The 135,646-nt window shown below is 47.1% G+C and overlaps 1 protein-coding gene, 1 long non-coding RNA gene, 1 other non-coding gene and 1 pseudogene across 32 annotated transcripts; 3 read left to right on the top strand and 1 right to left on the bottom strand.

Annotated features, from left to right (window-relative positions):
* Positions 1 to 10,001: 10,001 nt before the first annotated feature.
* LOC147829888 (U6 spliceosomal RNA) lies at positions 10,002 to 10,108 on the bottom strand. Its single transcript, XR_015447484.1, has one exon. It is a non-coding gene; the product is annotated as a U6 spliceosomal RNA (small nuclear RNA).
* Positions 10,109 to 14,807: 4,699 nt separating this feature from the next.
* Positions 14,808 to 25,284, top strand: LOC110351123 (uncharacterized). 2 transcript variants are annotated; one of them, XR_002398208.2, is made up of 3 exons: positions 14,808 to 14,888; positions 15,003 to 15,104; positions 24,877 to 25,284. It is a non-coding gene; the product is annotated as an uncharacterized LOC110351123 (long non-coding RNA). The 2 variants fall into 2 exon arrangements; XR_015446290.1 differs by lacking the exon at positions 24,877 to 25,284 and adding an exon at positions 15,508 to 15,616.
* A 4,865-nt stretch (positions 25,285 to 30,149) lies between these two features.
* On the top strand, positions 30,150 to 79,303 carry Bin1 (bridging integrator 1). 29 transcript variants are annotated; one of them, XM_021266228.2, is made up of 21 exons: positions 30,319 to 30,594; positions 49,370 to 49,540; positions 54,994 to 55,074; positions 60,528 to 60,582; positions 60,696 to 60,790; positions 61,225 to 61,320; positions 61,770 to 61,877; positions 62,499 to 62,591; positions 65,400 to 65,485; positions 65,663 to 65,738; positions 66,648 to 66,730; positions 68,063 to 68,107; positions 69,637 to 69,784; positions 71,034 to 71,162; positions 74,003 to 74,110; positions 74,596 to 74,619; positions 75,615 to 75,722; positions 76,467 to 76,559; positions 76,774 to 76,884; positions 76,981 to 77,082; positions 78,668 to 79,303. In XM_021266228.2, the coding sequence occupies exons 5-21, from the start codon at positions 60,698 to 60,700 to the stop codon at positions 78,773 to 78,775; spliced, it is 1,611 nt and encodes a 536-aa protein (XP_021121887.1). In that variant the 5' UTR covers positions 30,319 to 30,594; positions 49,370 to 49,540; positions 54,994 to 55,074; positions 60,528 to 60,582; positions 60,696 to 60,697; the 3' UTR covers positions 78,776 to 79,303. The 29 variants fall into 29 exon arrangements, with proteins under 29 accessions (XP_004835997.1, XP_087054472.1, XP_021121887.1 ...); XM_021266199.2 differs by lacking the exon at positions 49,370 to 49,540; XM_087198381.1 differs by lacking the exon at positions 68,063 to 68,107 and having other exon boundaries at positions 30,322 to 30,594.
* Positions 79,304 to 103,832: 24,529 nt separating this feature from the next.
* On the top strand, positions 103,833 to 105,046 carry LOC110344277 (zinc finger X-chromosomal protein pseudogene; annotated as a pseudogene).
* The last annotated feature ends 30,600 nt before the right edge of the window (positions 105,047 to 135,646 follow it).

Here is a 135,646-nt window from a genome sequence, read left to right as displayed (position 1 = left end):
TTTTTAAAACTTTGTTTAAAAATACTATTTTTTAGTTAGTGCAGGTGCTGTAGGCTCATAAAGAATTAAAAAAACTTACTCAAAGAAAAATATAAGAACTAGATTTATGATTTTATTTTGTCTTTTTTTTTTTTTTACTATTTGTGCACATTTTCTTGTTACTAAAGAGAGTCTACATGACTTCCCCATGAAATCTTTAAAATTAGATTGTTTTGATCATAATGTTTCTTAAATGTATGCAAAAATAAAATATTTGATTTGGGGCCAGGGTAGAGTGCTTTCCTGGCATTCAAGAGGCCTGGGGTTTCACCTATAACATTGCAAAAAAAAAAAGTTGCTTTTATTAAGCTAACAGCTCTTATCCTACTTTGAAACCAAAAACAAATTTAGAAATAATATAGATACAACACTACAGAACTAATAAAATTCAAAATAACAACATTAATTTAACAGGAGGGATAAGAATGCTCAGTATGACCAGGAGGCATGAGGCTTAATTTTTGTTTTTTGTTTTTGTTGGTGTTCAGCAAGCCCAAACTTCTAGGGACAAAAATAATGAAAAAAGTCTTATATTTCATGTAGTAGTTTAGTTCTTCAAGCAATATTGGAATGGTAATTTTGAGACACCTGATGCATGTTGGAGAAGAAAGTAATACTAGCTAAAAAAAGATTTTCAGTTTAAGGAAAAAGATACAAATATAAAAATCAAAGAAATTAAATGGGGAAGAACTGTAATATTAAATTTTTCCCCTGCCCTCCCTTCAACCCCTCCATCCCTCCCTATTTACAAAGACTTTGTTTCCTTTTTTTATTTTCTCATATTAATTCCATTCCCCTCTTTCCTTTCCCCTACCCTTCCCACTTCCCCTTCCCCTTTGCCCCTTTTCTTCCTATTTAACATTATCTATTATACCTTTTAGTCCTTATTTACACTTTCAGTTTCTCACACCAGAGAAACTATTCTGTATTTACACGTGGGTCCTATTTATTTCACTTAAGAGTATCACCTCAATGTGCACCCTTTTAGCTATAAATGTCTCTAATTTCTCATTTTTTATGGCTGAGTAGTACTCCATTTCATAAAAAAAACCCCACATTTTCTTTATCCAGTCTCCAATTGATGGGCATTTGGGCTGTTTCCAAGCTTTAGCTATGTAATATTAAATTTGAGTTAGGAATATCAGTAAAAATGTTTTTGAAAAATGTGGATTTCCCAGGTCTGTACATCAAAAAGACCCAGGATCAATCCTGTCTCAGTAGCAATGAGCCCAGCTTGTCTCAGCTTTTAGTTTCTAAATGCCATCTCCACCAAAAGAAATCAGACCTCAGAGAAACGGCTAGTTCCAAGATAGAGAAATGCAAAATGAGCATGTCCCTATGTTCTATTGCTACAACAAACTGTACTGCAGATGGGTAGATTTAAACTGATAGTCATTTACTTCTCGTACTTCTGGAGGCTGGAAGTTAAGATCAAGGTGCCATTTGACTTGGTGTCCAGGGAGGGCCTGTTTCCTGGTTTGAAGATGGCACCTTCTTCCTGTGTCCTATTGCAGAAGGGAGAAGAGTGCTTTCCGCACCTTTTTTGTTTGTTTGGTCAGGGTCTTGCTATGTTACCCAGGCTGGTATTGAACTCCTGGGCTCAAGTTATCCTTCTGCTTCAGCCTCCTGAGTAGCTACAACTGCATGCTATTATGCCTGGCTGGGACCTCTTGTGTAAGTACATTAATCCCATAACCTAACCACCTCCCAAAGGCCTGACCTCCAAGTACTTCCATATGGAGGGGGTTAGAATTTCAACATATTTGGTGGTGGAGCATAAGCATTCAGCTTATAGCAGTGAGCTTGAAATATCTTACCCCAAGAAGAAAGAAAGCCTTCTGTACTGGTAAATTTTATATGTCAACTTGGTTAGGCCAGTTGTTTTGTCAAACACTAGTTGAGATACTGCAGGGAAAGTATTTTGCAGATGTGATTAATATCTACGATTGAGGGAGATTATCCCCTGTAAATTGGGTGGGACTCATCCTACCAGATGACAGCCTTAAGAGCAACGCCAGAGGGCCGGGGATTTAGCTCAGTGGTTCCGCCACCTGCCTTGCAAGCACAAGGTCCCAAGTTCCATCCCTGGTACTGAAAAAAAAAAAAAAAAAAAAAAGCAAAGCCTGGGGTTTTCAGGCAGAACAGTTGACCCTAACACAGAAGTCCTGCAGGACTTTCCAGACTCCTGGTCTGCCCTGCAGATTTCAGATTCACCTGCTCCACAAATGTGGGAAGCAACTTCTTAAAAAAAAAAACACACACACACACACACACACCTTTCTATTGTTCTGTTTCTCTGGAGAATCCTGATAATACAATTTTAAAGACTAACAGGGAAATACCAAGAAGACAAGAGCCAGCAGGAAGGGTCTCCTACTCGCCAAACTGGGACAATTTGAGCATCAAAAAGAACAAGAACTAAATTGATTGAAACTGGATAAATAAAAACCCAGGAATCCATAACAATGTTGAAAAAGAATAAAAATGAGAACAAGATGCTCTTTGGAAGGAAATGTAGAAGCAATATTAGAATTGGAAGATAACCATTTGTGATCCCCAGTGAAATATTTATTTAGGAATGGGTTACCCATGGGCACTGAAACCACTAGTTGAAAGGTGGCTGGGAATTTGGATATTTCAATGGTGAGAAATGGTCACACCACAGCTCATCTGCTTATTGCAAGATAAAAATATACATTTATGATGGAAAGATTAGATGTCAGTGGTTTAACCATGTGACTAAAGTATCAGTAGCATGGGTCCAGCTGATATTAGGCATCTTTTACTGTGATGCAGCATAAGGTTCAGTTGCTAAAGAGCATTCACACCTACTATGTGTGATAAGGTTATGATGGGTTAGGGGAACAAGTTAAACCAACTCAGAGGAAGTAGGTGTCCAGGTTTGTATTTATAGCCACTTGGTCTTGCAAGCACTCCCTAACTCACTCACTCCACAATACCAGCATTAATCCCTCTGGAGGCCATGCTCTCAATGACCTCATCACCTCCCACTAAGCCCTACTTTTTTTTTTTTTACTTAAATTCTTTTATTGGTACATTTTAGGTATACAACACATTTGCATTTCTCGTTGGGAACTTGTACCTTTACATGATGCATCTTGGTTCTTATTTTTTTCCCATTCCTAGCCCTCCCTTCACCCCCTCCATCCTTTCCTATTTACAAAGACCTTGTTTCCATTTTTTCCAGTTCTCATCATTTTTCCTTTCCCTTCTTTCCTTTCCCCTGCCCCTCCCACTACCCCTACCCCTTTGGACCTTTTCTTCCTATTTTGCATTATCTATTATTCATTCTAATCATTGGTATATTTTAGGTATACAATATAATAACATTCATCATTGGAAATTTGCGCCTTTATATAATCTCTCGGTTCTTATTTTTCACCCTTGCCCAGCCCTCCCTTCAACCTCTCCATTCTTCCCTATTTACAAAGATTTTGTATCCATTTTTCCATTTTCTCATATTAATTCCATACCCTTCTTTCTTTTCCCCTACCCCTACCACTTCCCCTTCCCCTTTGCCCCCTTTTCTTCCTATTTCACATTATCTATTATACATTTTAGTCCTTATTTACACTTTTAGTTTCTCACACCAGAGAAACTATTTGGTATTTATACATGTGTGTCCTATTTATTTCACTTAAGAGTATCACCTCAATGTGCATTCATTTAGCTATAAATGTTTCTAATTTCTCATTTTTTATGGCTGAGTAGTACTCTATTTTATTAAAAAACCACAGTTTCTTTATCCAGTCTCCAGTTGATGGGCATTTGGGCTGTTTCCAAGTTTTAGCTTTTACAAATTGTGCTACTATGAACATGGGTGCACATATATCACTGTGGTATGATTCTTTTAATTCTTTGGGGAAGATACCCAGCAGGGGAATAGCTGGGTCAAATGGGACTTCCAGTCCTAGTTCTTTGAGGTATCTCCATAGTGATTTCCTCAGTGGTTGCAACAGTCTACACTCTCACTAGCAGTGGAGCAGGGTTCCTCTTTCCCCACAGCCCTGCCAGCATTTGCTATTGGTTGATTTCATGATAACAGCCATTCTTTCTGGAGTGAGGTGGAATCTCAGCTTTGTTTTCATTTGCATCTCTTGAATGACCAGTGAGGTTGAACACTTTTTTCATATATTTATTTGTTGCTTTTACTTCTTTGTGTGAGAAATGTCTGTTCATTTCAGATGCCCATCTTTGAATTGGGTCTTTGAATTTGGAAGGTCTGATCTTTTTAAGTTCTTTATAGATTCAAGATAGTAGACCTTTGTCTGAGGAAGAGCAGGTGAAGATTTTTTCCCACATTGTGGGTTGTCTCTTCACACTGCTGGTGGTTTCTCTTGCTGTGCAGAAGCTTTTGAATAAGAAGAGATTCCACTTGTTGATTGTTTGTGCTAGTTCATGGGCAACTGAGGTTTTGTTCATAAAATCTTTTCCTACACCAATGTCTTCAAGAGTTCTACCTAACCTCTGTTCCAGCCAGTTCAATGTTTCTATTTTAATATTTAGATCTTTAATCCATTTTGATTTTAATTTAGTGCATGGCGAGAGATATAGGTCTAGTTTTAATCTTTGGCAAGTTGAAGCCCAATTTTTCCAGCACCATTTATTAAAGAGGCTATCCTTCCTCCAGTGAGGGTGCCTGGCTCCTGTATCGAAGACGAGATGGCTGAGTGTGTCTGGCATTGTTTCTGCATCTTCTAATCTGTTCCTCATCTTCCACTGGTACTCAGGTCTGTTTCTTTGCAGTACCATGCTGTTTTTATCACAGTAGCTTTGTAGTAGAGTTGCAGGTTGGGGATTGTGATACCCCCTGCCATGTCTCTGTTACCTAGAATTACTTTTGCTCTTCTGGGTCTTTTCTTGTTTCAAATGAATTTTTGGATTGTTTTCTCAAGGTCCATGAAATATGCTGCTAGGATCTCAATTGGAATTGCATTGAATCTATATAGTAGTTTTGAAAGTATGGTCATTTTCACTATATTGATCCTTCCTACCCAGGAGCAGGGGATGTCTGTCCATTTTCTGATATCATCTTCAATCTCTCTTTTCAGAGTGCATTAGTTTTCAGAGAAGAGGTCTTTGATTTCTTTTGTTAGGTTGATTCCTAGGTATTTCAGTTTTTTGGATGCTATTGTGAAAGGAATTATTTGCCCTATTTCTCTCTCAGTGAGTCTGTCATTGGTGTAGAGGAAAGCTATTGAATTTTGACCTTGTAACCAGCTACTTGACTGAATTTGGTTATTAAGTCTAGAAGACTTTTGGTGGAATTCTTGGGGACTTCTATATAGAGTATCATGTCATCTGCAAATAATGATAATTTGACTTCTTCATTTCCTATCTTTATTCCTTTTACTTCTTTCTCTTGTCTAATTGCTGTGGCTAATGTTTCCAAAACTCTATTGAACAAGAGTGGTGATAGTGGACATCCTTGTCTTGTTCCTGATTTTAGTGTGGAGGATTTCAGTTTCTGACCATTTAGTATGATATTGGCTGTTGGTTTGTCATAGATGCCTTTTTTCAGATTGAGGTGGAGACCTTCTCTTCTGATTTTTTTGTAGGATTTTTATCATAAATGGGTGTTGGATTTTGTCAAAAGCTTTTTCTGCATCTATTGAGATGATCATATGGTTTTTGTCCCTGGCTGTATTGATATAGTGTATTACATTGATTGATTTGCATATGTTGAACCATCCCTGCATCCCTGGAATGAATCCCACTTGGGCAAGGTGTATGATCTTCTTGATGATCTTCTGCATTCTATTTCCCAGTATCTTATTAAGGATTTTTGCATCTATGTTCATTAGTGAGATTGGCTTATAGTTCTCCTTTTCGGTTGGGTCTTTCTCTGCTTTGGGGATCAAGGTAATACTTGCTTCCAGGAATGAATTTGGGAGTATTGCTTCCCTTTCAATTTCATTGAAAAGTTTAAACAGTAGTGGCAGCAGTTCCTCTCTAAATGTCTTGTAGAATTCAGCAGTGAAGTCATCAGGGCCTGGTAAGCCCTACTTCTTAAAGGTTCCACTACCTCTTAATACTGCCACGCTGAGGACTAGGCTTCCAGCACATGCACGCTTGGGGAACAAAGCATAGCAGATGATATTAGACACAGGATTGTTACATTTTCTGGATGTGATGGTGGGAGGGTGTGTATGCACAATCCCTGGTCTTAGGAGATCCATCTGAAGTCTAGGAGTGACAGACCATCAGCAACTAGTTCCAACTGGTTCAGACAGATATGTTGCATACCTACTGTACATAATAGTTTCCAGTACATCTGTGTGGCAACATGTTCACAGCTGTTGCATTCAGGTGATGCGTATACGAGTGTTTGTTGTGTTTTGTCTTTCCATTTTTCCTTATATTTGAAATTTTCTATTAGGAAAAGTTGGGGAAAATCTATAAAACAAACAAAAAATCAAAATAACATAAATTTCAAGTGACAAGAAGTATTGTTTTATTAATCATGCTTTGCAGAGTGACCAGAAGGACAGCAGCTATTGCTACTGTTGTAATTTTCAAGTGTGGTGTGACCATGGAACTCATATCCTAAGATGATGCAATTCTCCAGCCACTTTCTCTACCTGAACTATTGTGAAATCTTTTATATAGGGCCTTGTAAAGTTGTTTGGCCTTCTCTTGACTTGTTCTTTATATTTATTCTGAGATAAAATCATTTACTTGGTGCCAGTGTGATCCTAAACAGAATCATATGCTCCAGATGGATGTGGCTGACAGTAGCCAGGTGCAAGGTGGACATGCAGACAGATCCAGGTGACCATGCTCATAGCTACCTGCTTGTCCCCACAGGATTAGCACCATGGGTACAGCTCTGTGAGAGACTTAAGAATCACTTCCTAGAAGGGAGACTATTAGAGAAACCAAAGGAAATGAAGGGAAGGGCGACGGGCATGGAAAGGGGATGGAAATGATCCAAGTATGTTACATGCATATATGAATCTTCCAAAATGATACCCATTATTCTGTATAACAATAAACACTAATAATAAAAAAGAAAAAAAATACTCCCCCAAGCCCCTTATTGCTAAGCATGTGTGATCCACTCCTGACCAATAGGATAAAACCAAAAATCATTTACTGGTGGCAGATTCTGAGCCACATTTGTACAAGGGACCTCTTGGAGGCCTGTAGCTTCAGCCCCTCACTCTTTGTCCCACTCTTCCCACTCTGTCCACTGAAACAGGTGCAGCAGCCCCCCTGAGCTGTGAAGATAAATGACCCCAGCCTGTGACCAGAGCTAGTGAGCCAGAATGCTGTTCTAAAGGACATCCTGGAACAGTCACATCAGCCTGGGGCAGCTTTTCTTTGGACTTCTAGTACACAAGAAAAATAAACCCTGTGTAAGCCAGGTTAAGCCAGGGCTTGTGGACTTACCTTATAAATAAAACATAATTGAATGACTGATCCAGAAGATGCTAATGTTAAATGTTTAGGTTATCATTTGTGGCATAATATAGATGCAAAAATTCTAAACAAAATATAGGCAAATAGAATTCAGCAAAATATAATTATGCATTATAACCAAGTGAGATGCGAAGCTGGTTCAAGATTTAAAAATTGGTCATTTTCATCCATAATATTAATGGGACACACAGAGACAAAATTATAGCAGTTTAGTTTAAAGATCTTAGTTGACTGTATTTGTGGTTCTGGAAAGGGACAGCATTTCATTCCATAAAGTAGAATAAGTGTTCTGATGTGCTGAGCAGAGAAAGCTTTTCTATAGATGGAGAAAGGCTGAAGAATGCAGAAACAAAGAAAAAAACTGGACTATTTCAAAGTTATTTTCCTTGTAAGGCAGGGAAAAGGTGACAACTGAAAAATAACTGATTAGTTAACATCCGACTACTGCAGGTTGTTTTTTGCAAGGACTAAAGGAATAAAGCAGAGGGAACTTCAATGTCATGCTGATTGGTCTGTTTGAGACATTTGGCTGTCTCTCATTCTCATGGTGTGGCTTGTGTCTTGATGTCCCCCCCAAAGCCTCATGCAGTCACAGTTGGGGCCTTCTCTGGAATTGACTTGTGGTGCAATGCCAGCCTCAAGGGCACTAGGATTGAGGCTGTAAGTGGTAACCACCTTAAGTAATCTGCATAAGCTAAAAGGGGCAGGAAGACCCCTTCTCTTGTTGCTTTTGCTGTCTTCTGCCACCATGAACCATTGCCCCTTTGCCATGTGGTACCCTGCCTTGAAGCCAGGTGATTACGGACTGAAACGTCTACAAACTGTGAGCTAAATAAACCTTTCCTCTTTAACTCTGGGTGTCTCAGAATTGAGAAAGGTAACTAACACACCTGGTTTTTCTGCAAGTCAGATAACAACTTAGTTCAGGTTTGGTGACATAGACTTTAGTGTGGGTGACTGTGTTTTGATTTTTGGTCTGGTCTTTTGGTACGCTGGGGACAAGGCTAGGATTTCCACTCTTACCACTACTGTTCAACATAGTGCTAGAGTTCTAGCCGGGGTGGTTAATCAAGAAAAGGAAATTTAATCCCTGTCAAAATCCCAGCAAGAAAGTTTGTAGATACAAACCAGATTGTCCTACAATTTATGTGGAAAGGCAAAGGAATTGGAATAGTGTTTCATTTTAACCCTCAGTCTTCTGATATCATTGAGGGTCCTGCAACAAACCACCTGTGTATCTCAGACCCCACAAATTAAAAAGCATGGCCCCCAACAAAACTGCTTCCACTTTAAATAGCCTTGACAAGTATAGCCCAGGACAATCACACTTCTGACTAACAAACTACAAATCCAGGCGGTTCCCATGAACTCCTCAGGGTTACTAAGTCACTGAAATGATTCACAGAACTCAGGAAAGCACTGTACTTGTGATTGCAGATTTATTGGAAAGGACACACGAAGAGACACCTGAGGTGACGTGTGGGAGAGTCCTGAGGCAGAGGTCCTGAGGGCCCACCCTGTGGAGCCAGGGTCCTTTCCCCACCTGGAACACAGAAGCATTCTTCCACCAGGGAGCTCCATGAGCTTCCAGTGTTCAGAATTCTAACCCAGGATTCATCAGGCAGGCATGATGGAGTTGACACAAAGGTTGGAAGTTGGATAACAGTCACATGGCTCCAAGCCCAGTTACATGTTTGGTTTCTCTGGTGACCAATCCCTTCCCTGAGCCATCTCAACTTTAACATGCACTCACATGGCAGCCAGGGTTTAAAAAAGACAATAACGGACATTGCTATTAGGAATAAATTTAACCTCTTTAAAAAGAAATAGGATAAAGAAAACTCTCCTTTTCGCTTGCTTGTATTCTTGCTTTCTTTGTGTACAGTAGTAGTACAGAATAATGGGATTTGTGATGGTATATTGGTACATGCTGATAACATAATTTGATTATTTTCAACCTGTCATCACCTTCCCCATCACTAGAAGACCACCTTCTAGTTTCCTTTCTTGTTTTTCTTTTTATTCATTTATTTTTAGATGTCTTATGTAAGATAAAGCATGTCATTTTAACTTTCTGAGACTGGCTTATTTTGCTTAACAGAATGGTCTCTACTTCCATCCATTTTCCTGTAAATAACATGGTTTTTTTCTTCTTTATGGCTGAATAATGCTCATATCACATTTCCTTTATCCATTCATCTGTTGATGGGCAGTTAGGCTGCTCCCTCAGCTTAGCTATTGTGATTACACAGTTATGTGTGTGTCATTATAGTATGCTGTCTCTAACTCTTTTGGGAATAGAGCAAGGAGTGGTATAGCTGGGTCAAATGTATATTGACTTTTAGTATTGTGAGGAGTGCCCATACAATTTTCATGGTGGCTACACTGGTTTATGTTCTACTGACAGTGTAGGAAGGCCCTTTTTCCTTGCCCCCTCACCAGCATGCATTGTCTTCTGTATTCTTGATGACAGCCATTCTGACTAGAGTGAGATAGAATCTCAATGTAGTGTTTTTTTTTTAAATATGGAACACTTCACGAATTTGCATGTCATCCTCGCCCAGGGGCCATGCTAATCTTCTCTGTATAGTTCCAATTTTAGTAAATGTGCTGCCAAGGTGAGCACTCTCAGTGTAGTTTTGATTTGTGTTTCTGTAATGGTTAAAGATGTTGAACATTTTTCATATACTTATTGGCCATTTGTACTTCTTGTGAGAATTCTCTGGTAAATTCACTTGCTCATTTATTATTATTTGGTTTTTTGGTGTTTTTAGAAAACATATTCTAGATAGGAATCCTCTATTGGAAGCATAGCTACCAAAGTTTTTCTTGTAGGTTGTCTCTTCACTTTGTTGTTTCCTTTACTGTACAGAAGCTTTTTTTTGGTACCGGGGATCAAACTCGGGTCTTTGCACCTTCCAGGCAGGTGACAGGCAGTGGAACCACTGAGCTAAATCCCCAGCATAGAAGCTTTTTAATTTGTAGTCCCATTTGTTGATTCCTGTGCTATTGGATCCCTATCCATGAAGGAATGAACTCTCACTGGATGTGACTGTTTGGATGGATCTCAAGGATATCACATTCAGTGAAAAAGCCAATCTCCAAGTGCCACACGCTCAATGGCTCTGTGTATATGAATTCTTGGTGTGATGAAGTCATGGAATCCAGCAAAGGTTGGTGGCTGCCAGAGCTGAAGGGTGGTGGAGGAGGGCTGGCTGGGAAAGGGAGCTCTAGGGAGGTCTTCCTGGGGTCATTTCTCCATCATGGTGGTGGCTTCTGTGAATTTAAGCATTTGATAAATGACAAAGAACTACACAGTTTGTGGGTCAGAGTTTGTGGTCCAGTAGTGTCATCAGGGATGGACTCCCTGCAGGTATCCAGATCTATGGATGTTTAAGTCTCTTACAGAAAATGGCACCGTATTTGCATATAACTTTCACACACCCTTTCCTACAGGTTAAATCATTCTTAGCTTGCTTATAATTCCTGATACAATATAAATGATATGTAAATAGTTGGGACACTGTTCTTTAGGGAATAATGATGAGAAAAATATCTGTACATGTTCATTATGGACACATTTCTTTTTCAACATTTGGTTGGGTGAATCTACAGATGTGTAACCTGTGAATACACATAGCTGCCTGTACACATCCAGTGTGCCCATGTCAGATTCCTGATTTCATATGATTCTGGAGTTATGCAAGATGTCACCACTGGGGACTTGGGAAATGGCACACAGGTTCTTGATATCACCTTCCACTTTCTAGGAATTGTCATTATTTCAAACTCACAAGGCAAGAAAAAAAATGATGGCAAAACAAAGGCTTGTTTTTCTGAAAAAATATTACAATAGAGTGTGTGGGCCTCCTTATGCATCGTCTGCTGTGAGGACACATTGATATCACTCACAGCACTTGCCCGGAGGAGCTCCATGTAGCCAGAGGTGCAAGCAAGGCAACCTCCCTTCCCCTACCTCGCTCCAGCTCTTCGACACTTCTCCATTGTCCCACACCCTGCTCTGCATCAGGTGTCACTGGGCACTGGGGACAGGGTGGTCAGGTAGACACCTCTTCCTTGGGAGACACAGATAGTAATATGGTGGAATAAGAGCTAGGAGACCCCATGACAAGTGCTGGCCCAGCTGGTGGACCCAGGAGGCCTCCTGGATGACAGAAGTCTTGAACTGGGCCTAGAAAGATGAACTGCAACCAAAGAGACAAAGACAGAAAAAGCCTAGGGGACCAGGGCCAGCAGGTGAAGGTTGGTAGGCAGGGCTGGTGCTTAGGTGGACCTGGAAGTTCAGGGAGAGGCAAGTGCCGAGGGAGGTGGGAGCTGGGAGGTGGAGGACTGGGTACTAATCTTGGGTATTTGGACTTTATTTTTAAAGTCTCTGTGGAGGAAATGAAGGGCAAGAGAGTCACATGATCAGTTTAGAAAATATCCCCCCCGCCCTGGCAATGGAGAGCTTAGGTTAAGTGGAAGACCAGGGTCCAACCAAGAGGGCAACACAGGGGAGATGTGGGGAGGCCTGGAGTGGGCAGGCCACAGGTGTGGGAAAGAGAGCTCAGAAGACAGTCTCGGGGCCCACAGCTAAGGGGGCTTGTACACACCATGCAGCTGTAATGATTAATGCCTTACAGAGCATCCATGGGAGCTAAGATTCTCTGGCTAGGCTTCTTCCAAGATTCCTTGGAATGTGACTTCTTTCCATGATGCCAAATTGTCCCCATCTGGACCCTGGGGCAGGGTGGGCCTGGCCCAGGCTGTCTTGTACTCTTGGAGCTGCAGGACCAAGAGCCTGCTCACTGCTTGAGAATGCCTTAAATTACTGCAGATGGCCTTCGAGGGGCTGCCTTCTAGAAAGGCTGTCATGTGGTGGCTCCAGCGACCTCTCTACCCTAGGCAGATGCAGCTACAGCCCCAGAAAGGGCCCTGCACTGGGCCCCTGCTTTGGGCCACGTGTGTTTATGTCTGAGCATCTGCCAAAGCCAGTTCAACAGTCTGCCCTGCACAAGATTCCCAGTTGTCAAAGTTCTGGCAACAGGCAGCACTTTATACTTTTGTTTTAATCTATAATGAGGAATTCATAGAATATTTATCACCTTGCAGGTGACTTCCTGTGGGCCGGGTGCTATTTTTTCTCTCTTTTGAGGATGTCTCCAGTGTCTTAAGTTCATCCTGGTTCACTCAGTGCTCTCTGGATACTGATTGGGAGTCATTATCACCTGGAAGGAGAAATCACTGGCAACCATACTTGTTTCTGCACTTACAGGAGGCTGATGGTGGTGGCTCATTGCTTTGCAAAAAAAATACCTTCACAGCTGGGCACGATAGCACAGCAACCTGGGAGGCTGATGCAGGATAATAGAAAGTTTGAACCCAGTATGGGCAACTTAGCAAGATCCTGCCTCAATAAATAATTTTTTTAAAAAGGTAGGGATGTAGTTCAATCTGAGGGCTCTGGGTTTAACCCTCAGAACCATAAAACAAAAACCCCAAACAATGAAAAACCCCTTCATCTCAAAGTTTACAGTGAATTCTGTACAAACTATCATAGACACATAGAGATGTATAGTTACATATAATACACATGTAAGTCACAGTATTTAGAAAGCTAACCAAGGCTTCTAGCCCCCACATTTCCTCTTCCTTCCTCTTTTGTTCAATCTTATGAGCTCTCTGCTTTTGTGGCCTCAGGCAATGGATCAATTTCTTGGCTTTTGATTTTTAAAAACCAGACCTGTTTGTAAACCAGCCCCCTGGGGATAATACCTGAGGAATTACTATAGCAAGGCTTCCTCCCACTCTTCTTAGGGTGGGATAATGGAGAATCAGAAAGTGAAGAGAATTTAAATGCTTCTAGGTTCCCCAGAGACCCTGGCCCTGATGCCAGGACCTAATCCCCAGGGAAAGGGTGACAGAGACCTCAGCTAGGTTTGGGAGAATCTGAGAGATTAGAGATCTTGCCCCTAGCAGTCATGTCTGCCTGGGAGAGGGCCTTAGGGAGCTTTTCAGGGTTGCCCACAGCTGCAACAAGGAGGAAACTTAGAAATGATTGCTGTCTGTCCACCTGCTTGAGATAATCACCAAGGCTCAGTATCCTAAAGCCCAAGTCCTGAGGGACGGAGAATGGAACAGCACAGTAATGCACCATGTGGGTGACACAAGAGAGAAGGGAGGTACTATGAGCAGCTATGATATAGAGAACAGACTGGGGGACAAATGGCAGCATCAGAGCTTTCTAAGAAATGGGAGCAGGGGCCAGAAGTGACCGTTGAACTAGGCCTGGAAAGAGAAGCCAAGTATTTCTTGCACAGCCAGGATTTCGGGTTGAGATGCATGTCTTCTCAGTCATTTTTTATTTAAGGCAGCATTGTTGTGTTTGAGAGGGCAGAACCCATTGAATTGGACATTGTCAGATGTTTACTTAGAATGAACAAAAACGATTGTTATGTTCAGTGTTCTCTTCTGTAAAATATAAAATGCAAAAAAGATGATTTCACTGTGAGAGTGACACTGGCCACCTGCACTTTGGTGAATGTGCATCTCTGTTTGCTGGCCACAACCACAGTCTGAGCTCTAGTCACCCTGTTCCCTCTGCATTTCCAACAGGTCCCAGGATCCTCCTGACTTGAGAGGCAATGTTGCCCAGCAGGGTGAGTTAAACATGGCCAATGACTTATAAAACCCTAGGTCCAGACTACTGCAGCCAATGTTCATAAGAGAGACAGTAACTGACAAGTGCAGAACAGATGTGAAAAGACACAGGTGACTTTGGACAAATGCACTTGTTCACTGCAAGAACCCACCTCCAGGAAGGTCATCATGCTTCACCTCCACCCTTCCAGTACTGAGTGCCTTCCGCAAGCTTGCGTGAAACAAGTCCATTGCCAGCTATGGCAGCAACAAGGAGCATGTATTTGCTGAATTTCTGCTCTGTGCTCACCAGCCTCAAGGAGGGCACTGGGGTCAGAACTAAGAAGACCCTATTCCTTCCCTCCAGGAACTAGGGTTCAAGGGTGTTGGTCTTAAACACTATCCCATCTACTTGAGGGCAACCAACATTCTGTATGGACTGTTGTCAGCGCCCAACTAAGACCTGAGCAGGAAGTGTGTTTCCCTCCCAAATGAGTGTGACCTCCTCCCCCAACTCTGGACATCATGAAGCAGGGCAGAGCACAGAGGACATGCCCTCATTATCTAACAGGTAAAGAGCTGGTCCCAGAGCACCTTCCCCTACTATGACAGCATGTCTTTGTGATGTATGGGATGCTAAGTGTGTAAAAAGGCAAGTAAAAAGGCAAGATTTTGGGGGAGTATGGAGAAAGGTCACTTGGCCTACCTGAGTTACATAGGTCAAAGAAAACTCTGGAGGAGGTGACACCTATGCTGCATCCTTAAGGGTGAGGAAGGTTGCCAAGTAGCTAGGTGAAGAAAGGAGGGGAGGAGAGCTGGGTAAGTGGGACACATGTGTACCTGAGTGTTACTGACCCAGGCCTGTTTCACCCATCCTGCAGTATGCTGATCTCTGAAATGATAAGTTTTGTGCAGAAGAGTTCATTCACAAAGCAGCCAAAGGTAGCAATGGGCTGGCAAGTTTTGAATTAGCCTCCATGAAGGTAGGATCTGGGGATATTTATGGGCTGAGGTGTGGGGAAAGGTGACTGGGTTAGGAAGCAATCAGTGGTCCTGTTTGCATAATCAAAATTCGCCAGCTTCACAATCCATTTGCCAGAGGGGCTATGTACACCTCTAAAATTGGTGATTTTTAAATCAGCTAAAAGCAAGTCATTAAGAGTAGATGAAGAGGGTTAATTCAAGGGTATATTATAGTTTGGACCAAAAATGTGCCCTGAAGGCCATGTGTTGATGGCTTGGCCCCTTACCTATGGTGCTACTGGGAGATGGTAGAACCTTAGGAGCTGGAGCCTGGTGGAAGGAAGTTAGGTCAGTGGGGTGTGTCCTTGGAGGGATCTCAACTCTTTAGATCTCAACTCTTTCCTCTCACTTTTTACTTCCCAGCAAGGTGAGCAGCTTGCTCCACTACATGGTCTTCAATAAGATGTGCTGCCTTGACCCAGGCACAAAGTCAACCAACCATGGACTAAACCTCCAAAACCATGAGCCAAAGTAAACCTTTCTTCTTCTAAATTGGTTCAGTTTTAAGTATTTTGTCATAGTAATGGAAGTCTTACTGAAACAGAGGATTTATGAAGCTTTCCTTCAGCCTCATGTCTTTAGGAAGGATGTATTCAATGCCCTCTTGGTGTATAGGGCCTGTTTATGCAAGGCTGTGAGTTCTGGAGTCAGGGAGACCTCTCTATCCAGCTGTTTATTTGCAGCCATGGGATCACTTGTGGGTAAAACATTCATCTGGCTCACAATTACACTTCAGATATATATGATGAACTTGGGTAAAAGAGGTAGGAGAAACAGAAAAAGAAAACAAAAATATTCCTTCTGAGGAAGGCAGGAGGGAATTTAATTTGGTAGAGGGCAGAATGGCTGTGGGTGGAGTTCCAACTGCCCCAATTGGGGCTATGGGTCTTTTTAATCTGAGTGGTTTTTGTCAATGTGTGTAGTATTGGCTCCTTGTGGTTTCTATTTGCCTTTCCTAAAGACTAAGGAAGTTGAGCCTCTTCTGAAGTGCTTAATGCCATTTGTATATCTGCTGTGAGGAAGGATTTCATCAAATTATTTGCTTTTTAAAAGGTGGGTTAAAGCTGAGCCATCTCAGAACTCGGAAGGAAGCTCCCCAGACACCATCCCAAGCTCATAGGGCAGAGAAGCTGAGCCAGTCCCAGCACCTGGAAGGAAGCTCCCCCGCCGCTATCAAAAGCTCCCAGGGCAGAGAAGGTGAGCTCGTCCCAGAACTCGGAAGGAAGCTCCCCCACCACCATCCCAAGCTCCTAGGGCAGAGAAGCTGAGCCAGTCCCAGAACTCGGAAGGAAGCTCCCCCGCTGCCATCCCAAGCTCCTAGGGCAGAGAAGCTGAGCCAGTCCCAGCACCTGGAAGGAAGCTCCCCCGCCGCTATCAAAAGCTCCCAGGGCAGAGAAGGTGAGCTCGTCCCAGAACTCGGAAGGAAGCTCCCCCACCACCATCCCAAGCTCCTAGGGCAGAGAAGGTGAGCCAGTCCCAGAACCCGGAAGGAAGCTCCCCACTGCCATCCCAAGCTCCTAGGGCAGAGAAGGTGAGTCGTGTGGGTTCCAGAAGCACCACCCACCCCGTGAAATGAGAAGACACATAAACAAGCCTCAAAAACAGACTTCTGGATCACCTACAGCAACCCCAAAGGGAAACAAGATGGAACAATCTGATACTCAACCACCTGGACTCTCTGAACTGGCAACAAAAGAGGATTTGGGAAAAATGAAATCAGAAATAATTACTCAGATAACAGCAAAGATTTTGCTCATGGTGCAAGACATGATTAATAAATGTAGAGAGGACACAGATTTAAAAAATAGAGGATCTGAGGAACATGATGGAATCCCAACATAGGAAACAAATGGAATCCATAAAACAGATGCAAACAAATCTCCAGGAGATTAAAAACTCCATTGAAAGTCTGCGCAGCAGAAGAAACCAATGTGAGGATAGAATTTCAGATGTAGAAGAAAAGATTGCAATTAGTGACCATGAAAAGAAAAATTGCTTTAAAATTGTAAAGGAACACAAGAAATCAATCCAGCAGCTGCTAGGCGATGCAAAGAAGAATAACATAAGACTGACTGGAGTCAATGAAAAAAGAGGAGAGAGTGCAGATGACATAAAAAAACTGTTCACAGAAGTGATGGCAGAAAACTTCCCAAGCAGGGGAAAAGAACTTGACATACAGATAAGTGAGGCATATAGGACTCCAGTGAGACTTGATCAAACAAAATCTACACATAGGCATATAATAGTTAGGATTCCAGAAATCCAACAGAAGAACAAAATTCTATAAGCAGTGAGAGAAAAGAAACAAATTACATACAAAGGAAAGTCCATCAGAATCACAGCAAACTTTTCAATGCAAACCTTCAAGGCAAGAAGAGCTTGGAGTGACGTATTTCAAGCCCTAAAGGAAAACAGCCTCCAACCCAGACTGATGTACCCTGCAAAACTATCTTTCAAAATTGATAGAGAAATAAGATACTTTCATGATAAAGAGCACCTCAGGAACATGATGAATATCAAACCGGCACTCCAAAAAATTTTAGACAATACCCTAGGAAAAGACAATGAGGATCACAATCCCAGGAAATCCAGCAGAATGAATCCATTGGGTGTGACAAATTAAACACAAAGGGGGAGAATCCAACAAAAAGAAAAAGTTATGACGAGGCTTTTAAAACTTTTAACTTCATCTCCCTAATGAGTATATAATTCAATCTTGTTATTGTTCATGATTAGTATTTTTCTGATTCTAGAGTTGCACACCTTTCCTTGTACTGTATTGACTATTTATCATCTTATGTCTAAATTTTAATTGGGTTGTCTATTAATGAGCTCTAAGAATTCTTTATATATTCTGATCATAGGTTATATGAATTGTAAATATGGTCTGTTTATAAGGACTACTTTTCATTTTAATGATGTCATTTAAAGTTCTAAATTTTGATGGAATCTCATTTATCAATTTTTTTCTTTTATACATCATGTCTTTTGTATCCTAGGTAGTTCTTGCCTACCCTGAATTCATAAATATTTTCCCTTATAATTTCTTGTTAAAGTTTTATACTTTTAGGCTTTCATATTTAGGTTCATAGATCCCTTCAAGTTATTTTCATGTATGGAAATAAAGGGTTGAGGTTAATTTTTAATATACGGATACCAGCTGTTCTAGTGCCATTTGCTGAAAACACTATCTCTTCCTTGGCTCTTAAATTGAGTTTATATTCTATAAAATACTAATGTTAAATAATCTTTCAAAACTCAGTGGACCATATATGTGTGGTTCTATTTCTAGATTCCCTGTTTTATTCCAATGATCTATATGTCTTTCCTTACACCAACACTGCCTTGATTACTGTAGCTTTAGAAGAAGTCTTAAAATTAGGTACTAAACATCTTCCAACACTGTTTTTTTTTTATTAACTTTTCTAGGTCCTTTGTACTCCTACATTACTTTTAAATTTCAATATCCAATTCTTCATTTATATCGAGTATACACAGACCTGAATTTTTATATATACCTTGTGTTTTCTAATCCTGCTAAATTCAAGTACAAGTTCTAGGGGCTCCTAGAGATTTCTTAGTATTTTCTCTGTAGATGATCATTTCATCTACATATAAAGATTTTGCTTCTACCTTGCCAATCCTATCCTAGTTGTGTCATTTTGTTGCCAGACTATTTTGGTGGGGACTAGGTTTCAAAGTTTAATGGACAGATAAAGAGTAAGCATATCTGCCCTTGTTCCCCACCTTAAGGAGAAAGCATTGTATCTTCTCCATTCATATACGGTGTTCTCGCTGGAAGTGTGGAGTACATGTCTTTAATCTGTTGAGAATGTTCTGTTCTACTTCTAGTCTCCAGATAGCTTTTACCATGAACAGCTGTAGAATTTAGTCCAATACTTTTTCTCCAACTAGTGACAGGATCATATGGCTTTTTCCTTTCCTCTGTTAAAATGATGACTTTTTGGGGGTGGATCTTCCAATGCTCAACCAACACTGCCATCCCTACAACAAAACCACTTTCTACATCCTGCCAGATCTGACTTCTAAGAGTTTGTTTTGTGAAACAAATTTCTATCTATGTTCATACTTTTATCTTCTATTATCTTTATCCAGTTTTAGGATTAGCACAATGTTGAGTTCCTAAAATGAGGGGAGAAGTGTTCCTTCTTTTTTCTGCTTTGTTTGATATAATTTATCAGTTAAAATGTATATGAGCCTGCTGTTGTCATATAGGTAGGTTTTCAAGCTAGGAATATACTTTCTTTAATAGGTGCTATTCAAATTTTATATTTCCTCCAGAGTTAGTTTCATTAATTTGTCTTCTAAGTTACTTCTTAGAAGTTGTCAAATTTATTTCAAAACAGATTTTTGAAATATGCTTTCTATATCCTTTTAAATTCTGTAAAATCTGTGGTAATGTCTCCTAGATCTTGATATTATAATTTAAAAAATGTATAATTGATATTGTGTAACAGGAAGGAAAGGTCTAAAGGTGCAGGGGAAGTGGGAGGGGTAGGGGAAAGGAAAGAAGGGAAAAGAAAAAATGTGAGAAAAGGAAAAACATGGAAACAAAGTCTTTGGAAATAGGGAAGGGTGGAGGGGGTGAAGGGAGGGCAAGGGAAGGGGGAAAAAAAAAGAACCAAGATACTCATGTAAAGGTACAAGATCCCAATGATGAATGTAACTGTATTTTATACCTAAAATGTACCAATAAACTTAATGGAAAAAAAAAATCTTCTGCACAGCAAGAGACACCAACAACAGTGTGAAGACACAACCCACAATGTGGGAAAAAATTTTTATCTGCTGTTCCTCAGACAAACGTCTACTATCTATAATCTATAAAGAACTTTAAAAAATCAGACTTCCCAAATTTAAAGACCCAATCCAAAAATGGGCATCTGAAATGAACAGACATTTTTCACACAAAGAAGTAGAAATGGCAAATAAACATATGAAAAAATGTTCAACATCACTGGCCATTCAAGAGATGCAAAGGAAAACAATGCTAAGATTCCACCTCACTCCAGAAGGAATGGCTGCTATCAAAAAATCAACCAATAACAAATGCTGGTGGGGGTGTGGAGAGAAAGGAACCGTTCTCCATTGTTGGTTGGAGTGTAGACCGGTGCAACCACTGTGGAAATCAGTGTGGAGATACCTCAAAGAACTAGGACTGGAAGTTCCATTTGACCCAGGTATTCCCCTGCTGGGTATCTTCCCAAAAGAATTGAATCATACCACAGTGGTATATGTACACCCATGTTCATAGCAGCACAGTTTGTAATAGATAAAACTTGGAAGCAGCCCAATTGCCCATCAAGTGGAGACTGGTTAAAGAAAATATGGTTTTTTAAATAAAACAGAGTACTACTCATCCATAAAAAATGAGAAATTAGACATTTATAGCTGAATAGATGCACATCGAGGCGATACTCTTTTTTTTTTTTTTGGGACCGGGGATTGAACTTGGGTCCTTGCACTTGCGAGGCAGGCAGCAGAATCACTGAGCTAAATCCCTGGCCCGAGTTGATACTCTTAAGTGAAATAAATAGGACACATGTGTAAATACTGAATAGTTTCTCTAGTGTGAGAAACTGAGAGTGTCAAAAAGGACTAAAAGGTATAATAGATAATGTGAAATAGGAAGAAAAGGTGCCAAGGGGAAGGGGAAGTGGGAGGGGTAGGAAAAAGGAAAGAAGGGAATGGCATTAATATGAGGAAATGAAAAAATGGAAACAGAGTCTTTGTAAATAGGGAGGGATGGTGGGGTTGAAGGGAGGGCAGGGGAATGGGGAAAAATAAGAACCAAGAGAGATTATGTAAAGGTGCAAATTTCCAATGATGTATGTCGTTATATTGTATACCTAAAATGTAACAATAAAATTAATTTAAAAAAAAAAAGATGGGTTATTTGCCTTATTATTGTTACAATAATTACTTATGCAGTCTGGATACAAGTCCTTTGTCAGATGTTTGTGTTATGAATAGTATTGTCTGAGTGGATCACCTCTTCATTTTCACAACGGTATTTGGGGAGAGATTTTTAAAATTTTGAAGTCTCATTTATCAATTTTTAATGATAGCTTAATATTCAAAATATAGAGAAACCAAAATTAGAAATAAATGCTTTCTTCACCAACTCATGATTAACATTTATATTGATTCTTTTTATTATTTTACTTGTCACTAGGAGCATCATTGTCCTTTACCTTCTAATACAGAAGGATGCAAACACATGTAAGGCTTTGCTGTGGTCCCTGAAACTGCTTTCCTAAAGGGGACCTCGTACCCTGTAAATGAAGTTATGAAGTTCGGATTCAAGGAACCAGCCAGTCCTCTTGCATGCCCTATAACGTGTTAATTTGTTTATAGATTAATGAAGCTTTAGAAATGCTTAAAAGCCAGCTGGGTATGGTGCAGCATGCCTGTCATTCCAGCACTCTGAGAGGCTGAGGAAAAGAGAATCGAAAGTTTGAGCCCAGCCTGGGCAACTTAGTGACTTAGAAAGACCCTGTCTCAAACTAAAAATTAGAAAAGAAGGTCTGAGGATGTAGCTCAGTGTGAAGGCCCTGAGTTCAATCCACAGTACCACCATAAGCAGATAACAACAAAAAGCTTAAGAGCATACTGTGCAATCTTGTGCTTGCACTGGATTAATAAATCATGTTGCGGGGTAGATAATACAAAGACAATTAGAGTAGAATTTCAGGGGGTGTTTCTGAAGGCTAGACTCTTACTTCTATAGGAACCAAGCAGTGATTTATTGAAGCAGTACTGGGCAAAAGGCTATTTGCTTTCCTACACCTCTATTTGCCCATCCTTAAAGCTGGCAAGGGTCAGCTTACTGTGTCTAACTAGCAATGTGGGCCACATACCAGGTTAATTGAAAGACTGAATGTCACAATAATAGTTACCATTTACTAAAGTACACTCAGCCCAGGGCCAGGGGCTGCTTAGATTACCTCTAATCCTCAGCAACTGCTGGTCCTACTGAGTACTGTTGCTTCATTTAAAAGGAGCAGATAGGGCTGGGGATGTAGCTCAGTGATTCTGCTGCCTGCCTCACAAGCACAAGGTCCTGAGTTCAATCCCCAATACCAAATAAATAAATAAAAGGAGCGGATAACAACTGGTCCAGGGCCACAGGGCTAATACAGATGGATCCAGAATCTTCTAGCCTAAAGCCTGAGCTATTGCTGTTTTTGTTTTTAATCTACTACCCTTTAGCCACACCTTTTAGAAGTAAGATGTCAGGCTTTGGCTTTGGAAATGGTCCCTAGAAAATTTACTATAATTATTTTTGTATTATCTACCCTGCCCCAAATAGATTACTAAACAAAGTGCCTCTCAGAGGTCAGCAAAGATTTCAAGACATGGAGGGGAAACACAAGCAAGCTGTCATTTGGAAACATTTCTTTTTTGCTCTTGAACACTTCATTTAGTGGTGGAAAAGGAAATAACTAGTTCATTTATTGCCAGAAGCCTTGTTAATATGCCGGAGCTAGTTGATCAACTGGTCACTGGTCCATTCCATAGCTTCTTCCTGCAGGGCTGGTAAAATTGGACACAACATCTGGGTAGTAGGTTTGGAAGCCTTTGAGTGTGGAGTGAGGAAGAGGTCCTTTCTGAGGGTTGTCTGGAAGGTTGCCCTCCCTTCTCTGCGTGGATTACCTCATGGGAACTGGACATGCTGTGGAAAGAGGCACAGATGTCAGTGTTCAGCAACAACCTGAACATAGAATGAACTGCATGTTCTCAGTCTCTTACTTGAGTTTCTTCTCAGCTCCTAAACCCCTAACCTACTATCAAGCAGTTTTCCATCACTGTGACAAAATACCTGAGAAAATCAGCTTAAAGAAGAAGAGGTCTGTTTTGGCTCATGGTTTCAGTCCGTGATCAATTGGATGGTAGCCAGGCAAAGCACTGTAGTGGAAAAAGTGTGGTAGAGAAGCTGCTCACCTCATGGTAGCTGGAAAGCAGAGAAGGGGGAGAGAGATAGAGAGATAGAGATAGAGATATAGATAGATAGATAGAGAGAGAGAGAGAGAGAGAGAGAGAGAGAGAGATTATATAACAAGGCCCCTTCCCCAAAACCTATTAAGCAATGAAGCCACAAATGAATTAATCTACTTATGAGATCAGAGCCCTTGTGACGCTAACACCTCCAAGGCTCCCTCTCTGAATGCTGCTGTATTAGGGGCCAAGTCTTTAATGATAGCCTTTGGAGGAACATTTAAGATCCAAACCATAGCACCAGGTATTTATGTGTCTCCATTTGCTCATGGTCCTGGTTTATGTCTACTTCCCAGGTATATTTTTTTCCATTTCACATAAAATTGTCCCACTTTGGATAACCCATACTAATGCATATGGGCCAGTTGGAGGCACTCAGGAAAGACTAACCTGGAGATACCTGTAGAACTAGGACTGCATTAAGGTTGTCACCCAAAAGAACATTATTATGATGATGCCACAATAGTCATGTTTCTCTTGATTACAAGTGATCTCAAACTGAATTTAGCAAAAAAAAAAAAAAAAAAAAAGTACTGGCTCATGTAACTGGATAGTTGAAGAAGAGAGTGGGCAGGATTCAAGCATGACTGGACCGAATTCTCAAGCCATGTCCTTCATTCTATCTCTCTGTCTCTGCTTCTCATTCTGTCTCCATCTCTCCACTCTTGTTGACCTCAGCTTCGAGGCTGATGGTTCACATGGTAGGCACACTAGCCTCTGGCAGCTCTAGACTTCCATCCTCCCAACTTTGCAAGTCCAGTGGCAAGAGGAACTTCTGGGTCTTCCATGGATAGATTAGCCCAAAGAAGACACTTACTGGCTCTGCTTGGGTCATTACTTGGTCTACTTGAGCCATTACTTGGTCTACTTGAGCCCAGGAGCAAGGGATAAGGTTTCATCAAACTGCACCATCGTAGCCCATTTTGTGTTGTTGTAACTGCGTACCTGGTGCTTAGTAATTTAAAATGAAAAGAAGTTTTAGAGGCTAAAAGTCCAAGATTGGGCAGCCTCATCTGATTGGCCTCTGATAAGGCCTTCCAGGCTCCATTACAGCATAACAGAGAAGTGGAAACAGAAACAGCCACAAGAGAGGGGGGCAAACATATGAAACGGCCTTACTTTATAACAATCTGCTCTCGTGAGAACTAATCTGGTCCTGTGAGAACTATACTAACTCCTTCCAAAGGCAGTGCCCCCAGACCTAACCACCTTTCTGTAGGCTTCATCTTTTACAGATCCACCACTTCTGAAATGCTATGTTGGGCACCAAGCTTCCAGCACATAATCCTTTGGGGGACACTCAAACCATATCCAAACCATAGCACATTCACAACAAGGAAGGACTGGCAAAGAGAGCAGGACAATTAGCAAGGATGACCCAATTTATAACATCTACTACCTATTATATGTAATCCTCATTTACAGTGTTAATGCCACTATTCCAAGGGCTTGATAGATATATATTATTCATTACTTACCCAGGATAATTTGCCCCCAGGTTATAGATGAGATTTAAACAGTTTATGTAACATATCTGAGGAAGGGAAAATGGCAAATAAGAGCTGATTTGTGACCCTAGGTCTGTCTGCCATTTCCACAATATCATGGAATGTAAGAGTGGTGGTATTTTATACTTTAAAGGGTCAAGGGTATTTGAGTTAGGGAGCCCTTCTTGGATACCATATCACACTTATGAATTAGTTCTATTTGTAGGTTCTCCTGGATCCTAGCCAAGGGCTGAAGCTTGCTGTCCCAGGAAAGATGTACAAGCCTGGTCTATTCTAGACCCTGGAGGTGACTTGTGTGCTGACTAGTCTCAGCACAGGACCTACAAGCCAAGTGCCTTTGGTAAAGCCATCTTCTGTCAAACAGGCGACATCCAAAAGGGTAAAAATAACCGCAGCAGCAGCAGGAACAGCAGCATCAACAACAACCACCTTATTTCGTAAGATAGAATGAACATTCAGATGCTGTTGGTGATACTGGTAGCTCAGTGCCTCTTCCTCAAATCTTCAATCATAAAAGGAAACATAGTGGAATGTGGTTTTCTCTCCAAGGAAAAAGAGGACTGCCCTTGGCTTGCCTGTGTTCCTTGTGGCTTAAAAATATCATTTCCCAAACAACCAGACACCAATGCACTTCTGTTAGAGTGGCCCAAATCCTGGACACTGTCAACACTAAGTGTAGCAAGGATGTGGATGGAGCAATGGAAACTTCATTCACTGCTGGTGGCGATGCAAAATGATTCTGCCACTCTGGAAGCTAGGCAGCTCCTGATCACACTAAACACACTCTAACCATTCAATTGCACTCCTCAGAATTTATCCAAAGGATTCTGAAACTTATATCCACACAATACCTGCACATGAATGTTTACAACAGCTTTATTCATAATTGTCCAAACTTAGAGACAGCCAAGCTGTCCTTCAATAGGTGAGTGGATAAAATACGGTAAGTCCAGACAATGGAATATTACTTGGTGCCAAAAGGAAATGAGCTCTTGAGGCATGAAAAGACACAGAGGAAACTTAATGTATATTACTAAGCAAAAGAAGCCAATCTGAAAAGTTTACACACTGTGTGATTACAACTATATGGTGTTCTGGTATCTTTGACTTTTTTTTTTTTTTGTACCAGGGATCGAACTCAGGACCTTGTGCTTTTGAGGCAGGTGGCAGAACCACTGAGCTAAATCTCTGGCCAACTATGTGGTGTTCTGGAAGAGGCAAAAGGACAGAGAGGGTAAAAGGTCTGTGCTTTACAGGGCTTGCAGTGGAGGGCCAATGAATAGCTGAAGCACAAGTGAGTTTTAGGGCAGTGAGCCACTCTGGGATATTCTGATGGTAAAGATGTCATTAGACATTTGTCCAAGCCTGTGGATATACATTACCAAGGGTGAACACGGGCTTTGGGGAATGATGACACATTAATGTAGGTTCAGCACTTGTAATAAATATGCTATTCTGGTGTGAGATGTTGACTGGGGGAGGCTATGCACGTGGGAGGGCTGCAGGTGTACTGGAAATCTCTGTACCTTCTGCCAATTTTGTTGTGAACCTAAAACTTCTAAAAAATGAAATTTATTAAAAACAAATAAGCAAGCTGGGCATGGTGGTACCTGCCCATAATCCCAGTGCTTGGGAGGCTGAGGCAGGAGGATTGCTGTGAGTTCGAGGCCAGCCCTGGGCTATACAGGAGGATTGCTGCAAGTTTGAGGCCAGCCCTGGGCTATATAGTGAGTTCACAGCCAGCCTAAACTACAAAGCAAGACCTTGTTTCAAAAAAACAAAACCAACCAAACAAAAAACAAATCAGCAAGCAGATAAACATTGTTTCTTCAGTTCTCGAATTCAGACACACAGCACACATGCTTAGACTCTGAGTTTTCTTTTTCTATTCTGCCAATTGTGGTTTCTCAACTCTTGTCCTAGGAGACAGTTTCCCCATTTCATTTTGTATTTTTAATAGCATCTTTATCTGATGACAAAAACAGGACATGTATAAAATTGGGAAAATAAAAAGGAACCAGAAAAAAAACAAGCCAAACCAAACCACTGCCAACTGCTCTCCTCAGAGATACCAATTACATGTTGGCAAGCCCTAGACCCCATACAGTTTAATACCCAGCATTATTCTATGGCCACCATATTTCTCTAGCACCAAAAACTTCAAAAGCATTTCATGTATGGCCATGCCACAGTTTAGCTAATCACACAGTTCCTAGCCTTGAGATTGTGGGGTTAAACAGTGTAGATATTTTGCTGATTCCTGTTCAAATATGCATAACCGCTTTGTAGAAATTTTGCATCTGTTTACACTATCAGAAGCAGTATGCTAAGAGTTTCTAGCTCTTTGGTTTTCCTAAATAATGTAATTTAAAAAAGTATTTGTGGATGAAAGTGGAGACTGGAATGGTATCTCATTCATTTAATGGTAAAGAATGAATTCTGAACATCCACTTTTGTAAATTGTCCATTTGTTCTATTGCCTATTTATTTATATATTAGGATCTTAATTGTTTATGAACTTAAGAATATTTTCCCTTTATTTACACTTTAATTTTTAAAATATCAAACTTCAAAATGGAAAGATCTTTTCTCCTTGATAATGAAGATAATAGGCTATCCCAGTTAAATGAAAATAACATACTATAGAATATTTAGAATAGAATATTCCAATCTTCTAGCTTATCTTTTGGATTTGTACTAACATTCTTGAAGCATTTCCTTCCAAATTTTTATCCTATGTGTTGACTGTATTTTTTTGAAGTTTATAATTTTTATGTACTTCAAAACTACCATTTTATAAATATCACATGGTTTCTCTTATATGAGAAACTAAAAAAAAGTGCATGGAGAGAGAGCAAAATAGAAGATAAAGAGGAAGTAGGGAGATCTTTTTCAAAAGAACAAGGGAACAAGAGATGGAGGGAGGGGGAGAGAGGGTATGGAAAGGGGTTAAAAAAATTGAAGGGAAAAATTATGAAAATAGAGCTTCTGCACATGAGGCGACCAAGAATTGGAAGGAGTAGGAAGGGAAGGAAAGGGTAGGGGATGAAAAAACAAAACAAAACAAAACACAGACACACACACACACGCACACAAGACAGAAAAAAGAATTAAGATGTGTTACTTGTATGTACCAACTCCTCATGCTAATTCTAATTAGTACTGCAAACATACTACTAAAAAAACCCCTATGATTTTATTTTAGTTTTTGAGGTTTTTTGAGACACGGTCTCACTTTGTAGTTCAGGTTGGCCCTGAACTCACTAGGTAGCCTAGGCTGGCCTTGAACCCATGGCAATCCTTCTGCCTCAGCCTCCCAAGTGCTGGAATTACAGGCCTGGCTCAGATTTTAAAATGTCAATATATCTTTCCGGCCTTTTTGTTTGAAAGGCCTTTCTAACCTAGAGATCAGATAAAAAACACTTTCTTTAAAAATAGATCTGTGTCTTTTTTTAATGAAGGCAGGGTGTTACATTATTAGGACACCAGGCTACAATGCCTCGCACATCTACTTCCTTTCTTGGCTCTTCATTCTTTTGAGTCTTTGATTCTAATACCTGTATTTATTCTGCTGTGGTTCTACAGACAGTGCATGTACAATTTCCTATCGTCCCCTCTTCATTCATAATTATGCTGCAAGCATTATTTTCATTTTGCTCCACAGAATGGTTGTTCCTGATGATTCCTTAACAGGCCCTCTGGTTGCTGCGCTGTCACAGCTGACCATATCCTGCTGATGAACATTTCAATTGCTTCCAAATTTCCTGTCAAGTGATATTTGAAGCAGTGAAGTCCAGAGAAGAAGCAGTGCCTGCTGCTCCCTGGGGGCTGACTGTAATAGGATTTGACTTCTCATTTCCTCCTTTCCTCAGAGGAGAGTTGGAAGCGTTCGCTTTGAGAGCATGGTTGACAATCATAAGACTAGGAGAATAAAACAGTGGGGTGAAAGCATGCTGAGCTTTCAGGGGAAGCCAGGCTGCTTAGGATTGGATGTGGGGATGCACGAATTAATTCACACAGTGTTTGGTGCTTTTGAGGGCTAGATCTTTGGTTGTTGTCTGCTATCCATCTGACTTTCACCAGCAACACAGCTGGTGAGCCCCAGTCTGCCCTTCTACGGAATAGAGGTAATGATGGGCTGAAGGAAGGTCTGGGGGGAAGAACCAGGAGTAGCCAAAGAGCATGAGGGAGGCCCTCTTGCAGGAGAGAGACAGGGCCTGTGTGATCCCTCCATTCCTGGGCCTCAGTTTCTCTGTTTGTACGAGGGACTTGAATTGCTGCCTGCAGGACCCCATCCCTGGTCCTTGTGGCTCCTTTGACTGCTGTGAGACACGCAGGTATCGCCCCCGACTCTTGTCCATAAGGAGACATATCTGGGCCTTCTCAGCAGCACTCATCACTGTTTGACAGTCTCCCAGTTCCCCAACACTTCCAGGCAGGACTGTCCTAGCGCTCTTCATAGCCCCTGACTTGTTTTGGGGGACACTGGGTGTGGGTACCAGCAGACTGTACACATTTATTACAGTAGGGCCTCTGGATCTGTGGATTCCACATTCCAGGATCAAAAATATTCAGGGGGAAAAACTGCTCTGTACCGAACATGAACGAATTTTTTTCTTGTTATTATTCCCTAAACAATACAAGTATTTATAAAGCATTTCATGTATTATTGCAAGTAATCTAGAGATGATTTACAGTACATGAAAGATATGTGTAGCTTATATGCAAAACCTGTGTCACTGTACGTAAGACTTGAACATCCACAATTTTGGTATCCCCTCGGGCCCGGGAAACCGGAATGACTGTCATTTACAATGTGTCATTAACGTGTCATTCATGTGTTGGCAAAGCTGGTGAAGAATTACCTTATCTCCACCAATAATGATTCCGAGCCATTTCTTGCAGGAATTAGGAAACAACCCGCTGCACAGTGATGCAGGGCCTGGGATGTGGTCAGAAATTTTTCGCCAAGACTCCTGGTGTCTCCTTTGTAAAAGGAGAGTAACACCTACCTCAGGGGGCTGTCCGGAGGCTGATGAGGCACCGTCTGTCAAATTGCAGCACAGTGCCAGGCACACGGCACACGGCACAATGTTGGGTCGTTGATATAATTATTATTGGCAAAGTGGAACGAAGGAGCGCTTAACTGGCAGAAGGCTGGGCAGGCAGGAAAGACGTGGCGATCTCCCCAGGCGCCCGGGGACACGAGGACCGGGAAGGGAGGAGGGGGATCCCTGGGCCCGGGGGTGGGGGTGGGGGTGGGGAGCCCGGGAAGAGTCGGGCGCCCGGCCGCGCTCTCTCACACGGTGGGCTGCGCATTATCTGTGACTTTTCAAAGCACCCCTTCCTCCACCTGGCCTCCTTTCCTGCGCTGCAGGAGGAGCCTGCTTAGGAGGAAGACCCAGGCGTCAGGACTGGGGCGGTGTCGGACTCCAGACTGTCGAGTTAGTCCCCGCCCCGGGGCGGTGTCGCCGGAGCGTTGGGGGGAGTCCCCTGCGCCGCAGCCCCAAGCGTGCCGCTCCTCCTCTCAGGCTGCACGGCTCCAGCGCCGGGGCCGGGAGTGGCTCTTTAAAAGGCAGGTTCTGCTCCGCAGGGGGCGGGCAGGGGGCGCTGACCCCGCTGGAGGCCCGGCCCCCGCCCAGCGCCTCCCCGCCCAGTGTCCCCGCGTCGCTCCCGGCGGGTTGGGCGCACGCTCCGCCCCGCAGTCGCCGGGCAGTCCAGAGCGTGGCGTGGAGCGCAGTTGGAGCGGGACACGACCGGGGCTGGGGGCTGGGAGCGCGGCGCGCTCAGCCTCCCCGCCCAAGACCCGCGCCCGCCTCCGGGCGAGGCCGGCGTCGCGATGGCAGAGATAGGTAGCAAGGGGGTGACGGCGGGGAAGATCGCCAGCAATGTGCAGAAGAAGCTGACCCGCGCGCAGGAGAAGGTGAGCCAGCCGGAACCCCGGCCACCTGTCCCTCTGTTCCCAGGATCAGGCTGCCACCTCGGGGCGCCCACTGCCCAGGGTCCCTAGGCTGCGGCTCCCGCGCTCCTGGCGTCCCTTTCGGTTCGTGTTCCCCGGCTCCGCATGTGGGTCGGGGCCGCGGGCGCAGCTGTACTCCCCACTCCGCCCCGCCGCCTTGCACCTTCGTGGCTGCCCTGCAGGGAAAGGGCGGCCCGCGCTCTCGGCTCCTCTAGCCCTAACCCCACCCTGGAGGCCCAGGACCGGGAGTCTGGGAGGACAGGTGGCGACCCCAGCTCTCCAGGCCCCGGGGGACAGTCGGGCGGGTCCCGCGCTGGGAAGGTGGGAGCTCACCTCCCTGCCCCGGTGTCGCCCAGCGCCTGCGACTCCCGGTGCTGCTTCTCTCCTTCCCAACGCCTTTCCACCTTCATTCCCCGCAGGCCGAAGGAGGGATCGGGTTTCCTTTCCCGAGAGGTGCCCGCGGCCTGGGAGCTCCTGCCTGGCGCCGTGGCGTCAGAAGGCTGCGTACGCCTAGAGAAGGTGCCCTCGCCCGAGCGGGGGCCTCGCATTTCCGGCCGCTGGGGAGGGGGTGGCGGCCGGCCGGGTGGGGGGCGAGCCTAGAGGAGGGGCGTGGGTGGCGCCGCAGGAAATCCGACCCTTCCTCGCTGGGAGTAACTCCAGGCTGCCGCAGGGCACCCAGACTGTGCAGGAAATGCAGGGATTGGGGGGCGGGGGTCCTCGCCCCGTCGGCTTTTTAACCCTAGCCATCTCTGGTTGATTGATTGGATCACGCCAGCTGCTGCTGACGCCACTTCCCTTGCTGATTCCTACTCTGAAATCTGAGATTGCAGAATCCGTGTTTCTGCTAGGGTAGTGCCCCCAGTGTCTTGTGGTGGGACCGGGTGGGGACCTGGGGACAAGCCGGCCTTCCCCTGCCGGCCTTATGGCAGTTTATAAACAATGACTTTTGCAGCTGAGATCTCGGGCTTCCTAAGGATGCAGCCACGTGATGGGGGTGGGGAGGGCTTTCCCTGCGACTCCTGTAACCCTACTGCTCATCCTCGTGTTCCTGGCTAGGGAGGTGGGTGTGTGTGGAGTGAAGGCTCTCTGCCAAGCGCCAGATCTGGCCAGAGCTGCCCCCGCCCCCCCCCCCCCCAGCGGGAGGAGGGAGTAGAGCCCCAGGAATAGCTGGCTGGGGGCTGGGGAGACTTCAATCGCTCAGTTAGAGGGGTAGCAACGGTTTCGTCCACCCTTGCTCTCCTTCCTTCCCCCGTGGCTGGGTAATCCATCTAGGTTCCTGGAGCAGGCAGCCCCGACTGGAGCCTGCATTCTGCTCCCAAGGGGCTGCAGAGGAAATGCAGGGCCACTGAGACAACCCCCCACCCCCACCCCAGTCCTGATTTCTCCCTGCCTCCCCATTGCTCCTCCTGTGTCCCCATTGCCCTGGTTGTATTTTCCCGAAGCAGCATCTTTGACATTATTCTAGGGGCAGCAGGCATGGGTTGTGTCTCCTTCCTATGAGTGGCCATGTGTCACTGGCTTTTGTTCTGTGGCCTTGGGCAGTTGGCTGACAGCTGGTGGCTATGAATGCTGGCCCTGCTCGAGCTTGGGACTGCAGTTGCTTAGTGCCACAGCTGCTCTCTGCCCCATGGGTACTAGTTAGGGACCCTCTCCCACCGGAAGCCAAGGCAACATACGTTGGGCATCCTGCCTGTCTCTGAAAGTAACCTTCCATCTCTTCCATTCTTGGGTGGCTGTAGGCCTTGCTTCCAGGAAGTCCCTGCTCCCAGGAAGCCCCAAGCCTCAACCCATGCCGACCTCTTCTGTGTGCCTTCTACCACTCAGAATCTGGATTTGTCACATCCTGGATGCTGCCAACTGGGCTGCTTTCTCCGCATCTTTTGGTGATGTTCAGGACCTAACTCCTTTGCTGATGGGACCTCAGTCCTAGTGTGGTACAAGCAGCCCTGCCGCTGTACCCACCCTGCCTTAGTCAAATCAGTGGATATGAGAGCAACTGCTGTTTCCCTATGGTCATGGGAGGGTATTTTCTGACCAAGAACAACAGGAGCTATGGTGGAAGGGCCCCCACTGCTCATCTTTTCTTCTCCTCTGATCTTCTACATCCCCTCTCATTGCAGACATCCACCAAGACTGAGGGTGACAGCATGGTCAAGGGCAGCCTGCCCTCTGTGCCGTGGGGCTCTATGGGAGTCATCAAGCCAGCTGTCCTCCATGACCCTCCATGGATCTGGGGTTGTTGTCATCCACTGATTCCATCTGCCTCCATTGCTGGTCTGGCAGGTGTGTGTGTGTGTGTGTGTGTGTGTGTGTGTGTGTGTGTGTGTGTGTTTATGCACTTTGGGCACCCATATAGCCCCTGTAGATGCTTAGTGAATATTTATGAACTAATGAAGCATCTTTGGGGCTTGGCTGAGAGCCTTGACACAGGCTTAGGGATGGGCTGATTTGTATTGTGACCATTCTACTCTGCCATTTCTCCTTCATCAGATCCTTCCTGGATACGAGCCAGGTGCCTTGTCCTAGGCTGAGCTACCGATGCTGTCTCCCACAGGGTGCATGTGGCTCTGTCCTGAGTGGAGCTTATTCTTGTAAGGTCTCATCTCACTGCTCTTCATTGACCAGACACCCCCAGTGTGCCAGGGATGCAGAGTTCATGCCTGGAGCTCAGCCCGTAGGCATCATGAGGTCATCTTCCCATTGCATTTGGCTTGTCGGACCCTCTATAAATGACTGTGTCCATTTTTGGGCCTCAGAAGGGTGGCTGGGCAAAGCCAATTTAGGGTGGAGCCTGGGTCAAATGACGGAGAGGATTAGAGGTTGGCAGTCTGCCCCTTGGGGGATGGGGTGGCTGGGGAGAAGGACAGCTGGGGTGGGGGTGGACTCTGGCCTGCTGGCCCCTGAAGGTCTTCAGCCGGGGAGTCCTGGTGGAGAGTATGTGAGGAGGCTGAGTCTTGTTCTGGTGGATCTGGGCAGTGATGAGGACAGGAAGAAAGCCCTGTCGGGATGGGAGTGTGCACCCTGTGGCTGACCAGCCATGAGCATGCTGGGAGCAGTGCAGGATGGACAGTGGGGAGCACCAGCTGGGAGGGGGACACAGTGCTTCCAGGCCAAGCAGACGCTCCCTGAAGGTAGGGGCAGCAGTGGTTATTTATAGGACCCTGATGCTTGGCTGCACATGCTACCATGTTCCCCTCCATGGTCCCCCATGAGATAGTCATGTCAGTCTCACAGCAAGAGCTGGGCCTGTACACTAAGTCCATTCTTGAAGGTACCTTAGGAGTAGCCACACTACACTGAAAATTGGGTGCACAAGGGGCCTGTGGGGAGCAGGAGGACCTTGGTCACTCAGCCTGTGTTACAGAGCTAGGAGCCCACGAGGGTGCTGCTTTTGCACAAGCCTCTCCCCCTTCCCAGGCCCCAACCCAGAGGACCTGCTCCCTCCACCCATATGCCACCATCCTGGTGTCCACCACTGCCTGAGTGTCTAAGGCCTTTTCCTTGCTCCCCACCCCTGGTTGTCTTTTGCTCTGCTTCTCCCTCTTCCTGCGCTGGGCCTCTTCCCTCTGGCTTATCCAGGCCTCTGCTGCACCTTCCAGCCTTGGATTAGATTCCCAGTTATTTATGTCTAAGGTTCATCGCCCTAGAAGAGAGGGCTCGGAGCCTGCATCCTGACCGGGTGTGTAGGGGACTGTGTGGGCATTGGCACGGGGAGGTTGGGAGTGAGGCTGGTGGACCTCCATGAGACTCCGCAGGCCTGGGGCCTCCATGCAGTCTGCTGGCTTGGGGCAGGGCATGAGCCAGGCTGACTGCTTTGTGTAGAGGCAGCTGAAGGGAGGATTGCTGGGAAGGAGAGGGGGTGCAGGGGCCGCAGGTACAGGCCAGGGTGTGGAGGAGTGCGGACTGTGAAGATACCCACTCCCCAGAAGAGCCGGGCTGGCTGAATGGGACATTTGGGCCGAATTTGATCAAGTTTTGAATCCTGGGAAATCTGCATACCCCTGGGATTCGGCGGAGCCTGGCCTGACTGCTTCCCCTCCCTTTCCTCACAGATGGCCCCCTTGGAGTGTTTTCTTACTTTTGCTCTCTGGCCCCTAACCAAGCTTTTGCTCCGGGACTGGGAAGTCTGGGTGCCGCACGTTCCTTGTGTTGTGTGGGCTGGACAGAGGAGAATCTTCAGCCTGCTGTAACCTGGGGCTTTTGCCATGAGGTGCCCCCCCCCCGCCCCCCCGGCCCGCCGTGTCAGGCCTTCTGTCAGGCATGATACCATGTGAATGATGGCAGAGAGGGCATGGGCTTGGGGGACCCCATTGGCTTTGGACTGGGCAAGTGGCTGGGCCTTCCCAAGCCCCTTTTCTTCTCGTATAAACAGAATGATGATCGTTCGTCTTCCCATGTGTGCTGCTGAAAGTAAAGCTTTTGGCAGGTGTGTGGTTCATAGCAAATGCTCATTGAACGCTGGCTCCGTGAGCGGCCGGCACTGCTGAGCCCTGGTGGGAAGCCTTCCATTCCCACACGGTCCTCTCCCAGAGCCTTTCCATGGGAGTGTCCATTACAGGGCTCTGTAGACAGCTAATCCCTGCTGAGCCCTTAGCTGCTCAGGGTTTAGGATGTTGTCATAGGCCTGGGGTGGGCGGTGTGTGTGTGTGCGCGTGCGCGCGCGTGTGCGAGTGGTGTCTATGGGGCAGTCTGTGGGAGGTAGAAAGAAGGCATGGACTCAAGAATCAGACCATTTTGGAGTGAATCTCAACTCTTCTGCATGTATTCCAAGACCCTTGGGTGCATTGTTTTCCTTCTCTCTTCTCTTTACTTTTTACCTCTGGTAAACTGGTGATGGCGTTTGAGTAGTCAATCATTTATTCACACAAGTGAATAAATTGTGTGCTGGGCACCGAGGCAGACAGTGGGGACCCAGGGGCTAACAAACCAAGCCCCTGGCCTAGCAGAGCTGCTCCCTTGGCTGGGGAGGCAGGCTCTATAGAAGTGAATTGTGTTCGGTAGCTGTAGGAGTGGGAAAGCAGGAGCATGCTCAGTATGTGAGACCATGCTGGTGCTGAGATTTCAGATGTGTCTGTGGGCGTGGACGCATAGTGAGATGGGTGGGCTGCAGCTGTGGGAAGCTTCCTATCCGATGCCTGGTGTGTTGTGTTTTTCTAAAGCTGTCTCTTTGGCAAGTCTCCTTTTGGGATTAAAAATGCAAAGAAACAGACACTAACCCTAAAACTGTGGAAGGAGGGCAGGCCAGGCAGATGTGCAGCTTGGGTAGGTGTTTGTGCAGGGCCAAGCCGATGGGACCTGCTGCCCAGGATGTAGGAGGGAGAGGCGGGAGGGACTAAAGGATGAGGAGGAAGGTGCTGATGATGTCATAGACCAGGGAGGGCGCTTGTCAGATTTCACACCAAACAGAGACCTGGTGTAATGGAGGGACACAGGCTTTCATAGCTGGGACTGAATCCTTCCCCTGTGTTCTTAGCCTTGGACCAGTAGTGCTGACCTCTCTGAGCCTCGCTTTCCTCATCTGAATTAGGGGTAATAACACCTGTTCCCAGGGTCAGTGGGAAGTTGGAAAGGAGGCAGACCAGGAAGTTGCCAACCAGGGCAGGGTCCTGGAACCTAGTACGGTTCGGTCTCATCTGGACTCTGGCCATGAGAGGGGCACGCCTTGTGGGAAGCCTGGCATGCAGGCTTCTGCTTCCACAGAGGCTGCCGCCTCCTCACAAGGCCACAGTGTTGTGCACAAGCCAATGGCTGCAAGTGTCAAGGCTGTAAATGGAGAAGAGAAAGGCAGGCTCCTCTTGCCCCAAGGGAATATCTGTCAAGTATTAACTTGATAGTAGAAGTGGTGGGTTACAGCATACCTGCCCCAGCTGTCACCACTCTCAACAGTGAGGACATTAAGGAGATCCCTTCAGCCAGGGGAAAAACTGAGGCCCAGCCCAGTGGTGTGGCTGGTCCTGGGGCTATTTGGACCAGCTGTCTGGGTCACGCTGTCCAGGGGTGAGTAGGTGGGTCTGGCCCAGCGAAAGGCTTTGGAGATGTGAGAATGAGCTGGAGGTCTAACCCCCAGGTCTGCCTTCTCTTAGACAAGATTTGGAGACCCCACCTGGGGCCTGGTGTACACTTTAGGGGGTGTGGTGGGCTCTGGCTGATGGGCAAGTCTGCGGTTTCCAGACATTATCGCAGAGATGGGTTTTTTCATGCAAAAATGAGGACAGAAAAGACTCTGTGTGTGTGTGTGTGTGTGTGTGTGTGTGTGTGTTCTCAAATAATAAAAGCTATATCCAATTCATTCCATCTAAAGGAACACTCTTTATTCTGAAATTATATCCTCTGTGCTTTTGTTTTGGCCATTGGTACCTTTCTTTTATGAAATAATGATATTTGTGTCATTTAAAAAATCTTCTTGTGGAGAAAATAGCCAGGCTGGGGACCACACACAGGCACACAGGAAGCACTTCTGGGTGGGAAGCCCCTGTGGCCCAGGCCCAGGCTGGAGCAGTTCTGTGTGTCTCTGCTCCTGAGGTCACTGTGCCATCCACACTGCCAGCCTGGCACACGGTGGGTGTTCTGAGCGTGCTTTCATCCCTCAGCATCACTGGGTGATTGGTTCCAGGCCATTACCTTACAGATACCAATGCTCAGGTCCTTTATGTGAAATATTTGCCTATCACCTACATCATCCTTCTGGGTACCTGATGCCTAAAACAATGGCAGTTCAGTGCAAATAGCTGTGATATTGTATTGGTCAGAAAATGACAAGAGAAATAATCTGTGCATGTTCATGTAATTGTAATTCTGTGCATGTGGTTGTTTCGGGATATTTGGATGCTGGGTTGGTTGAATCTGTGGATGTAGATCGTGAGGTTGGCTGTATTTCTTGCATGCAGGGTTGCATTGTATGGTTGCTTCAGGCAGTGGAGAGAGTGCTTCCTGTGGCTGAGAGAGCCTGGGGCTGGGGGGCTGGGGGGCTGACTGGACTTCATTCAGGGTGCAGGGAGTACAGGGAGGGATCCTGTGACTGTGGTATTTGGCTGGGGTTAGACTAGAGGGTGATGGTCCCACCCTGCCTCTAGCACCTGGGGTGACTCAGAACCGCCCCCCTGCCCTGCCCCGTACCCCCTGCCCCATCTGATAGCATGGTGAGCAGGCAGCCCAGGGTGTGGTGGGCCCTGACTATGCTGGGAACCAGGTTCTCATGATTGTCCAGGACTGACCTGAGGAGTCCTTTCTGGTTTCATGCTAGATGCCAAATAAGACTCGGCCTCGGTCTTTGCAGAGGGGTGTTCATCAGTTGTGGTGGTACCAGCTGCTGACTGGGGGAAGTTGGTGGAATTTGCTGGACCTGAGTCCTCCCTGTCGGGGCCAGGGATCCTGTGCCCTCAGATAGGTTCCCAGCCTCTTTGCTGAGCACTTTTCTCTGTGCCCCACTCCCTGACCCAGATCCTGAGTGCCGCACAGATGCAGCGGGATTGGGGTCACAGCAGGGGTGGGGAGGGGTCAGCCATGGAGACTGTAGACACAGGGCTCTGGTGCTGAGGACTGTCCCAGCTGTCCCTGGGAGTGGGCATTTGAGCTGCTTATTATACTGTGCTGGGAGGGCCTGTGCCTTGGGCTCAGTCTGGGTCCTTGTGGGAGTGAGTAGGCGGCCGAAGGACTGGCCTGGGAAGGCTTCCTGGTGGCGGGGCTGGGTGGGAGCGACTCAGGCCCCCAGAGCACACAGGCCTCCCCTCCTCAGAGCCTCAGGGCACCCCTGTTGGGGGACCCTGCTGTCTCCCCACATGTGCTCCTTGCTTTGTGTGTGTCAGCATCTTCTACTGAAGGAGACCTCGGGAGGCTGCAGCTGGGGCCATCACATCACGCCTGTCCTGTTTTTTTCTCTCTTCTGTGTCCTGGCCACTGTGGGCTGGGGAGCGAAGGGCCAGTGATGGCACTCAGGAGAGAAATCTGCCCCTGCCCCGGAGCTCCCTGCCTCACGCACAGTGCCTGTCCAGGCCGGGCCCAGAGAGCACCAGAGCCTGAGCGTTGTGTATGTGTCGAACTGGCTGGCAGGAGGGCCTTTCGGGGCTTTGGGCTGAGCTGAGTCCAGGGCAGGGAGGCAGCTGTGGGAGGTGCATTTGTGGCGGCAGGGGCGCAGGACTTTGGAGCTCAGTCAGGACAACTGGAAAGTGCGAGTGCGGGGTAGGTGGATTGACTGGGCCAGCAGCTCTGCTTCTTCCTCAGGTATGGCCTGAACCCTTCCTCTGTCTCCGGGTTTGGGATCAGAGGAAGGCTCTCTGTCCTACTGCCCTGGGCCTTGGGAGCATCTGGATTTCTGAGGAGGAAGCTGGGACCCTGAGTCCCAAGAGAATCCAGGCATTTCCAGGAAAGGACAGGGGGATGGGGAAAGGCTGTGACCCTACAGTTCACCTGTGAGGGCTGGGCCATGGGGCTGGTGACCCCAACTGCTGGAGAGGCTGGAGGACGACCCCATGGCTGCTCTGTGATGTGCATGCCTGCTTTGGGGCCCAGGTGACATGAAGCAGGGTGATTCTGCGGGGCCTGGAGAGCAGGTGGCTGGATCTGTTCCCCTCTTTGCGGCACCCCCGTACAGAGAGAGGGTCTGGCCATTGCCTCGGATGGGAATGGGGTGTCCCTTTCCTCCTGCTGGGAGCCAGGGAAGGTCATAAGAGTCTGAGTGGCCCTGGCAGCTGTGACAACCCCAGCTGCAAGTGTAGACCGTCGAGTAGGGATGGTGAGGGAGTCTCAGTCTGGGTGTGGATGGAGGCACGGGGCAGCGGGGGCTGGTGAGGCAGGTTGGGGCTTCTGCTGGTGCCTGGGCTGGAGGAGTTTGCTGAGAGAGACTTCAGGGCCGAGGGGGCTGGGGTGACAGGGGAGCCTTTGCTAGCCCAGCCTCTTTCCCAACAGCTGTGATTGCTTTCTTTGGACCCTTTGCTCAGCTCACCCCCTCCCTAGGACTCTTGCCAACGTGCCTGGGCTCTCAGCAAGCCTGGGCCAGCCTCTGAGCCCCGAGGACTGACCTGCCACTGGGAGGCCTGGGCCAAGAGAGAGTACTTAAGTGGACCCCTGGTTCCCATTCACCCAGTCACTGTGGGTCCCCTGTTTCTCTGGTCTGACATGGCATCTACTACATGTCAACCAGCCCGTGGATAACTATCTTTGGGACCAGATATGTTGATGGGGTGGATGGGGCTGCTAATGTGAACCCCAGACCAATGGTAGGTGGGCAAGGGGAGGAGAGAGTGAATGAGAGAAAGGGGAAGAAGAAAATTTAGGGCATGTTGGGAGAATTAAGAGGCTTTAACTAAGAGGGGAAGGAATTTGCTGTGTGTCCCTGGAAGTTACTTGCTCTCTGAGCTCATTTCCTCCTCGAGTGCAGTGGGATGGATAGAGTTTCCACCCAGGGCCTTGGGTGAGGGCAAAGCACCCAGCACTGAGGGCTGTGCTGTGCCCCAGGGAGGCCTTGGGAAAGGCCCTGCAGCCCACAGGCACAGGTCATTGTGACTTTGGTGTTTGTGCTTGGAACAGAACTGCAGTGCCCTTTCCATTTTCTTTTTCTTCCCTGTATAGACTGAAAAAGCTAAATCGGGAGGTGGTGGCATGACCTTCCTGAGGAGGGAAGTCTGAGTCCCTGAGCTACACCTTGATTGAATGAGGGAGGGGTCAGTGGGGGGGCAGCTGCACCTGGAAGGGGCCAGATGAGGGGCATGGAGTGAGTCACCCATCCATCTGTCCGACCACTGAAGCCCGATGTGTAGCAGACCTGTGTTGGACCCTGGCTCGGCCACAGAGCCTGTTTCCCAGTCGGTGATGACTTCACTCCTGGCATGGGTAATGGCAGCAGCCACGTTCTTGCTGGGTTCCACTGGGACTGGGTGGTTCAGGAGGACAGGGCTGTCATGGTGTCTTCACTGAGTTTAGTAAGTTGCCTAGAACCATCACACTTGCTGCTGCCATTTTTTTCTCTTTGAACCCTGTGACCCAGGCAGGACTGAAGCATGGTTCCACTGGACAGATGAGAACCATGAGGCTCAGGGAAACCCTGGAATTTCCTCCCTCCTGGGCCACAGACTGGGCCTCAGGCTGGCCTTTGTGCTGCTCTCTAACTCCCCATTCAGGGAATTCAAGGAATTAAAAAGAGGGGACTATTGCTGGGGATTTAGCTCAGAGGTTCGATGCCTGCTTTGCAAGCGCAAGGTCCCGAGTTCGATCCCTGGTACCAAAAAAAACAAAAAACAAAAAAACAAAAACAAAAAGAGGGCACTATTAAAGGGCAAACAGAAGCCAGCACGGTGGCCCATGCTAATTTCAGGTGCTCCGGAGGCCAAGGTGGGAGGCTGAGGCGGGAAGATTGCCAGTTTGAGGCCAGTCTAGGCAATTTAATGAGATTCTGGCTCAGAATAAAAAGGCCTTGGGATGTAGCTCAGTGGAAGAGGGAAGAGTGCCCCTGGGTTCAACCCCAGTACTGGGACCGGGCGGGGTGGGGGATATAAACGGAGCATTGCTGTGTATCAGATGAAAATCAGTGCGTGGGCTGCCTTTGTCAGTGAGCAGCTGGTGTGTGTTGGAGGTGGGGTTAGATCTGTGGCCCCCCCGGGGGGGGGCTACACAGCAGAGGGGGAGGAGACCCTACAGAGGTGGGCTTCTCAGTGCTGGGGACATCCAGGGACTCTCAGAGATCAGTGAGGTGCCGGGGACCTGAGTGCCCAGGGGACTCAAGAGGCCTCCAGGGCCAGGGCCCAACATGAACAAAGCCGACCTGAGTCTGCCCCCCCCCCCCCATCCTCAAGGTTGGGGAGAGAGGAGGAGCTCAGATGCTACACCTGTCACCTCCCACAGAGGAAGGACTGGGGGAGTGTGGGGGGTGCTGGCAACCCAGGAGGTGACTTAAAGACAACAGAGTAGCCAGAGTGTGAGCTGAGCCTTGTTCTGAAGTGAGAAACAGAATCCACAGTTAATTAGATGTGTTTGCTGAACCCAGGACAGGGCCCCAACATTGTTCTTTTTCTGAAATATACGCTAAGCCAAGACTTGGTTTCCCAGTGTCCCTCTTCCCTCAAGGACTCAGTGAGCAGGGTCCTGGAAGTGGGCCTGGCTAGTTGCAGTGTCACCATCGCCCCCAGTGACCAGCCTAGCCCTGTCCTCCTGGTTGGGGGTCCTGCAGGAGGCCACAGCCAGGGGGAACTTGGGGCCCCTCCTGAGGACTTAGGGGTGGCCCTGCTCCTGGAGGGCTAGGTGAGCCACTCCCAGGCCGCCTGGGCAGGCTGCTGAGAGACAGGGGTGCGGGCTGCAGGGCCTGGTGAGGAGAGCTGAGTTACCGCTGGGAAACCTGGCTCAACCATGAGGACAGCCATTGCCCTAGAGGGTCACCCTGTTCTCTGTGCTGGGAGACCAGGGCGGCTGCCCCAGTGCCCCTGAACACGGAAGTGTGGGGGCTTAAGACAGGCAGCAGGACTGGGATTCTGGGCGTTAGATGGGAGGGTGGTTGTCTCTGGGTCACACTAAGGACACTGAAGGTCGGGGGGCCATCTTGTGAACCCAGCCCTGCACTGGGGCCACGGGTGGAGCCCTGGCTGGTTGGGGTGTTAGGCACACCCTGCCCTCTGTGTGTGACCTCTTGGGCCACCATCCTGAGTCCAGGCCTTGGCCCATCAGTGGTAGAGGGGTCCAGTCCCAGCTTGGGATCTAGATGCTGAAGTGTGGGAGGGGAGCGGAGGGTCCAGAGAGCCTGCCTTCCCCTTCTGGCTTGTGCCTGTGGTTGGCAGGTCGGGCTGGCTGCGCAGGCTCCCCTTACCAGGGAGCTGTGTATCTTCTGGGGAAGAGGGCCTGCGAGGAGGGAACCCCTAGGGTTGAGCCTGGGGCAGCAGGCACAGAGAGCTTCGGGTGTTGGCAGTAGGTACTGGGGGCCTCTGGCCTCTCTCCTCTGTGTGGGGTCCCTGGGTTCACTACCTCAGCCCTCCAGGAGCCTTTGGAGGAGGCCTGGATTATTGAGTCTTAAAGGGGCAGGGGTCACATCACTGGGAACCTCCTCAAATGGGGAGACTGGGTCGGGGATGGAGGGACCTTTCCTGCGTCAGAGGCAGTGACCTGCTCAGGGGTGCGGGTTGGTCAGTTCTCGGGTGCCTCTGCATTGTCTTCTGAGTTGGCAGCTGGCCTTGAGGGCTGAGGCTGACTGCTGGGGACTCCAGGAAGAAGGTGTGCAGGACATCTTCAGCACTGTCTCCAGGCTGGGCAGCAAGCTGGCAGGGCCAGGACGAGGGCCAGGGCCAGGGGTGGGGGCAGAGATAGACCAGAGGCAGGGGCATGGGCAGAGCTGTCTGCGGTGTGGGAGACACCTCCTGGTGGTGTCCTCGTGGTCCTGGGCACTGTGGCCAGTCTGGGGCTGAGGTAGGAGGCCCTAGTGCAGTGCCAGGAGACCAGGCCCTGGAGTGACCAGGGGCTGGGTGAGTGTGGCATCCCCACTGCTGTGCCTTGTTTTGGTGGGCAGAATGAGGTGGGAGCTTCACTTCTTTTTTCAAAAGATAAAATCTAACCGAGTCACCTTGAATGCTCCATCTTCTTGCCTCAGCTGCCTGAGTAGCTGGGATTACAGGTGTGTGTCACCATGCCTGGCTACATTCACGTCTTTGGATGACAAAAATAACAATACCATCCAAGATAATAACAGAGAGTGTTGGAGGTAAACACCTCTCAGTGCCATTTAGTCATAGGAGTGGAGATGAGGACTCTGATCCCTGTATGTGTGACCTGGTTGCACATCTAGGTCCTGCTTTTTAGACAGGAGCAGAGTGAAGAGAAAGGAGTGAGAGTGTCTAGAGGGACAAGTGAGTGTCCTTGGGCCTGGGTGAAGTCAGAGGGGCTGCTTGGAGGAGGTGATGTGAAGAGCCGTTGAGGCCTGGAATTCCCTGGCATTGCAGGAGAGAGGATTTCCTGGCGAGGAGGGTAAGGGTGCCCACAGACAACCAGCTCAGACTTTTGCTTGGTCTGGCAGTGGGTGGGTATGGGAGAGACCCTTTCTGCCCTCCTGGGCCTTCTCTTCCCCCACCCAGACTGCTCCCCATGAAGCATGGAAGCTGGAGCTAAGCGGTGGGCAGGATGAAGATGCACTGGAGGAGCTGACGGGCCTTGTTTATGGCCAGTGCCCAGGCCGGGGCTGAGAATAGTACCCATGCCTGTGTGGGGGCACAGGTGGGGGTGCTGACAGCTCAGGACAGGTGGGTGGAGGCTGTAGCCAAGGGTGGGGCTCCAGCCTGTGGAGACACGCTGTCCTCAGCGGGCCCCACCCACCGGGTAGAGGGGGCCTGGGGTCCCTCTGTGTGCCCGCACTGGCCGCCAGCCTCCGGGCCTGGCACTGAGGGCAGAATAGGGAGGCCCAGTCAGGGCTCCGCATCGAGGTGCTGGGGTCCCAAAGGCTGGTGTCACTGGAAGGGGCTGGACTGGTTGGATCTGCTGTCTGATTATCAGAGAGGACCAGGGTCCCAGCAGTGCTTGGTCCGAGAGGGGTGGTGGAGCGGGCTGTGGTCTGTGCTTCCTGAGGAACGTGGAGCATGAGCCTGTGAGTCCTGGGCAGGGGCTCTGGGTGGTAGGCGTTGGAGAGCCCTGTGTAGGTGGTGCCGGCAGGGTGGGCACCGGGCAGGGTCAGCCACCTGAGCTTTTGGGCCCAGTGAGGAAATCCCAGGTCAAGAGATGGGACGGGACAGAAAGGGAACCAGTGCCCAATCTGCGTCAGGCTCTCTTGTCAGAGGGGTGACCCTTAAGCGCCCCTGGGTGGCGGGGTGGGGGGGGGGTTCTTGGCTTCATTTTACTGAAGAGACAACAGCCCGGAAGGGTGAAGTGACTGCCCAGGGCTGTGAACCTGGGCCCGCTGCCTGCACCCCAACCCTCCCGCCACCAGGGGTCCCCAGCCAGCTGTCCAGACCAGTCATTCAGGTTGGCCACTGCCCTGTGTCGGGCAGGGGGGACTGGGGGGTAGGTGGGCGAGAATGGGGAGTAGATCATCCCTGCCTTACCCTGATGTCCCTGTGTCGTTGATGACAGCTTTTCCCCTCTATTTGTGCAGACTCTGGCCCCCTTCGGCCTTGCTTTTGTCATGTGTTGGGGCACTTATCACTGACTCCTGACCTTGCCAAGGCCACTGTTGCCTCTCGCCTGCACGGTGGGAGGTCACCTTCGAAAAGTCGTTCCCACACGGCAGCCCGGGAGTGTGACCGAGCGGAAGTCAACGACCTGGCTCCAAGCGCTCTGGGGTTCCTGCTCCATGGATGCTAGGTTTCTGGAGCCAGCACCTTCCGTAGCTGCAGGGTAGCCCTGGCTGCCCAGGCAGTTTGGGTAGTGGGTAAAGGGTTGAGACACTGATACCAGACTTGGGGTTGGGATCCTGGTCACTCCTCTGGCTTGGCTGTGTGGCCCTGGGGAGCTTTAAAAGCAAGGCCTCAGTTTCCTTGTTTGCAATGTGGAGATACAATCGTTTTCCTTCCTGAGGTTATCGGGGGGTTAACGAACCACACCAAGGGTGTGATTTTTTTGCCAGCACAAAACCTGGCATCTGGCGTTTGGGGGCCTCCTAATCCTGTTCCTGCACTCTCACCCTCTCTTCAGCCACACTTGCCTTGCTTATCCATGGACACTGCTAGCCTGTAACCTACCTCAGGACCTTTGCATCTGCTCTGCCCTCTTCCTGACATGTGCTTCCTCCAGCATTCCATGTATTCTTCAGGTGCCTGCCCAGATGCTGCTCCCCACCCTCCCCGCCCCACCGCCATACTCCGCTCTTTCCCCTCCCCTCTGCACCCTGGTGGATTTTTGTTCAGAGCTGTGCATCCTTCTCCGAGAGCCTTAGAACTCAGGTTCCGGGCAGAGTCCTTCCTGATTCCCTGCAGAACAGGGCCAGGCAGACTGTGGCCCGCTGGGCACATTCGCAGTTCCCAGCCGAGGCCCTCTCTGTGGAGGGCTTGCTGGGATGAAATCAGGTGGGAGCTGCATCCCCCCCAGATCGGGTGCTCCTTCCTTGGGGCTAGCTGCCCCCCAGGAGGCGTGGCAGAGAAGAGCCAAGGGTCTGGGAGCATTTGGGCTGTGTGCAAACTGTAGCCACGGGGCCACGGTTCCCTCAGGACTTTGAGAACCATTGGTCACCTCCGGTCCTAGCTGGTCATCCTGGGATTCGCGCCCCCGCTGACTCTGGCGGCCTGCTGTACCCTGTATGGGCCTCCCCAGTCCACCCTGGCTTCCTGTGGAGTCCAGGTGGCTCCACCCTGGCCACAGGTTTATCTGCTGCCGTGCTTGGAATTCCAGGGTTCCTGGGAGGGATGAGAGGAGAGAGGCGGAGAGGGGCCTTCCTGGCCCTGGGACAACTGGACCCCTGTGGGTGAGGGCCCTTTTCCTGCTGAAAGGTTGGGTGTGAGTGGGGAGACCCTGTAGCTCCTCATCTTCCCCCTGACTTTGATTTCTTCTTCCTCATCTTTTCCTCAACCCCCCATTTCTCAGGAGTGGGGTTCAGCTGCCAGGCACTGCCCAGCCCCCCAGCAGCGGGGCAGCAGCTGACTCTCTGCACTTTGATTTCTGACCACCCCTCGAATTTCGAGCTGCTGTGGGGCTGACACAGGTTTATTCAGTAAGTTAAGGACATGAAAGAAAGCCAAGTGTTGCTTTTCACTGTCACTCACCTTTCACCAAGGAAAGGGAAAATGACCCCTGGGAGGAAGGAGATGGTCAGGTGGAGAGGCCTCAGGTTCCCTCAGGCAGCCTGCTGATTGGGAGCCACAGGAAAGTGGGACAGTCTGTGGTGTTGGTGCCTGAGGACTCTTCCATGTGTGGAGGGGTGGTGGGTGGCTGGGAGAGTTCCCTGGGAGGGGCCACCCAGGCTCAGTTGGCCTGAATTTGTTTTTCTGGTTTTGTGTTTCATTGCAAACATCCTTGGGAATTTTGCATTCTTGTCCACAATCTGTCTGTGCTGGTTATGTCACGAAAGAGTTTCTTTCCCAGTTAAATCCTTGGAATGCAGCAAGATGGAGTGTGAATCTTGGGCAGTAAACCCCACATGCCTTGCCTGCTATTCCCTGACATCTGTGTGCCCGGCTTGAGAGTCAAAGTTGAGTCTGGGCTTTGGAATGCAACAGTTTTGGGGCCTGGCTCTGGTGATTGTTAGCTGAGTGGGGTCCCTGGACCTGTTTCTTTACCTGTTGAAGGGGACAACAGTGACCACCTCAGGGTGACCCAGGGAGATGAGCCCAGCTGGAAGGCTGCCAAGGGCGGTGGACTCCCCTCGAGGTGGGTCCTGTGGAGCTCGTGGGGAGGGCGGGGTCCTCAGCTGGTATCTATGCCCTGGGCTGATGTGGCTGGGAGATGGACCCTGACAGCCCCTCTAGAGTTTTAGCCGAGCTTGCAGCACTGCCCAAGGGGAAGGCATTTGGATGATGGCGTGTCCCCAAGCCAGCTCCTGCCACCACCTCGCAGCCAGCCTAGGGAAACAGGGTCTGAGGGTGGGAGCCCAGAGCCAGCCAGTGGGCAGGACTGAGGCAGAGCCCAGGCCTGTCTCTTGGGGTGGCCCCCAGTGTGAGTTGGGTAAGGGAAGGAGCCCCCGAGGTTCTGGCCCCTTCTTGGGCCAGAGTCCAACTCCCTGCCCTGGCTCATTGTTGGTTTCCCTTCCTGTGGCTCTGTCTTGCTCTCTTTCCTCACTGTTGGTCCCAGTTCCCCACTTTCCCCTTTGCCTCTTGGGTGGCTCTATGGTTTCTTCTTGGTTCCTGCCACTGTTCTGCTGTATCCTCCTGTGCCCAGAGTGACTAGAGAATCCTGTGGGCAGGGCCTGTGCCCTGGAGAGCGTGCTCATGCGTGTGTGTGTGTGTATGTGTGTGTGTGTGTGTGTGTGTACATGAGTGTGTCACCTCACATCTGGGGCTTGTGCCTGGTGTGCACAGCCCAGCTTGCACTGCCTGGGGGCGCAGAGGGCTGAAGAGTGTCCTTGCCTCCTGGGGATGGAATGCTGTTCCTAGCTATTGCCCAGGGCTTTCTTAAAAAGTCCCTGGGCCTCTGGAAGGTGGAAGTCCTGGTTCTGCCTTCCAGGCTTAGACTGCCCCCAGGAGAGCCGCCAGGCCCTGGCTGAAAGGCAGAACCGCTGACCCTCTCTGTGTGTGTTCACTTGCCCTGGGAGAGAGGCAGAGCTGGCCTGGGCTGGATGTGGCATGGAAGCCGCCCCTGGAGTGGCGTCTGAAGAAGGCCTGGTCCCAGCCCTGTCACCTCCTTCTCACAGTGGGGCTGCCACTTGCCCACTTGTTACTGCAAGCAGAGGGAAGGAGGGAGGCTCTGGCTGGAAGAGGTGCAGACTGTAGCATAGCCCAGGAGGTGTCTGGGCAGGCCTGCAGGCATCCCTGAGCTGAAGCTTCCTGTTGGAGGGGTCTGTCCTCCCCCAGAGCCCACCATGTGCAGTGGTAGCCTTGGTGCAGGCATGGTGAAGGGCATGGGGGTGGCTGCTGGGCCCCATAGTCTGCTCCCTTCCCATTGACAGATCTGGGTATCTCAGCTGTGTTTAGCAAGGAGGCCAAATCCTTCAATGTCTTTGCCCTTCTTTTTTATTGCCAAAGTGAGGGCAGCTGAAGGCATGATGGGTAAGAAGACACAGTGCCCAGGAGCACAGACACCCGTAGCGAGGAGCTCACCTCCCACTAAAGGAAGTCAGGGCTTCTCAGAGAAATGGCAGATTCTGGGGCTGAGGCAGGGGAGGCATGGACTGAGCCTGTCATGTCTTGTAGGACTGGAAAGGAAGGAAGTGCAGGAAGATTGAGAGAGGCTCCTCCTGGCCACATTTGGGACATTTGAGCAGCAAAAAAGCAATGATGGAATAGATTTATAACACACTGAATAGAAAATGAAGGCTTGAGCTCAGACTGGTGTCCTTACTACCCTCTCTGGAAAGACAGGACCAAGGAAGCTCTTCTTTATAAAATGCTGGGGCTAGGGAGGCCAGGCCACAGTGCGGCCGGCAGAGGTGACGGTGTTCCTCAGACTTCGATGTGTACACACGCACACCAGGCTTGTCAAGGCGGAAGCTGCTCTGGCGGGTCTGGGGTGGAGACTGCAGTTCCTTATCTTACCAGGCTCTCAGCAGACTGTGACCCAGCTGGTCTGGGCCCCACTCTGAGTAGCAGAGATGGGTGCTAAAGGCATTGGGCACAAAGGTGGTCTTGGACACTCCCACAGTGGCACTGGCCACCCTGCAGGTAGCCAGTTACCAAGAGAAAAGTTACCTTTGTCTCCAGGAGGTCTGGCAAACTTGGCTCAGACCAAGTGGGCAAGCATAGCGTGCCAGGCTGGGCCCCCGTGGTGACGCAATGGGAAGAACTCAGCGTCAGCCCCGAAATGGCCTTGCCAAAATGGTGCTTAACTGCAGCTTAGCTGGGGGAAATAATCAGATGGATCCTGAGCGAGGGGCGTTCTCCAGGTGACTGGTTTGTACTATTTTAAAAATGTCAGTGTAATACGTTTAGAAAATAAATAACAGGTATGTGTGTGAGAGAGAGAGAATATTCTGGATTAAAGGATCCAAGAGAAATGACAATCAAAAGCAGCGTGTGAACCATACTTAGGTTCCACGTAGAAAAACAAACTATCCAAAATGAGGGACATTTTGCGGGTAACGAGGGCTATTTGAATACAGACTGTATTAGAAAATACAAAATAAATATTAAATGCATTGGTTATATTTGTGATGTGATGTCAGTGGTATTTAGGAGAATATTCTTGTTCTCAGGAACTATGCTAAAGGATTTAAGGACTGAGTGTTTGAGGCGAAGGTCATGCCTGCAGCTTACGCTCTGGTGGTTGGGCAGACGTACAATGAATGGACCCAACTCTTTGTACACAGAGACATGAAAGCAGATGTGCCAAGTGGTGACAGTTGATTAGTGATTCCAGGAGAAAGGTGGGTGGAGGTTTATTTATTGTACTATTCTTTTTGACTTTTTTTGATGTTTATATTATCCAAATAAGAAGTTGGGAGGGGCTGGTGATGGCTTTGAAACTCTTCCAACTCCTTTGTCCTCCTCCTGGGTACGCTGGAGCCTGGATTCCTGCAGGCACAGGCCTCTCTCTGAACAGTGAATCACAGGGGTCAGAGGGCGACTTTTCCCTCAGGGCAGAGAGGAGCCAGCAGCAGCCAGGAGAGGGCTTTTGAGTGCCTGGGGCCTGGAGCAGCTCGTGTGTGAGAAGTGGACTTACAGGGGTTTGGAGGCTGAGGGGGTCCCGTGACAGTGAGGACCCTGTGGGGCTTTTCTTAGGCCAGACCACCTCTCCCATGGAGATCCAAGAGTCCCCTCGCTCACCTCCACTACTGGGGCCCCAGCCTTGCTGGCCCTGACAGTGAGAGGCTGCTGGAGCAGGAGAGAGGCAGGAATGCTCGTCCCCTGTTGGCTTGGGTGCCCACTTCTGCCCGCCCATACAGGCTCTGGTCTGAGTGCACACTGGCCCTCTGAAGTCCCTGGGTCTCCAGCTGGGTCCCTGCAGACTCAGAGCCTAGGGATGCAAGACCTGCAGCTGGCCCCCTGTACTCTCTGTCTTTTGGGCAGTCCCCTGAGCATGGGGTGGAAGGACCCTGTGCTGTCAGCTGTGGCTCCTGTGAGACAGGGCAGGGTGGGGCCAGGTGGTGAAGGAGGTGGGGGAGGATTCACAGGAGAAAACCCCAGGCCCTGGGGGTGGGGTAGGGGCCTGGACCTGTAGGTAGACTTGCCTTTGGCTTGATTCTGGGATCCCCTCCTCACGTTCCCTGCTGGGAGTCTTGCTGTGAATGGGGGCCAGAGAGACTCTGGTGGGTGTCTCGCTGGGGCTGGCCTGCCTGGGGAAGCTGTGAAGGCGAAAGGGTGTGCATCCTGTCGCTGTGGTTCTCAACCGCAAGCTCTGCTGGGAGGAAGACGTTCGGGGAGACGCCTTATGTCTGGGACTGGCTCACTCTGACAGATTCTTCCTGAGACTGCAGCGGACAGGTGCCAGGAGGAGATGATGAGAAAGGTGAAGGCCTCATGCCTTTCTGGGAGTCTTAGCAGCAGGTGTGTGTGTGTGTGTTTGTGTGTGTGTGTGTTGGGAACACTTAAGTGAGGGACAGGTGGGCCCCATCTCAGCCTCCTGCAGCAGATGACCCAAGGCGTACCCTGACGGGCAAAGGACATTTTAGTGTTCCTTCCTGGGCCAGAACCTGGCACCAGGCTGACTGAGAATGTGGCCCTAACCCTGTGCCTCTCAGGCTTCTCTCCTGGGCCTCTGGGTTTGGCTCTTCTCATTGGCTCAGGGTGCTGGAAAGTCCTTGTCCCTGTCCAGGGCTATGCCGTTCAGCACAGGGGCTGAGAAAGGCTGGGCGCCCCCAGGAGGGGCTGGCTGTGCAGAGCTTAGCCCAGTGAGGCCTTGTAGACCTGCTCATGGCCGTTCTTGACTGGACAACCTCACACTATGTGTCCAGGTTCACGTGGACCCACCTGCCACTGTCATGTGGAGGTAAGGACAGGTACTTTGTGAGGAGGACGCACTGGGTGTCCTGAAGTGATTGTAGGGGTGGGGGACTTAGCAAATGATGAAGTCCCTGACGGGGGCAGGGCCATCCCTTTCCTCTGGGTTTGGTGGCTCAGCATGGACCCTGCCTAGTGTGTGGGGCATGCTGCTCCCAGACTGATGGAGGGCTTGGCCTGGCCATACCAGTGGAAGCAGGATGGCCCCAGCCTCTGTCCATGACCTGGGTGTGGCAGACGCCACAAGGACAGGACGAAGGCCTCCTCCCTTCCCTGTTGCTCCCAAGGCTCTCACCGAACCTGTGGGCCCAGCATCGGGAGGCACCATGAAGGGTCTGCAAGCCTGTGAGCCTCCCAGGGGAATGTGAGCTGGTTCCTGCCAAAGCCACAGAGTTGTTCTGGAGCCTTGTGGGCAGCCCTGTCTGCACTTCAGCTCTACTCTCTTGTGGCCTCAGGCTGAGGACTGGGAGAGGAAGTGCTGATAGAGGTGACACTGAGTGGCCCTGATAAGGCCTCCTCCACTTCCATAGCAGATGCTGTCCAGAGACGCCCCTCCCTTGCTGCCTGGGCCTCCTGTGCTCTTGGCAAGGAATGGTTGGCCTAGGACTCTCTTCTGTCACCTGATCAAAGGCTGCCGTTTGTTTAGTACAAAGTGAGAGATGTGTGGTAAGTGTGTGATGAGTGTGAGTGATGCCACCGGGCTGGGGCTTCCTCCTCGGGTCCATGTGCAAGCCCAGGCCTTCCTCCATGCTGTCCTCTTCACCCAACTCCTGCTTATCCTTCATAACCCAGCTCAGCTGTCCCATGGCCTCTGCTGGACTAGGCCTCTCCTGGACACCAGTCCTCCCACTCCCCCAGTGGAGCATCTGCAAGCTCGGCACAGGGGTACCCTCTCACTGTTTGTCCAGTGGGTGGACCAGCAGACCCTCCCTGCAAGCAGAGGGCTGTATGTGCATGTATACATGTGTCTCCTGGTGAAGGTGCTGGTGGGGTTGCAGAGACCAATCTTGTCCCCATGCTCCAGAGTGGGGACAGGCCTGGCGTGGCTGAGCAGCGTTTAGGTGGTGGCCCCCTCCCCAGCTGCTAGGGCGTGGCAAGGTCCTGCCATGGACAGTGGCAGTGGGAAGTTGGCATCCAGCAAGGCAGTGGGAATTTGTCCTTGTCCCTGTCCTGGGTGTGACCCCCTCTAACAGCTACACCAAGCACTCCTTGGAGACAAGCTGTGTGAACCCGGTCTGTCATCTCTAGGAAGGGGTTGAGCACAGGGCAGGCACTGGTGACAGATGGCTGGGCAACTGGCTTTGTCATGGCTCCTGGGCCCAGTAAGGGCTCCTGCCCAGGAAGGGGCAGGAAAGGGGGGCAGGAAAGGGAAGCAGTCAGTGGGTAGCATCTGGGCCTGGCTCTGGGCTGGGCACTTGGTGGGCAGGGTTGGCATCCCCAGGAGTGTGGCCCTGCTGGAGGTCTTCAAAGGGAAAGCATAGGGGCCAGGGATTTAGCTCAGTGGAGCCATGTCTGCTTGGCAAGTGCAAGGTCCTGAGTTTGATCCCCGGTACCACACACACACAAAAGGGAAGGCATGTCTGAGGAGCTGCTGGTACTGATCTGCTGCCCTTGGGGCCTGCAGGGCTGCCCCTCCCTGTAGGGTTCCAGGGAGGAAGGTTGGGAGGACCTGCTAGCCAGGCCCTTCCTCTGAGCCCCTTGGTCTAGTGCTCACTCTTTCTGTGTCTTCCCCCTCTCCTGGCCTTGGGTTCCCCTCTGAGGTTTCCAGTCAGGGGTATCGTGTGTGTGTGTGTGTGTGTGTGTGTGTGTGTGTGTGTGTGTGTGTGTGAATAAGTGCATGTATGTGTGAGTGTGCATGATGGTAAGGGTCAAGCGGTGGAGGAGGAAGCTAGGGACTGGAGCAGCGCACATCTGACACATCAGTCACATTGGAGCCAGCTCCAAGTTACCCTGGCCAGAATTGCCACCTGTCACCCCCCTCCCGCTTTGAATCTGGGATAACTGGGCTCCTCCTAGTGCAGTCCTGTGGGGACAGGGCCACCCTGCCCGGCCCCTGTGTTGCTCAGCTTGCTTTTCAGCTGCCAGGGTGGTATGCAGTGTGGGATCCATAGGGAAGGGTGCCTGGTTGCTTGTGCTGTCCGAAGCTCCACCTGGTTTCATGGCTATGGCCAGTCCTGGGGCCCTGCTCATGGGCAGTGGCTGAGCGTCGGGTTGAGGGTGGGGAGGCCTCAGCCTGAGGCCTTGTCCTGCCTGTCTTCTCTGTTTTGTGTTGCTATAGCAGGAGTACAAATGACTAATAAATTCGTGGGAAAAGCTCCAAATCTTTAACCAATAGGGAAATGCAAACTGAAACTTTGTTGATTGCATCTGGCCCCAGTTGGAATGGCTATTATCAAGAAATAGCAAATGCTGATGAGGATGTGGAGAAAAAGGAACTCCTCTACGCTGTTGTTATGAATGTGCAACCAGTACAAAATCAGTATGGAGGTTCCTCAAAAAACTAAAAATACAACCATGACATCTTGCTGTGCCACTCCTTGGTATGTGCCTGAAGGAGTCGGATTCAGCATACAGTTGTTTCAGCATACTGGTGTTTCTTAGGCATTATTCACAATAGCCAGGTAATAGAATCAGTCTAAGGGCCCATCCACAGATGAGTGGATAAAGAAAAGATGGTATGTATGTCCAATGGAGTATTATTCAGCCACAAAGAAGGAAAGCATGTAATTTGCAGGAAAATGGATAGAACAGATCATCATGCTAAGCAAGATAAGCTAGACACAGAAAGACAAGTTCATATTTTCTCTTATATGTGAAAAGTAGAAAAAACAAGATGACCCTGAAAATAGAAGAGGGACTTAGGGTAGGGGAAGGGCAGATACAATCAAAGCACACTATATGCATGTATGAAAATGTCAGAGTCAGATCCACTAATTTGTACAACTAATATGCATTAATAATTACAATAAAAATATAAAGTAAAAAAATAACACTCCGGTTGGGGAAGTTTATAAAGAAAAGAAACTTATTTCCCATAGTTCTGGATGCTGGGAAGTCCCAGGTTAAGGGCCACACCTGGTATGGCCTTCGTGCTGAGCCATAGGTGGCAGAAGGCAGCACATGGGGAGAGTGCAACGGACAGAACCAGAGAGAGCCAGACCTCTGTGTGCAGGTTCTATATCCATGGATCCAGCCAGCCATGGATTGGAAGCATTTGGGGAAAACTAATTCCGAAAGGTTTCAAAAGCAAACCTTGACTTTGCTGTGCATGAGTATTACACCGAATCTACCCAGTGCAGGAAGGTGCAGGCACACCTGGCAGTAGCTTCCACACTACAGAGCTCACTTTCTCTCCAGTGCTGCCTTGAGTGCTGTTCTTCTCTCGTCTTGTGCCTCGATCTTGAGCTACTTAGTTAAGCCTGTAGCGCTTGTGTCAGCACTAAATGTGTGACCTTTTTCTTGTTGTTATTCTTCAAACAATATAGTACAACTGTTAACATGGTATTTCCACTGTACTCGGAGGACTGTAGAGATTTAAAGACTCTGGGAGGAGGTCCCTTGGTTCTATACCGCACCATTTTATAGAAGGGGTTTGAGAAGCTGTGGGTTTTAGAATCGGGTTGGGGTTCTGGAACTTGTCTCTTTTGAATACTGAGGGATGAAAACCACTCTCAAGATAACTAAAGTCCATGAGGGCTCTCCCTCATGACCTGGTCACCTCCCCCTGGGCCCTATCTCTCAACACTGTGGCTTTGGGGGCCGCAGCAGCGGGAGATCTGGTGGTCCCAGGGCCCAGACCCAGGCCTTGGTGATCAAGCACCCTTCCTTTGGCCACTGTGCTTCTCGGGGTAATACTTCCATTTTCTCTCTGCCTTGGCAGGTCCTCCAGAAACTGGGGAAGGCGGATGAGACAAAGGATGAGCAATTTGAACAGTGTGTCCAGAATTTCAACAAGCAGCTGGTGAGTGTGGTGGCCCTTGGCCTTGGGGTACTCATGGGAAAGGAAGAAAATGACAAGAGCGGAGTTGTGGAGTAGGAGAGCTCGGAGGACAGGGATCAGGGTGAGCTGGTGAGGTCACAGGAGACTCTGGAGGAGAGAGTACTGGCCCTGACCAGGAACGCTGGAAAGGAAGAGGGCCAGGGCACACCTTAGGTTCTTGGTAAGACCCAGAAAGACTGTTGGGGGATGGGAGTGGATGTGGTCAGACTCTGGAAGAGCTTGCATGCGAAGGCAAGTGGGCGCTGTGGGTTTCTTGTCAGGAGAGTGGCATCTGCAGGGTTTAGTGTGGGGCACAGCAGGCTGGATTTGCTTTGGACATCTCAGAGCCTGACTGGTACCTACCTGGCTGTGTAGCAGGCTCTAGGCTGAGCCTTTGTAGATGGCTGTGAATACCTCTAAATAATACAGAACCATTGTTCCCCTTTTGTAGATGAAGCAGTTGGGGCTCAGAGAAGAGAAGTGATTCACCCAAGTTTATTAGCTTTGGAAGTGGATTTAGATCTGTACTGGTCTAGTTCCAAAGCTAGGAAGGGACCCCTAAAGCATCCTTACCAAAGCCTATTCTAGGCTAGGGGTCAGTGACAGGAAGGGACCGAATTACATTGGCAGCCTGGGGGCAGTGGTTACGTGCAAGGAAGGACTTACCTACTAATGGGAAAACCTTAATTACCCTTACTGGGCTGCCCCTGAAACTTTCCTCCAGAGGCCAGAGCAAGCCATTTCTGTGGTTGTAACTGAAGACAGTGGAGGGGGACTGAGATGACCCTGTAGTCTCTCCCTGGGGAGGGCCAGGGGAGCAGGAAAGAAGGGATGCTAGGCCATGGCTCCATGGCAGTGCCAGTCAGCTATAAGTGAATGACAGGTGGGGTTGGTGGCCAGAGAAGGAGCCCACAAGGCGTGGGACTGGGCATGGGAAGGTCAAGGTCTAAGCTGTGCTAGAAATGCGGCAGGATGGACCCCAACAGTGGGCCCAGGACGGGGACCCAGGCCTCTCAATACTCCCTGCCTGTGTCTGAGGGCTCAGAAAGCACTGAAGATGCCTACCAAAAACCTCTGTAGTTGGAGTGTAACCTAGGGGAGGAGGTGTTCTTTGTAGAGCTCAGACATTCATTGGCCAGGGCTGGGAGCAGCTGGGAGTGGACAGGAGAGCAGTTGGGAGAAGGCTGGGAGCATGATGAGAGAGGATTAGGGGACATGCTGGGAAAGAGTCAGGTTGCATGCTAGGAAAGAGCCAGGGGGAGGGTCAGGGAGCATTCTGGGAAAGGGTTGGCATTATTCTGGGAGACAGTCAAGAGCATTCTGAGAGAAGGCTAAGAGCATACTGGGAAAGGCTGGAGGGGAAAGCTACCCTGGCCTGCCAGAGAAGTTTAGCCCACGAGGCTCCCTCCCCTCCCCTGGCCTAGGGTGGGAGCCGTCATGGCTGCTTGTCCCCCAGGCCAGTGATGGGAGGTTTTTCAAGGCCCAGGTAGGCCCATAATGGGGAATTTGCTGCCTTGGTTTCCTCACCTATAGAATGTAGGCTTGAACAGGAAATTTGTGGCCTCAGCTTCTGATTCTGTCTCTTGGAAGCCCTGGGTGTGTCTCATAGTCGCTGGCTTCCTCAGGTTATAGGCAGCTCTGAAGTCCTTGTAGGGACTGCTGTTACTTGGGTACTTACTATAGGTCAGGTACTTGTATATATTTTACAGACATGTCCTTGTAATGGATACTGATATTCTTTTTATTTTGCAGATGAGGCACTGGAGGCTCAGAGAGTTTAAACAACTTCTTAAGGCCACACAGCTGGTTTGGGGGATTAGGAGCTTAAATTCAGATCTTGGGTCCTTTAATTTACTCTTAAGTTCCTTTTCTGGAGCTGAGCCATAATGCTGAGGACGGTGGGCAGGGCTGGTGAGAAAGCTACAGTCCCGGAGTAGGGGTAGGGGTTAGGGGTGTGGTAGGGGTGATGGTGTCTGTCTCCCCAGAGCAGGCTGGGTTGTCTGATGGAGGGTGAAGCAAACACAGACGCAAGTGCTGAGAGTCCCTGTGGCCAGGTCTCAGAGCTGAAACCATAACATTGTTCTCCCCACTTGTCTGTCAGAGTCACCCTTCTGGGGCCCTGGCCCTGGGTAGGCAGTCTCTTACTGATTCTTAGGCAAAGGGGCTGGACAGAGAAGCCAGGGCCTGGCTGTGGGCTAGGAGTGTTACCTGCGGTGGGGCTCTGTCTGCCTCCAGGGTTGGTTGTTCAGGGGCTAGAGGTAGTAGGGAGTGGGCAGTTTTGAAATCTGGTTCAAGTCTTGGGTAAACCCCACCTCGGGGTCAGGGCAGCCAGTCGGCTCTGGGTTGGACTGCTGTGTGAGGAGGGCTGCTGCTGCTGGTGGGGACCCAGCTGCAGTGAGTACAGGGGAGGCAGCCCCTTGCACATCTGTACTTGGTGTGCCCACTCACAGCTGGAGTTGTTTGGGAGACACAAGGCCTGGCAGCCCACCCCATGGGGTACTGCTTTCTCGGGTCCCCCGTAGAGGCCAGCACTGGGGGCTGTTGGAGAGGGGAATAGAGGGTGGCTGGGTGGAGGGAGGCTCGGAAAGGAGAGAAGGTGGGTCTGGTAGGTCCTGTGACATCAGATGATACAGGAGAACTGCTTCATGGATGTGCTTTAATCCTCATCCTCAACTGACAAAGCATGTAATTGTCGGATTAAGAAATGATGTCAGAAGTAGATGGACCCTTCCAGTCCTATCCCTGCAGAATTCCAGCGGAGTCTGAGTGCTTGTCAACTGGCCTTTTGTGTCTTCTTTTAATCGTTAACCAGGGAGCCTCAGATGCGGGCTTATACACTTGCCCATTTGTTCATAGGCTTCCATTTGACCAGGGCAATGCGCTGTGTGATTGGCCTCCTGATCTATGCATGTTCCAGATCCTCAGATTCAGCCAAGCACATAGTAAAAATATCTGGAAAAAGACAGTAAAAATAATAACACAACTATAAAAACTCATACAGATAAAAAACAGTACAGTAAAACAACTATGAATGTGTCATTTACACCATGTTAGGGATTATGAGTAACTTAGGTGATTTGAAGTGTATGAGAGAATAGATGTAGGCTCTGTGCAGGTGCTGTGCTCGTTTATGTAAGGAACTTCTGCACTTAGGCATTTTGGACTCGGCAAGGACCAGTCCTCAAGCGTTCCAAGGGACACCTGCATTCTCTGGGGAACTGAAGGAATTTTAGAGAAGGCTTTTGTTCCTTTCCACACTCCCTCTTTGTTTTATTATATGAGGTAATGATTGAAATACTGTACATGGTGAATGTTTAAGTTGAAAAACAATTATTACTGTGAAAGACACGTTGCCATTAACCTCCCTCAGAATACTTCTGTTTTCCCTGAACACGTGTATCCCATCATTCTTGCCATCCTCTGAAGCAGTTCTGGAAGTCTTCTTTCTTGAGTATTTTTATGAAGTGTGATTTAAAAAGAAATACAGTGAATGCTGCTGTTGAGCACCATCCAACAGAAAGGCAGGCTTGTGAAACCATTATGGTATGTCCTCATGTACTACCTTAATCACTGGATCTGGCACCATGTTGGCTCTTCCCCAAAGTCAAATTGATCATGAAAGGTAAATGGTAAATGTTTTGAATCGATTCAAGACATCAATGCAACTATGACAGTGCAACTCAAGATACTCATGAAAGAGAACTTCCAGAACTGCTTCAGAAAGTGGCAAGGTCATGGGATAAGTGTGTTTGAAGAGAGAAGCAGTAATTTGAGGGTTACTAATGTTAATGTGTCTTTTACTGTAATAAATTATTTTCAGTTTAAGCTCACTGTGGTTTTCGATGGTACCACATATAACATGTGTCATTCTAAACCTTTCCTGTCCTCACTGTAACGTGAAAGCATCCATCATAATAAGTAGGCTGATTTGTGGCTTCTCCAGGGCCACATCATTACCAGTTACCCACTGAGCATACTGAAGCTGAGTGCCCGGCCTTGCAGGGTCTCCCCCGGTCTCCTAGTCAGTGTGACTCTGGTGAGTTCCTTGCTCATCAGGCAGTGACAGTAGTGTTGGGAAGATGGTTCAGGGAGCTCATGGACACCAGGATGGAAGAGCAGGTCCCAGGGAGGAGGGAGGGCCTGTGTGAAGGGATGGCAGGGATCTGAGGGGGCTGTGGTAAACCTAGGAAGGTGGCTACTCATGCTTGCCTGGAGATGGGCTTGTGGACGGAGCCCACCTCAGCTGGAGCCCTGCAGGGATGCTAATCTCCCAGGACCACAACTTCTACTGGGCTACGTCACCCAAGGGGCTGTGGGGTCCAGAGCAAGGGTGTCTGTGGTGTGCTGGCTGATGAGGGGTACACAGGGCAGCCTCAGCCACTGCTGCTGTCCTCTCATGTCCCCTCTGCTTGAAGCCTGTCTCCTGAGGCCATCAGGGGCCTGGCTGCTCCCTAGAGCTGTCCCCTGAGCACCTGTGGTGTTCCAGGCAGGTCATTTCCCCCGGTGGGCAGGTGAGAAGACAGGCTCAGACAGGCTCGATCACTTGTTTACTACAGGCCCCCAAGCCTGTGTGTGCTTCCCTCTTTCTGGCATGAGTTCTGGAAACTTCCACTTCTCATGGTGGTCTCCTCTTTCTCACCTATCATTCTTCCTGCCTTGTACCTTCAGCTCAGCTTTTCTGGCCCGTTTCTGTGGTGTTGATGTCCAGCTCATAGCTCCACCCACTCTGCTGTCCTGGTGTCCCAAGAGGCTCCAGGGCTGCTCTCTCCTGGCTCAGGGAGCTTCATGCTTGCCCGGGCCCTCTCTTCAGCCTGTCCTACATCCTGTGTCCTGCATCCTCCCTCTCAGTGCATGACCCTTCTGCACCCCACTAATGCCAGCCTCTTTTGAAAGCTGCCTCTCTTTGGAGGTCCACTGTCCTCTATCCTCAGTGCCCTCTGCCCCTGTAGGGTTCATCATGCCCTCCTTGCTTGGCTGGATGCTGGCGAAGGACTCTGGCCTGGGCATCAGTGAGCTGCAATGAGCTGCCTAATGGTGGCACCATGGCCCACACTCACTGGTCACTTGCCTGCTGTGTCTGAGGAAGGTCTGTCCTGCTGGACCTGTGGGCCATGTCGTGTATGGCATTTAGCTGTCCCTCACTGTGGCACCCCAGGGCACAAGCACCCTGCTTTCCTTCCAGGGCTGGGAAGGTGCCCCAGAGCTCCCGAGTGGGGGCAGTGTTGGGAATGCAGCACCAGTCGGTGTGTATTTGTGACAGAGGCTGCAGCTGCTGTCCTCCAAGGTCACTCACGCTGGTCCACCATGCTGGACAGAGGACAGCTGGGTGGTGGCTGCTGTCAGAGTGGCCTGGCTTGTTATCTGAGAGTGGTAGGAGGAGTTTTGGGGCCCGAGTTCAAACCAGGCCCTGACCTGGCCCTCACCTTTTTTGGCAGACTGAGGGTACACGGCTACAGAAGGATCTCCGGACCTACCTGGCCTCGGTCAAAGGTAAGGCTGGAGGGGAGCTGGCTGGGTGAGCTGTGGGCAAGGAGCTGGGATGGGTGGTGGTGATGGTGTCCAGGGCCGTCAGTGGAGGCTGTATACCTCCTTTCCGCCTGCAGCCATGCACGAGGCCTCCAAGAAGCTGAATGAGTGTCTCCAGGAAGTGTATGAGCCCGACTGGCCTGGCAGGGATGAGGCAAACAAGATTGCTGAGGTACGAGCAGGGCAGGTGGTCTTGGCCCTTCCCAAAGGGCCCTTCTGGCCTCAGATCCTGCCCCCCGCCCCTCTGGGCCAAGCTCTCTTGGTTCTCCAGCGGCACACACACATGCTGTGTGTCCTTGGGCAAGTTGCCTTCCCTCTCTGAGGGTCGTGGTTCTCCTAACACTCACCTAGGGATGAGATGATGGATTGTGACTATTAAAGTCTCCCTTGCTAACCCCATTGGTCCTGAGTATGTCTGAACCTCACCGTTATCCCTCGAGAAATGGCAGGGCAGGAATTGTTAACCCCATTTTATAGATGGGAAAACTGAGGCTCTGAGAACTCCCTGAGCTTTGAAGTGATGGGGCTGGGCTGACCTACAGGCTGTGGGGAGTAAGAGTGGGCCCCGCTCCCTGGTGGCCACTCTGTTGCGCTGGACTGTTTCAGAACAATGACCTACTCTGGATGGACTACCACCAGAAGCTGGTGGACCAGGCGCTGCTGACCATGGACACTTACCTGGGCCAGTTCCCAGACATCAAGGTGCGAGCTCTCTTGGTGGATGTGCCCTGCGTGGCCCCTCGGGCCAAGGAAGGTGCTGGGGAGGAGAGGCCCGGGTGGCTCAGGGCTGGCCCTGGCGTGGAGGTGACTGGAATGACTACGATGTGTAAGATGTGAGGTGTGCCTGTGGCTCCCTTGCTCACCCCACGTGCCTCGAAGGCTGTGTGGATATAGCTGGGCCCGTGTACGCGCTAGGAACTCTCAGCATCAGGGTGCACCTGAGGCGAGTGGGCCCTGGGTGCTTTGTCCTCGGAAGCAGAAGAGTCGGCCCACGGAGACAGCCATTGTGCTGGGCTTGATCCCCAGAAAGGCAGCTGGGGGCCGCTTATGGGCAGATACCTTGGACTCCTGTGGCTGAGGGGCTGGCTCTGGGGAGAAGCATGGCCCCAGGGCCTGCTCAGCCCTTCCTCCTCCATCTGTCTGCCCTGTAGTCACGCATCGCCAAGCGGGGGCGGAAGCTAGTGGACTATGACAGTGCCCGGCACCACTACGAGTCCCTACAGACTGCCAAAAAGAAGGATGAAGCCAAAATCGCCAAGGTAAAGGGTGGGGAACAGGCCAGGGGCACCAGGGAAGCAGGCGGACAGGGGTGACCTGAGTGGGGAGGTGTTAGGCCCGAGGCTGGTAAGGGGAAGGCCCTGTGGATGCCCATGGGGCTCATGTCCAGTACCCCCGCTGCCCTCCAGTGAGCCCCTCTGCCCTACTCTGGTGCTGATTACAGAAGGAGAGGAGAGTGGGTTTGGGTTTCCTTGGAATGGTGCCACCCTGCCTGGCACACGGTGGAATTGTCATGGGACCCGATGTGACCTGGCCTTGGCTGGAACAAGCTGGTAGGCTGGACACAGGCCTGGTTGCTACATGGTGAGGGGCTGGGGCAGCTCCCTGACCCCCTGGGGAAGGACCCTGCTTGCTGCAACCTCTGCCCTGCTAACGACTCTCCTGTTTGCCTTTGCAGTTGGAATTCACCCTCTCCATGCCACCTGGGCAGCTCCCTTTAATTCAACCTCAGGGCCTTTCCTTGTGGTGGGGCTGGCCCTGGCGGGGGGCTGGCTGGTCTGTCCGGTGTGGGCTTCGTGTTTAACATCTGTGTCTGTTTCTCTCTCCCTACCTCCCTTCTGTCTCTCTATTCTCCTTTGCCTTGACCTGCCCCCCACTCTCAGCCTGTCTCGCTGCTTGAGAAAGCTGCTCCCCAGTGGTGCCAAGGCAAACTGCAGGCTCATCTCGTAGCCCAAACTAACCTGCTCCGAAATCAGGTGACACTGGCTTCTAACCTTGCACGTGCTGGTGCCTTCCGGTTTGTTGTCCTGTCCTCTAGTTGGGTGCCCGTCTGCCTAGCAGGCCAGGCTTCCTGAACCGGGGCGGGCTCAGCCACCTGCTGAGAGCCAGGGGTGGCCTCTAAGCCCAGCCCTGAGCTGGTGGCTGCCAAGTGCAGCCAGGAAGGGAGCACTCAGTTACCTGTTAGACGAAAGGCCAAGAGTCTGAGGCAGTCAGAGGCTGGTGGGCCACAGCCGGCCTGGGCTGGGAGCCTGGGTCTGTGGTTCTTATGTGGCTTCTTTTCAATCCTTGCGCCTCAGAACAGGATGAATACCACTCGATCATTTGTCTTCCCTGAGGGCTTGGTGAGAGGGAGATGACATTAGGACTCCTGTCCTGGCATGTGCTGTCCTTTCAGGTTCCTAGAACTCCAAGGATATCCTGAATTTGCTGAGGAGACAAATCTGCCCAGGGAGACATGGGCTCCTGTCCAGGTCCCCAAGTCGGTTAATGACAGATCTGTGGCTCAAGCCCCTGGGTTGTTAACCTGGCCACTGCCCTGGCCTTCAAGTAGGTGGGCCCAGGGGGCCCCGAATGACCCTGGAAGGGACCCCAGAGGGCTCTCCAGTCTGGCTGTGGTGTTGACACCTGGAGGGTTGGCTGTTTGGAGGAATCATGGCGGACAAGTAGTCCCCAGTGGCTTCCTGGAGGAGGTTCTTCATACAAAACCCTTTGGTCCTCTCACTGCCTTGGTGGTAGATGTGTCACCAAGCTCCCTGTCCTGGGGATGGACCACCATGTGGCTGGGGACCACTGTATGCTGTGTTCCAGGAGAGGTGGGTTTCCAGTGAAACCTGGGCATAGGTGCAGCCTGAGGAGACTGGATCCCCTCATACTGGGGCAGAGCAGTCGGGGGCAGCACTGGCTGACCCAGGAGGTCAGGTTTCTCTCTGGGCCGCTGCCCCATTTTTCCTGGGTCACCTCCTGATTTCCTCATCTTCAACCCACACGTGCTGAGTGCCAGTGATGCATGGAGCTCGTTGCCCAGTTTATGTGAACTGTTGCCTGATTTCTTTCAGGCCAAGGCTGGGGCTGGCTTTGGAGGGACAGAGATGACAGCCCCACCCAGAGTCCGGGTCAGGGTGACCTTGGCTCTCCAGGGCTATGGAGATGACCTAGGAGAACATGGAACATCTAGGGGGATAGCAAGAGGCCTGAGCATTCCTAAATCTGCCTTGGGAGGGAGAGGAGGAGTGAGGGTCTGGTTATTGGGTGGGAGAAACCCCAGGAGGCCACAGGGCTGCCGTTGCATTCTGATTGAGGGTTAGGGTGGCTGGGGATGTGCAGGGAGGGCAGCACATAGTCGTCTCTCTGGACACTCACTTGTGCTTGTTTGCCTTTCTGCCAAATTGGCTTTCTCACTCAGATCCCCTTCTTATCGACCATTCCCCCCCCCCCCCCCCGCCCCCCGTGCCTGGCCATGTTAGCCGTGGGCGGCTGGCTGACTGTGAGCCGGGCGCTTGGGGCCCAGTGTGGACCTGACTCAAGGAACAGTATATCCTCTCCCCCACTTTTTGTACCCAGGTGCTTCTAAAAGGGCCAGAATATGAGGAATGTGACCCAGAGAGAGCACAAGATAATGGCTCTGATTCTGGGAAGTCTAAACTGGACCTGCCCTGTTCTTTGCAGTGTTGCTGGGCCGTGTGCACGTGGCCTGTTGGCCGATCTGATCATTCCAAGAGAAGCAAGTGTGTTTAAATAAGACATTTCCCCTTTATCCCATCCTTTGAACTAGGTTTTTCAGTTAGACCAAGAAGCCATGTGTGCTTTAGTGAGGACCTGGAGGTGACTAGTCAGAAAGCACCGTGGGCCCTCCTTTGCTCCACGCCATTCATAGGAGGGCCCCAGAGTGGGGAAATCGTGTGCTTTGTTTGGGAAAGTGTGTTCAGCCAGCTGGCTGCTTTTGCCAGAAGGTGGCCACAGGCACAGCCTGAGAATGTGAGGCTGCTGGTGAGCCCTTTTCCCCTGGGTGGGGAAACCACATTCTTGTGCTGTGACTCAGAATCTGAATCTGAGTCACCCCTGAGTCACTCTCAGCACCATCCTCCTGAAGCAAGAGTCAGAGCCCCTTCCCCACCCACAGTGTCAGCGAGCCCCCTCTCTGGTGGCGTGGTGGGACCTTAGCGCCACCTGCTGGATGTGAGCAGGACCAGGCTCAGGGCCAGCCAGGAGCCTAGCTCCTCCCACTGCCACCCTCTTATGCCATTGCTTGAGCTTCTGCCTCTGGGATCCAGTTGAAACAGGTCACAGAAGAGAGAAGGTTGTTGGGAAAGATTATCCCAGGGAGATCAAGCCGATCAGGAGCCGGACCCGAGAGAGAGGGAAGGAACACTGGGTGGGGAGTGGGCAGCAGGAACAGTAGCCCAGGGAGCCCCGAGGCAGGGCCGACTCTTGGCTCGGGAGGGGTCACATGGATGCAGGCAGTGTCTCTGCTTGGCTGAGTCTGGGTTCTGCCTCTGTTCCTCTCACATGTGCAGTCCCCTGTCTCAGACCTTCTTGTTGTACCCTCTCTTATGGCCCTTCTGGGCCAGATTGGGTGTTCCTCCTTTGCAATGGTTGCTCTCTCCTCCCCTTTCCAGAGTGGCCCCAGGGACTGAAGTGGGAGGTCCCTGGGTGGGTGTCCATGTCCAGCCTCTCTGCCCAGAGCCCAGATCCTGCTCACTGAGCAGGAGGTTGGGGGTGGAATTGTGGGGGGTGGCCCGGCCCTGACCAAGGCCCAGAGAGGCAGTGACCTGTCCCACCCCCAGGCCGAGGAGGAGCTCATCAAAGCCCAGAAGGTTTTCGAGGAGATGAACGTGGACCTGCAGGAGGAGCTTCCGTCCCTGTGGAACAGGTGAGGCTGGGAGGGGTCCCTGTGCCTCCTGCATCCGTTTGGTGGGCCACTGCCCTCCTGGGGTTTGTGTCTCTGTGAGGGCACCTATGGTCACAAGTGGGCATCTGCCTTTCGAAGTTGACCCCATGGGCTCTCCTGGGCCACCTGCCCACCTCCTCCTTCCCTCCCTACTGGCAGCCGCGTTGGTTTCTACGTCAACACATTTCAGAGCATTGCAGGCCTGGAGGAGAACTTCCACAAGGAGATGAGCAAGGTAGGCCCTGGGACTCCCTCCATGCCGTGCTTGCCAGGGTCAAAGTCTGAGGCATGGATGGGCGGACAGAGCTCCCCCGCCCCTGCTGCGGTCAGGCACACGAATGACTGGGGAGTTCCTCTGAGTTGCCAGGTGCTCTGGGGAGACTGTGAATGGGTCCCGGGGCCCAGCCCTGACCCCTCCCCATGCTCAGTCCTATTCTCCTTGTTTAGACAGATAGGCTAGGGGATATGGACCAGTCCTCCTCAAACTGCACACAGTTTGCAGGATTCCTCTTCCTGTTCTTCCTTCCTTTCAAAGATTTTAGACGACTTGTGAAAAGTTTAGAAAATAGGCATTTTGGGGAAGGAGACTTATTTAAAATTAGTCCATGAAAGTATGTGCCATAGAGCACAGTTGTGTATGGTGGGAGGAAAATTCATCTCTGAGCTTCCTTGTGGTCAACGCAAAGAGGGAAATATTCTCAGTGATGATAGCCATGGTGTGCGTGGGGTAGACCTCCTCTCTTGTGCTCTGGAAGGATTTCTGGCAGTGGAGTGTAGTCTGAAAAGTGTCTTGGAAAAGTGACCTTGACAATTAGGATCCACAGTGAGTCTATAAAAAACAATTTTTATGAAAAAACCCACAAGCTTTATGTAGTATTTTAGGCTATCCCTATACGTAGCAAGAAGAGAAAAGATGGTTCTTAGAAACTAGACCTGTCATTAATGTAACCCACCTCCCCCATTTTCTTTTCTCCTGGGTTTTTGTGGGTTTGGTGTGCATATTCTGGCTGCCCCTTGTGGGGACAGAGGCGCTTGCTCCTGGGAGGGTCAGGGCTTGGAGAGGGGGCAGCAGAGGGTCTCCTGGGGAAGGGGTGGCTGTTCAGTGGCCTTGGAGGCCCCTACCTGTTCCTTGTCCCTCCTACAGCTTAACCAGAACCTCAGCGATGTGCTGGTCAGCCTGGAGAAGCAGCATGGGAGCAACACCTTTGAGGTCAAGGCCCAGCCCAGGTGTGTGAAGTTGCCACAGTGGGTGGCGTGGCCGGTCGGGCCTGTTGTGTGCTGACTTCCTGTGCCCCACCCTGCAGTACCTTCCCTAGTCCCATGGGCTTGACCCTGGGACTCTGGGTCCTTCTTGGCTCAGCTTCCATTCATCAGGATCACAGATGAGAGCAGGTCACTGTCCTCAGACGTCCCCGCTCCAGTGTGTCCCATGGAGGAAGGAGCAACCCTCGGGAGGTTTGGGTTCCTCAGCCTGCACCTCACCCCCAGTCGTGGAGTAGGAGCAAGGCCAGGTCGGGGTAGAGCTCAGCTTTAGGGGTACAGGACTGAGTGGTTCCTGGGGTGCAACCCTCTGGAGAGCTCTGGACTCTTGAGCAGGAAGCTGGTGCCTGCTTGTGGGAAGCCTTGGGCCTTAGTTTACTGCCTCAGTGTCCTGGTCTCTGTCCTCTGCCTGGCCCCTCACCCCTTGGAGCCAGCTGCCCAGGAGCTTCCTTTCTCTGTAGGAAACCTCGAGTTGTAGGGGAATTGCCTCTCCTCTGGTTGAGACTGGGGGAAACACCCGAAAATCTGGGATTTCCCATTTAGTGTGTGTGTGTGTGTGTGTGTGTGTGTGATTGCATGTGTTTGTGCGTGTATATGGGTGTGTGTACCCACGTGCCTGTCCCAGCAGAGTGCAGAGCACCATGAGCTTTGCTTTCTGTGTCTGTAGAGTGGGGTGATTGTATCTGCTTCTTAGGGTTACTGGGGTGCTGCCTAGGGCTGAGGAGGTATGTAGTGAATGTCATGCCCCTCTAACTGCCACCAAAATAAGTGGCAGGCACTCTAAGGGAGCCTGGGGCGGTGGGGTAAAGGGGGAGGGCAGAGTCTGAGGTCACCGGAGAGAGACCCAGGCTAGATGGGGAGGGTCCAGGGTGGTGCAGAGGTGGCGAGTGCCTCTGGCCCGAGCAGCCCCTTGGGAGAGGGTCCGGGGGAAGAGGGAGGGAAGTGGAGGCTCAGGACTGCTTGGCACCAAAGTGGCCTGTGGTGCAGCCTGTCCCCTCCTGGTGGGCTCCCTTCCCAGGGCCGCACACTGGCCAGCTGAGCCTTTCCTGGCACCCTGGGCACACTGAGCTCCTAGCCCAGGCCGAGGTAGGCACCTGCCCCCAGCCAAGCCTCCTGTCCTCACCAGGCCTCACCAGCACACCTGAGCACCTGACAGGCCTGGGTCTGAGCTCAGGGCACGGATGCTTTGCACCTCACCCTCCTCTGAGCAGAAGCGCCGGTGAGGAGGGGAGGGGACAGTACCTATCTTGTGTCTGGTTTCCCCAAATGAAGGTCTCCACACCCTGTCCATCCCCACAGAAAGAAAACTAAATTGTTCTCTCGGCTTCGCAGGAAGAAGAACAGGTACCTGCGGGGAATGTCCCCGCAGCCACGCATGCACTTCACGCCCTGCTGCTGGGTGCCACTAACCCTAACTGCCCCATGTGTGGTTCTGTGTGGGGACCCGGCTGTGTCCCACGTGTGTGGAGAGGGGACAGAGGAGCGAGGCGATTGGGGCAGCCTGAGGGTGTCACTCAGTGATGTCCCGTGCTCTGTGCACCTCCCACACCTTGCCACAGGAAAAGGGGGTGAGGGAGGAGGCTGGGATAGGGCTCCAGAAGGGACATTGCAGCAGATGAGTTTTAAAAATAATTACCCACAGGACAGAGATGTAGCTCAGTGGCACCGTGCCTGCCTCGCAAGTGCAGGGTCCTGAGTTTGATCCCTGGTACAAAAAAAATATGCACATGTATGATATCCTGGGTTGGTATGTATTCCTTAAGGAGGCAAATCGTCTCGTAAAACACAATTCAGAGAAGATGTTCCAGCCATGTCTCTCTCACTGTCTTCTCCCCAGCCCCCACCAGATGGCCAGTTCTGTCCTCTTGCTAGACCTGCACTGGCCACCGCAGTGGCCGCCTGTAGTGCCTCTTGAACACCTGCAGTGTGGCCAGTGTGACCAAGGAGCTGAGCTTGTATAGTATGACTAGTAAAGTAGTCACCAAGGCCAGTGGCTGCCATATTGAGCAGCACTGTTCCAGAACTTTCTTCATGGATTTTATTCTCAGCCACCATACCCTGTGGCCACTGTACCCACCTCTGGCCCCAGATGCCCATTCCTCCACCTGGAGGGCGTGCTTTTGTTCACCCAGGCCCTGCTGGGGTCTTTGGTGTGCAGACAGGGGACGAGATCTGGAGACAGTGAGGGGTCAGGTAATGGGCTGTGGGCCTGGCCCCATGGGTAGACAGGCCGGGCGGGGACTGCTGTGTGACATGCAGTTGACTCACTTTGCCTCTAGGATGCCTGCCTTGCTTGTGCTGTGGGCCTCAGGCACTGTTGGCATGGGCCTGGTAGAGCCCAGTGAGACCTGTGGGGTGGCAGCAGTTCACAGGGACCACGGACCTCCAGCCTGGACAGAGTCCTAGCTGGTACTGCCAGTCCTCCAGGCAGGCCCTGCCATGATCGTGTGTGGAAGTGGGTGCATGGCCCGGGTCCCTCTGTTCCCACCCATGCATATTCCCTCCCTCTTTCCCTCTTTCTCTCTTTCTCTCTCTCTCACACACACATACACATACACATACACCCTGACATGTAGATCCATGAGGACATGCATGCACACATAGTGTGGATCCTGGGACACACTTGCACATGTGGATCTGTGGGGCTCATACATGGACACACACTTTCACCTGTGGTTCCACAGCACACACACACACGGACCTGCACTTTGACATATGAATTCGTGGGGCTCACACGTCACACAGGTACACATGTAAGCCCCCGAGGGTCCTCAGGGCACCCACATGTATACACAGCCCTTCACTGGAACCTGCATCTGCTCACCTTCAGCCATGTCCTCACCACCCTGGGCTTTTCCTGTCCTGCTCCACAGTGACAACACCCCTGCGAAAGGGAACAAGAGCCCTTCACCTCCGCCAGATGGCTCCCCTGCAGCCACCCCTGAGATCAGAGTGAACCATGAACCAGAGCCAGCTGGCGGGGCCACACCTGGGGCCACCATCCCCAAGTCCCCGTCTCAGGTAGGCACGATGTCCTGGCAGCCCATCCACCCCTCCCTGTTCCTCTTGCTTTCCTGTCATCTCCTGTCCCTTTTCTTCTGTCTCCTGCCTGGTCTTGTACAGGTTTGGAATGGGAAGCCTGGACCTAGACTTTGGTCTCCTTGGGCTATGCCTGGCCCAAGCATGCTTGGTGGCCACAGTCCACTTCTAGGGGGCTGTGACTGTTGTCCTCCTCCCTCCACAGTTCCCTCTCCCTCTCCCTTTCCCTGGTGTTTGGCCGCTTGACTCTTTCTCTTCCTTTCTTCCTCCCTAGACAGACACTGAATCTCCAGAGGTGGCCGGTCACCTAAGTTTGGTTTCTTGCAGGCAGCTGAGGGCCCTCACCAGGCAGCCATGCAGGACTATTAAGGGGACAGAGAGAGGAAGGGTTCAGGGAGGCAGTGTGGAGGCCAAGGGAGGCAGCCCTGGACTTCTGGACTGTTCCATCTCACTTCACCTCCCCTTGCCAGGCCCCCCCAGGTTTCTAAGGGAGCCCCAGGAGCTGGCCCCCTCCATGAGACTGAAAGGGGTGAGCCCCATTGTTTTTAGACAGTTCTCTCAGTGGGTGATTAGGTGGTACTGAGAGCAGCAATGAGTGCCTTCCCTCACACAGAGCTTCCTGAGGGCCAGACGCTTTCTGCTTTTTCATCCTCTGAATCCTCCCTGCTGCCCTGAGCAGTGGCCAGGGAGAGGGAGAAGCCAGCTCATCTGGGGTGTGACCTGGCCGAGCTCCCCACCTGGTGGACAGGAGTGCGGCCCCTCCTAGGACCTGGCTCCATGCTGGTTTCCCTAGAGGCAGACAGGCTGAGTGTGGCTCCTCCTGGGCAGCCCCAGCTGGGGAGGTAAAGGGCCGTGGGGGGACACAGGTGGACAGGGGAGATGGCCCTGGGCTGTCCCTCAGCTGCCAGTTCTCTCCCAGTGAACCCTCTCCTGGGTGCCTGAGCAGTTGTTCTCCCTTTCTTTTTTCCTTCCTCTCCTCTCCCTTTCATTTCTCTCTCCTCATTCTCCTTTTTCTCTGCAGCCTTTCTGGACCTCCTGCCTCGGCCTCCCTCCTGCGGGTGGCCTACAGTCCCGGTGTCTGTGTCCGGGGCGCAGCGACTCTGCCTTTTCCTCACTTGCTGGGTGGGGCTGTGGCCTGGGGTGTGACTAATGGTGGCCTTGTCTTTGTCTGTCTCTCCCAATCCCCATGCTTTGCTGCGCCTCCCACGCTCCCTCGGCTGCTGACCCACAGCTCCGGAAAGGCCCACCAGTCCCTCCGCCCCCCAAACACACCCCGACCAAGGAGATCAAGCAGGAGCAGATCCTCAGCCTGTTTGATGACACCTTTGTCCCTGAGATCAGCGTGACCACCCCCTCCCAGGTCAGCTGCGGCCGCCGCAGCCCAGTCCTCTCTGCTCCTCTTCGGAGCCTGCATGGCCTTCATCTCCATTCCACACCCTGCCTGTCTCAGGGCCTGGCAGCTGGCTCGGAGATGGGCTTGAGCTTCTCTCCCATTCACCCTCTTCCCACCCTCCATCCTCATCATCACCCCTCTCTGAGTGCGCACTGTGGCCGAACTCAGGGACGTAGGAGCACAAGGTACCCTCACCTCCTGCAGTGATGGGCAGCCCAGGGACAACCTCACTGCATGACTCATGCTATAGCAGGAACAGGGAGGGCTTGGGACACAGAGAAGGTGACATTCACCTGGTGGGTTCTCAGGCCGTGCTTTAGCCAGGGACAGCAGAGATGGGTCAGGAGGTGTGGAAGATGGGCTCCCTGTGGCCAGAGTGATGCGGGCTGGTGGCAGTGGGAGCAGCCTCTGGGGCACAGGTGCTCGCCTCGGGACAGCTGTAGCATGGAAACTTTAGCTCTTTGGGCTGCTGCTCATAAATGCCCTAAGTGGTGTGTAATGTGTGTCCACCCCCAGATGGACTTGAAGGGGGTCAGGCAGGGAGGTGCCACTCACGGTGGAAGGCCTCTGGCTACACTGGAGTGGCTGGCACAGTGTCAGATCAGCTCAGGGCAATGGGGAGCTTTCTGTTTGGGCTCATGGCCTCCCTCCTGCAGGGGGTGGCTTTTGTGGAGGTGGCAGGTCCAGACTGGAGGACCTGGCCAGAGGGGGTGGGGCTGCTTGGGCCCTTCCTGGAGTCCTTCCCAGCAGACTGGGCTCCTCTGTGCAGCCCAGAGACCTGGAGCGGGCTGGGAGGACAGGGCTGGAGGCTGGAGTAGGGAGGGCCCACTGGGAACTGAGAACAGTGGTCTCTGCTGGGAGGAGCCTTGGGGAAGGTGAACTTCACCCCATGGAAGGACTTTGGGTTAGAACCAAGGGACTTTAAACACAAGGCGGGTGGCAGGTGGGTGGGGCCTATAGAGGCCTGGGGGACATACGGGCCCCTCTGTGGGCAGGTGGCACAGGGCAATATAGGAGTAGTGTGTGAGATTCGGGGTGTTGACCACCAGGGGAGCCTGGGTAGGCTGGCCAGTGTATCTTTAGACCAGGACGATGGGATGGCATGAGACTTAGCAAAAGCTGAGCCGGGTGCCCACCATGTACCTGCACCACCTTGCCTGGTTTTCAGATGTCTGGGAGGGGCACTGTCCATTTATCAGGAGAGGGACTCTCGGAGTTACCCACAGGCTGCCCAGTGGCCCTGTGCAAGATCAAGGCAGGGCAGGGAAGCAGCCAGAGTGTCGATACTCAGCTCCACATGCGCCTGTCCCTCTTGTCACCATACGCCTCCCTTACTCATCCTCATGCCCATGCCTGGACAGCTGGAGCCGCAGGCCCAATGTGGGGTGGGACAGCCATCTGCCTTCGGTGGCACCGCATGAGGCAGGGGTGGCCTTGCCCGGGGCTGCTCTACTGGGATGTGGTGAGTCTCAGTCTACGTCTGCATGGTGTGGGGATCACCTGCCGGGGCAGGCAGTGAGAAGGTGGCCAGCACTAGCTGGTGGCCCTCCTCTGGGAGCACTGGTCTGTGCTGCCTGGCCTCAGCTGGCTTCTGAGGAGTGAATGGGGTGCTGAGAGGCTGGCCTTCTGTGGCAGAGGCACCTGGCATGAGGCACATGTGCGCCAGGCAGTCACTCCTTGGAAATGGCTAGGTGGGGCAGTGACCCCCAGCCCAGGCTTTTCAGGAAGGGCTGGACCTGGAGGAGGGAGTTGCTGGGGCAGGGCCTGGCTGTCCTGGTCCTCAAATGTGTGGCTCCCTCGGAGGGCCAGTGCTGTAGGACAGCCATCCCCGAGTGTTCTCAAGATGGTAGTGGCCCTGCTTCTAACTCCAGGTCTTGGGGCTGTGACAGAGGCTGTGGAGTGGGCAGGGCCTGGGGCATCATCAAGAGTGAGTGGACAAGGCCTGGGCTGAGAGGGTGGCTGAGAGAAGATCCTGGAGCCACATTCCTCTCCTCGGCCTGGGAAAAGGAAGCCCATGGACAAGCCCTGCCCAGGAAGAGCTCCTCTTCACAGGCAGCTTGTCTCCTGGTCGCCTTCTCAGCTGGCTTCTCAGGGGCTTATCTGAGTCAGACTTTCCTCTTGCCTATCTGAAGCCTCCTGTGGGGCTCTGAGGAAGACAGTCTAGCTCAGTGTACAGCGGGACTCGTCACCTCAGGGCCATTCATTCGGGGCTTGTTTTGTGCATGCTGCTGGCTCAGCCAGACCCACCAGAAGAAAATCTGTGAGGTGGCTGTTGGGGGACCTGGGAGGCTCTGAAGGTCTGTAACAATGTGGACCCCACTTCAGAGATCAGTCTTTCAGGCTGTGTGTGCTGGTGCAGCCCCTTGCTTGTCCCTGGAGCTGGCTGGTTGGGGAGTCAAGAGGCTGACTCAGTGTCCTGGGAGGGCCAAGTCCCTGACCTCTGGGCTCTTGGTGGGGGGTGCAGAGGTGGTTATGTCTGTCTCAGCCATGCAGGAGCAAGGTCAGGGGCTCATGGGGCAGAGAGCAGAGGCGTCGGCACCTGGAGGGCCCAGCCTGCAGACAGGGATGAGAGAGCTGGGCCTGGTGCTGGTCTTGCAGGGTGGTGGCCACACAGCAGCCTGTTGCTGGGTGTCTGAGGTGGCGCCAGGTGTCTCCATGTGTCAGCACACTTGGTCATGGGCACTGCTACAATGTGTGTGTGTGTGCGTGTGTGCGCGCACACGCGCGTGCTCCTGCTGTATGTGCAGAGGCCAGGGCTCTCAGTCTGTCACTAACTGCCTTCCTCCTCTGCTGCTGCTGCTGCCAAGTTTGAGGCCCCGGGACCTTTCTCGGAGCAGGCCAGTCTGCTGGACCTGGACTTTGACCCCATCCCACCTGTGGCAAGCCCTGTGAAGGCACCCACACCCTCTGGTCAGGTTGGTTGTGCCCACCACTGCCCATGGGCCCACCAGTCTCCAGGGCTGATCCCTGGGCTTCTGTTTGTCCACTGCTATGTGGGTCACACAGGCCCAAGTGTGTGGGGATTGAAGGATCACCAGGCCCTCTTCCCCTCACTGCCCTGCACCTGGTGTCGTGGTCCTCAGCCCTGCTTGCTGTGGGTGTAGGGCAGAGAGTGGACAGGGCCCCTGGGCCCGCCCTTCAGAGAGGGTTAGCTTCGTACTTCCTGTGGTTTTTTTGGCATCTCAGCAGACTGCCTTCCGGGTAGCTGCTCCCCAGCCCGAGACCTGGCTGCCCCTGAGAGAGGTCCAGGACTGTTGTCTGCATACTTCTGAGCCCAGAAGTTCTGTGCACCCATGTGGGATGGGCTTGAGAGCCTGGGGTGGGGGGTCCCAGAGATCGCCTGCCTGCTGTCTCTATCCTCTGTGTTAACTCTGCCCTTTTCCCTCACTGCTGCACTCAGTCCATTCCGTGGGACCTCTGGGAGGTAAGCCGAGTTTGCTCCGTGTCTGGCCCTGGGGTGTTGCCCCTCCATGTGTGCGCAGGCCCACCACCCCTCCTCCGTCTGGCCTGTTCACAGGTGCATGCACACAGCACACTCAGGCACGCAGTGTACATGCACAGTGAGCTCACTGAGACCGCCTCTCCCTCACACTGATCCGCTGCTCTTCCCTGGTGGGCCTGTGGGAAAGGGTCTCCTCGGTGGTTGAGTGAGACAAGGGTCCTCTGTGATGTGGCCCAGTTGTCATGGCCTGCAAGTGTCTGCTGTAGACCAGCAGCCAGGCGGTTGCCCAGAGTAGCCTGAAGATCCTCGTGGTGGATTGAGGCCTGCGAGGTAGGAGGGCCTTAGGGTGAAGGCTCGTTCTTAGCCAGGAACACAGGGTGGTGCCAGAAAGTGCTTCGTTGGGGAAGGGAGGGGCACCTGGGAGCAGGGCCTGTGGTCAAGGGTGAGGCCAGCTTCATCAGGACAGACTTCACCTCCTGAGAGCTCAGGACAGTAGGAGGGCTTGAAATGTGCCAACAACTAGCAGTGAGAGAGCTGGAATTCCACAGGGCCTCCTGGATGCCGTCCTGAGACCTCCCAGAGGTCTCAGTCAAGAAGCTGGTAGCACAGGGCAGAGATAGGTGGGTGTGGCACACAGGTGTCCTCAGGGTCCCCTACTTAGGAGGTTCCACAGCCTGTTTGACTCTGAAGGATTTGGAGAGGGCAAGCCTGGTGTGAGCTGGCAGGCCAGTCCCATGAGGAGGCACTGGAAGTGCTCTGTGTTGCCACCACACCTGCAAGTCCCCTTGGCGGTGGCAGGAACAAGGTGGGAGGGGGCGACCCCACCCCCAAGCCCGGCCAGGCTGCCTGCCTCTGGCACGCCCACTTCCCTGTCACTGCTGGCCACTCACGATGTCTTCTCTTGTTTCACGCCCCTGCCCAACACCTCCCTTGGCCCCCACTCCCCTCCCCATCTTCTCCTGGTGGCCTGCCCCCAGCCCACAGAGAGTCCAGCTGGCAGCCTGCCTTCCAGGGAGCCCAGCGCTGCCGAGGGCACCTTTGCTGTGTCCTGGCCCAGCCAGACAGCCGAGCCGGGGCCTGCCCAAGTAAGTGTCCCTCCCCATCCTGGCCTGTCCCGTCCCTGGGGTGTAGCATAGACAGAGAACCCAGAGGACGGGATGCAGAGTGGACCAGGCCACTGGCCCAGTGGGTAAGGTGGGCTTTGAGCCCCAGGACTCTAGGACAGGGACCACGGGGACTCATCGGGGGTGTGTTGAGCCACACCCACAGTGGGTGCTTACTCACCCAGCACAGACTCCCCTGAGCAGGGGGAGGGGCATTTCAAAGTATTCACGTTTATGCTGGGCACTTCCTAGCACCTCTCTTCTCTTAGTCTTCCTAATCTTGTCAGCCAGATGCTTCCTCTTTTACAGATGAAGTAGAGGCTAGAAAGGTTGGGCACCTTGTTCCCGGTGCTTGGAAGTGGCTGAGGGGGCACCCCTGCCCACCATGCAGCATCCTCAGGGGAGAAGGCGGTGTCTAGGGCTGTGCTGTAGGTCCTCGCCAACCTGTGAGGGGCCAGCCAGCTGTGCAGGAGGGGGCTAGGCTTGGAGAAGTCCTGGGTTTAGAGTGCAGGGCCTGTGAGGCAGGGTTGGAGCATCATCCCAGGGGTCTGTGCTGGGGTTATGTGTGTGCATCACTTGGCATTCCTGGGCCTGCCCCCACCTTCTGTCCAGCTGCCAGCACTAGCCCTGGGGCCTACCATGGCCTGCATCTCCTACGGCCCATGTCCTTGTCCTGGTCGAAGTGTCTGCCCTGTGTCTGACTCCTTGCCGGCATTTATATTGCAGCCAGCGGAAGCCTCGGAGGTGGCGGGTGGGACCCAACCTGAGGCTGGAGCCCAGGAGCCTGGGGAGCTGGCAGCGGCAAGTGAAGCAGCCTCTGTAAGACGGCAGGGACCAAAGCCCTGTCCTTATTCCCCGCTGTCTGTCTGTTGCCTGCCTGTCTGTCCTCTGCTGCCTCAGCTCCCTTGTGCTCCTTGCCGAGTTCTGTGGAGCCTGGGGCAGGTGCCTGGGCACCAGGCAGACACCCTTCCCTCCCTGTGGTGGTGGCCCAGCCCTCGAGGCCTGGTCCACCTGACCTGTCACCTGTCCCCAGAGCTCTCTTCCGGCCGTGGTGGTGGAGACCTTCTCAGCGACTGTGAACGGCACTGTGGAGAGCAGCAGTGGGGCTGGGCACCTGGACCTGCCTCCGGGCTTCATGTTCAAGGTGGGTCCTGGGGCCGAGTCACCCTCTTTCACAGATGGGGCTCCGCAGGGCTGGGCCGGGGACCCAGGGCCCTGATGCGTTCCCCGACCTCTGCAGGTGCAGGCCCAGCATGACTACGCTGCCACTGACACTGACGAGCTGCAGCTCAAGGCTGGCGATGTGGTGCTGGTGATCCCTTTCCAGAACCCCGAGGAGCAGGTGCGCTGTGGGGAGGCTCCTCCACTGCCTCTGCGGTGGGCTCGGCCGGCCTGCAGGGGGCAGCAGAGGCCGCCCTCCCTCGCTCATCCAAGCTGGGGCTGCGTCTTGCTTCCGTCCCTCCCCGGGTCTCGGTCCGACGGTCTGGGACCGTGCACCTCAAAGGCTTCGCCCACAGGGTCCTGGGCTTCCCAGTTGTGTCTGGAGCTGAGTCTCAGCCCGGATGCCTTCCAGATCCCCCGGGCTATGGTTTCTCCGTGTTAGTTATCCTCAAAGTGAGGGCCCAAGGTGGTTGTGGTGGCACATGCCTGTAATCCCAGCACTCTGGGAGGCTGAGGCAGGAGGATCACAAATTTCAACTCAACCTGGGCAATTTAGTGACACCTTGTCTCAATATAAAAAGTGAGAAAGGGCTGGGGATAGCGGGAAATAGCTCAGTGTGAAGTCCCTGGGTTCAATCAGTACTAGAAAAAAAGTAAATAAGGGAGGTGCCCTGGCTGAACCTGGGCTGGTCCCAATTCCATCCATCTTGGGCTTGAGTGGCTGCTGTGCCCAAGTGGCCCATGCCTCACTGTTGGTATAAATTGGCCTTTGTGAGTTGTTGGTGGTGCCCATGTGGACATCTGGGCTTTGCATTCAGTTCAGCCCGAGTATTGCAGGCCCTGCACTGGAGCCTGGCCAGCTCCTGCTCCCCTAAGGCCATTGTCATCCTCCCATCTGCATGACTGAATTGTCAGGGTGGCTGAAGGGAGGCCACCCTAGCTGGGGATCCGGGCTGGCACTTGGCACAGCGGGTGGGAGGTGTGGGTCATAGGATTTCTAGGCTGGGACCTGCATCCACTGACCCTTCCCAGCCCCTGGGTCTCCACTCCACAGCCTGTGGGTGCGTGGTTGACAGGACAGAAACAGGATCTGTGATGAGGCAGATACAATACAGAGTGAAGCCACCCAGACCCAGGAAACTCCTATGCACAGCCTGGTCACAGCAGTCCTGGGCAGGTGTGGGGCCGCTGTACTTCAGGGTGAGGCTGGGGAGAAGCAGAGGACATGCTGCAGGGGCACCTGGCTGGCATGCAGTGCTTGGGACCTTCTTGAGCAGTGTGGTGAACCTATGGCACTCTCGCTACAGTGGGCTTTTTGTACATTGAAATCTCTGAAAGGTTCACCATCACTGCTGTGGAAGCTTTTCATTGGCCAGTACCTCCAGAGTGCTCTGATAGTGTTTCTAGAAGTATGAGACCTAGAAGGACAGCTGATGTCCTCCACTGGACCCTATCGTCTGTGGGTACCAGAGGGTGGGAAGCCCTTGTGCCTGGGAGTGAGGGAGTCCAGTGAGGGAGTTGCTCAGACATGTTCAGACCAGTGGAGTAGTCAGGGTACCTTTCCAGAAAGAGGTCCGTTTCCCCAAACTGGGCATAGGCTTTCCCCGACCCTAACTGTTGAGGGCAGGCTGGTACTGCTGGGTGGACCAGTGATGCGGTGCTACTGGGTCTCAGGGAAAACTGCCTGCAGGAGGAGAGAGGAATAGTCTTGCCAGAGGTTCCCTCCACCCTGGTCCTGGTGTGACCTGGGTCTCTGCCTGCTGCAGGATGAAGGCTGGCTCATGGGGGTGAAGGAGAGTGACTGGAACCAGCGCAAGGAGCTGGAGAAATGCCGAGGTGTCTTCCCTGAGAACTTCACGGAGCGTGTGCAGTGACAGAGCCCCCTTGCAGGCCCGCCGGGCACTTGAAGAACATCTTTTCCCGAAAAATGTGTGTTTCTTTTCTGATTTTTTTTCTCCTTTTTTTCTGTTTTTTTTTTTTTTGTTTGTTTGTTTGTTTTTAAAACTTTTCAAAAGCAAAGGGAAATTGAGAGAGGAGAGACCTGAGCCGACAGGTGTTCTCCCAAACATTAAGTTGCTTTTCAAAGAGCCCGGTTCAGGCCAGTCCGGCAGAGTTCACCAGTGCTCCTGAAGCTGTGTGTCCCCTAGTTGAGTTCCCAGCGTCCCCGCCCACCCGCATGTGTGCCTGGCCACAGGGAGGGCTGGAGGCCACTGAGCCACCACTGCACTTGCCTGAAGCTTCAGCCGCCACTGGCCTGGGCAAGGGTCCTTTTCCTGGCAGCTGCTGTGGGTGGGGCCCAGTCACCAGCCCAGCCTGGCCCTGCCCCGCAGACCATCCGTGTGCTGTTTGAAGATAAACCTTAGTGTTCAAAACAAAATGAAACAAAACTTCTGGTGAAAACACTCAGAAAGATGTAAATGTGTCTTATTTGTCTCCGTCGTCCCATCTGAGGCTGTGGTGCTGAGCTGCTGGTTGGTGTGCCAGCCGTGTGGCTGCCCTGCCCCGGCCCAGAGCCCGTGCTGGTGCCCAGCTGGAAGCCCCGGTGATGTTCCCGAGGTTGCCCTGAGTGACTGTGGGAACTGGGGGTCAGGTACTGGGACTCCACTCTGCAGATGAGAACCTTGAGGCCCAAGGAGGTTGGGGCCTGGTTAGGGAGTTGCAGAGGGTCTGAATGCTGCAGTCTGCTGGCGCCAGGAGGGCCGGGGTCATGTGTGACTGTGACCTGCTGGCTTTGCCCCTTCTCGTGGCTCCCACTAAGCACAGCCTTAGCCTTTTGGGCTGGTCTGAGTGGCTGATGCACACAGTGGTGGCCTGGTCTTTCCAGGGACCTGGGAGTTGTGCTTGTGGGCTCAGGAATGGGCCTGGATGTGCAGGTAGGAGTGTGTCTTTATATCTGTAGTGATGATGAGAGCAGGAGAGCTGATAACCCCAAATCCACGGCCCAGGACAGTGTTCTCCCTTGTGCCCATGTGTATCTCAAATTTCAGGTGCCTCTGAGAGGGGCTTGTTGAGCCAGTCATCCCCCAGACCCTTCCTGTGCCTTCCCCTTGGGGTGGACACTGCAGATGCACAGCCAGCACACATCCCCAGCTCCTCCCAGCAGGACTCTGGCTGTTCAGAGACCAGTGTGCTCCACTAGCACTGCTCAGTATCCCAGCTTTCTCCCAGCCATGGGTAGCTTTGTGACACAATCCTGGCCTGTGAGATGAGGGAGGGTACACAGGTAAAAAATACCAAAGCCTGAGTGTGGCTTTCACCTCCTTCCTGGAATGAGGGCTAGAGGAGCAGCAGCCATCTTGTGACCCAGCGGTCACATAGGAGGACAGAGCCACTCACTGAGGGTGTGGCACATTGAGCACAAAGGGGAAGGATGGAGTGTCCAGTCCAAGCTAGTGGCCATGCTTCTGGCTTTTACTTGAAGCCTTCCTAATTGGTCCCATATCTGTCCCTAGGTCCTCAGATTTGGCCTCCTAAAGAGTCCTGCACCCCCCCACCCCCCATTCAGCTCTCACCATCCATTTCCTCTTGCATCCATAGTGGGTCCAGCACCCCTTGGGTCTCCTACAAGCCCACTGCTAGAGCAGAACATGGCTTCCAGGGAGATTTTCCTGACATTTACTTCCCCATTGCCCATGTTTATACCTTCAGTAGCCTTCCTTTCCATACAAGTCCAGATCCCCAAACCAGGCCCTGCATGCTCTGGCCACTCCCTTGTTTTCTCCCATTCTCTGCCTGGAAGGGCCTGTCCCACAGTGGAAATGAGCCATGAGTCCTCTTCCTGTGTGACCTCTCTGCCATGCTGTGGCTGAGCACCCTCAGGGAAGCACCCTTTCTTCCAGCTGACCCAGCTCTGTAGGACTGAGGGCCTAGCAGAGGGGTGGCTATGAGCCCAGAGCTCTCCCCGTTTTGTCATGCTGCTTGCCTCACTGCAAGTACCAGGATGGAGCTGTCCCTGCCACCCCACCTCATACTGACTCCCTGTGCAGCCCCCTGGACCAGGCCAGCCCCAGCCCAAGGGTGGCTCAGTGACCAGGTGTCCTGCTGTTCCTGGCCCCTGGCACATGTCTGCCCGCTGGTCAGTTTTAGAAGCCACAGGGCACTGTTTGCTAAAAACTGGAAAAAATGAGCCACAGCCCCCCACCCCCACCGGACAACATTTTCAGTTTTGCCTGTGGTGGACTTTAGTGAATCCTCTCTGAGCTGGCCAGGGCAGGTCTCCCTTGCAACCCCCATCCTGCTGTGGGCTCAGCTGTCACCCAGCCCCAGCCCAGAGCAGATAGATGAAGTGACCAGAGAGCAAGTCTCTACTCCCCTATATCCATCCTGTAACCTCCAGCAGCCTATGCAGAGCCCTCAAACCCGGCTTCCCTGTCCCTAAGCAGGATTTTGGATGACAGGGTATTTGTAGTAAAGTTGCTAACCTCTGCCAGCAGAGCCCGGGGGTACACCGTCACAGACTCATTCTCACTCTGGTACTCTTTCTGGATGTTAGTTTCCCCAATTTTGATTCCACTTTGTTTCCCTGAAATCTGCTAATCTTCCTGTTTTGCTCACAAGAATTTTATGAGAGACCGTGAGATCCTACAGCAAGGACTACATGTGTCCATAATATTTTGGACCAACAAAAGGCATCCATCCTCATGAACATGTATTTTTTGAAAAAATGTGGCACGCAAACAAACATGTGCATGTGTATGTCTTTAGTCTAACAAAAGAATGCCTGCAGCTGCTCAGCACATTCTAGAATTTCCTATTTGGGAAACATCTTGTGCTGGAAGGTTGTCTGAATGTCTTCCATGCTGAGAAACAGTCTTCTGTCAGGGAATTTGATTTTCAGGCCATACGAAGAAAATAACTTCTACGTAAAGCTGCCTACCATGTAGCATTGGGGTAGATTGAACTAGAAGGAAGCAAAACATTCCTCTAATGGAAATCAAATATTATTTGTTGAGAAAAAATACCTTAAGGAGCATGTTTGATTCTGGAAGAGGGTCCCATCAACCATGGCCTGGGTGAGAATCGAGGGGCGAGCTACTTGCATGATTCTGCCCCTGCTTGGGGGATGGACGGGGAGGTGGGTAGGGACTCCCAGCCCACCCTAACAAGGAGGTTGGGGAGAATGAAGGGAGCATCTGCAGGGGTGGGGCTCTGAGGAGAGGGCAGTCGGCCCTGCCTGGAGAAGGACCCGGCATGGGAACACGTATTCTGGCCACAAACGCTGTAGTGTGTAGGACACTGAAGATGGGTGCTCGGTTTGAAGTTGATTCTAGTTGTGTGTTGGGCTAGAAAAAAATCCTGTTTCTCACGACCAGCCCTGAGTGTGTTCCTGTAGTACTGAGGAATCACAGGAAGGGACCGACTCCATGTTGGAGCTGACAGACTAGAGAGGATCCTGCAGTAGAGAAGAGAGGGCTTGATAGGGGCTGATGGATGAAACACCTCCCTCGGCCCAGGCTCAGTAAAGGTTGTAGGAGGTAGTAGGGCAGGAACTCAAACCTTCACAGTAAGTAGGAAGAGACAAGGAGCCACTTTACTTGGAGCAAAAAGAGATGATCCCCGAAGTCCAAGGGCGCAGGACCAATGACAGGCAGATTCTTGGTTTGTGTTCTGACCCCTGAAGGCCAGTGTTGGGAATCAAGAGCTGGGCTCTGGAGTGGAAGACACCTTACTTCCGTGGTGCAGTTTTGCCCTGGCCTGTGGTTTCATTTCCTATAAAATGGTGGTAATGCTTGAATTAAGCTTGTTGTATGAATTAATAAGTATTGCAGGACAATTTCTGCTTTTTGAATTATTTTATTTTTTGCAGTGTTGGGGATGGAATCCAGGGCTTTAGCACTGAGCTACATCCCTAGCCCTTTTAAACACTTCTTATTTTTAGACAGGGTCTCCTCAGTCATTCAGATTCCCAGGTTGGGCTGGTGGTTTCAGTTCTCTTGACTCCACATATATCTTTTTTTTTTTTTTTTTGGTACCAGGGATTGAACTCAGGACCTTGTACTTGCAAGGCAGGCAGTGGAACCACTGAGCTAAATCCCCGGCCTGCATGTATCTTATTCAAATAGAATGTTTTCTTTTGGGTCTGGGGATGGAGCCCAGGCAACTGTTGTACCATTGAGCTGCACCTTCAGCCCTCAGCTTGGACTTGTGTTTTCTAGAAACTACAGGCCAAGGAGCTGTCACCACCCGGCCTCACTCCTTACCTATAATTTTGGATGCTTTCCTCGCTTCTCAAAGTTTCCCATACTCTTGGCCTGCAGGAATCACTGGAAGTCAGGGACCCCAAGTGTTGTTCCTCCAGAGCTTTGTGGTGTTGATTCCATATATAAAGTGGCTTATTTTCCCTGTTAACAGAATAATTCCCAATTTGCCATCCCCAATATGGCCTTTATGGCACAGTACAATTCTATGCCAGAGAAAGGGGCCCAGGTTCTTATTGAACTGATGAAAGTAATTGTATTTCTAAGAAAAGTTGAGGAGGCTAAGTAAGCTTCTGAATTGTGGGAGGCCAGTGAGAATCAGATATTATTGAAAAATATTTCTTTCAATTGACAAAAAGCAGTCTATTAAGTTGTAGGTTAAGAAGGAAGAAAAGGAGCTTACTCCCAGATCTATAAATGAAAAAACATTAAAGTAACATTAACAGTACCTCAAAATATAACCACAATAAAATGGGCTCATTCAGTCTTGTGTGATCAATTCCTGTTCGCTGACTATTGGTGTACTTTCGGAAGTCTTTCATAGTCTATTTTCCTAGTCTACCTTTTTTTTTTTTTTTTTTTTTTTGGTACCAGAGATTGAACTCAGGACCTTGCACTTTTGAGGCAGGCACCGGAACCACTGAGCTAAATCCCTAGCCCTTCTAGCCTACTTTCAGAAGCTTTTCCTTGAAAAGAAGCCTGGAGTCCAGACTCCACTGTCTGCGTTCCCTGAAGCCCCTGGTTTGAGGCCCAGGCTGCCCTTCTTTGCTGAAAACGCAGCATCCAGCCTGGAGCTCATGGCAGAGCTCGCACATGCACAGCAGAGCACACCGAAAACTATCTGCAGATGACATGAGCTGTGGTTAGTTTGACAGCAAGCAATAATACAAAAAGGCAGGAGACTAAAATCTCCATTGGGAAATAACTATTTCATGAGTTTTGATCAATGTTTCCTGAAGGGTAAAAGAGCTTAGAGACAGCAAAGGCACTGGCAATCCTTTAGGGTCTTCTCTTATAGCAGGTGAGGTCTGAAATATTTATATAATGACGTTTTACTGATACAAACTCAACCTAAGGGAGGCTGAATATCTCTTCAGATGTGACACCATCTCCCATGCAACCCCAATTAAGGAACAATGAACGTAACTACTTCTAGCATCTCTCTTTCTCTTGCTTCATAAGGGGAAACAACAGATCTTTGTGACTTTTCTAGGGACCTCTAGGAAGTTTCTAAGAAGGTTTAAAGATAAAAAGTTTTATTTTGCTGTTTCTATATTTAAGATCTGATCTCAGGAAAGAAAAATCAGAATTATCCAAGAGGAGGAGGACACTTGGTTCTTTGAGTATCATGGGTGCCTAAGAGACAAATTTTGCATACCCCTTTGGTAATAATTTTAAAATCTGTAAATGAAGACATGATTTTCAAGAACTTCATTATTTTCATGGATGAGGGTTTGTGCTTTGATTTAAACAATAAAGGACATAATATAATCAGTAGAGAGCACAGAAATTTCACTGGAAAGGCACAGGCAGTCTGCTGTCTGGGCCTACTTCACAGATGGTAAAGAATAACCTTTCACACTGTAGATGAAGTCAGGAATCAGTAAGAAGGCAGCGAGCCCATCAAAGTGAGTGAACTTTGTCAGCATTTTAACATATTTCATGGTTTCTCCTGAGACAAAGATGTCATAAACCAAGGCAAATAAAATTCAACCCCTTTCACTGCTGTCTTCCATATTTTGGATGAAAACTACTCTTGCCATATAAAGCAAAAACACACACAGTTGTACTCTCTGACTACTGTTTTATGCACGCCATCAGCCGCTCTTGGTAATGGTAATTTAATCTACAGTAACCAACTTTTCTTCCACAGAAAACACTGGGAAGGTGGGCAGCAAATTGAGATGTGCCCCCCACAAGCATTTCTTCAGACGGGCAGAGTATATGACACACACACACACACACACACACACACACACACACACACACACAGTCTCCACAGCCACAGCCTTTTATTCCTTAAGGTGGCAAGCTTAGACACATTCATAAACAGGACCCAAACATAAAAATAGCATACACAAATAAGAAGCACAAACAGACAAGTTTAAAGTTACTCTTAGTAATCTGTGTGGTTTTTTTACCTTTGGTACCAGGGATGGAACTCAGGACCTTGTGCTTACGAGGCAGGTGTGGTGCCACTGAGTTAAATCCCTGGCCCAGTAATCTGTGTTTTAGTGTTACATTATTTAGAAATTTACCTAGATATCCAATGATTCCATTAAAGAAATTTATTTTGTATAAGTTTAAGATTTTGTTAGCTAAAGATTTTAGAAATTTATTTAATCTGATATATGACAAAACAGGTTGATAAGTTTGTCTAATGATTCTATTTAAAGTAACATCAACTGGGCATGGTGGTGCACACCTGTGATCCCAGCGCCTGGAGGCTGAGGAAAGATCACAGAGAGTTCGAAGTCAGCCTGTCTTCTATAGTGAGTTCAAGGCCAGCCTGAACTGCACAGTGAGTCCCTGTCTGCATAGTGAGGCCCTGTTTCCCTCCACTCAAAGTAACACCAATTTTACAGTTATCATAAGAGTATGCTACCACTGAGCTATATGTCCCCAGATAATCTTTTTTTAAACCAAAATTGTTAAGCTAGTTTGACTTGCTAGAGATTTACCTTAATTATGTGAACTTGGATTTATAAAATATTTCTCTGCTAGCTGATTCGGTATGAAATTATTTTGTTTCAAAGCCTGGCACAATGGAAGTGTGAGAAGTTAGGACTTTCCTTATAAACTAATCAAAACAGTGTAACTTTGATTTAAGAGACATAATGATCTAATTCATGAATATATTTCCCACTCACATACCAAATGGTCACAGGCATTCTCACTACAGACCCACAAATGTTTAGGTCACAGACATGTAGAGAGACTATGCCAAGGCCAGAAGCAAACATCAAACACAAGCTTTTCCCAGTGCCAAGTTTCAAGACCTGTTCCTCCTCACAGGGAGCACCAAATTCTTCATCTACTGGAGCATGACAAACAAAGAAACAAGGACTAAAGAACTACATTTTCTTTTTTCTTTTTGGTACCGGGGATTGAACTTGGGTCCTTGCACTTGCGCAGCAGGTGGTGAAACCACTGAGCTAAATCCCTGGCCCAGGAACTACATTTTCTGTCATCTTTCACTTAAGAGGGAATATATCCCTACCATCCATTTGCAGAGATTACCAAATGGTCAGATCATAAAACTAAATTGCCAAGCATTGTTGCCAAAAATGGAGAATAATTTATCAGTCATGCATGCACCAGAAATAGAATGACCAGAAATAAAATTCAGCAAAGATTAGAGAAATAAATCTAGAGAAACAAAAGGAAAAGTTCTTTTGCTACTTTGAATTCTCAGAAGGCCAAGAAAGGAGGTGTTTCACCTCCAGTACCTACCAGGTGGCTTTTGGCTGTTTACCTGGCTCTGGCAGAATCTATGGGGTCTCAATGTGAGGCCTCTAACAATGCAGAAGGGTGATTTTCAAAAAGTTGCAATCACGACTTTCATATAAATATAAATATAAACATAAATGAATGCATGTTAAAGATTGCAATGAGGTATTATTGAAAAAGGAGCCAGTTCAAATATTTATGTTCCCCATTGGACAAAACCCATTGGCATTTCTATGGACATTTTTGCACTACCACGGACAGAAAATATCTGTACCACCACCAGCTGTCCACAAATTATTTTCTGTCTCTCCAGAGTTGCCAGACACTCCAGCTAGACAGTCAAAGGTGTGTGCCCCTGTGGAATCAGACAGCTCCTGGCAGGTATGCTGGACAATAGCCAGATTCCACTGAAAGGCCATCCTGACAGAAGGAAGAAAAGACTTCAGGACAGAAAAAAGACAACAGGATGATCTTGGAGGATTACATGGAATGGTCACAAGTAAAATATTATCTTACCTGTGTTCAGGGAGCTTGTTATAATAATTAGTATTAATGAATAAATGAATGCTATAAAGCATGTTATAATGATTTTAAAAATTTAAAAAAGGATTATATTTTTTTCTCTCATCGTAGAAATGACTTCAAAAGTTCTTACCTGAAAGGCATAGGCAGTGATAATCCAGGTCCAGTGCTGACCAGTGAGAATGGACATGAGTGGTGGACCCACTAAGTTCCATGTAGTCAGAGCAGTTTTCTGTCTCCTGTAAATTTCAGCTTGCTCCTTACACTTGATCTTCGCCAAAAAGCTGAGAAGTGATTCAGCTTGTTCCTTACAGAAAAATGAGAAAATGCTCCAGGTGAAGACAGTGCGAGAAGGTAACTTGTGCAAATTCTTTGAGGTCTTTCTTTTGTCTCTATTTTACTGTTAGTATGTTCCCAAGTATGGATGAACACTGCCTGCTATTTTGCAGTTCAGAGGGAGTATATGATATCCATGCTGAGCATGTCTGAAACACCTTTCCAAAGTCTGACAATCTCCTATGAGTCATGTAGATCTACCATTATTTACAGATCTCTCTGTTATTGGACTCTCATACTCTTTCTTTCTTTCTTTCTTTCTTTCTTTCTTTCTTTCTTTCTTTCTTTCTTTCTTTCTTTCTTTCTTTCTTTCTTTCTTTCTTTCTTTCTTTCGTACTGGGGATTGAACTCGGGACCTTGTGCCCGCGGGGCAGGTGGTGGAACCACTGAGCTAAATCCCCGGCGCCTCTCAAACTGTTTCTTATTCTCTACACCCTTATTATTCCCTCAGGAAAAATTTCCTAAAATGGAAATTCTGGGTCAAAGGGCATTCATTAACAAAAATAAGCATTTTCTTTCAGGAGAGTTTTAGATTGATAAAATTATGAAGACAGTACAGAGAGCTCCTGTCTACCCTGCATTCAGTTTCCCCAATTACTAACAGTATCATCACAGCATTAGTATTACTAACATCTCACATTAGCTTTTGATTGCTGTGACCCCAAATCTCAGAAAAACAAAGGATGAAAGATTTACTTTGGTGCACATTTCAGAGGTGTCAGTCCATGGTTAGCTGGCTCCATTGCTTGTAGCCTGTGATGAGGGAGAAGCATCATGGCAGAAGGCTGTGGAGGAGGAGAGCTGAGGAGCTCACCTCATGGCAGCCAGGAAGCAGAGAGAAATGGAAAGAGCTCTAGTGGAAGGGGCTGGGATCAGATGTACCCTTCAAAAGCATCCATGGATGGGATTGGTGCCACTACAGTCCAATCACCTCTCTAGGCATCTCTTAATCTAATTGAGTTGATAATCAATAAACTCATATGATATACTATTACGAACTGAAGTCCATATTTAGTTAAGATTTCCTTAGTTTTTTTTTTTTTTTTTCCTCTAATGTCCTTTTTCTGTCCCAGGATCCCACAGTGGGTCTCATATTACATTTGGTCATCATGTCTCCTAGGCTCCTCTGGACTGTGATCTTTTCTTAGATTTTCCTTGTTTTGGATGACCTTGATGATGCTGAGGGGGTCAGATATCGTAGAGAACATTTCGAGCTGGAATTTGTCTGATGTTTTTCTCACAATTAGGATGGGTTTTGTGTTTTGGGCTTGAGGACCAAAGAGGCAGTGGCATTCTCATCTCTTCCTGTCAAGGCCATGTACTGTCAGTGTGACTTTTTATCATTGGTTCTGACCTTGATCACCTGACTTGGCTGGTGTTTAAAGGTACTCTCTGTAAGTTATGTTCCATCTTCTTGGGGGAGAAGTATTACACTATTTGGACTGTGTCTGCCTGGGAAGTTAGTCCATTCTCCCCCATCTATTTATTCAGCTGTGCCTTATGTTACAATAGGCTTAGACTATTGATTTCATACTTGGAGTATAAAATTCAACACTATATTATTTTGTTGCTCAAAATGACCCAGCTTTTGTCCATGGATGCTTTTCCAACTGGCTCTTCTATCCCTTGGCATACCCCCATCATTGTGGGATAATTTTTTTTAGCACTTTCTTACATTCTGGCACTGGGTGATACTCCAGGCTAATTTCATATATTTCCTGCTCCAACCCAGAACCAGCCATTTCTTCAAGGAACCCAGCATACATTTTAAAAGGTTTTAAATTCACGTGTCATGATATGTGTCATGATACATGACACATTATATGAGTGCTTTGAGTGCTTATTTCTCATTACACTGCAATGATCTAAAAATAATACTTTGTCACCTCTTTGATTCCTTTAATAATTCATGATTTTATCTAATTTTTTAATTTTATTAGCCATTTGTCATTTGATAAATTGCCATGCCACATTTTTAACTCATCTTTTTATTGGACTGTTCACTTGTAACTCAACATTTCCTAAGAGCTATTTTTCTAGCGTAAATGTTAATCTTTCAATTATTAAATAAACTCCAAATATTTGTCCTAGTTTCTTATTTGCATTTTGAATTTAAAGATTTTTTTATTTGAAAACAGTAGGTATGGGAAAATTTTAAACAATCACAAAAGAGGGTAACATAATGAAGAATCTCATGTATTTATCTCCCAACTTCAGTAATTATCAATTCTGCAAACTTTCAGTTGATAACATGGGCAACAGGACACAATGAAAGTCAGCTCTTAGAAATGAGTGTGTGTGAATTTGACGGTATATTTTATTTCCGTTTAATAATTTAAAAGTGGGGCTTAGATTGTGAATGTCACTAAATTTTTAAAACAATTTTACTTAAATTTTGAACATACCAGCCTGCCATTGATTGAAATGAAAAATAAACACACTCAAACTGGTTCATCATTATAGGTAATTTAAGAAGCATCGAAATAAGATAATATGGAATCAAAGAATTCTATTAAAGAATCCCACATGAGTGGGAAACATGTTTGCAGCATACTAATTGCTAACAAGATGTAAGAATGAATTCAGTAAATCAGTATAAACGGGCAGGATCTAACCCGGAGATCCTTCAAGCTCACCATCTTTCGGGAAATGGATGTGAAAACCACCAGGAGGCCGGGTGTCCGCGGATCAGGAGGGGTCAAACGGCCTCACACAGCTGGGCGCGGGGGACTCCGCAGGGGCAGACCTGTGGGCCCGGGGCAGCGCGGCAGCACCGCGGATTCAACCCTCGCACGCCCCTCAGCGGCGAGGCACCCGGTCCCCAGCACCGCGGAGAAAGCCGGCGGGGTCGCTCACAGCTCTGTCCGGCCGGCGGGGTGGTGAGGGGGCGCAGACAGTGGGACGCCCCCCTGCAGGCTGGGTGCCCCTGGCCCGGGAGTCTCCGGGGACTTGGGATCTGCGGGCGTGGGCCCCGCTCCCCTTGGTGCCCCGCAAGACCCACGCAGGCGGCCGCTTCTCCCGAGAGCCGGGCTCCTGTCTTCGCAGGTGCCCGGGCTCCGGCTGCTCCTCCCTGCGGGGAACCCGACTGCGGTCTGGCGCCACCCTCACCCCAGTCTACCAGACGGCCCACAGGGCCGGGGTTAAAGCTGCCCCAAGCCGTGCCCGCGAGGCCGCCCTCCGGTGGGGCCAGCCGCACCTCCCTCCTTCCCGGCTCCGAGGCCCCGTCACCCTCCCTGTGGGCGCTGCTCCTGACCGTCCCGGGGGGCTTTGACAGGAGCTCCCCGGTCTTGATTACTGCTCCCTTTCCTTCTGGTACAGTAAGATGCATTCTCAGCTCTAAACCCGGGGTCAGCCAGTTAGAGGTGCAGTCCTGGCGCCAAGTGTGCCCTTGCTCCTGGGTTGCCTTCGCTTCTAGGCTTTTTCAGTAGACCAAAGTAGAAAACAGGTATTTCTTTATAGAGAAAAATACGAGTTCATGCTGCTCTGTCCAATACACTTCTAAGAGTATACGATTTGTACTTACACTCTTTGATTTTATACTACATCCCTTTCATGCTGAAATTATGGTTGATAATGATGGAAAGATAATCATTTAATAAAATATCAATACTAATATATGACTACTGAATGCAGTTTACGATTTCTTTCCTTTTTAAATTATCCATAGTATCTCTCCCATTTGGAATGCATGGTTACAACTGGGGTTTAAAGCCACTTTTCCTTTATATGGTTATGCCGCACGCTTTATATACCATTAGGTTGTTCATTTTGGTTTATTTTCAAATTTTAAGGGACATTTTTGCGACTTAAAAAAATTTAAAAATTACATGAGAAGTTTAGTTTCCTCTTGAAAAATATCGTTACAGCCACAGAAATCTTGTTTCCATAGCTTCCCCTTCACCCTTTTCTTTTTTCTCCCAGTGGGTAGCCATTTAAAAATTGTTTTTTGGTTTATCCTTCCATTTTTATATATATTCAAGAGATGATTAAAATATACTGTGAATGTATAGATTTAAAAAACTATTACAGTAAGGGATATATTGCCATTAATTCTTCTCAAAATATTCCCCCTCACTTGAAACATTGTTTTTGCCCCCCCCTTTTTTTGTTGTTGTTGTTGAGACAAGCTCTTATTCTGTAGTGCAGGCTAGCCTTGAACTCACTAGGTAGCCCTCCTGCCTCAGCCTCCCAGGTGCTGGGATTACAGGCATGCACCACCATACCTGGCTTGTTTTTGCTTCTTTCTGAAGCAGTTCTGGAAGTCTACTTTTGAGAGTATCTTAACAAGATGTGATAAAAAATATGGTGAGTGTTGCTATCTAGTGCTATCCAACAGAAAGGCAGGCTCATAAAAACATTGTGGTGCTGTTGGACCACTTCCCTACTGGATGTAACATGCCCCCTTGTCCCTTTCTATCCACCCTTTATCATTTTGTTTGTACTTTGCCTGTACACGGCACTTCTTTATTCTACTCACTACCCCTTCCCTTACTCCTCACCCCTCATCCTTTTGCCCTTGGACCACTTTCCCTATTGCAAGAGAGCCATCTCCTTGTCACCTTCTATCCATCTTTTATTATTCTCTTTGTTTGTACTTTGCCTCAATCAAATGAGAGATACCATATGGTATTTAAGCATGTGTGTCTGATTTATTTCACTCAACATTATATTTTCCAGGTGCATCAATTTTCCTACAAATGTCTCAAATGTGTCATTCTTTATAGCAGAGTAGTGTTCCATTATATATAGATACCACATTTTGTTTATCCAGTTATCTGTTGGTGGGTATACAGGCTGCTTCCAGGATTTAGCTATATTACAAATTATGCTGCTATAAACATTGGTATGCAAATATCATTGTAGTATGATGACTTTAGCTCTTTGGGGGAGATGCCTAGAAGGCAAAGGGTGAGGTGGAGGGGAAGGAGAAATGAGGAATAAAGATGTGCCATGTACAGGATCCTAATAACTCCAATCAATGTAAACACTATATGCAATAACATGAGCTAAGACAAATAACATCAACATATATGAAAAAGGTGATGGGGGAACCAGAGGAGGAGGGGGAAGGAGGGAGAGGGAAGGGAATTAGGAAAAAAAGAGCTGTAATATGTACATGTAATCACTCCCCGAGATGACTGTAAACAGTGTAAATTGCAAACATGTACTAATAAAATAAAATTTAAAAAAAGATTTAAAAGAAAGAAAACAAACAACATTATGGTATGTTCTCGTCCACCTAATTCACCCAATCTGGCACAGTATGACTTCTGGCTCTTCCTCTAATTCAAAATGACCATAAGAAGTAAATGTTTTGAATTAATTCAAGACACTGAAGTAGCCATAACACTTTAAAGAGGACTTCCAGAGCTGCTTCGGAAAGTGGCAAGAATGATGTTGGAAGTGAGGGTGAATATTTTGAAAGGGTTTAATGGGCATGTGTCTTTTACTATAATGAACTTAAAAATTTTTAGTTTATTTTTCAGCCAAGCCTCTTGGACATCCATCCAGCCCTTCCCCTCATTCAGGTGTTGAAGCCCTGGCTCCCAGGGGCATGGCAATGTGGACAGGAGGACTTCTGGGAGGTGATTAGTTTTACATGAGGTCATGGGGATGGGTCACTCACGGGGAGGATGCTCCCCGCCGCCATTCCACCACTCTCTCCTAGGGGAGAGGAGGTGAGCCATGCGGGCACCAGCAGCACCCCGTTCCCATGCAAATGAGAAGACACGTAAACAAGCCTCAAAAACAGACTTCCAGATCACCTACAGCAACCCCAAAGGGAAACAAGATGGAGCACTCTGATACTCAACCACCTGTACTCCATGAACTGGCAGCAAAAGAGGATCTGGAAAAAATGAAATCAGAAATAATTTCTCTCATAACAGCAAAGATTGTGTCCATAGTGCAAGACATGATTAATAAATCTAGAGAGGTCACAGATAAAAAAAATAGAGGATCTGAGGAACATGATGGAATCCCAACATAGGAAACAAATGGAATCCATAAAACAGATGCAAACAGATTTCCAGGAGATTAAAAACTCCACTGAAAGTATACGCAGCAGAATGAACCAATGTGAGGACAGAATTTCAGATATAGAAGATAAGATTGCAATTAGTGACCAGGAAAAGAAAAATTGCTTCAAAATTGTAAGGGACCACGAGAAAGCAATCCAGCAGCTGCTAGACCACGCAAAGAAGAATAACATAAGACTGATTGGAGTCAATGAAGAAACAGCAGAGAGTGCAGATGACATAAAAAAAAACTGTTCACAGAAGTGATGGCAGAAAACTTCCCAAGGAGGGGAAAAGAACTTGACATACAGATAAGTGAGGCATATAGGACTCCAACTAGACTTGATAAAAAAAAACTACACATAGGTATATAATAGTTAGGATTCCAGAAACCCAACAGAAGAACAAAGTTCTACAAGCAGTTAGAGAAAAGAAACAAGTCACATACAAAGGAAAGCCCATCAGAATCACAGCAGGCTTCTCAACACAAACCATCAAGGCAAGAAGAGCTTGGAGTGATGTATTTCAAACCCTAAAGGAAAACAGCCTCCAACCCAGATTGATGTACCCTGCAAAACTATCTTTCAAAATTGATGGAGAAAGAAGATGCTTTCATAATAAAGAGCACCTTAGGAACTTCATGAATACCAAACCAACACTTCAAAAAATTTTAGACAATATCCTAGGAAAAGACAATGAGGATCACAACCCCAGGAAGACCAGCAGAATGAATCTGTTGGGTGTGACAAATTAAATGCAAAGGGCTAGAATCCAACAAAAAGAAAAAGTCATGACAAGGCTTTTAAAACTTTTGACTTCATCTCCCTAGTGAATGTACAATTGAATCTTGTTATTGTACTGATTAGTAGTTTTCTGATTCTAGTGTTGCACATCTTTCCTTGTGCTGTACTGGCTGTTTATCATCTTCTTGTGTCTAGTTTTTAATTGGGTTGTCTATTAATGAGCTGTAAGAGTTCTTTATATATTCTGGTCATAGGTTATATACATTGTAAATATGGTTAGTTTAAGTATTACTTGTAATTTTTTATGATGTCATTTAAAGTTCTAAATTTTGATGGAATGTCATTTATCAATTTTTTTCTTTTATACATCATGTTTTCTGTATCCCAAGAAGGTTCTTGCCTACCCTAAATTCATAAATATTTTCCCTTATAATTTCTTCTTAAAGTTTTATAGTTCTCGGCTTTCATATTTAGGTTCATAGATCCTTTCAAGTTATTTTTATGTATGGAAATAAAGGGTTGAGGTTAATTTTTTATATACGGATACCAGGGGTTCTAGTGCCATTTACTGAAAACACTATCTTTTCCTCTGCTCTTGAATTGAGTTTATAGTCTATAAAATGTTAATGTTAAATAATCTTTCAAAACTCAGTGGACCATATATGTGTGGTTCTATTTCTAGATTCTCTGTTTTATTCCAATGATCTATATGCCTTTCCTTACATCAACCCTTCCTTGATTACTGTAGCTTTAGAAGAAGTCTTAAAATTAGGTACTAAATGTCTTCCAACACTGTTTTTTTTTCTTTTTACTTTTCTAGGTCCTTTGTACTCTTACTTAACTTTTAAATTTCAATATCCAATTCTTCATTTATAGCAAGTATACATAGACCTGAATTTTTATATATACCTTATCTTTTCTAATCCTGCTAAATTCAAATACAAGTTCTAAGGGCTCCTAGAGATTTCTTAGTATTTTCTCTGTAGATGATCATTTCATCTACATACAAAGATTTTGCTTCTACCTTGCCAATCCTATCCTAATTGTGTCTTTTTATTGCCAGACTATTTTGGTTTGGGCCTATGTTCCAAAGTTTAATGCACAGATGAACAGTAGGCATATCTGCCCTTGTTTCCCACCTTAGGGAGAAAGTATTGTATCTTCTCCATTCATATAAGATGTTTTTGCTGGAAGTATGGAGTACATGTTTTTAATCTGTTGAGAAGGTTCTGTTCTACTTCTAGTCTCCCGATAGCTTTTACCATGAACAGCTGTAGAATTTAGTCCAATACTTTTTCTCCAACTAGTGACAGGATCATATGGCTTTTTCCTTTCCTCTGTTAAAATGATGACTTATGGGGGTGGATCTTCCAATGCTGAACCAACACTGCCATCCCTATAATAAAACCACTTTCTACATACTGCCAGATCTGACTTCTAAGAGTTTGTTTTGTTAAACAAATTTCTATGTTCATACTTTTTTCTTCTATTGTCTTTATACAGTTTTAGGATTAGCACCATGTTGATTTCCTAAAATGAGGGGAGAAATGTTTTTTTTTGTTTTTGCTTTAAATGTTTGATATAATTTATCAGTTAAAATGTATACGAGCCTGTTGTTGTCATATAGGTAGGTTTTCAAGCTAGGAATAAAATTCCTTTAATAGGTGCTATTCAAATTTTATATTTCCTCCAGAGTTAGTTTCATTAATTTGTCTTCCAAGGTACTTCTTAGAAGTTGTCAAATTTCTTTCAAAAATGATTTTTGTAATATGCTTTCTATATCCTTTTAAATTCTATAAAATCTGTGGTAATGTCTCCTAGACCTTGATATTGTAATTTTAAAAATGTGTAATTGATATTGTGTAATAGGAAGTAAAGGTCTAAAGGAGCAGGAAAGTGGGAGGGGTAGGGGAAAGGAAAGAAGGGAAAAGAAAAAATATGAGAAAAGGAAAAAAAATGGAAACAAAGTCTTTGCAAATAGGGAAGGGTGGAGGGGGTGAAGGGAGGGCAAGGGAAGGGGAAAATAAATAAGAACCAAGAGACTCATGTAATGGTACAAGATCCCAATGATGTATGTATCTGTATTTTATACCTAAAATGTACCAATAAGCTTAGTAGGGGAAAAAAAAAGAATTGAGCTCTAACTTGGAGTATATAGAAAATAAAGGCATAGAGAAACTAAATGACACCATGAAGAAAGAATTAAACAAATCTAGAAGGTGGGGATGTTATACATTACAACTGGCCTGATCTCTTTTGACACCTGGGTGAGGGTTTCCAGAATAAGGGGAATATTCTAGATCAGTGCTGTTCAACAGAATTTTCTGTGGTTATGGAAATATTTTAGCACATAGGTTCAACTATTAAGCACCAGAAGTGTGGCTGATGAGATCAAGGAACTGCGTTTTCAATATTATTTATTTATTTTCAGTTAATTTGTATAACCTTATGTGTGGGGTCTACCAGGTTGGGCAATGTGATATCTAGATTAAAGTAGACCTGAAAGTCATAGTTGCTACAGGCAATGAGTGGTTCTTTTTAAGTCTTCCTTTGACCAAACCCACTGAAAGGCATTTAAGGGGGAAAATTGTGGGAAATGTTAATGTGTTCTGCATATTACATTAGGGAATTTCTGTTGATTTTCTTAGATGTGATAATGGAATTGTGTTTATGTAGGTAGATGTCATATGCTTTATTTAACATATTATAAAGTAATAGTTAAAAAATTTTTATTCATATTTAAAAAATAAAGTATAAATATAAGCTTTCCTTCCCACTGTTTCCTGTGAATTTTAGCTCCTACTTTAGGTAGGTTCATTTTGGGTGGACTTTCACTTCTTTTTTTTCCCAATGTCTTTGGATAACAAGAGCTTCTGTGCTCCTGGGTGAAGTGTTCATAGCTTTGAAAGTAAGAATTCTGAAAAATTCCCTTAGAAAAATGAAAGCAAGAGAATTCCTTTTGAAAGTTAAGCCAAGGCTGAAGGTTTATATATGCACTTTTGTACTTCACTGTGGGCTGGCAGTGCTGGGCCATTTCCTATGAATCCTGCATGCATCATCTCCTGTCAATCACTGCACAGAGTTCCTAGTCTTCCTGTTTGTCAAATGAGGACAGTTCTGGTCTTCTAAGAGATAGGAAGGATTAAATGAGCCACTGATGCCAACCCAACGCCAGTTGCTGGCTGATCCTGACAGAACCTTGAGGGAGGTGTCCCTGAGACCAAGAGATGCAGGATGTGCATGCTTCCAAAGCCTCCTCTGTCTTTCGGTTTCCTGGGGTGCTTTGACAATGAAAGTCCACTGGAGGAATTTCCAGGAGGGGGGTGACAGGGTCTGCACAGGAGGGGAGTGGGTGGTAGGCATCATAGCCAAGAGAAACTAATTGGTTGCAAAGAAGAAAATGGAGGATTCAATACTCTGCAGTCCCTTGGGCTATAAGCATTTTGGACAAAGGGATGAACCAGACCAGAGCCTCGGTAAGCCTTTGGTAAACCTGGCAACTGTTATAAAATTCCATCACCATGTATGGACCATCTCCAAGTTAATGATGGTTTGACTTGTGATTTTTCAACTTTACAATGGTGCCAAAGCAATACCACTCAGTAGAAGCTGTAGATTGGATTTTGATCTTTTCCTGGGTTAGTGATATGCAGTATGCTCTCTCTGAGATATCAGGCAGCAGCAGTGAGCCACCACTCTCAGTCAGCCCCACAATCCTGGGAATGAACAATTTATACTCTAAGCTTTGATGTTTGGAAGCTTAAGTATATTTGATGCATTTTTGACACAAGATATTTTTGATTTAAGATGAGTTTATCAAGAGGCAATGTAAATTGTTGTAAAGGAGCATGTATATAAGCAGACAACACCATTTCTTTTGGTCTTCAGCCTAGACTTCCACTGTGAGCTTTCAACTTTAAATATCCTGCTGTTTATATGGCTTCTGCCATGGGATCTCAAAGGCATGTTATATCTGGCCCACCACCCAAGACAGAATGCATGGCTGGAGACCCTCTAAGACCTGCTTCTCAATGAAAGGCAACACTCCCACACAGAAGCCAGAAATCATTTTGCCTCCCTTCTCCTCTTCTGTCCCAGAGTTAATACAAACCAAGTCTGGTCAGTTTCACCTCTTTTACCCTAATGTGTACATTCTTGTCCTATTTCACTCTCTTGCCATCTCCCCAACACTTGAATCTCCTTATATCAGCCCTGTAAATGCAGTCGTTCATTACCATTGGGATTAGACTAGAATCCCTGGGCCAAGACTTCAGGTGATCTGATCCTCACCCACTTTGCCTCACTTACCTTGTCCCATTCTCTGTTCCAACTTTAGTCCAACAGAGGAAAAAAGAAGGGGGTTACTTAGCATCAGCCTCAAAGAGCAAGACAGCAGATATTTTGGTTGATTATCACAAATCTAATACTTGGAAAACAAAAGGGAATTTGGGGTCTTGGCAAATGAAACTGGCTCATTTAGCTGCTGGTTGCTCCCTTTTCCTGGTTAGCAAAGCCCAGGAGCTGTATGGTGAAATTAATGCTTTAGCATGGGTTTGTGAATTGACATGATAGTGTGACCTGCTTCTGAAGTCTATTGGTTTTAAATTATTTCTTGAACCTAGGTAGCAGTTGTGTGACACTATAGATCAACCTTCAAATCCTGACTCCTCCACTTAGTAGTCCTGCAACCTTGAGTGGCAACATAACAATTTCACCCTGTAAATGGGTGTTTATCTAACTTGGCACATAAGCTTTTGCTCTTACATGGGTGCAGGTGAGCAGGGCCACCATGCAATTCAAATAGGGTACAATATAAATTTATGAATGGATGTGTTTTCAGTCCCCTTGAAGATTGTTTCCACTTCTTGGATAATCCCATATAAGTGGTAGATTCATTTTTAGAAAGCACAGAACTATATGTTAGTCCTATTACTGTGTCTGGTAGATTACAAATGTTGGCCTTTTGAAGAGAAGTCCTTAAGTCATGGACAAAGTCTCTGTCAGAGCCTGGGAGACACATTTGCATAAACTGCTACAATCACCCACTTGCATCTGGGTTCCTTCTGTCTTTTTAATCTTCATCTCCACTTCTGTTTGCCTGTTTCTCCTTTTTTGTCAATCTCCTTTCCAGTGTTTGTCTTTCTGTCTGTGGTCTGGTCTTCTCTCCCATGGCTACCTTAATTACTTTTGGGTCAAGGTGATATGTCAGTCCTTTTGCTGAGTGAGTCACAGGCCTGCTTGGTGAGTACTTGCCTCAACCCGCACAGTGTAGGGTCTGAAGCTGGGGAGAGCAGTGGGAGATGAAGATGAAGAAACCAAAAAAGAAGAATACATACCAAGATTATGCTTGAAAGTTGGGACCAGGTGGAACCACAGCTTGTCAGGAGCTAATGGCCGCTGGGAGCATCATGCTATCTTTATTTATAGTGGAAGGCAAACGGGAAGAGAAGGAGGGGCAAATAGTGCTATGTGGCCTACCTGGCCTATGTGGAACATAGTGTGATTGTTTTGTAATGGGGCAGGAAGGGAACAGGGAAGGATACAAGGTAACTGTCTCCTGGGGCTGTGCTACCCAGGGTCTACAATCTATGGAGGAGAAAGAAAGGGAGCAGGGAAGAGTCTAAAGGGCCATCTTCAGGCTCGGCCCACGGCAGGTGCTTCCATTGTCCTGCCATCCAGTGAACCATTTAATGAGGTGGCCCTGTGCTAGGGCAAAGAAAGAGTGAGGGAAGCAAGGCATCTGGCTTGGGGGCATCTAAACCCCAGTCATTGAGATCTATATTTCTGGTGTTGTTTTTCACCATGGGACACTTTTGTGCCAGGTATTATGTTGTTTCCTCACACAACAAGCGAGAAATTCTGCATTCTCCAGCAAACAACAGCTGAGTGTCCTCTAATTCAATCTATTCTGACACCATCTACTGAAGATGGCATCAGATCCCATAGGGTGAGGGCTCAGTCCCGCAAGACTACCCTAGATGCCAACTGCAAGCCCCAGGTTGGTTTACCTGGTCTGTAAGTCAGGGTTCTCATGGCACCACTGTGGACTCAGTATGTTTGCTAGAGCCGCACGCAGAACCAGGGAAACATGTCACTTAACGTTTACCTGCTTATGACAGAGCAGGGGTGGCAGACCTATGGCATGAGTGTTACTTGTTTTTCTTTTAAAACAAAAGATGTTAATGTAGGAGTTGCTTTTTGTAAACTAAAACCTCAGTATTCAAGTTTAATTTCAGTGTTAGCACTTTGCTATAAATAAGTGGGTTTTGGGTTGCACTTAGGCACTCATCTCTGTAAAAGCTTTGGAATCACTGTTGTAGAGGATGTTACAAAGGAGACAGAGGGTGAGCCTCCATGCCCTCTCCAGATGTGCCACTCTCCAGGAGCCTGTGTGTGTTCAGGTATTTGAAATCTCATCCAAACTCTGGCCTTTTGGGTCTTATGGAGGTTGCATTACATAGGCATGATTGATTAAATCATTGCCCATTGGTGATCGGCTTACCTTCAGCCCTTCTCCCCTCCCTGGAAGTTGAGCTGGGGCTGAAAGACCTGAGCCTTGTAATTGTGCCTTAGTCTGTCCTGTGATCAGCCCCTATCTTGAAGCTAGGTTGGCCCCTAGCCACCAGTCAGCTCACTAGCATACAAAGGACACTCTTATCACTCCAGAGATTCCAAGGTTTTTAGGAGCTGGAAGTTAGGAAATTTGGAGGAAGACCAATTATGTATTTTACAATATTACACTATTGTAATGCAGTATTCTAAAAAGCAAATTTATTACAAAATTTCCATGATGATCAAAACACCAAAAATTTAAATAAAGACAGGATCAGTGCCCAGTCATATAGGTTTCTGAGGCAAAAGGAAAAATCAGTAATATTGATCCTGTCTTCAATTAAAATTTGATATTTTGTTTATCATAGCTTTTTTTTGCATCAAATCTGCCACAAGAAAGATATAGAGCTGAAACTGCAAGAGAATTACCATCTTGTAACTGCTAGATGTGTTTCCATAAAAAGACTGGGTCCAAGAATGAACCATTCTCGACATGCTGTAAGTGCAGAGAGAAGACAGCAGAGATGGAATGCCACCAGGGCAGGAGGACGTGAGTTTGGGCTGCATTTTGAGTGTGGGATAGAGAAGGGACAGGCTGGGGTGGGAGGTCTTCCAGGCAGGAAGCTTTGATAGACACAGACCTGGAAGGGCCCAGGAGGAGAGATTGTAGGGGATGATTGCAGCTTTCTTCTGAAGAAAGGGATGTCCATGTCACAAAGGTGATGATGAAGTCTTGAGGTGCTTCAGTGATCGGCATTCAGGAGCATCTCAACGTGTCAATTCCCCTGCACCAGAGAACTGGGCATCCAGACAGCAGCAAGAATGTGGGAGCCATGGAGGAACCCATGGACTGGATGGCTGGGGCAGGGTCTGGGGAGACATTACTTCATGGCCCCCTTTTGCAGGGATGGAGAGCTGTCCCCTCAACAATGGGTATCTGAGTCTGGCCCTGAATTCTAGAGGACACTTTACCACTGAGGCCTCTCTCTCCAGGATCTCACTACTGGCCTTTTCCCTCTGGAGCTCCCAGAGTTGGGGGTCAGAGGCTCTGTGTGAGCACATGTGGCTATTCTGTGAATTAGGATGAGGCACCCTCAGGTGGTAGGCAAGTGCTGTACTAGTGAGCTATATTCTTATCACTTGAAGAGAGCGCTGCTATGGTATGGATGTCGTCTGTCCACCGAAACTTCAAGTGCTTCAATCTTGGTCCCTCATATGGCAATGTTAGGAGGAGGGGGGATCTTGAAGAGGTGGGGCATTGTGGGAAGTCATGAATGATCCCTCTTTGAGCTCTGGGTTCCTGTGTTGCCATGTGATGTCTTCTGCTTGAATACACCCCTGTCATATGATGTCATCTGCTAAGCGATCTTTTATGGAGCTAAGCCAATGCCAGTGCCATGCCTTTAAACCTCTAGACATGTGAGTTAACTTTTATTTAAGTTATTCAGCCTTAGGTATTTTGTTATAGTAACAGAAAATGGACTAATACAAGCACCAACTGGGGTATATTAGTCAGCTTTCTGTTACTGTAACAAATAGCTCAGATAATCACCTTAGAAAGAGAAATGCTTTATTTTGCTCGTAATTTTTAGAGTGCAGATGTCTCTTCAACATACTGGTTTCATTTTCTTTGGATATACACTCAATAGGGGGATTGCTGGATCATAGGGCTGTTCCCTTTTTAATATTTTGAGAAACCTCCATACTCTTTTCCATAATGGTTGTACTAACTTACATTCCCACCAGGAATGTGCACTGACTGGCATTTTGGAAGGCACCTTCTGGCTGCTTTAGCAACAAGGGAGCAATGGAGAGGTTATGAAAATAATCCAGTGTTGGCCTGTAGCAATGGTGTTAGGAAGCAGTCAGATTCTGGAGACCTTTTGAAGTCAGTGCCAACAGAATCTTCTAAATGATCACCTGTAGATTGTGAGAATAGAGTAGTTAAGACTGACAGTTGGAAGGATGGCACTGTCATCAGCCATGTGTAGGTAGCATCATTCTGGGTTCTTGGGGCAGATTTATCCATGAGACATGCCAGTGTGGATGAAGAGCAAGAAAGTGTTCATGTGGGCCTGGGATACAGAGGAGAGGCTGGAGATATGAACTCAGGGGATGGCCTGGGATAGTTGCTTTGGTGGAGATGTGGGTAGGAGGATCAGGATTAGTCTAACAAGGTTCATCTGTGCAGATTCCCTGGTCCTGGATGAGACTCTGAGTTAAATGCAATGGGCGCTGACCCCTGGCCCTGCATCAGAGTGTCAGAGAGACAAGCACTAACAGCAAGCATGGGAGATGTCGATGTGGGTGGTAGAGCATGATATGGACACAGGGACTGAGAAAAGACATGAAAGAGTGTCCTGCTGTGGCCATTTCCTAGGGCTCAGAGACTTTACTCCTAGCGTCTCCGCTGGGCAATAACTATCAGGGAAGGAATAACTGTTAAGAATAAGGGTAAGGATCTAACCCACGCTACCTGATGCGACAGTCATGTATGTGCTAGTAGAGGTTCAAGCTGGCTGGAATGTGTTAATCTTTTCCTGCGGAAGAACCATTAAGCTGTTTGCAGTTTTCAGCAATTTCACACTACTGTTGTGAATATCCTCACACAAGGTTCTTCTCTCTTGGGATTGTAGTAGAATTTGCCATGTTGAGGTCTGTGCATTGTCAGCTTTACTGGGAATTGCCACAAAGCCAGATTTTATTCCGCTTGACACTCCCACCAACTGTGTATGAGCCTGTTTCTCCACATTATTGCCAAGAGATTAGATTTTGCAATTTTTCCCCATCTGTGGGATTTAAATGCTACCTCTTTGGAGTTTTCATTTTGCATTTTTTTAGATTGCTCTTGAGTTTGATCTTTGTTTCCCACAGTATTTATTGGCCATTTGAGTTTTCTGCGTAATCCTTGTGCATAATCCTCAGTCCATTTTTCAAGTTCGACTGCTGTCTTTCTTACTGGTTTATGGTTATTTTCATATTCTGGATACTAATGTTTTGTGCTTATATGCAGTGAAAATATCCTCATATGTCTTTTAGCTTTGTTTATGGAATTTTTGTGTGTGTAGTACTTCTTAATGTGACAGTAGCCAGTTTTCTGGTGTTTTTGTTTTGTTTTATGGTGTTTTTTTGTTTTTGTTTTTTTAACTTATAGCTTGTTTTCCTGTGCCTTCAAGAAATTCTTCACTTTAAGGAGCTGTGACTGATGAGAACTAAAGGCCATGGATGAAGATGGACTTGAATTACAACCACAAGGGCCAAATTCACTTTTTGATGAAACAGGAGCTGATGCTACACACACGGATGGTGATCAAATTGTCGTGGAAGTACAAGAAACTGTTTTTGTGTCAGATGTTGTGGATTCGGACATAACTGTGCATAACTTTGCTCCTGATGACCCAGACTCCATTGTAATCCGAGATGTTATTGAGGACATTGTTATAGAAGATGTGTAGTGTCCAGATATCAAGGGAGAAGCAGATGTATCTGAAATGGTCATCATTTCTGAACAAGTGCTGGACTCAGATGTAACCGAAGAAGTTTCTTTAGCACATTGCACAGTTCCAGATGATGTCTTAACCTCTGACATTACTTCAGCCTTCATGTCTATGCCAGAACATGTCTTGACCAGTGAGTCTATACATGTGTCTGATGTTGGACATGTTGAACATGTGGTTCATGATAGTGTCGTAGAGGCAGAAATTGTCACTGAACCTCTGACCACTGATGTAGTTTCAGAAGAAGTATTAGTAGCAGACTGTGCCTCTGAAGCAGTCATAGATGCCAACGGGATCCCCGTGGACCAGCAAGATGATGACAAAAGCAACTGCGAGGACTACCTTATGATCTCCTGTAAGTCCTAGGGCACAGATTGTCAGAGGTGTTTTTGGAGACTACTTTGCTAGTTTAAGTCAGGTGAAATTTTCTTGCCTGTGTCTATACAATTAAAGTAAATTTCATAGGCCTTAAAAAAAAAAGAATAAGGATAAGAACTCTACCCACTGGAAATAACATTCGCAGCGGTCACAGATATTATGGTTGGTAAGGACAGCGAAGGGCTTTGTCCCTGAGCCAGCCAACCAGGCAGTCTTTTAGCACCTCTCTGAGACCTTGTGGCCACCATCCTCTGTGAAGGCTTCTATCCTGGCCATGGGGGCTCTCCCTGCAGCTGCTGTGCTGCCTGCTTTCTGCCAGGGTAGTAGGTACTGCGGGGCTGGAGCCCAGCCAGGTTTGGACTTCTTGGCTATTTGGTTTGGGCTCTTCTCATAGTGTGGGCTTTCATCTACTTAGAATATAGAGTCTGGGAATTTCTGTCTCCCAGTGACAAACAATTGGTCTCTTTTCATTGTCTTCCATCTGTGGTTCTCAAATTTTATCCTGCTTCAAGGTCATCTGGAGGCCCTCACTCCTAGATACAGGATCTAGTAGTCTGGAGTAGGAGCTTGAGAATTTACAATTGTAATACATTCCCGGGCACTGCTAGTGCAGCTGGTCCAGAAACACAGTTTGAGAATCACTGCCCTGGATCTACCTTGGAGACTTTTACCTTCATCTCCTGCTTTAATTAAGAACCAGGAGGAAGGTCAGAGTGGTCTTGTACCTGCTTTTCTTCAAGTGTCTTCAGGTCATAATAGTCACCGTGCCATGGTGGAATATTTTGGCTTGGTGTACTCTTAGATTATTCACTCTATCTTTTCTGTATCTCTGCCACTCTCTCTCCCTTTGTCTGTCTTGATTACTACGTCCTTTGTTTATTTTTTTTTTGTACTTGAGATTGAACTCAGGACCTTGCACTTGCAAGGCTGGGGCCGGAAACATTGAGCTAAATCCCTGACCCGATTTCTATCTCTTTTGTTTTAATGCACTCAAGACTGAATTAAGATTTAAGTGTTTTGTGAGAGACAGAGTCCACTAAGCTGTTATGGTTCATTAGGATCCCATCCTGAATTACTTCATTGGATTAGCCAGTCCCTGAGCACTGCCCTAGCCTGGGATACAGAAAGCCTATGCTTGGAGGAAAGATGAAAGGGTGCAGTGTGAGGCTGCTCAGGTTGGAGGAAAAAGGTCTATGCTATGCTGAGGTGGGGGTGGGTAGGGCTGCATCTCCAGTGCAGAGGAGGCAGGGTCTTCTGTCCCATCTGTGCCGAACTGGGAATGCTTGCTTTTCTCCTACCTAGGAGACACTGGGCTAGAACTCTGGGTAAATTTTCAAAGAGCTAGAATGAAATTGATAGGGCTGAGAACAGACCATTGAAAATTTAATCCTCAAGTTGATACGTTGATGGTATTTTGAAGTGAAGCTTTTGGGAGGTAGTTAGGGTTAGATAAATTCATCAGATAGAGCCATCATGGTGGGACTGGATGAAGAGAGATCTGCTCTATATTTGCTCTCTATATTACTATATTTGATCTCTCTTGCCTTGTAGTGTTTTCTGCCATGTTATGATGCTACATAAAGGCCCTTACCAAGGCCCGGCACTATGTTCTTGGACTTCATAGCATCCAGAACTGTAAGAAAAATAAATCTCCACTGTTTATAAATTACTCAGTGTTGGGTATTTTGTTATAGCAGCAGAAAGACAGTCTCTATGGAAACCTACTTTCAGCTTGTACTGTGGTTATTTTTTCAGTGGCCGTATGGTGGTTGAGGACATTGGTACACGAAGAGGAGCATTATAAGACACATGTATTCACTCACCCACTTACACACTGATGGAATTAGTTTTCAGTAAATATACTTTAAAAATAAGCTTATAAAATTACGAAAAAAGAGAAAAATTCAAATTATTAAATCAGAAATGAAAGTGGAGCTGTTACTATAAATTCTACACAAATAAAAAGGATTATCAGAGTACTCTGAACAATTGCATCCCAACAAATTTGATAAACTAGATAAAATGGACAAATTCCAAGAAACATGAAATCCTGACAAAGAAAAGCTGCAAGCCTGATTTCTTCACTTTTGGATTTTGCTTCTTAATCCATTCTGCCAGTCTATCTTTTTTGATTGATGAATTGAAGCCATTAACATTGATGGTTATAATTGATAGATATTGACTCATCCTTGTCATGATGTTTTATTGTGGTTGGCTCTTTTATTTTTTATTTTTCCCCCTTTCCCTTTAGTTTCTTGCCTTGCCTGGTGGCTTCCCTCTGTTGGGCCTCATGGAGTTGTGACCTTCATTGTCTTTTTCTAGGATATTTTTAAAAATTATTTGGAGTGCTGGTTTGGTGTTTATGAAATTTCTCAGGTGTTCTTTATCGTGAAAGTATCTGATTTCCCCATCAATTTTGAAAGATAATTTTTCAGGATACAACAGTCTAGGTTGGAAGTTCTTTTAGGGCTTTAAATGCTTCACTCCAGGCTCTCTTTGACTTAAGGGTTTGTGTTGAGAAGTCTGCATGATTCTGATGGGCTTTCCTTTGTAGATGATTTGTTTCTTTTCTCTAGTTGCTTGTAGGATTTTGTTCTTCTGTTGGATTTCTAGGATCTTTACTATTATATGTCTAGGTGTAGATTATTTTTATTGTGGCTAGTTGGAGTTCTGTATGCCTCACTATCTATATGTCCAATTCTCTACCTCTGTCTGGGAAGTTTTCTACTATTACTTCTGTGAACAGTTTTTTTATGTCTATTGTACTTTCTCATGCTTTTTTGTGGGCTCCTATTAGTCTTATGTTATTCTTCTTTGCATCATCTAGCAGCTGCTGGATTAATTTCTCATGGTCCCTTACTATTTTTAAGAAATCTCTGTTTTCATGGTCATTAACCACAATCCTGTCTTCTATATCTGATATTCTATCTTCACATTCCCTTAATCTACTGTAAATACTTTCAATGGAGTTTTTAATCCCCTGGATATCTGTTTGAATCTGTTTCATGGATTCCATTTCTTTCTCATGTTGAGCATTCATGGCTTACAGTATGGTTCTGAGCTCATCTATTTTTTTAAAAATCTGTTTCTGTTCCAGAGCCTCTAATCATGTCTTTCACTCTGCTCACCATCTCTGTAGTTATCTGGAATTTAAAAAAAAATTTTTCTAGAGCCTCATTCCTCTGTTTTGTTACTTCCCGTGCTATCAGTTCAGGGGGTCCAGGTGGTTGATTATCAGACTTTACCACCTTGTTTCCCCCAGAATTTGCTTTTGGTGGAGTGGAAGTCTGAGTTTGTGCCTTGCTTAAATGTCTTCTCATTTTTGTTTTTGGTACTGTCCTTTGTTTAATTCCTGGGTTGATACTTTGAAATTGCTTATTGTAAGTATATTTGTTGCTTGTATTTAGAACCCTTATGGAATGATTGCTTCTCAGAGGTGTCTTCCAGATATAGCTGGTCTTTAGGTTTTGAGTCTCTAATGACTCCAAGGCTATCTCATTTTCATTATACCAGGAAGGACAACTGACTAGATGAATCACAACACCTTAGCCCAAGTGATACAGTTAGCAACGCGATAGCATCAAGCACAGCTTAGAAAATGACAATTTGTGGTAGTTATTAATCTATCACCTTTAACTGTGTGAATTAAATCAAAATCGGGGAACAACCCAACATATGTTTTTAGTGAATAAACTCCTCAATATAGCAACTGTACCCTTTGGGATGGGGAGTTAGAAGGAGTTGGGGAGGGAGGGATAGATAGGTAGAAGGATAAGGGAGGGTAAGCAGTGAGGCCAGAGGACACAGGAAGATCATGCAAACTCTAAGAAGCTGTTAAAGACAAGAGGAAAAGACAGAATGAAAGAACAAAGATGAGAAAGAACAACCTAAGAGCAATAGGGAGGCTAGAAACTGCATTTACTTTCCTTTAAAACTAATGACAATTAAGAGAAGGAAAAAGAGAAGAAAAGAAAAATAAAGAAGAAATCTGAAAAAGGGAGATGAAGAACAATGCGGGACAATGAGAGAGTGAGAGAGAGAGAGAGAAAGAAAAAAGAAAGAAAAAAGAAGAGAAAAATAAAAATTTGAAAAGAGTAGAAAAAGAAAAAATGAAAATTAAAAATAAGAGCAAAAAATAATAATTTTGAAAATAGCAAATAAAAAATAAAAATGAAGGGTCTCCTTCACAGTATGTCTCTGTTGTCACAATAAACAACATGGGCAGCAGTGTGCAGAGATAAGTCAATGAGTCTCAGCAAGCCAGTAGCAGAACCATGAAATTCAGGCAGATTTCTGGCTGGAAGTCCCAAGGTGAGTTCCCTGTCCTCCTGCAGGGTTGAACTCTGCAAGGTTGTACTGCAGATTCCATCTGCCCTTCCCTTGAAGATAGTCCAGGTTCTGATGGGAGGTGATGATCCCTCCAACTTAACAAGTATGGTGGTCTGGTGTGCCTTTATTGCAGAGATTCTCTTCACTTTTCCAGTGGGCTTCAGTTTTCATCAAGGAGCCTGAGAGAGGCCTTCTTTCTGTTGTTCACTTCTGCTCTATTTTCTGGAGCCCAGGACAATGGCCTTTATGACCCTTTGTGCCTCTGTAGTGTGCAACCAGGTAGCACACAGCCAGGAGGGGGGAGTCTAGGGCAAGGGGGGCACTGAAGGTGGGGTGGGGGTGGGGTGAGGGCGGGATGGAGTGGGGCTCCACACAGCCTGCTGAGGTCCTCACCATCAGCAGGCTGCTTGCTGGTGGGAGGGGCTCCACGAGGCCAAGGTCCTCTCTGCCCACCTGGCTAAGCTGGTGGCTGGGTGGTGGGGTGAGGGAAAAATCTCATCTCTTCACTTTTTTTTTTGATACTGGGGATCAAACATGGAACCTTGTGATTACATGGCAGGTGCCAGAATTACTGAGCTAAATCCCTGGCCCCTGATTTCTTCACTTTTGAATTTTGTTCAAAATTTAATGAAAAGCTAATGATGATAGTTTGCAAATATCTCTTAAGTCATTCTATGGGGCCAGAATTGCCGAGACTTGAAAAGTAAAGAAAGACACTCTGAGAAAAGTCCAGACCAACAGCCCATGAACATTGCTGTAAAGGTGCTCCACAAAGTTCTTGCAAATCAAATTCATGAACATATAAAAAGGATTATGTACCGTGACCAAGTGGGATTTACACTTGCAATATAAGGAGAGTTCAATGTATGAAAATTCATCAATGCAATATATTACATCAGCAGAATGAGGGAAAAATGGCATGGCCATTTATTTGATGATGTGGTTGAAATTCAACAACCTTTAAAGTTTAAAAGAAGGAACAATAGATAATCCAAGAATAGAAAATGGAAAAGGATTTAAATCTTTTCTCCTAAGATAAGAAACAAGGTACTATGCCCCCACCATTGCCACTTCTACTTAATGTGCTAATAGGAATTCTATCCCGATCAATTAGATGAGGAGAAATAAAAAGAATCCAAATCAGAAAGGAAGAAGTAGAAATGCTTTGTTTACAGAAGACAATTTTTTTTGCACTACTGGGGACTGAATTCAGGGAGTACTGAGCTACATCCCCAGGCCTTTTTATTTTTTATTTTGAGGCAATATCTTGCTAAATTTCCCAGGCAGGACATGAACTTATAATCCTTGTGCCACAGTTTCCCAAGTGGCCAGGATTATAAGCTCACACTGCCATGACATAATCTTATATGTAGAAAATCCTACTGAGTCCACAAAAAACTGTTAGAGTAATAAATTCAGCAAACTATTGATACAAAATCAACATGGAAAAATCATATTTCTATATACTACTATGAGCAATCCAAAAAAGAAATTAAGAAAAATAATTTAATTGATAATAGCATCAAAAGAATAAAACAATAAAATACTTGGAATTAACTTATTCATAGAGGTGAAAGGCTTGCACAATGAAAATTGAAAAATTGCTGAAAGAAATCAAAGAAGACATAAAAATGGAAAATACCTTATGTTTATATGTAGAAAGACTGAATATTGCTAAGATTTCAATGCCACCCAAAGTGATCTACAAATATAATGTGGCTTTTATAAAAATCTCAGCAAAGCTTTTTGAGGAAGTAGAAAAATCCATTTTAAAATTCATATGGAGGTCAGTGTGCCACAGCTCCCAGTACACAGGAGGCTTCTGGGTCAATGTGCCCCACCTGCCACCACAGAGAAACCTTCCAGGTCAATGGGTCACAGCTCCCAGTGGAAAGGAGGCTTCCACATCAACATACCACAGCTCGCAGTGCAGAGTAGGAGGCTTCCAGGCAAAACTACCACCACAATTAGCACAGAAGAGCCATGTGGGTGCCATCACCCCACCCCCCCATCAAAATGAGAAGACAGGTAAACAAGTCTCAGAACAAGACTTCCAGATCACCTACAGCAAACCCAAAGGGAAACAATGGAACACTCTGATACTCAACCACTCCCTGAACTAGCAATGAAAGAGGATCTGGAAAAAATAAAATCAGAAATAATTTCTCACACAACAGCAGAGATTGTGCCCATAGTGCAAGACATGATTAATAAATCTAGAGAGGACACAGATAAAAAAATAGAGGATCTGAGGAACATGATGGAGTCCCAACATAGGAAACAAATGAAATCCATAAAGCACATGCAAACAGATTTCCAGGAGATTAAAAACTCCATCGAAAGTCCATTCAACAGAATCAGCCAATGTGAGGACAGAATTTCAGATATAGAAGATAAGATTAAAATTAGTGACCAGGAAAAGAAAAATTGCTTCAAAATTGTAAGGGACCAAGAGAAATGAATCCAACAGCTGCTAGATGATGCAAAGAAAAATAACATAAGACTGATTGGAGTCAATGAAGAAAGAGAAGAGAGTGCAGATGACATAAAAAACTGTTCACAGAAGTGATGGCAGAAAACCTCCCAAGCAGAGGAAAAGAGCTTGACATACAGATAAGTGAGGCATATAGGACTCCAACTAGCCTTGATCAAAAAAAATCTACACATGGGCATATGATAGTTAGGATTCCAGAAACCCAAAAGAAGAGCAAAGTTCTGTAAGCAGTTAGAGAAAAGAAATAAATCACATACAAAGGAAAGCCCACAGAATCACAGCAGACTTCTCAATGCAAACCATCAAGGCAAGAAGAGCTTGGAGTGATGTATTTCAAGCCCTAAAAGAAAACGACCTCCAGCCCAGATTGATGTACCCTGCAAAACTATCTGTCAAAATTGATGGAGAAATAAGATGCTTTCATGATAAAGAGAACCTTAGGAATTTCATGAATACCAAACCAGCACTCCAAAAAATTTTAGACAAAATCTTAGGAAAAGATAATGAGGATCACAACCCCAGGAAGCCCTGCAGAATGAATCCACTGGGCATAACAAGAAATTAAATGCAAAGGGGAAGAATCTAACAGAAAAAGTCATGACAATGATAACTCAATATGTAGCAGTTATAACCACCAATGTTAATGGTTGCAACTCACTAATCAAAGATATAGACTGGCAGAATGGGTCAAGAAACAAGATCCAACAATATGCTGCATACAAGAAACACACAAAATCCAAAAAGAAACTCATAGACTGAAAGTTAAAGGGTGGAAAACAATACTCCATGTGATGGGAGCCCGAAAAAAAGAATGAGTAGCTATCCTTTTTGCAGACCAAGTGGATTTCAAACCCACACTGATTAAGAGAGACAGAGAAGGACACTACATCCTTGTAAAGGGAACATTACAAGAGAAAGAGATGACAATCATAAATATCTATGCATCAAAACACTAGTGAGCCCAACTATATAAAACAAATACTAACGGACAGGAAAAACCATATAAGCACTAATACACTAGTAGTGGGGGGACCTCAATACCACACTGTCACAAATAGATAGATCAATTAGACAAAAAACAAGCAACAAAATACTAGAACTCAATCAAACTCTTCAACAAATGAACTTAACAGATGTTTACAGAGTCTTCCACCCTACAAAATCAGAATACACATTCTTCTCAGCTGCACATGGGTCATTCTCCAAAATACACCACATACTCACTCATAGAACATATTTAGGTAAGTGCAAAGGAATTGAAGTTATCCCCTGTATATTATCACACCATAGTGCAATGAAATTGGAGATCCATAGCAAAAGAAATTTGAAAAATTTCACAAACACATGGAAATTGAGCAACTCACTTCTGCATAACAAATGGGTCAAAGAGCAAGTTAAAGAAGAAATCAGACAGTTCTAACAATTAAATGACAATGACAATATAACATATCAGAATCTATGGGACACAATGAAAGCAGTCTTATGAGAGAAATTCATAGCAGTGAATACTCATATTAGGAAAACAGAGTGAGCCCAATGAAACAACCTGATGCTGAACCTCAAGCTTCTAGAAAAAGAAGAGCTGGACAAAACCAAAGCCCATAGAAAGAAGGAAATGTTAAAGATAAGGGCAGAAATCAGTGCAATGGAGACTAAGAGAATGATACAAGAAAATCAATGATGGCCCCCATCCAGGGCTCTGCTCCGTGGTTCAGCCAAGCAGCATGAAGCTCCCCCGGCTGCGTCCCAGTTCCTGCCCACACCACAGTGAGGTCCCAGGCGTGGCTTGGAGCCCTGCCCCCACCCAGTGGTCCACTTAGCCACTGTGGGGGGGGCTGCAAGGCCCAGTTCCACTCCCACACCCACTCTCTGGCTCTTCTGCTACCTGGTCCCACACTACAGAGACACAGGGGATTATACTTCACATTGTTAAATGTGATAGCTTAATAACTACCACAAATTGTCATTTTCTAAGCTGCTCTTGATGCTATGGTATTGCTGATTGTATCATTTGGTCTAACATGTTGTGATTGATCTAATCAGTTTTCCTTCCTGGTATAAGGAAAATAAAATAGCCTCAGAGTCATTAGAGCCTCAAAACCTAAACACAACCCATATCAGGAAGACACCTCTGAAAAGCAATCATTACACAAGGGTTTTAAACACAAGCAACAAAGATACCTGCATTTAGCAATTTTGAAATATCAACCCAGGAATTAAACCAAGGACAGTACCAAAAACAGAAATGAGAAGACATTTAAGCAAGGCACAAACACAGGCTTCCACACCACAAAAAGGAAATTCTGGGGGAAATGAGGTGGAAAAGTCTGATAATAAACCACCTGGACACCCTGAGCTGATAGCACAGGAAGTAACAAAACAGATGCATGAGGCTCTAGAAAAATTCAAAGCAGAAATAATCTCCCAGATAAATACAGAGATGGTGAGTAGAGTGAAAACATGATTAGAGGCTCTAGAGCAGAAACAGATAAGAAAATAGATGAGATCAGAAACATGCTGGAAGCCATGAATGCCCAGCATAAGAAAGAAATGGAAACCATGATCGCCCAACATAAGAAAGAAATGGAATCCATGAAACAGATTCAAACAGATATTCAGGAGATTGAAAATCCCACTGAAAGAATGCAGAGCAGACTAAGAGAATCTGAAGACAGAATATCAGATATAGAAGACAGGATTGCAGTTAAGGACCATGAAAACAGAGATTTCTTAATGATAGTAAGGGACCATGAGAAATCAGTCCAACAGCTTCTAGATGATGCAAAGAAGAATGACATAAGACTGATAGGAGTCCATGAAAAAACAGGAGAAAGTATAATAGACATAAAAAACTGTTCACAGAAGTAATAGTAGAAAACTTCCCAGACAGAGGTGGAGAATTGTACATACAGATAAATGGGGCATACAGAACTCCAACTAGCCACAATAAAAAAACTACACCTAGACATATAATAGTTAAGATCCCAGAAACCCAACAGAAGAACAAAATTCTACAAGCAGTTAGAGAAAAGAAACAAATCACCTACAAAGGAAAGCCCATCAAAATCATGGCAGATTTCTCAACACAAACCCTCAGATCAAGGAGAGCCTGGAGTGAAGTATTTCAAGCTCTAAAAGAAAAGAACTCCAACCTAGACTGTTGTATCCTGCAAAATTATCTTTCAAAATTGATGGGGAAATTAGATACTTTCACAACAAAGAACACCTGAGAAATTTCATGAACACCAAACCAGCACTCCAAAGAATGTTTTGCAATATTCTAGAAAAGGACAATGAAGGTCACAACTCCATGAAGCCCAACAGAGGGAAGACACCATGCAAGGTAAGACACTAAAGGGAAAGGGGGAAAAATAAGAAATAAAAGAGCCAACAACAACAAAACATCATGGCAAGGATGAGTCAATATCTCTCAATTACAACTCTCAATGTTAGTGGCCCAATTCACCAATCAAAAGAAATAGACTGACAGAATGGATTAAGAAGCAAAATCCAGCAATATGCTATATACAAGAAACACACCTAACTCAAAAGGAAATTTGTAGACTGAAAGTAAAAGGATTTCCATCCTTTTACAGTTCTCCACGTGACAGGAACCCAGAAAAAAGTAGGGGTAACAATCTTATTTGCAGACAAAGTAGATTTCAAACCAAAACTAATTAAGAGAGACAAAGATGGTCACTACATCCTCGTGATGGGAACAATCCAATAGGAAGAGATGACAATCCTAAATATTTATGCTCCAAATACAAATGCCCCCAACTATACAAAACAAATATTAATGGACATGGTAAACCAAATAAACAATAACATAATTGTAGTGGAGGACCTCAACTCCCCTCTATCACAAATAGACAGAACACCTAGAAAAAATATTAACAATGAAATTCTAGAACTGAACCAAGCTATTGAACAAATGGACTTAACAGATGTTTACAGTGTTTCAGCCCACAAAATCAGAATACACATTCTTTTCAGCTGCACATGAATCATTTTTCAAAATAGATCACATGCTAGCTCATAAGGCATATCTAAGTAAATGTAAAAGAATTGAAGTTATCCCCTCAGACCATAGTGCAATATAATTGGAGATCAATAACATAAGAAACTGCAAAACACCCACAAACACATGGAAATTGAATAACACCCTCCTGAACAACCAATGGGTCACAGAGGAAATTAAAGAAGAAATCAGACAGTTTCTACAAGTAAATGATAATGCCAGTACAACATACAGGAATCTGTGGGACACAATGAAAGCAGTTCTACATGGGAAATTCATAGCAGTGAATGCCCATATTAGGACAACAGAGAGAGCTCAGTTAAATAACCTAACGCAGAACCTCAAGCTCCTAGAAAAAGAAAAGCATAATAAACTCAAAGCTCATACAAGAAAGGAGATTATAAAGATCTGAGCAGAAATCAATGCAATGGAGACTAAGAGAATGATACAAAAAAATCAATGAATTGAAGAGCTGGTTTTTTGAAAGAATAAATCAAATTGATAAACCTTTAGCCAACCTTATCAAAAAAGGAAAGAAAAGGCTCAAATCCATGCAATTAAGAATGAAAACGGTGAAGCCACAACAGATCCAGCAGAAATTCAGAGGATCATCAGCATCTACTTTGAGAACCTGTACTCTAATAAAATGGAAAACACAGAAGAAATGGACAGATTCCTAGATACATATGAATTGCCAAAATTAAATGAAGAAGATATAGAAATTCTAAACACCCCAATAACAATGAGTGAAATTGAAAATGTAATGAAAAATTTACCAACAAAGAAAAGCCCAGGTCCTGATGGGTTCACTGTTGAATTCTACAAAACATTTAAAGAAGTTGAAAGGGAAGCAAGGCTCCCAAATTCTTTCCTGGAAGCGAGTGTTACTTTGATTCCAAAACCAGGGAAAGACCCAACCCAAAAAGAGAGCTACAGACCAATCTCCCTAATGAACATAGATGCAAAAATCCTCAACAAGATACTGGCAAACAGAATAGAGTGTCACCAAGAAGATCATACACCGTGACCAAGTTGGATTTATCCTGGGGATTCAAGGATGGTTCAACATCCATAAATCAGTAAATGTAATACACTATATTAACAGAGTCAAGGACAAAAACCATATGATCATCTCAATAGATGCAGAAAAGGTATTTGACAAAATCCAGCACCCATTCATGACAAAAACGCTACAGAAGGTGAGTTGCTCAGAACATGTCGAATCAGCCCGGGCCCCAGCAACAATCCACTGGATACCCCGCCCAGCTCCTCTGCACAGCCACCTGGTTCCACACTACAAAGATGCAGAGGACACTGGACCACCAGACCACTGTACTGAGTCCTGCCACTCCTGGCCCAGAGGTATGGGCTTCTGAGCCGCCGTCCCACTGCTCCTGGTCCAGAGGAAGGGGCTTCCTGGCCACCATCCCTCCCAGTGCTCCCAGCCCAGAGGAAAGGGCTTTTGGGCCACCATCCCTACCGCTGCTCCTGGCCCCTGCCCCACCTCTCCCAGCTCAGAGGAGGTAATCCATGCAGGCTCCAGCAGCCACCCCTCCCTCGCTACAGTCAAAATGAGAAAACACGTAAATAAGTCTCTAAACCAGACTTCCAGATCACCTACAGCAACCCCAAAGGGAAATGAGATGGAACACTATGATACTCAACCACCTGGACCCACTGAACTGGCAACAAAAGGGGATCTGGAAAAAATGAAATCAGAAATAATTTCTCACATAAGAGAAATTGTGCTCCTAGGGCAAGACATGATTAATAAATCTAGAGAGGAGCTCAGGAACATGATGGAATCCCAACATAAGAAACAAATGGAATCTATAAAACAGATGCGAATAGATTTCCAGGAGATGAAAAACTCCATTGAAAGTCTACACAGTGGAATGAGCCAATGTGAGGACAGAATTTCAGATATAGAAGATAAGATTGCAATTAGTGACCAGGAAAAGAAAAATTGCTTCAAAATTATAAAGGAACATGAGAAATCAATCCAGCAGCTGCTAGATGATGCAAAGAAGAATAACATAAGACTGACTGGGCTCAATGAAGAAACAGCAGAGAGTGCAGATGACATAAAAAATCTCTTCACAGAAATAATGGCAGAAAACTTCCCAAGGAAGGGAAAAGAGCTTGACATACAGATAAGTGAGGCATATAGGACTCCAAATAGCCTTGATCAAAAAAATCTACACATAGGCATATAATTGTTAAGATTCCAGAAACTCAACAGAAGAACAAAGTTCTACAGGCAGTTAGAGAAAAGAAACAAATCACATACAAAGGAAAGCCCATCAGAATCACAGCAGACTTCTCAACACAAACCATCAAGGCAAGAAGAGCTTGGAGTGACATATTCCAAGCCCTAAAAGAAAACAGCCTCCAACCCAGATTGATGTACCCTGCAAAATTATCTTTCAATATGGTTGGAGAAATAAGATACTTTCTTGACAAAGAGCACCTAAGGAACTTCGTGAATACCAAACCAGCACTCCAAAGAATTTTACACAATATCCTAGGAACAGACATTGAGGATCACAACCCCAGGAAGCAAAGCAGAATGAACCCAACTGGCATGACAAGAAATTAAATGTAAAGGGGGAGAACCCAACAAAAAGAAAAAGTCATGGCAATGACAAGTCAATACATTGCAGTTATAACCATCAATGTTAATGGTCTCAATTCACCAATCAAAAGAAATAGACTGGCAGAATGGGTCAAGAAGCAAACTCCAACAATATGCTGCATACAAGAAACACACTTAATTCAAAAGGAAACTCATAGACTGAAAGTTAAAGGGTGGAAAACAATACTCCATGTGACGGGAACCTGAAAAAAAGCAGGAGTAGCTATCCTCTTTACAGATCAAGTAGATTTCAAACCAACACTGATTAAGAGAGATGAAGAAGGACACTACATCCTTGTAAAGGGAACAATCCAAGAGGAAGAGATGACAATCATAAATATCTATGCACCAAACACTAGTGCGCCCAACTATATAAAACAAATACTAAAGGACATGAAAAGTCATATATGCACTAATACAATTGTAGTGAGGGACCTCAACACCCCACTGTCACAAATAGATAGATCAACTAACAAAAAAGAAGTCATGAAATACTAGAACTCAATCAAACTCTTGAACAAATGAACTTAACAGATGTTTACAGAGTCTTCCACCCTACAAAATCAGAATACACATTCTTCTCAGCTGCACATGGGTCATTCTCCAAAATAGACCACATACTCACACATAGAACATGTTTAAGTAAGTGCAAAGGAATTGAAGTTATCCGCTGTATATTGTCAGACCATAGTGCAATGAAACTGGAGATCCATAGCAAAAGAAACTCGAAAAATTTCATGAACACATGGAAATTGAACAACACACTGCTGAATAACCAATGGGTCACAGAGAAAATTAAAGAAGAAATCAGACAGTTCCTTCAATTAAATGACAATGACAATACAACATATTGGAATCTATGGGACACAATGAAAGCAGTCTTATGAGGGAAATTCATAGCAGTGAATATGCATATTAGGAAACCAGAACAAAACCACTGAGGTAAATCCCTGGCTTGCTACGCAAGCGCAAGAACCCGAGTTCAATCCCTGGTATCAAAAAAAAAAAAAAAAAAAAGAAATAGGAAAAGGTCCAAAGGTGTAGGGGTGGCAGGAGGGGACGGGGAAAGGGAAGAAGGGAAAGGCAGAATTATGAGAAAAAAATTAAAAAATGGAAACAAAGTCCATGTAAATCCAGAAGATCATCAATAGCTACTTTGAGAGCCTATACGCCAATAAGATGGAAAACATGGAAGAAATGGACAGATTCCTAGATGCATATGAATTGCCAAAGTTGAACGAAGAAGACCTAAAAGTTCTAAACGACCCAATATCAATCAATGAAATTGAAAATGTAATTAAAAACTTACCAGCTAAGAAAAACCTAGGTCCTGCTGGCTTCACTGCTGAATTCTACAAGACATTTAGAGAGGAACTACTGCCACTACTGTTTAAACTCTTCAATGAAATTGAAAGGGAAGTGATACTCCCAAACTCCTTCCTGGAAGCAAGCATTACCTTGATCCCCAAAGCAGAGAAAGACCCAACCGAAAAGGAGAACTATAGGCCAATCTCACTAATGAACATAGATGCAAAAATCCTTAATAAGATACTGGCAAGTAGAATGCAGAGGATCATCAAGAAGATCATACACCCTGACCAAGTGGGATTCATCCAAGGGATGCAGGGATGGTTCAATATACGAAAATCAATCAATGTAATACACTATATCAATAGATCCAGGGACAAAAACCATGTGATCATCTCAAGAGATGCAGATAAAGCATTTGACAAAATCCAACATGCATTTATGATAAAAACCCTACAAAAAATTGGAATAGATGGTCTCTACCTCAAACTGACAGAAGCCATCTCTGAAAAACCAACAGCCAATATCATACTAAATGGTCAAAAACTGACATCCTTCGCACTAAACAGGAACAAGACACGATGTCCACTATCACCACTCCTGTTCAATATAATTTTGGAAACATTAGCCACAGCAATTAGACAAGAGAAAGAAATAAAAGGAATAAAGATAGGAAATGAAGAAGTCAAATTGTCATTATTTGCAGATGACATGATACTCTATATAGAAGACCCCAAGAACTCCACCAAAAGTCTTCTAGACTTAATCAAATTCAGTAAAGTAACTGGATACAAGGTCAGCACACAAAAAATAATAGCTTTCCTCTACACAAATGACAGTCTCACTGAGAGAGAAATAGGACAAACAATTCCTTCAACAATAGCATCCAAGAAACTGAAATGGCTAGGAATCAACCTAATGAAAGAAATCAGAGATCTCTTCTCTGAAAACTGTACTACTTTGAAAAGAGAGATTGAAGATGACATCAGAAAATGGAAAGACATTCCTTGCTCCTGGGTAGGAAGGATTAATATAGTGAAAATGGCCATACTTCCAAAACTCCTATATAGATTCAATGCAATCCCAATTAAAATCCCAGCAGCATATTTCATGGACCTTGAGAAAACAATCCAAAAATTCATTTGGAACAAGAAGAGACCCAGAATAGTGAAAGCAATTCTAGGTAACAGAGACATGGCAGGGGGTATTACAATCCCCAACTTGAAACTGTACTACAAAGCTACTGTGATAAAAACAGCATGATAATGGCAAAGAAACAGAACTGCAGACCAGTGGGATGGATTAGAAGATGCAGAAACAACGCCAGACATACTCAGCCATCTCATCTTTGACAAAGGACCTAAACATCCTCATTGGAGGAAAGATAGCCTCTTTAAGAAATGGTGCTGGAGAAATTGGGTTTCAGTTTGCCAAAGACTAAAAGTAGACCTATATCTCTTACCATGCACTCAACTAAAATTGAAATGGATTAAAGATCTAAATATTAGAACAGAAATGCAGAACCGACTGGAACAGAGGTGCGGTAGAACTCTTGAAGACATTGGTGTAGGAAATGATTTCATGAACAAAACCTCAGTTGCCCATGAACTAGCACAAACAATCAACAAGTGGAATCTCTTCTTACTAAAAAGCTTCTGCACAGCAAGAGAAACCACCAGCAGTGTGAAGAGACAACCCACAATATGGGAAAACCCAGAAGTCACTCAGACAAAGGTCTATTATCTCGAATCTATAAAGAACTTAAAAAAATCAGACCTCCCAAATTTAAAGACTCAATCCAAAAATGGGCATCTGAAATGAACAGACATTTCTCACACAAAGAAGTAGAAATGGCAAATAAATATATGAAAAAATGTTCAACACCACTGGTCATTAGAGAGACGCAAATGTAAACAATGCTGAGATTCCAACTCAGCTGAGAAATAATGGCTCCTGTCAAGAAATCAACCAATAACAAATGCTTGCAGGGCCATGGGGAAAGAGGAACACTGCTCCACTGCTGGTAGGGGCATAGACTGGTGGAACCACTGTGGAAATCAGTATGGAAATATCTCAAAGAATTAGGACTGGGTGTCCCATTTGATCAAGCTATTCCCCTGCTGGATATCTTTCCCAATGAATTAAAAGAGTCATACCACAGTGATATATGTGCACCCATGTTCATAGCAGTCCAGTTTGTAATAGCTAAAACTTGGAAACAGCCCAAATCCCCATCAACTGGAGACTGATAAAGAAAATATGGGTTTTTTCTTCATAAAATGGAGTACTACTCAGCCATAAAAAATGAGAAATTAGAGACATTTATTGCTAAATGGATGCACATTGAGGTGATACTCTTAAGTGAAATAAATAAGACACACGTGTAAATACCAAATAGTTTCACTAGTGTGAGAAACTGGAAGTGTAAATCAGGACTAAAAGGTATTATAGATAATGTGAAATAGGAAGAAAAGGGGAAAAGGGGAAGGGGTAGGGGAAAGGAAAGAAGGGAATGGAATTAATATGTGAAAATGAAAAAAAGGCAACAAAGTTTCTGTAAATAGGGAGGGATGGAGGGGTTGAAGGGAGGGCAATGGAATGGGGAAAAATAAGAACCAAGAAAAATTATGTAAAGGTTCAAATTTCCAATGATGCATGTCATTATATTGTATACTTAAATGTACCAATAAAAGGATATACAGTTAAAAAAATTCATTTGGAATCACAATGGCATTTGGATAGTCAAAACAATGTATAAAAGGAACAAAGTTGTTGGGCTCATACTTTATTTCAACATTTACTACAAAGCTACAGTAATTTACACAATATGGTACTGGACAAATGAAGACATATATATCAATGAAACAGTACAGAGATTCCAGAAATAAACTCTTGTATATATGGCCAGGGGACTTTTGACTGGGATGCCAAGTTCATTTAATAGGGGAATGGACAATCTTTTTAACACATGGTGTTGAAAAACTGGATATCCATATGCAAAATAATAAATTTGGACTCTTACCTAGTATTATATATAAAAGTTAACTCAGAATGGTTCAAAGACACAAATTATACAACTGTTAAAACATAAGGTGAAATCTTCATGACATTAGATTTGACAATGATTTTTGAATGTGAGTCCAATGGCACATAACAACAAAAATAGACAAATTAGATCTCATGGAAATTAAAAAAATGTGTAATCAAAGGATGCTATCAACAGACTAAAATGTTAATATGCAGAAAGACAGGATATCCTTTATTAGCTTACAAATTATGTATCTAGCAAGGGTTAATATCTAATATAGTTGAGAATTGCTAAAACTTAACAACAAACACAAACAACTCAATTTTAAAAATGGGCAAAGTACTTAGTTATGGAAGAACTGAATCTGATGGCACCTCATTCTTTGACTTCCAACTTACAGAATTGTGACAAATAAATTTTTGTTTTTTAAACCACCCAATTTTTGAGACTTTTGTTATAGTAGCCTGTGTAGCCTAAGACAGATGTGAACAGACGTTTCTTCAAGATGTTCCCTCAGTAAGTCATCAATAAGCATGTGAAAAGATGCTTGACATAATAACTATTTGTCCGAGAAATGTATGTCAAATCACAATATATGACAAGTACTATATTAGAAAAGCAAAACCAGAAAATAAGTATTGGAGGAACTGTGGAGAAATGTTCCTCTGTTGGTGGGAACATAAAACAATGCAGCTGATAAGGAAAACAATGTGGAATTTTATCAAAAGAAGTAAAAATAGAATTACCACATGATTCAGAAATTCTGCATCTGTGGCTATACCAGAAAGAACCAAAAGCAGAGTATTAAAGAGACATTGTATGCTCATGTTCATAGTAGCATTATTTACAGTAGCTAAACGATGATATCCATCAATGGATGAATAGAAAATCAAAATGCAATCATACATGTTTAATAGAATATTACTCAGCTATAAAAAGGAAAAAAGTTCTTAGATATGCTACAACATGGATGAACCTTGAGGATATGGCACAGAACATCACATAGAACAGCATGGGAAATAAACTAATCACAAAAAGACAAATGCAATATAATCCTTCTTATAGGAAATACTTGGAATAGTCAAGAAGTAGAACAAATTTCTGGAGATAGATGGTTGTACCACATTAAGAATGTACTTAATGGGCCAGGGATTTAGCTCAGTGGTTTCACAGCCTGCTGCACATGAGCAAGGACCTGAGTTCAATCCCTGGTACCAAAAGAAAAAAAAAAAAGAATGTACTTAATAGTATTGAAGTGTATGCTTAAAAATTGATGAGATGATAAATTTTATGTTTAGTGATAAAAACAAAGAAGAATAACCTGGGATTTGTTATTCACATAGTTTGAGTTTGTGCTTTAGGCTTTTAAAGTCTGTTTTCACTGAGAAGGAAACTCTGTTATATCCTTCCTTCCTATTCTTACCCTTTCCCCTTTTTCCTTTTCATCCATCTTCTTTTTTCTTAAAAATGTAAAACTAAGTATCATCAATCTGGAACTTTATATAATTCAACCATGAGTCAGAAAATACTTATTTTTGGTCCCTGTGTATGATTTTCAGCTCTGGAAATATAGACCAAAAACATAATGAGGCAAGGATCACCATTGATTGACAATCACTGCTGTGAAAAAAAAAAGTTAGAAAAACAGCTGCCTGGAGATCTCCAGGAAAGAGAGCTAGACACCACAGAGCCTTTCATTCAGTTGACAGCTTAGCTCCTTAAACTGTTAAGAAAAGCTTTCAAAAATTTTTTAAACATTTTCCCAGTAGAAATAAAAGAAAATAATTTGTGTCTTTCTTTGGATGGTGTTATAAATGATATCATACTTCTAATTTTATTTTCCAATTTGTTTGTCATCCCTACAGAAATAAAATCATATGTGTTGATTCAAAGACTTGTACAAAAATGTTCACCAAGGGCCGGGGATTTAGCTCAATGGTTTTGCCGCCTGTTGCGCAGGCACAAGGACCGGAGTTCGATCCCCGGTACCAAAAAAAAAAGTTCACAGAAACTTTACTCATAATAGCTTCAAACTGGAAATAAAGCAAATACCCACCGCCAAGTCAATGGATAAACTTCCTGTGGTGTAGCCATGTAACAGAATACTGATTAGTAATAAAAGGAAGAAACTATTGATATAAGCTATGGCATGGGTGAACTGCAATCATTCTGTGCGAAAGAAGTTGGACAAAAATACATTCTCAATGATTCCATTTATATCCATTTTTAGAAAATGAAGCATCTCTAGCGACAGAATGCAGATGGTGGTTTCCCAAAGCTGAAGGAGGTGTAAGAGGGAGGGATGGCAAAGGGCAGGAGAAAGCTTTTTGGGGTGGTGGGTATTGGCTATGGCTTTGGTTTCAGCCATGTACATATGTTAAACCATATCAGGTTACAGAATTTAAATATGTGCAGTTTATATGTCAACTATATTCTAATAAACCTGTTTAAGAAAAGAATGAATTCTCCAAGACAAGGGAAAAAAGAGGTTTCTCTGTTGACTGTATTCTGTAACTTTACTAAATTTACTTACTAGTTCTTTTAGTGTTTTGTAGGTTTTCTAAGGTCTCCTATGGCACCCTTCTGTTTTCTGTTAAAAGGTAGTTTAGTTCTTTCCACATTTTATCACTTTTACTTATTTGTAGCCTGTCTACTGTGCTTGGTAGGATCTCCATTACCATGTGGTTATAAAATTATAAGTAGACATTTTCTCCTTGCTCTTTATTTTAGGGGGAAATATTCAGTTTTTCACATTAAGTAGGATTTTAACTATAGTTTTCTTTTTCAGTGTCTACAATGAACAAATTTTATTTAAAGAACACAGATATTTTACAAAATCTAAGACCAGGTCACCAAATACACTTCTTAGACAACAAAATGACCCTGCCTCAAGATAAGCCAGCAGCTAGCTGGCTAAAGATAATCAGTGGAAAACAAAAGGCAAAAAAGAACAGAAACTCAGGATGTTACAGACAATTGGAAGACATTCAGTGTTGCCATCTATTTTCAGAATAAAAATTCAACAGGACAATAACTGGTTCAACTGGAATGTTGTGAAAAGATGAAACCAAGGAGTTCTGGCCAGAGGTCTGTGTCACAGAGTAAACAGAAGGAACCAGAAAGTTCTGGCTGAGGAGGTGTCTGAACGTGGGTCCAATTATCCTGAAGCAGTTGCTTTCCACTCACTGGCCGCAAATTCAGTATGCACACATCTGACATGACCCATTATGTGAAATTACAGGAGGATCCCCGTGTGAGTACAGTGCAGATGTGGTAAAAATTATAGAAGCAGATGCAGCTCAGTAGCAGCAAAGTTGACACATCAATAAGAAAACATCTAAGTATGGTGCATTCCAGAAGAAAGGATTCTGGGAATTCAGAAAAACCACCCATGGAGGACCAGCTTATAAAAGCCTATGATGCTGAGAAAGAAGATAAATGTCTGGATGGTTACAGGAAGATGTTTCTGAAGGAAATATTTTAATAATTGATGTGTGGGAAGAAAAGATCTTTTTCAAAAATTTTGAAGATATGGGGGGTGAAATACAGAATATGCTGGAAAAATCTGGAGCTGACACTAAGAAGGTTCCTCTTCCCAAGAAAAAAGGACTGGAAATGTACGATAAGGCTTCTTTCAAAACCAAGAATCAGAAAATTGAACATGTTTGGAAAACACAGGAGCAAAGACAGCAACTTAATCAAGAATATTCTCAGCTGTTCCTAATGTTTTTTCCTATAGTGGGATAAGAAAAGCTGAGGAAGAAAGGGGGAAAAAAAACCCCTGCCCAATATGTTTCCATATCATAATTTGACAGGGAAACCATGAGGCCCCTTCTTCAAACTGTGATTCCACTTCTGCCTGTCATAGCCTTGGTGGCTGTGTACTGCCCTGGATGCTTCAATTCCTCACTGCTATATCTACTATGGCCTGTCCTTGATGGTGCAGCAAGGTGTCACCAACTCAAGGCAGTCAGCTCCTGCGAGGACCACTGGGAGCCCAGGTCAGCCCACCAAACCAAAAAAGCTTTCAGTACAGGCACAGGGCCAGTGACTCCTCAGTGGCTGAGAAATCTGCTTAATCTTTGGCTTGCATGTCTGTGCCCTTTAAGCATGGGGACAGGGAGTGTGACCCAGCAGCCTGGATGACTGAATTGGGAGGTTCCTGGAGATGCAGGCTCATTTGCAGTCACTCATGAGGATCTGAACACCACCCAGTTCATCTATGAGTTGTTAAAAAAATCTGAGAGACTTATTTCTTCCCACCACTGTGCAGAGTACAGGCAGTGGAAGCTTGCAGGAAGGTGATAGAGAAATGCTTGGAGAAAACTCCAAATGCACCCCCTTGCCCTGAGTTAGGAGAACTCAAGATTCCTGACACTTGATTGCTCTGTGTACTAGAAACAATCTGCTCCACACAATGGTGTCTGAACATAGAATCCCAATAACAGGACATCCTGAATTTCTTCCCTGGACCCCAAATATCTCAGGACCTGGAGTCTGCTAGCATGTACTTCTTTTGTCACCTTACACAGAGAATCTGAGCCATTTCAACAGGGAAGAAAGAGGCATCTGTATTAGAATCAGTAGCTGCTGACCTCCATAAGTTTCACTGATGAATGTGGCTCAGTACAAATTTGGAGGCTGAGTGGTCAAGGGTAAGAGATCAAGTGGTCAACAAAAGGCAATTGTTCCTTAGAACAGCAGGTGCTTCTCACAAAACTTTCATTACTGAATTCTAAAAGAGAGGCAAAAGCTACCTTCCCCTGAGGCGTTTTGCACAGGCCAACACATACAAAGAATGATCCAGACACTGCAAAGCCTGAACAGCAGCCCATTTCCACATGCTTATGGGGAAAGGAACATGAGGACCTGCTCTCATAGAGAATACTATGTTTTCCACGAGGCAATACTTCTCACTTCACATTGACAATATGCACTGCTGTAGAGTAGGCACGGGGAAGGAGCAGGAGACACTGACTTGAACACACAATGTCTGTCCCACATTTAACACCAAAGTCCCCTATCCTCAGTGTCCAGGAGCAGCTCTGCACAGTGCAATTGCTCCTGCCAGATGACTCTCCTCAACCCTGTCAGCCCCTGAACAAGGGGCCAGAGTCAATGGCCCGTCCCATCTTTCCTCATCAAAGCAGCTCTCCCCTCTTCTGAGTCTCTAAGCTCTAATATCTCTCAGTAAAAGAACAGATGGAGTGGTTGAGAAAGCATGCACAAAATCTACTCAACACACATTCTCCTGCCAGTGATTTCTACTACTACACCCAGCCTGTTTGAGCTCTGTGTCACTATATTCACAGGAAATGGGAGAGAAGTTAGAGGTTCAGGAAACTTTCCCTTTTTAAGCAACAAAAGCATACTTTAAAAGGATTCTTGGATTGGGGTTGTACTGTGAGACCAAAGCGACTCCATTTTGCTAAAATGCACCACTCCCCTAGTCTCTCACAAATTAATGGTTAAAATGTGCATGCTCTGGGACAAAAGACACAATCTGTACTGAAGCAAAGTTCCTAAGTTAATTACTCAACCATCTGTTTGCCTAGGAAAAGAACGTTCTGGGCCCCCTATCCATAGAACAATCTGTAGATGTGCTGACTGTCAGTACGTAATGGTCGTGACTATTAGTCAGTGTGTCTGCTGACCATCAGTACGTGACAGTCGACCACTAACCTTTGTCCCTCATTTCCCTCATAAAACCTACATGTAACCTCCCCTCAACCCCCGATGAACCTAGCCAATCAGAAATGTACACTTCATGCTTGCTAAATGTTAACCAATCATGTAACTGCTAAGTGAAAAATCTCCAAACCTTGCTGTAACCTCTATAAAAACCCCACTAATTTGAAATTCGGGGCTCTCAATCCTGATCCGCTGTGTCGGCGATGGTTGAGAATCCCTGCTCAAGCTTGAATAAACGACCCTCGTGTGTTTGCATTGGAATCTGCTCCTTGGTGGTCTTTGAGGACTTCGCGATCTGGGCACAACATTTGGGGGCTCGTCCAGGATCCCCAAGACCCCAGGATCCCTGTACCGGAGGGTCAATGCCAGCCGGTGAGTGTCTGGTGTCTCTTTGTTTGTCTGCAATATGGGGGGGCCCAATTCTGAGTAGGTCGGCAGATGGTCTAGGCGGACGTGCTGCAAGGGCCGCTGACCCGGGATCCTGGAAGATGTTCTGGATCCTTCTGGAGGGGACGGAGTGCCCCATGAGTATGAGTCTGTGAGACTCCTGGAGGGACGGTGTGGGTCGCTCCCGCGGTATGGCGTGAGGCCGTCGTCCCATTTTCGGTATTGCCTCTGTCAAGCGGAGGACGGGTTTGTCTTGCTTTTTGTTTTTCTGTTGTGTTTGTTTGTCTGTTTATTGTGGTGACTTGGACTGAGATGATGGCACAGACTGCGACTACCCCCCTGTCCCTCATGATGGACCTTTTTAGAGAGGTTAGAGAGCATGCTCATAGTCTAAATTTAGAAATAAAAAAGTCCAGACTTGTCATTCTGTGTAGTTCGGAGTGGCCTTCCTTTGAGAAGGGATGGCCCCCCAAGGGAACTTTTGATTTGCAGATCATATGCAAGGTCCGCGGAGCTGTTTTCCATCCCTACACTGGACATCCTGATCAGGTTCCCTACATTGTCACTTGGGAGAGTCTAATCTGCAACCCACCCCCATGGATCAAGCCCTTTTTGCCTCCACAGAAAGAACAGCTGGAGGTAATCCTGACAGCCTGTGAGAAGACTCTCAAAGAGCGCAACAGAAAGAGGCAAACCGAAACCGAGCCAACTGCACTGCTTTACCCGGTCCTCCAAGGAGGAACTGAGGAAGATCTCCTTTCCCCCCCCCCTTATAACTCCCTCTCTACTCCCCCACAACAACAGGTGGGGGGAGAGGTCCCGGCCCCAGCCGGAGCTGGGGAGGAAGGCCCGGCTCCGGGTGCCGGCAGCTATGATGGCCCCGCCCAGAACACTCACCACCGGTGTGCCGCCTTGCCGGCCCTGCTGGTGGACTCTACTGTTTTCCTGCTGAGAGCGATAGGGCCCCCTGATGAGCATGGTAACCAGCCTCATCATTACTGGCCCTTCGCCACCAGTGACCTTTATAACTGGCGTACTCAGCACGCCAAATTCTCTGATAACCCTAGGGATTTGATTAACCTATTAGAAACTATTTTGTTTACTCATCAGCCCACTTGGGATGATTGTCAGCAGCTCCTCCAGATCCTGTTTACAACAGAGGAGTGTGAAAGAATCCAGAACGAGGCCAGGAAATTGGTTCCTGGTGACAATGGTCAACTCACCACCAATGATGATACTATCAACACTTCTTTTCCTTCATCCCAGCCCAACTGGGACTTCCACACAGCAGAAGGTAAGGAGAGGCTCTGGGTCTATCGCCAGGCTCTTCTGGGAGGTCTCAAAGTGGCTGCTCAAAAGCCCTGCAGCCTTCCTAGAAAGAATTCAGGAAGCCTTCCGTAGGTATACTACTATGGACCCAGAAGCAACTGAGACAAAGGCAGCTGTAATAATGCATTTTGTCAACCAGGCGGCACCAGATATTAGGAGAAATTTACAGAAAGTAGACAGATTAAGAGAGAAGAGTATCCAGAACTTAGAGGCAGTGGCAGAGAGAGCGTATAACAACAGGGAAACTGCAGAGGAAAAACAGGTAAAAGCTGATAACTGCCAGACCCAAAACCTGGCTCAAATTCTTCTGACCACCACTGCGGGAGAGCCGAGGGAACATGAAAGTCATCTGAGAAAGATTGTAGCAGAAGGACAAGGTAAGGGGGAACATAGGGATCACCCCTGATTGGGAAAGAACCAGTGTGCTTATTGCAAAGAGGAAGGCCATTGGGCCAGAGAATGCCCTAAGAAGCCGGGAAGCCACCCCAAAGCCCCCATCCTGGCTATGGATGAACTGAGTGACTAGGAGGGGATGGGGTTCAGTGCCCCTCCCCGAGCCCAGGGTAACTCTTAAAGTGGAGGGGGAGCCTGTTGAGGTCCTGGTAGATACTGGCACTCAACATTCAGTTCTGCTTAAACCACATGGCCATATATCTGACAAAACTTCCTGGGTCCAAGGAGCCACAGGCATGAAAAAGTATTCATGGACTACCTGAAAAATGGTGGACTTGGGAGTGGGCTGGTTAACCCATTCATTTATGATTATACCTGATTGCCCCTATCCTCTACTTAGAAGAGACTTGCTCACTAAGTTAGGAGCCCAAATCCATTTTCAGCCCGGGGCGTGGAGGTCCTTGACCAGGAGGGAAAGCCCATCCAAGTGTTAACTATGAGCCTTGAGGACGAATATCTGCTACATCAGAAGCAGTCCCCTCCTGATCCTGACGTGGAACAATGGCTTGCCATGTTCCTGCGAGCATGGGCTGAGACTGGGGGCATGGGGCTGGCCGCATACAGGACTCCTGTGTTCATAGAGATAAAGCCAGGAGTGGACACTGCACGAGTTCACCAATATCCCATGTCCCTAGAGGCCCACAAAGGAATAACTCCACACATCAGGAGGTTGCTTGCTCAGGGTATTCTAAGACCCTGTCAATCAGCCTGGGACACCCCCTTGTTGCCGGTGCAGAAACGCCACTCAGATGACTATTGACCAGTGCAGGACCTCCGTGAGCCTTCCGCTGGCACCCCAAAGCCAACACATCTTCGCATTTCAATGGAGCGACCCTGAGCAGGGCATCAATGGACAGCTGACCTGGACCCGACTTCCTCAAGGATTTAAAAACTCCCCCACCATTTTTTGACGAAGCCCTGCATGAGGACTTGGGCTGGACAGAGGCTTTCCCCACCAAGCACGAAATGGCACAGACTGTGGCCAAAAAGCTTTTAGAAGACATCCTACCAAGGTGTGGTTTCCCAGTAATGCTAGGGACAGGCAATGGACCCGCCTTCATTTTCAAGGTGAGTTGAAGCTTAGCACAGGTACTGGGGCAGATTGGGAATTACATTATGCATACAGACCCCAGAGTTCAGGACAGGTAGAGAGAATGAACAGAACCCTAAAAGAGACCTTAACTAAATTAGCCTTAGAGACTGGCGGTGGCTGGGTGGCTCTCCTTCCCTTTGCCCTCTATAGGGTGAGCAATTCACCCTATAAGATGGGACTGACTCCCTTTAAAATTATGTTTGGGGTGCCCCCTCCCATTATCCCTAACCTCCAGTCTGAAGTGCTCACTGAGCTTGGTGATCAAGAGCTGTTATTTTCTTTAAGAGGTATTCAACTGATTCACAAGGACCCAGGACAGGACCAGAACCCAGACAAACCACTCTGGAAACTCATGATACAAACTTTCCAAACCCTAAATGCCTCTCAACCTGATCTTACTCAATCTTGTTGGTTATGTTATGATATTAAGCCCCCTTACTATGAAGGGATAGCCTTTCTGGGGAATTTTACTAAATCAAATAGTCCTAGCCAATGCAGATGGCAGCAGAAGGGTTCAGCTAGATTAACCCTGCAGTCAGTGGTTGGACGAGGCACATGTCTAGGTGATGTGCCTCCCACCCACCAACACCTGTGTAGCTAGACTCATTCAATGTCCTCAGAAAAATATTTTGTACCGCTTTCAGATGGTTGGTGGGCATGTTCTACTGGGCTCACCCCATGTGTACATGGAGGAGTACTCAATCGGACTAAGGACTTTCATGTGCTGGTGCAATTAGTACCTAGACTGCTGTATCATTCAGAGGAGGAAGTTTATACTCACCTAGCTCATTTAGTGGGGGCCCCCAGTCGGGTAAAAAGGGAGCCCATAACAGCAACACTCTGACAGTACTCCTAGGCCTGGGCTTGGTGGGAGCAGGAACTGGGGTCTCCTCTTTAGTCTTACAAAACAAGCATTATAATGATCTGAGGGCTGCCATAGACATTGATATAGAGAGACTTGAAAACTCCATCACACACCTTCAAGAGTCATTAACCTCCCCAGCAGAAGTGGTGCTCCAGAATAAAAGAGGCCTAGATTTAATCTTCCTACAACAGGGAGGGCTCTGTGCCATCCTGGGGGAAAAATGTTGTTTCTATATAAACCACTCAGGAGTGGTCAAAGAATCTATGGCAAAGGCTAGAGAAAGTCTCACTAGACAAAAGCAAGAGTGAGAACAAACTCAAAGTTGGTTTGAATCCTGGTTTAATTCCTCCCCATGGCTGACTACTCTGATCTCTACTCTACTGGGCCCCTTGCTTATTCTGTTACTACTGTTAACCTTTGGACCTTGTATACTCAATAGATTAGTTTCATTCATTAGAGAACGCATTAACACTGTACAGCTAATGGTACTCAGGTCCCAATACCAGCCAGTTTCTACACACCTAATAGAATTAACCCCCCAGAGGCCCATGATTGGTCCTCTATAGCATCATGAGAAGGGGGAAATGTGAGACCAAAGCAACTCCATTTTGCTAAAGTGCACCACTCCCCTAGTCTCTCACAAATTAATGGTTAAAATGTGCATGCTCTGGGACAAAAGACACAATCTGTACTGAAGCAAAGTTCCTAAGTTAATTACTCAACCATCTGTTTGCCTAGGAAAAGAACGTCCTGGGCCCCCTATCCATAGAACAATCTGTAGATGTGCTGACTGTCAGTACGTAATGGTCGTGACTATTAGTCAGTGTGTCTGCTGACCATCAGTACATGACAGCCGACCACTAAACTTTGTCCCTCATTTCCCTCATAAAACCTACATGTAACCTCCCCTCAACCCCTGATGAACCTAGCCAATCAGAAATGTACACTTCATGCTTGCTAAATGTTAACCAATCATGTAACTGCTAAGTGAAAAATCTCCAAACCTTGCTGTAACCTCTATAAAAACCCCACTAATTTGAAATTTGGGGCTCTCAATCTTGACCCGCTGTGTTGGTGATGGTTGAGAATCCCTGCTCAAGCTTGAATAAATGACCCTCGTGTGTTTGCATTGGAATCGGCTCCTTGGTTGTCTTTGGGGACTTTGCGATCTGGCCATAACAGTACTTTAGTGGTAGGGAGCTTGCCTAGCATGGGCAAAGGCTGGGGTCTGGTACCAGGACCAGGACCACACAAAAGGCTTCTGACAGCCTGTGATTTTGAGGTGTGGATCTACATGAATCTGAATTGAGCCCCTTCACTATTACATTTTGGATCAGTTACCATGGCAAGGTAATAATATGTTCCATAAGTCTTTTAATGAAGTTCTCTGTACAAGAAAATTGTAAGAGTACCTAACTCACAGGGATGTTAGGGGGTTAGGTAAGAAGCCCATGAGCAGAACTGAGCACAGTGCTTGGCTGTAGTACATTTTCAACAGCAGAGGCACTGGCTCTTGTCTGTTTTGCATCAGCACCACCAACATTACCATCACAACCACCATCATTCCCTATGGGTTAAGGTCTCTTGCTGTTTGTTGCTCCAGTTACACTGTGGGGTGAATATAACAGGAGTCCAGTGCCACAAGGAGCACAATTATTTGGATTTTTCTGAGCAGCTAATATCTCCCATTTGCACCAGGTCCTTACTCTCAGAGATAATGAATCAGGTCTCAGGAAGACTGGAGTTGGTATTCAAGGTGGGAGATACTGACCCTCAAATTCCAGGCAGAAAATTGGTCTCTTCCATACCCCTATAATTAAAAAAGGAGGACAAGTCTTTTTCAAATTTCTGAGTAAGGAAGCACAAATTTACCTGAAAAAGATCAATTATGAGAGTCTTCATAAAGAAAACTGGGTGTTGTCAAAGAGAAGCCTAACTGGAAATTCTCCAGAATGGTCACAGTGGGTGTAATCCTATGTATTTGGATCATCAGTGTTTACATTTCAGGGCATGGGCCTGAAATCTCTAGGTTATACATGAACACAATCTGAAAAGTCACTTCAGGAAAAGAGGAAAAATAACCTCTTATATATGTTGCACCATTTCACCAAATCCTAGAAAAATTAGTTGTCTCTACACATAAAAGCAATAGAGTTTCAATCACAGGCTTTGCTGAATTTTCCATGATAATCTGTTCTCCTTTTTAACTTTTATAAATAAGTGGCATGAAAAAATATTTTGAGGCAAACTTGAGTTGTCCTAGACTATGCCACACCAAGAATTTTCAGTGCTTTACCATTCCCACTATGGAGTAGACATCCTCGACCACATGTTTGAGGAAACAGAAGTGCCATGGCTGGCCTAGGAAAGGACTTCTTGGGAAGATCCAAGAACAAGGACCCATTTTGAATTCAGAGGAGTTGTACCTTCTCTTTCATTGAGAATCTGACTCCTGAGATTGCAACCAGCAATAGACACCCTTTACAACCCCACTGCCCAAGGGCTTCTTCCTGAATGCTGATATTCAGCAGAATTACCCATGAAATCATTCAGGTCAGTCTTCCTCACAGCATTCCCACCACAATGGAATGAATCAAGAGGACTCTGTCAGCCAGAGGCAAAGTGGTCCGTGCATACACACCAGGGAGGAGGAGGCACAATTATGCTTCAATGTCACAATTTGAATAACAAGTTGCCTTTCATCACCACTATTTTGTCTGCTTCAGAAAACAGGGGTGTAGGTAAAGCTTTTCCTGGGTATCTCATGCTTCAGTTTTTCACTGAATGGGAAACAACAATGACCTTAATAACTTAAACATTTCAAGTAATTTGATCCATTACAAGCATCAGCCAGAAAAGAAAGAAAAAAAAGTGTCAATAAGCTGAATAAAGGCTAGACACTTCAGTTCCTATGCAAAAAGGAAAGTGCAATCTGACCAAGGTCTGTCATACCACCTTCTAAATAAAATTTGTGCCAGTAGACAATCAGAAGAACAGGAGGTATCCATTGATTCCAAAGTAAAAGTCTCTTTGGGAATAACTCAGAGAATAGTGCATATATAGTATATATCTCTTCCTTTGCAAATTGTCAGATGCCACCACCCAAATTCTCATCAGTTAATCACCACCCGAAGAGAGGTGACTTTAATAAGCAATGAAAGAGCAGAAACTAGGTAGTGCCCCTCTCTAGGCCTCAGAATTCACAAATGGTAGGTAGTAAGTCCTGAAGGGTGCTCGGTGCTGAGCCCTGTCAGCCTCCCTGTGAGGTGCCCAAGCTGGCCAGGACTGATGTCTCAGAAGGTGGACAACCCTAGAGTCCTGGTCTGTGTCTTCTTTCACATCAGGATTCCAAGGAGATGTCCAGGTGACCACTGAGGAATCTTCTTGTCCCTTCATTTCTTGTTCACAGTAGAAACATCT

This window comes from Heterocephalus glaber, unplaced genomic scaffold (genome assembly GCF_053883595.1).
Source record: "Heterocephalus glaber isolate CG9 unplaced genomic scaffold, H.glaber_assembly_v1.0 deba00000347, whole genome shotgun sequence".
Lineage (NCBI taxonomy): Eukaryota > Metazoa > Chordata > Mammalia > Rodentia > Bathyergidae > Heterocephalus > Heterocephalus glaber.
Note: the sequence above shows the minus strand (reverse complement) of the source record. Positions and strands in the feature narration are given on the sequence as shown.

Bases quoted from the DNA above. Each gene is read 5' to 3' on its own strand.
- Bin1 (XM_021266199.2), top strand. From the start codon at position 30,511: ATGGCAGAGATAGGTAGCAAGGGGGTGACGGCGGGGAAGATCGCCAGC. The intron at 61,878-62,498 runs GTAAAGGGTGGG...CCCCACTCTCAG, and splicing joins ATGAAGCCAAAATCGCCAAG to CCTGTCTCGCTGCTTGAGAA. The intron at 68,108-69,636 runs GTACCTGCGGGG...CCTGCTCCACAG, and splicing joins CTTCGCAGGAAGAAGAACAG to TGACAACACCCCTGCGAAAG.